At 40.1% G+C, this 143,449-nt stretch overlaps 10 protein-coding genes and 1 pseudogene across 20 annotated transcripts; 5 read left to right on the forward strand and 6 right to left on the reverse strand.

The window, feature by feature from the left end:
* Positions 1-18,338: 18,338 nt before the first annotated feature.
* Positions 18,339-18,749, reverse strand: LOC117540153 (tubulin alpha chain). Its single transcript, XM_034206683.1, has one exon. It carries the CDS (start codon positions 18,747-18,749, stop codon positions 18,339-18,341), a length of 411 nt encoding a protein of 136 aa, XP_034062574.1.
* On the reverse strand, positions 18,586-22,107 carry LOC117540133 (annotated as a pseudogene).
* Positions 22,108-23,409: 1,302 nt separating this feature from the next.
* camlg (calcium modulating ligand) lies at positions 23,410-28,000 on the forward strand. The gene is made up of 4 exons (XM_034206446.1): positions 23,410-23,731; positions 25,160-25,620; positions 26,022-26,087; positions 26,302-28,000. The coding sequence occupies exons 1-4, from the start codon at positions 23,578-23,580 to the stop codon at positions 26,491-26,493; spliced, it is 873 nt and encodes a 290-aa protein (XP_034062337.1). The 5' UTR covers positions 23,410-23,577; the 3' UTR covers positions 26,494-28,000.
* A 1,045-nt stretch (positions 28,001-29,045) lies between these two features.
* ddx46 (DEAD (Asp-Glu-Ala-Asp) box polypeptide 46) lies at positions 29,046-44,355 on the forward strand. Its single transcript, XM_034206713.1, has 23 exons — positions 29,046-29,224; positions 30,374-30,538; positions 31,347-31,463; positions 31,553-31,640; positions 31,730-31,898; positions 32,061-32,308; positions 32,592-32,705; positions 32,994-33,159; positions 33,597-33,717; positions 34,017-34,192; positions 35,967-36,088; positions 37,005-37,083; positions 38,656-38,738; positions 39,488-39,652; positions 39,846-40,008; positions 40,579-40,772; positions 40,883-41,020; positions 41,135-41,284; positions 41,519-41,746; positions 42,396-42,614; positions 43,365-43,509; positions 43,695-43,768; positions 43,902-44,355. Exons 1-23 carry the CDS (start codon positions 29,208-29,210, stop codon positions 43,947-43,949), a joined length of 3,189 nt encoding a protein of 1,062 aa, XP_034062604.1. The 5' UTR covers positions 29,046-29,207; the 3' UTR covers positions 43,950-44,355.
* A 334-nt stretch (positions 44,356-44,689) lies between these two features.
* Positions 44,690-51,271, forward strand: cunh5orf24 (chromosome unknown C5orf24 homolog). Of its 4 annotated transcripts, none has more exons than XM_034206738.1 (2): positions 44,690-44,818; positions 46,728-51,271. In XM_034206738.1, exons 1-2 carry the CDS (start codon positions 44,798-44,800, stop codon positions 47,343-47,345), a joined length of 639 nt encoding a protein of 212 aa, XP_034062629.1. In that variant the 5' UTR covers positions 44,690-44,797; the 3' UTR covers positions 47,346-51,271. The 4 variants fall into 4 exon arrangements, with proteins under 4 accessions (XP_034062629.1, XP_034062631.1, XP_034062632.1 ...); XM_034206740.1 differs by having other exon boundaries at positions 44,696-44,921; XM_034206741.1 differs by having other exon boundaries at positions 44,696-44,921; positions 46,731-51,271.
* A 185-nt stretch (positions 51,272-51,456) lies between these two features.
* On the reverse strand, positions 51,457-53,771 carry LOC117540186 (tripartite motif-containing protein 16-like). Its single transcript, XM_034206737.1, has one exon. It carries the CDS (start codon positions 53,614-53,616, stop codon positions 51,946-51,948), a length of 1,671 nt encoding a protein of 556 aa, XP_034062628.1. The 5' UTR covers positions 53,617-53,771; the 3' UTR covers positions 51,457-51,945.
* A 3,078-nt stretch (positions 53,772-56,849) lies between these two features.
* Positions 56,850-58,799, reverse strand: LOC117540170 (tripartite motif-containing protein 16-like). Its single transcript, XM_034206707.1, has one exon. The coding sequence runs from the start codon at positions 58,797-58,799 to the stop codon at positions 57,129-57,131; it is 1,671 nt and encodes a 556-aa protein (XP_034062598.1). The 3' UTR covers positions 56,850-57,128.
* A 1,307-nt stretch (positions 58,800-60,106) lies between these two features.
* On the reverse strand, positions 60,107-62,633 carry LOC117540227 (tripartite motif-containing protein 16-like). Its single transcript, XM_034206808.1, has one exon. The coding sequence runs from the start codon at positions 62,477-62,479 to the stop codon at positions 60,806-60,808; it is 1,674 nt and encodes a 557-aa protein (XP_034062699.1). The 5' UTR covers positions 62,480-62,633; the 3' UTR covers positions 60,107-60,805.
* A 357-nt stretch (positions 62,634-62,990) lies between these two features.
* Positions 62,991-67,877, forward strand: txndc15 (thioredoxin domain containing 15). The gene is made up of 6 exons (XM_034206478.1): positions 62,991-63,278; positions 64,163-64,485; positions 64,857-65,003; positions 65,720-65,883; positions 66,482-66,612; positions 67,511-67,877. Exons 1-6 carry the CDS (start codon positions 63,011-63,013, stop codon positions 67,705-67,707), a joined length of 1,230 nt encoding a protein of 409 aa, XP_034062369.1. The 5' UTR covers positions 62,991-63,010; the 3' UTR covers positions 67,708-67,877.
* A 7,569-nt stretch (positions 67,878-75,446) lies between these two features.
* On the forward strand, positions 75,447-87,190 carry LOC117540051 (pterin-4-alpha-carbinolamine dehydratase 2-like). 2 transcript variants are annotated; one of them, XM_034206472.1, is made up of 5 exons: positions 75,447-75,633; positions 75,881-75,952; positions 76,695-76,820; positions 85,729-85,809; positions 87,028-87,190. In XM_034206472.1, the coding sequence occupies exons 1-5, from the start codon at positions 75,535-75,537 to the stop codon at positions 87,121-87,123; spliced, it is 474 nt and encodes a 157-aa protein (XP_034062363.1). In that variant the 5' UTR covers positions 75,447-75,534; the 3' UTR covers positions 87,124-87,190. The 2 variants fall into 2 exon arrangements, with proteins under 2 accessions (XP_034062363.1, XP_034062364.1); XM_034206473.1 differs by lacking the exon at positions 75,881-75,952.
* A 22,032-nt stretch (positions 87,191-109,222) lies between these two features.
* pitx1 (paired-like homeodomain 1) lies at positions 109,223-121,404 on the reverse strand. Of its 7 annotated transcripts, none has more exons than XM_034206795.1 (6): positions 121,216-121,403; positions 120,000-120,054; positions 117,522-117,662; positions 115,157-115,306; positions 113,811-114,013; positions 109,223-110,543 (listed from the first exon to the last, which is right to left on the reverse strand). In XM_034206795.1, the coding sequence occupies exons 2-6, from the start codon at positions 120,043-120,045 to the stop codon at positions 109,995-109,997; spliced, it is 1,089 nt and encodes a 362-aa protein (XP_034062686.1). In that variant the 5' UTR covers positions 120,046-120,054; positions 121,216-121,403; the 3' UTR covers positions 109,223-109,994. The 7 variants fall into 7 exon arrangements, with proteins under 7 accessions (XP_034062686.1, XP_034062688.1, XP_034062687.1 ...); XM_034206797.1 differs by having other exon boundaries at positions 117,552-117,662; positions 121,216-121,402; XM_034206796.1 differs by having other exon boundaries at positions 117,543-117,662; positions 121,216-121,402.
* Positions 121,405-143,449: the final 22,045 nt, after the last annotated feature.

Genomic DNA, 143,449 nt, shown 5'->3' on the forward strand with positions numbered 1-143,449 from the left:
ACCACTAGGAGTGCTAATGGTATTGTTATCTTTAAGTTCGCCGTTCTTAGCCTCACTTCCGGTTTAGCGTTAGAGAAACGGCATGACAGAGAGACGACAGACACATGGCAGCAACTTTCCCTCCGCTTCATTCATTTCCCCTGTTCAACAGGTTAGTAGTGTGTACACAGATTATGTCATATTTCGATCTAAGAAGTGTCTTTGAAACTGTTTTATATGTAGTTTAATGTCATTCTGTGAGCTACGCTACTAGCGTGTGGCTAATGGCGTCCGCTAGCTTCTTTAACACAGGCTGTTGCTCCCTGAATAATGTAGTGCTCTACTATGTTACTTTGTGTAATGAGTCCCGTGCACTAGTCTGGCTTACATTTCAAGTTTATTCTGTTTGTATAAATATGTGAAATGCTGGTCTGAGGTCATAATTGTTCATATTATTTAAAAGCTAAAGCGCTAATGCTATGCTAATATTGTGCCTGTACAACAGCCATGTTAAAGTGAGTACAGTCGGGTTGTGTGTGTTATTACATTGCATTTAGCTGACGCTTTTATCCAAAGCGACTTACAATAAGTGCGTTCGACCAACAAAATACAACTTGAAGAAAACAGAATCATATAAGTACATCAGGTTTCATAGAGCAAAAACATTACAAGTGCTACTCAACTGGCTTTAGAAAAGCCAGTCCTTTATTAGTATAAAAGTGCTTCGTTAATAGTTCTATCGCTCGAAGTGGAGTCGAAAGAGATGAGTTTTCAGTTTGCGCCGGAAGATGTGCAAGCTATCTGCCGTCCTGATGTCAATGGGGAGCTCATTCCACCATCCTGGAGCCAGGACAGCAAACCCACGTGTTTTCGCCGTTGGGAACTTGGGTCCCCCTCGCAGCGAGGGCGCAGCGAGTCGTTTGGCTGATGCAGAGCGTAGTGCACGCGCTGGGGTGTACGGTTTTAACCATGTCCTGGATGTACGAAGGGCCAGATCCATTCGCAGCATGGTAAGCAAGTACCAGTGTCTTGAAGTGGATTCTAGCAGTTACCGGAAGCCAGTGAAGGGAGCGGAGGAGCGGAGTGGTGTGGGAACATTTTGGAAGGTTGAAGACCAGACGAGCCGCTGCATTCTGGATGAGCTGCAGAGGTCGGATGGCACATGCAGGTAGACCAGCCAGGAGGGAGTTGCAGTAGTCTAGGCGTGAGATGACGAGAGCCTGGACCAGAACCTGAGTCGCTTTCTGTGTCAGCTGGGGACGTATCTTCCTGATGTTGTAAAGCGTGTATCTGCAGCAACGGGTTGTAGCAGCGATGTTTGCAGTGAAGGACAGGTTGTTATCTAGGGTCACACCCAGATTCCTTGCAGTGTGAGTCGGGGAAACAACTGAGGTGCTGATGTTGATTGTTAGGTCAAGAGTGGGACAATCTTTTCCCGGAAGGAAGAGCAGCTCAGTCTTGTCAAGGTTGAGTTTGAGGTGATAAGCAGACATCCACTGAGAGATGTCAGCTAGACAAGCAGAGATGCGTGCGACGACCTGGGTCTCTGAGCGGGGAAAGGACAGAATTAATTGGGTGTCATCAGCGTAGGGCTGGGCGATTTGGCCTAAAAATAAAATCGCGATTTTTTCTTTCTTCTAACTAATGGACAATTTTCGATTTAAACCTCGATTTTTTTCTGTTTTTTTCTGTTTTTTTCTAAACAAACCAGACCAAGGCAACATTTAAATACATATTTTCTTTATTAACACAATACAAATAAATGAGATTACCAAGTAGTCTAGGCCTATGTGAACAAATCAGTTGTTCAAGAATAAAAATAATAAAATAAAAACAGCACCACGGCACTTGGCTGTCATTAATGTGCAAAGATTTTTTTTAAATCAAACTGAAAAAAAATGTCTTTTAGGCCATCCCTGAAAAAACTTGTAAAATGAAATACAACAAATAATAAATAATGATAATGAAATGAATAATAAAAAAATACCCTCAAACAAAATAACATCCCTTTAACTTTCTAGGAAGTTGTCTACAGGTTTTTCGCGAGGAAGACAAGCCTGTCTCAGTGTTTCCCACAGATATGAAATATACTTGGGCGGGTGGTGGCAAGGAGGGGGGGGGGGGGGGGTTGCGCGAAAAAAAAAAAAAAAGTTTTAACAACATTATTTATTGACTTTTCATTCCGGTATAATCATTTTGCGCAAAGATGGCACTGTTTGTCAGAGCACTTCATCCTTCTGGGATTTCATGAAGAACAGCTCCAACGCCTGTGTGTATGGGAATGCCTCTGGTGCTGGTCCATTAACTGCCAGTGTTTCCCACAGATCTGAAATATACTTTGGGGGGTGGTGGTAGCGGGGGGTTTGAGGTGACGTGCAACAACATTAACCTTTCTGTTGGTCGCTTGTTAGCAGACCCTTCACGCGATGGCAGAGCGAACAGGTACAGGCAGGGCCCATACTGATAGCCCTATAGTTTAAATCTACTACCCACACATGAACATATGGAAATGGGCTACTATTTAAAAAAATAAATGTATTTATTAATGTATTTAGGAACCTATCCATGTGATTTTTAGTGGGGGTCGACCTCAAATCCTCTAGCGGGATCCAGGGGCATGCCCCCCCGGTAAGATTTTATTTTTTATTTTGGAGTTAAATGCATCAATCTGGTGCATTTTGAGGGGAAAATAAAGAGACTAGATATATGGAAACACCTATATTTAACAGAACTGTATACATTTCAATAATCATAAAATCAAGGCCATAACCAATAACATCCCATTTCCAATATGAAAAAAACACTGAAACTTGTTAATTTATTTTTGGTTCATTTATAGTTGTGAGTGTGTCTGTGCTCCTGAATCAGCCTCTCCTGTCTCCCCCCTCTCCATCCTCTCCCCCTGCTCCTCTTTGAGGCAGCAGCAAAGACTAGTTTTCTCTCAACAAGTTTTAAAAGTGTATCTTACCTTTTTTCACCTAGTTAACTTTTTATTTATTTATTCATGCATATTTTACAAATCACATTACATTTCATTTAGCTGACGCTTTTATCCAAAGCGACTTATAATGACCGATTACAGGGACATTCTCCCTGGAGTAACTAAGGGCTAAGTGCCTTACTCAAGGGCACACTAGTGGTGGTGTTCCTGGCGGGATTTAAACTCACAGCCTTCCGATCTTCAGCCCACCTCACTATCCATTCCAGGGGTGCCCAACCAGTCGATCGCGATCGACCGGTCGATCAACAACAGGAGTGATAGTCCGCACACACACAAGACCGCAATTATGGCAGAAGCAAAAAAAAACAAAATATATAATTTTCACTCCGAGTGGGAGGCTGATTATTTCTGTATCTAGTCCAATTCAAAGTCCATTTGTCTCATCTGCAATGCGAGCGTGGCTTTATCGAAGAATGGTAATTTAGGAGCGGCATTTCAAAACAGTGCACAAACGCTACGAGACGGAATTCCCTCCTAATTCTGCCCTACGCTCCCAAAAGGGGAGGGGCCTGAAAGGACAGCTAAATGCACAGCAGGCCCAACAACAAGAGCAAGGCTGCTACCATAGCATCTTATCGTGTCAGTCACGTTCTTGAGAAACACATGAAGTCTTTCAAAGACGGCGAAGTTGTGAAAGAAGCTTTCCTGGAGGCTGCCGACGCGCTTTTTTGGGGACAGTAAAAATAACAGTAGCATTTCAACAGGTTTTTGATATAATAAAATCTCAAGTTAGATACCGTTATTAATCAGCTGTAAGTTTTAGTTTGTTTGAACTTATTCATTATAATTATTGTACAAACTGGTATAATAATGCAAACTTAAATTGATTATAGTCTATTATCAATTCAGGTTAAGAAACTAGTGTTGCTTGCATCCTATTTTAAAGGCATTTCTTTTTATAATCTACTAAAATGCAACAAAAAAAGGGTTTGATTCTATTAATTGTGTCTTTTTTATTGCACTTTGGCAGCAGATTCCTGTGTAGCTTCAGATCTGAGTTTTCTTATTAGTAAGCCTAATTTATACTTTTGTAGCAACACTATTTTTATATAATGGCAAAGAAAGGGTTCAGAGTCTTTTCTTTTTTCCCTGTGTCATATGTGGCAGCACTGTTCAATGTTTCTTGAAAACATTACCCACTGTGTGACGTGTGAATAAACTCCAACTCTGTATCAACAACACTGTTGTGTAACTTCAGTTAAATACTTGTATGTGTGAAGATTAGAAAGAGGTAAGATAAAGGATCTGCAGTATTTTATGAAGTATTCATCGTACAAAGGTCAGTTTTAAACAAGTAGAAGTGTGTATTTACCTGGTAGTAAGCCAGTAAGCCTGTCAGTAATGGCTACGCCTCTCTATTTGGAGTGGTAGATCTCGGCAGACTGGCAACTTTAAAAGTAGCTCTCGGTTCAAAAAAGGTTGGGCACCCCTGCATTAGACCAATCCCTACCCTCTCAAATGGAAATATGTGTTTACATAAATGGTGACCACACCGTTTGAGACCCACTGAGAACTTAGACTAAGTTAACTATCTAAACACTCAGAGAGTCCTTTACCCAGAGGTGTGGACTCGAGTCACATGACTTGGACTCGAGTCACACATTTTATGACTTGAGACTCGACTTGACAACATCACAAAAGACTTGCGACTCGACTTGGACTTGAACACCAATGACTCGGGACTTGACTTGGACTTGAGCCTTCTGACTTGAGGTGACTTGCTACTTTAATTCAGAGGTCTCCAACACGCCGATCGCGAGCTGCCGTTAGAAGAGCAGACTCCCGTCGGGGAAAGCAGAATCTTCAGCAGCTCCTACTCTTGCTGAGAATCCTTGCAGGCAGGGGCGGGTCTTTATTTAGCTGGGCCACCATGCGGCCAATCATATGCGAGGACACACTAGGATCATACCATTATGTGAAAGAAGGGTGGGGGCACAGCCAGGGGCGGACTGGCCATCTGGAGAATCTGGAGAACCACAGAACGGCCGGTCGTCAAGGGCCGTTGACGGCCGGCCGGCCGGCCGGCCGGCCCTTTAATTTTGTTTTGTTTAACGTCATAATTTAAGTTGCGCTTCCGGCCGACAGAGGGCGACAGCGGCCGCTAATGCAGTTCTGTGGTTCTTATCTGTCAAATAATCACACACGAAGAAGAAAAAAGACCGGCCACACGAAGAGAAGGGATTAGACGCCGCGGCAGACAGGGAGAATGAAAAAACATGGATAAAAATCAAAGAAAACAAAAAGAAAAAGGTGGGGCCGAGAAGGCAAGAGAAAAAAAGGTGAAGTCACTCGCAGGTGAAGCATATAAATGTCGCAAATTGACAGACCTTTTTGGCAGCAGCGCTGCTACAAGCACTATCAGCAGCAGCTAGAACAAGTGCAAGATGATGAAGAGAATGATGAGGGCGCGAGTTCAGATATACAGCCAGCCTCCTGCGTTCATGATGAGGGACAGAGTTGAGCTGGTGGAAGAACCAGCTCAATTGGCACATACAAGTGCAGGGCACGAGCAAGAGGTGGGTGAGAATTATCCCTTGAACTCAGTGGCGTTTTCTCCTGGAGGCCAAGGGAAGCCAGGCTTCCCCTGTTTTTTTGGATTGTAGTTATCATTTTAATAAATAAATAAAAACACTTCGTTTAGTTTCGGTAATTATTCTGCCGGCCCATCTCTCCCCCATTCTCATTGAGTATTTTACGAAGAGTGTAACGGCGCCCCTCTAGATGTTATGGTGAAACAGTAGATTGCACCCTCTTGCGAGAGGAGGCTAGCCGAAATTGGCTTCCCTTGGTGAAAAAAAATCAAAGGATTGACCAATCAGATGAGGCTCACGTCATGCCTCACAATCCAATCAAATCACATCAACTTCAGTTCGTACTGTAACTGTCATCACCGCCCTTAAAAAGTAGCAAGCAACTGAAGCAAGTGCAATTATGGAGGGTGGAGATTTGGAGTATTTCATCAAAATAATTTTACTAAACTTCCGCTACAGCAGCAACTAAAAAGGAAATCTGATGACAGGCTAATGCCCAAACTGGAGCTGTGTACAGAGAGGAAAAAAGGAGTGAATCAGACGTAAAACTTTATATAATAAACAGCGGATTTCTAACATTTGACATTTCATGTGGCCGGACTGGGTCAGTTTCCAGGGCTGAATTTTAGTCCCAGTCCGCCCCTGGGCACAGCATGTGCAGAGCGACGGGGAGACGGGGAGCCGGATTTAAATGCAAGCGCGTCGGAAAAAGTCAAGAAATGAGCGAAAACCGAAAAAAGAAGCAGCATCTGGCTGCTTTTCAATTATATTGGAGAAAGCAAAGCTGAGTGCAGGATTTGTAAAATGAAAATAACCTTCAGAGCAGGGTAAACACTCAGGATATATTGTCAGAGGTGGGAGAAGTTCAGACAATTAAAAAAAGTTACAATCAGGGTTCCCGCGGGGTCTTAACAAGTCTTAAAAAGTCTTACATTTGATAATCAGAATTTAAGGCCTTAAAAAGGTCTTAAATATGATTCAGAAGGTCTTAAAAATTATCGGATTTGAAAGGTACTTCTATGTTGCGATAGCATCTAAATGTGTTTTGGGGGAAATGTCCGGGCTGCAAAGTAACCAGTACGGTAATAGCCTTTCAGTTCCCCCCAACAATTTGTATTGAATTAAATCAACATGGAACCAGTAATCACTAACTTTGTTTCCCCCGGCCCCTTATTGGAGAACACCCAGCTAGTAACCTAGCAACCAAGCTTCAGCTCATGTAGCCTATCTTCGAATCTACTTACAAATAAATATGGGGAAGTGTCAGTTCAACCGTATTTGGTTGGAAAACATCTAATTTAGTGCTTGGTTGAAACCAGTGGAGGGAACGTGTTTGAAGCCCGCTGCACCTTTTGCAAAATAAATTAGTGTTTGTTTTGCTAATGTAGCGTTAGCTAGTGCAGCAGCAGCTAATGCAGCGTTAGCTAATGCAGCAGCTCCCGCAACAACACCGGGGGACCTCCGGGCTAAGTTTGGGTCTACGTCAACCCTAAAAGCGGAGGTGCTGTAGACGCTAAATACCGCAGCTAAACACCAATCATACAACAGCAACGATGAAATAGTGTAGCCAAGGCAGCAGAGCTCTGAATATAGCTCTTGTCACTCTCTCTCTCACACACACACACACACACACACACACACACACACACACACACACACACACACACACACACACACACACACACACACACACACACACTAGGGCTGCTCGATTATGGCAATAATCAAGATTATGTTGGTCAATAATTAATATCACGATTATTAAATATGATTATTCATTGACTTTGAAAACATCCATTTATTGAACTTTAAAACAGATAATAATTTGAACAGTATATTTTTAACTGTTGATTACCCTGAACGTATAATTCAACTGAAAAACCAATACAAAAATTAATTAAATAAATGATACATTACTAAAAAATTAATTTGATCAAATATGTTGTAGTGCACTGTCACAACCTAGCAAAGCAAAATAATCGTTTTTTACGATTATGTTGTTTTCGTAATTGTGGCAGGCCAAAATCGTAATTGCGATTAAAATATGATTAATTGCACAGCCCTAACACACACACACACACAAGCACACACATACACACACTTTTTGTCTAACACGCTAACACAGTTCTGTACTGTTATGCTGTTGTGTTCAGTCATTGTTCTTATGTTGAACATGAATACATTTACTTTGTAAGTGATTATGGGACGTATTTCTTCTTTATTTACATTTTCCTTCATACTTTATTGCCGTGAAATAGGTCTTAAATTCTATTCAAAGTGGTCTTAAAAAAGTGTTAAAAAGTCTTAAATTTGAGTTGGCGAAACCTGCAGGAACCCTGTACAATAAAAAGTCCTGCATTCAAAATGTTACAAGTAAAAGTACAAAAGTATTAGCATCAAAATATACTTAAAGTACCACCTGCAGAGGGATCTAGATGCAGGTGTTCTCTTCCCCATAGAGCCCGCCTCGCTGCACATTATCCCTTGCATAAAGATATATTGTGGGTCCCTTATAACATGTTGTACACAGTGATAAACATTCTGGTCACCTCAACATCAGGGATCTTATTCATTAAACTCCTTCTGAATCAAACCGTCACGGTAGCCTTACCTTACTGATCCCTCTTCAATTAGAAAAACCCACGTTACTTTACCAGCAGAGAGAAAATGGATTATTAAATTATTAATGTGACTAATAAAGAGCAGTTTGATTATTAAGTATTATTCTGTTGATCGATGTCATTACATTTGGTGAAAAACACATAATGACTTGTTTATGACTCGTTTTGTCAAAGTTTAGGACTTGACTTGACTTGAACTTGCCCATCCTGACTTGAGACTTGACTTGGACTTGCAAAACAATGACTTGAGACTTGACTCGGACTTGAGCGCAAAGACTTGAGACTTGACTCGGACTTGCAAAACAATGACTTGGTCCCACCTCTGCCTTTACCTCACCTGAGCTGAGGTTATCCCGAGCTTGAATGACACACAGAGACCAATCAAGGGCTTTGATTTATGATCTGTATGACAGTGGCCATGTCGGCAGGCCACATCATGTGGACAGCCAGTCACCCTGTGTGAGGCAGGCCACTTAACAGGCCAGAAGGAGGCGAGATCAGAGCAAGGGAGCGAGGGATCATTGTCTACAAGTTAATCGATCGCAGATGGCGTCGTGGTCACGGACGAATAAAATAAAAAAAACATTAAAAAAAAAACATTAAAAAAAAAAAAAAAAAAACTAAATGGGTCGCGAAATATACTTGGGCGGCCGTTAATATACCTGGGCGGCCCGCCCAGGTATAGTCTATGTGTGGGAAACCCTGCTGTCTACTGCCTCTGGCTTGAGGCATGCTCTTTGGCATGTTACAATGTTACCCCCCGTACTGAAAACCCTCTCCGAAGGGTGGCAGGAATGGAGAGATATTTCTTGGCCAGATTACTCAGTCTTGGGAAGTTAGCTTCATGTAGCTTCCACCACTGCAGTGGGTCTGTATCAGGGTCTGTCTCAGACGACAACAAATAGGATGACAGCTCAGCTTCAATTTTGTCCTGCTCTGACTGGGAGGTAGACGACACTGTCAGTTGTGATGTGTGGGTCGCGAACGAGCCGGCTCCAAGAGCCGGCTCTTTTAAGTGAACGACGGGAGCCGGCTCTCGCCTGCGAACGAGCCGTGTTTTTTTTTGCTTTTTGCGGAGGGATCTAGATCGGCATGAAGGCACATTATGCAATTAAACATGGCCACATTCTCAACAAAGTAACGACATGACTCCTAATATTAATTGAAATGCTTTTATGGATTTAGAAAATGATTTTATTGACTTAAAAAATAGTTTTATGTATTGATTTAAATTGACATGCATCCGCTAAGAAAAGTAGTCCGTTGTTACTGTTTGAACTAACGTAGCAACGGCAGGAACTGCTTCGATAGTGTTTTTGAGGAGCTTTTTTATTACAGATTTGAAAACATCGTTGCTTGCTTTAAAAGTAGCACACTTCATGATGTCAGACCTTGGGAAGTATCTAGATATCCCTGCCCTAATGCCAAAGTAACTGCCAACTGAATATGTGTCGCCGTTTGATGTCTATGTCTGGACCGCTGCGTAAAAAAGAGGGTTTCTGCCCCATTACTTCTCTTCTTACTTCTATAAGAATAAAACACGGAGGACGGAGATCTCTTTTCCTCCCCCTCTACAGACCGCCCAGCAGCTGATCTCAGAGCACGCTCCCCTCTCCTGCAGGGGGGCGTGGTCAGCTGCAGCTCACAGAATCAGCCCCCTGCAAAAACAGCGCTGGAAAAAGCAAATGGAGCGAAATGAGGCATGGCTAAAATGCAAGATATTTTTGGTATTTTGAAGAAAAAAAAAATGTATATACTTTATATAGGTCGATGCAGTAGCCCCTTTTTTAAAAATAGTTTGTATAGGTGTTGCTATCTGTTTTGTGTAGCGTGGTTCTACAAGCAAGTCAATGCATTCATTGGGTGGTATCAGAGATTTACACGGGTCTGTAAATGCAATGAAAACAATTGGCCACAGCAAATCATTTATATTAAACTTTATTTACTTTATTTACTCTTGAATACTTCAGTACAAAGGATGTATTGAATAATTTAAGTGATATATGTGTACACAGAGCTGCAGATCGGGTAGTCACAGGCAATGTGGCTGAGTTTTGTGCGCGTTCTGGAAAGTGAGAGAGTAAGCTACTACGGAGTCCCTTAAAGCAAAACAAATCTGCGGAGTCTAGAAATGTTTTTAAATCGCGATTTTTCGGTTCAGCCATTTCACAAACCGTAGGAAAGTAAAAATGCAAATTAATCGTTAAAACCGAAAAAATCGCCCAGCCCTACATCAGCGTAGCAGTGGTAAGAAAAACCATGCGGGCTAATGACTGATCCGAGCGAGTTTGTGTACAGGGAGAAGAGGAGGGGACCAAGAACAGAGCCCTGAGGGACCCCTGTAGTTAATTGACAAGGGTCGGACTCAGACCCTCTCCAAGTCACCCTGTAGGTACGGTCTTTCAGGTATGAGGTGAGGAGGGAAAGTGCAGAGCCTGAAACTCCAAGTTTTTGGAGAGTGCGAAGGAGGATCTGATGATTCACCGTGTTGAATGCAGCAGACAGGTCCAACAGGATGATGACAGAGGAGAGGGATGCAGTTTTGGCAGTGTGCAGTTCCTCCGTGACAGCAATGAGAGCAGTTTCTGTGGAGTGACCTGCCTTGAAACCAGACTGGTGCGGATCCAGAAGGTTGTTCTGATTGAGATAACAGGAGAGTTGTTTAAAGACAGCGCGTTCAAGTGATTTAGACAGGAACGGGAGGAGAGAGACAGGCCTGTAGTTTATAACATCAGACGGGTTGAGAGTGGGTTTCTTTAGGAGAGGGTTTACTCTTGCCTCCTTGAGACTGTTTGGAAAGTGACCAGAAGTTAGAGAAGTGTTGATGAAATGGGTGAGAAACGGTAGAATATCAGGAGCGATAGTCTGAAGGAGGTTTGAAGGGATAGGGTCCAGAGGACAGGTGATAGGGCGGGCAGAGGTAATGAGGGTAAGAACCTCACTTGGAGAGAGAGGGGAAAAGGAGGTAAGTGTGTTGGTGGAAGGAGGGTCTGGTGACCCAGCGGTGAGTAAAGGTGAGTCAGAAAAAGAAGAGCGAATATCATCAACCTTTTTTTCAAAGTGGGTAACAAAGTCGCTTGACAGAAGTGAGGAGGGGGGAGGAGTTTTTGGAGGGTCCAAGAGGGTGGAGAAGATGGAAAATAGTTTTTTAGGATTGGAATAGGAAGATTGGATCTTATCTTGAAAGAAAGTGCTTTTTGCCTGAGAGATCGAAGCAGAGAAATAGGAGAGGAGAGCTTGATAGGTTAGGAGGTCGTCACGGTGTTTGGATTTCCACCATTTCCGCTCTGCTGCCCTAAGGACGGTTCTATTAGCACGCAGTGCATCATTTAGCCAGGGAGCAGGAGGGGACTGACGAGCCTGCCGAGATGTGAGAGGACAGAGCGAGTCCAGAGTGGATGAGAGAGTAGAGAGGAGAGTTTGGAGGCAGAGTTTGGAGGCAGGAGTTGGAACGAGTCAGAGGAAGGGAGGGCTGAGAGCACCGACGAGGCAAAGGTAGAGGGGGAGAGGGACCGAAGGTTACGGCGGACAAGTGCAGGATGAGAAGAGATTAGTTTGTTATGTTTGGAAAGGGATAGAGAGAATTAAATGAAGAAGTGATCGGATGTGTGGAGCGGGTTTACAGAGAGGTTAGAAGTAGCGCAGTTCCTTGAGAATATGAGATCAAGGACATTGCCAGCTTTATGAGTCGGTGGGGACGGACACAGTGAGAAAGCAAAGGCGGTTAACAGAGATGTTAGTTCGTCTATCTTCCCCGTCTGGAGGTTGAAGTCTCCGAGAAGTACAGCGGGAGGGCCAGTTTCAGGGATGTGTGAGAGGAGATTATCTAATTCCTCCAAGAAGTCCCCCAAGGCGCCTGGTGGACGGTAGAGAACAACAATGGTTAACTGTATAGGATGGGTTACTGTGACGGCATGGAATTCAAAGGTGGAAGGAGTGAAGTTAGGTAGCTTGAAGAGGGAAAAGCTCCATTTGGGAGAGAGCAGGAGACCAGTGCCACCTCCTCTGCCAGTTGGTCTGGGTGTATGGGAGAAGGAATATGCAGTGGAGAGAGCTGCTGGGGTGGATGTGTTGGATGGAGTAATCCACGTCTCAGTGAGAGCAAGGAAATCCAGAGACTGCAGGGAGGCGTAGCCAGAGATGAAGTCGGCCTTAGGAACAGCTGACTGGCAGTTCCACAGGCCACCTGAAACTAGATGTTGGATCTCAGTGGAGCATGTGGCATAGATGAGAGCAGGCCGGTTATATCGATTACGAGATACACGGGGCCAGTGATAATTGCGAGAAGACACATAAACAGGAATGGAGAAAATATACATGATTATAGCATGAGGGGCTAAACAACCAAATAAAATAAAACAAAATAAAAACACCAGCGATACTTAGCTCAATCAAAGTAGGATTTGCCTCCTCTTTGCCTCCCTCGTGACTCCCACAGGACTCTAATGTCTTTGCCAGTCTTACTCCCTCAGGACTCTAATGTCTTTGCCAGTCTTAGCCTGTCTGACGCTGAAGCTGACGCTCCAGGAAAGTGCTATCTAAAATGGACACCTGATTGCTGAGTTCTCACAGCTGTGGGGCAACGTCCTTTTAATTAGTTAATTCTGCAGCTGGTGGCCCTCAAAAGGAAATCTAGACTGGCTTCCTCCTGATGTGTTATTGTCTTTTAAGGCGAGACACGGCAGGCAAAAACATCGTTTTTCAAGTACTGGTCAATTTTGAGATTTTGTGCTATTTTGATTCCATAACATGTTTTCTTTCAGGCTTTTGGAAGGAAAACGTACAAAATAGACATTTAAGTGTTTATTTTACTATAGTTTGTCTATTTGCGTCTGTAGATTTCTCCTAAATTCACCAAAAGTTAGCATTCTAACGTAACATAAAGTACTGCGACCGCTGTGTGCACCATGTCAACAGAGGTATCGCTGGAAAGCTCCGTCTCTCCTGCACAATCTCATCGGATCCAAATATGGTCATTTCCTTTGTATCAGCAACCAATCGTGAAAGCACAAAGGGGTCTTAAACCAAGAAACTAAATCTCATTGGCTGGTGTCAATTTCTGACAACGTGATTCGTTCAGATGCGTCACGTGGTGTGCTAAAACACTTCCTGGTTAGCTTTCAGCTAGAAATTGAAATCTCAAAATGCCAAAAGAACGGCGAAAAAAACGTTCACAGAGAAGACGACAACAATTGTCACTTGCACGAAGCAAGGTTATATAAAAAAAAATGACCCTGAACATGAAATACCTTCACGGAGTGCGTCGATGCGCAAGCTGTCATCCAAAGAACAGGAGGGTTTAGCTAGCGCCTCACTGCAATCTTTAAAGGTCGTTTTCTCAAAATGAGTTTTTTCTCCTACTCTGAGTTCGAAATTTCAACTTCAGTAGCACGTACATACACCAAACCTTCCAGTTATATTCCTATCAATATTATGAAGGCTTTTACAGAAGGGTTTGTTCATATATAATTCATAGCCTGAATTATACAACATTGTATACCTAAAAACATGGCGAAAATGGATATTTTAGGGCTGTTGACAGTATTTTCTGATTTATGGAGTGATAAAAAGAGATATCCAATATCCCTTCTGTAAAAGCCTTAGATACTAATATGACTACAAAATGAAACAAGAATTTTGAATCTGGCTATATCCAAAGTTCAGATTTCGATTCCTGAAATGTGTTAAAATATGTGCATATTTAATGAGATAATGGATAATTTGCATATTTAAACATCCTATTTCAGAAAACTTGTAATACAAAAGACAATTGCCTTATTGTAAGTAATTAACTGGAGAAATTTCTAGCTGATACCTTTAAGTTAAAAAATGTACCCTATTCACCTGGGGTGTCTCGCCTTAAGTCAATTACATTAAACCCTAAGTTATAAAGTTATGAGTTTAACCCTTAATACAGTTACACCTACTCAATAAATTTCTTAGTATTCTACAAATGTTTAAATCAAAGTTAACCCTAGTAGTCAGTTAGTTCACTTTTAAGGTTTCAGTCAAATTACTTTTCCCAAGTTTCTGTCTGACAGATGCTGTAGCGGTTTTGAGTTTTTAAAAACACAATTCCAGTCAGATCAACTACAGAGCATTGATACAGAGTACACACACTGAAACAGAGAAGTCTACAAACACAGTGTTACTCACACAATTCTAGAAGTCTCCAGTAGCTTTCTTGTCAAAAACGAGTTGCACATGTTATCTGTTATCACTGTATTATATACTGTAAATGAAAAAGGCTTTAATCCTTCATGAAAGTCATAATATGGCATCTGTATTTATGTCCATTTTTGATTAGAAAACGAAATATGTCAGACATCCAGTTATTTTGATTGGCTAAATGTATTTTTACATTCTCAGTTAGCTTCAGGCCTCACTGAGGAGAAGTATTGAGGTAGAAAGCTGGTGAAGCCATTTCCTTATATTCTGTTTGCACAGATAATAAAGCTGGTTGGCAAGAAGGAAGTCATATTCATTCGACCACACAACACAATGCAGAGATACATAAATAGAGAAAACGGATATAATTTGTAAGTGAATTTATTAATGTGTTTAATAAATTCTGGCTAGGACAACCACACAAACGGCAGCAACTTTCTCTCTGCTTCATTCTTTTCTCCTGTTCAACAGGCTTATTATCTGATTACCAGCACAGCGGACTTGTAACACTAGCAGTAGTGGAGATGGAGCATCAGAACCTGGAGAATACAGCAGCAACAACAAGGATCCATTTGGAGATAGGTAAATGTAAATATTACAGTAATAGTGTACTTTCATTGTGTGGGTTTAGTTAAATAGGTTGTAAGAGAGAGAGACTCCTGTCCCACCTCCCCATTTTATTTTGAGTTGTGCACTGTTATTTGTGCTTGAGAAACATTCCACTTGAACTTTATATTTTAATGAACTTAGTAGTAAATATTGTCCTATATTTCTTTCCGATTTCACAGCTGCCTGCGCCTAGCAGCAAGAACCTCCATCTGTGCCTGCACCCAGGTCAAGATCTACCATGGCTCAAAAGCCATCACCACCAAGGACCAGAGGACCAGCATCACTACAGCAGCCTCCATCTGTGCCTGTGCCTGCCACAAGATTAAGATACACCTCGGTACAAAGGCCTCCACCACAGCCATCACGATCAACCCAGCCAGCAAAGAAGTCTCGCCTAGCACACCTCCCTCCCTCCGACACAGCCACCAGCAGCCCATGTACCATCACCCCCACCTACACAGCAGCCAGACCCACTGTCTTGGAAGACAGACAAAGACCATGGCACTGCTCCCCCTGTCTTTACATTTATAATGAATAGTTGGTTGAGAAAGTTCTGATATTGTCAGGGTTCGTACAGTCATTAAAAACCTGGAAAAGTCATGGAATGCAATATTTTTCCCAAAGTTTTTGGAAAAGTCATGGAAATATAACTAAAGTCGCATCAAATATAATTTATATGTTATCTAATCACCGAAATAGTAATACTATAATGATAATAAATACTGTATCGTATAATGAAACGTAAAATGGCAACTGTGGCAGTATTTAGCTGGTGAGAGATGTTTACAATCATGCCCTCTAGTCTACAGGAGCTACTATTTGATATAAAGATGCCAGGGAAGTGCAGTTTCAACAATGTATGGCTTCTAAAGGATAAGTACCAATTGTGGTTATCAAAAGACATTGACCCAAGACGTGCTAAATGCAAACTGTGTTGTAACATATTCAATATTTCGAATATGGGCGAGGCAGCGCATGCTAGCCACATGAAAGAGTCATTTAAAATCATTGGTGAAAAAGTGTATGAACCCTGTATTGTAAATATTGAGATTTTACGGTTTCTTCTGTTAACATAAATAGTTGGTTGAAAAAAAAAGTTGTAATGCTCAATTTGTATTTGTACACATCACATGAACCTCAGTATGGAATATGAAGTCATGAATCAGTCCTGATGTAACTTTTCTGTGGTGAAAGTAGAGTGATATAACTATTTTACTCCAAATTCTAATTTACACATTTTCGTTTTAGACATGAACAACACATTTGTATAGGCATATAGTGTAATTCATATATTTCACTACTTTTGTGAGCCAAAAACGTTGGTAAACCAAATCTGAAACACCAAAAAAAATGGATGACATGAGTACATCTGTGTTTTCACAAGAGTTTTTAAGTTTTCCAAAAATCTGATTTCTAAGCTAAGTATCTCATAAGACAGTGCTCTAAGTCTAAGGTGAGTGACATTGCATTTCTAGCAAGACCAGAGACTGAACATTTTTGATATCTTACACCATGCCATGTTATAAGAAGTACATTTAAAATGTGATTTAAGGAGACATAAATACCCTTCACTTCAGTAAGATAAGGTAAGGCGATTTTATTCCAAAAATCTGATTTCTAAGCTAAGTATCTCATAAGACAGTGCTCTAAGGTGAGTGACTGCATTTCTAGCAAGACCAGAGACTGAACATTCTGATATGTTACACCATGCCATGTTATAAGAAGTACATTTAAAAGGTGATTTAAGGAGACATAAATACCCTTCAGTAAGATAAGGTAAGGCGATTTTATTTTAAAAGACAATGAAGGCAGGTTATATTGATTGATATATTTATTATATTGAAAGCCAAATTAATACATAGTCCCCTGAATCTGGAATAATGTACAATTTACAGCCTCACAATGTCAGGAACTTTTCATCTACAGATTGCTTTGGTCTGGTTTTGCTCTTCACTGATTGGTTACTGAGACTTTGAATTTAAACGGACCTCCCCGTTAATCCGCGCGAAACTACGCGCGAATAAACGCGCGAATTGTGGCGCAAAGGGCGTTCCATAGACACATGGCCAAGACGCAGAAGAACACGGCGACGCAACAGCCGGGTTGCGTTCCAATAGTCCATTTAGCTTAGGAACCTTCCTAACCAAGTGAAATGACCCGGAAGTACGTCAGTGGCAGCCATGTTAAGTGCCGTTCCAATTCTCCAAATGAAAGGAAAGGAGGTTTCAAACTTCCTTTATAACCTCCTTTAGCTTAGGAACCACTGGACCTCCCTTGACGAAAGGAGAGGAGAAAATGCTGCCCCACAATGCATTGCACCCGCAGCATTTGCCGTCACTCAACAGTCGGCCGTTCACGGAAACAACCGATTATGACCGATAAATTATATCATGAACGTTACGGTGCTTATTAAGCTTTTTAAAACGTATGTGGTAAGTTGCCAAAGTGCTTTGTTCTGAACGTTCATCAGTATTATAATCAAAAAGAGAAATATGAACGTTAGTTTTTACTGAAATTATCAAATAAAGTCAACATTTCACAGTCTTTACTGAGCTGTGTAGAGTTTGTTCAACTTTTAAAAGATGTTTGAATGGTGATATACACAGTGATAGATGTTAAGGACTAACGTTTATAATAAATACATTTGTATTGATTTTAAGATATTTTCATAGTTCATACAATCATACGTATTGGGATCATTTGTATTAATGGACCGGAGGGAGAGGGTGACGACTGACGAGCATAAGTTTCACTTTCCTTTTTTATTTCAATTCCAACTTTGGTCATGAAGAATATGTTTCTCTGTTGTCCACGTTCATAAAGCAAAACACAACAGCATCAGAGCACGGTGCAGAGTCTCTAGATGAGTTTACAGTAGTCCCTCCTTCTTATTATACATCCATGTTGTAGTCCGCTATAGAAAACTGTAGTTTCCATAGTTTCTCCACAGCAGCAGCAGACGCACATTCATGACGTCCGCTGGTGAAAGTGCATTTGGATTCTCTAAAGTACCGCAGTCTCTTCTCCTAAGTCCTTTTGAATTCTCCTATCCACTATCCCTTAACCCCGTGACGTTTCACTCAGAGGTCAAGGAATAGGAGATAGGGTTAGAATTTAGGAGCTGATTTTTTGGATTATCGGAACGCAACGTCGGCGTCGGCGAGTCCTCTGGTGACTGCTTGGTGTGTCAGGGCCTGGTCAGGGCCTTAAACACCACTGCCTCCAAGTGACTGAATTGAGCAATAGCATCTCTGTGTGAAAACGTTTTTGATTGAACAAGTGAATACATACAATCCATCTAGGCAGATAGGTCATGTTTAATTTATTGACGAGAGGATAGGTTCAGGTTCAGTCAATGAGCAACTTTATTTTCTTGACATTAATAAAAGAGCATGGATCAGAGATCAATAAAGCGGAATGTTTGCCTTTCTAATACTCCTCTCCTTCCTCATCCCCCGGACTATCAGCTCCAACCTCCTCGTAATCTTTCTCCAGAGCGGCCATGTCCTCCCTGGCCTCAGAGAACTCTGCCTCCTCCATACCCTCACCCACATACCAGTGCACAAAGGCACGCTTAGCGTACATCAGATCAAACTTGTGGTCAAGCCGAGCCCAGGCCTCTGCAATAGCAGTGGTGTTGCTCAGCATGCACACAGCCCTCTGGACCTTGGCCAGGTCTCCACCAGGAACTACAGTGGGCGGCTGGTAGTTGATGCCCACCTTGAAACCAGTGGGGCACCAGTCCACAAACTGGATGGAGCGCTTGGTTTTGATGGTGGCAATGGCAGCGTTCACATCTTTTGGAACGACATCACCACGATACAAAAGGCAGCAGGCCATGTATTTACTGTGGCGTGGGTCACATTTCACCAACTGATTGGCTGGCTCGAAACAGGAATTAGTGATTTCTGCCACCGAGAGCTGCTCATGGTAAGCTTTTTCCGTGGAGATGACAGGGGCATAGGTGGCCAGAGGGAAGTGGATACACGGATAGGGCACCAAGTTGGTCTGGAACTCTGTCAGATCAACATTGAGGGCACCATCAAAGCGAAGGGAGGGAGTGATGGAGGACACAATTTGACTCATTAAACTGTTCAGGTTTGTGTAAGAGGGACGCTCGATATCGAGCTTTCTACAGCAGATATCATAAATGGCCTCGTTGTCTACCATGAAGGCACAGGCAGAGTGCTCCAGGGTGGTGTGGGTGGTGTAGGAGCAAACACAATAGTGGTGGCTTAAAGCCCACCTCTGCTCCGCGCCGTCTTTTAGATGAGCCTGGTCAGATTGATAAAAGAGGGAGTTCAACACACCGGCATAAAAGTTATAACAATAATCTGATTTTAATGGTAAAAAACACCAATACAAGTTTACAGAGTACTCCGGACTCCCAGTACTACTGCTGTGCGATACAGGTATCGGGACCAGCCAGTCAGAAACAGGGGGCATTTTGCATGACTACACAACAGTATATATGGATATATTTTGAGGTGGAGAGCCACTTCTTATCTTCCACCGGACCCAACTCCTTTAATTTCCCAGGGAAGGTTTTACACAAACTATTACACAACAGTATATATGGATATATTTTGAGGTGGGCAGCCACTTCTTATCTTCCACCGGACCCAACTCCTTTAATTTCCCAGGGAAGGTTTCACACAAACTATTCTTTTAAAACAATCAAACATTGTACACAGATATATTGGTATTGAACATTGTACACAGATATATTGGTGCTTGGGATTATTCGCCCCAGAAAGAACCTTGGAAAAAGAACATGTGTGTGTGTTAGTGAGGGAAAGTGTATGTGTGTGTGTTGCTGATATCTGGGTTAAGGAGTTTATGTGTGTGTGCTGCATGGAGACAGGAGGTGTATGTGTGTGTGTCAGGGTCTCTGGGTCATGGAGTGTAAGTAAGAAGGTTTATATAGATAGGATTGCTTTAAACAGTCCCAAATAATACATGTTCACTTCAATACAGTTCAAGATAATACCTGTTTACTTTAATACAGTTTAGAACAATATCTGGGTGCTTTAATCCCTCTTTTGATCTATCCTTCAGAGATCAATTTATACACAGCATTTGAAACATAACCTACTGTCATTCTTTTCTACTGTCTGTTCCCCAACATTTATATAAATCCATCAGAAGCTGGGATTTAGAGCACTTTTAAACCTTTAGGAATAGTCCATCATAACAACTTTTTATGACAGTGGAGGGAGACCAAAATATGTTAAAAAAACTCGTCCTTGTCGGCTGAGTCATCGTGCTCTTCCCCCTCCGACGCGTAAGCCAACAAGGGCATTTGGTACGAAGGGGAAGAGGCAGCTTTTCCTTCAATGGTGGAACTGATGAGTCTAACACACAATGAGCGGATGCAAGGCACACAACAACAACCACATGTCACCAAAATGGCAATAAAAGTAGCCACAGACATTAGAAGAGACATTATTAAACTTTTCCATTTACCAAACATGTTTGTCATCCATTCCTCCATAGGATTGTTGATCCCTGATTGTTCATGCATGGTTTTAGATAGGGCGCGTTGACCCTCTAAGGCTTTAGTCACGGAGCCGTCAGGCGCCGTGTTGTTGGGAATAAACGTGCAGCACATATCACCGAACATTGCGCAAACACCCCCTTTCTCCGCCAGAAGCATATCCAACGCCATTCTATTTTGTATAGCCATAAGGGAGGTAGGCTAGGCCTTCTACTGCGTAGGCCGCTTGGAGCCCGTTAGTGGGGTGTCTGAAACAACAGCCGTCTGTGAACAGGTTTTCTGCATGTGGCATAGGCTCGTCTCTGAGATCTATTCTTATCTTCACATCCTGGATGATTCTTTCCTCACACCTATGGGGTTCTCCGCTAACCATGGTGTCTGCGCTGTTAACTCCTTCATGTGTGTAGGTGATGTGTGCTTTTGTCAGAGTTTTCTCTAACCTGGTCTGTCTGGTGGAAGTCATTGTGAATGCACTTGAGTTCACAAAAGAGACAATGCTATGTGTTGTCAGTACTGTCAATGGGTGTCTCATCACAATGTGTGAAATCTTGTTTAAGATACGTTCTGTACCGGCTGCATGTCTCGTGCATGGAGGTTCTCTGTTCTCCACTCTGTCCAGTGTGATACTAATGTACATCAGTATTGACCTACAGTGGTCAGGATGGCGTTGTAGGGCTCCACCACGGCGGTGGAAACGTGGGGAGCTGGGTAGACGGAGAACTCCAGTTTGGACTTCTTGCCGTAGTCGACGGACATGCGCCATCAGCAGAGAGGTGACACCAGAGCCGGTGCCCCCTCCGAAGCTGTGGAAAACCAGGAAACCCTGAAGACCGGTGCACTGGTCGGACTGAAAGAAAAAGAGAAAATAAAATAATAATAATACATTTATATTTATATAATACAAAGACAGCAGTGCCAAGGGTTCACAGCTAATGATAAAAAAGCGTATTAGTGCACAGCATGTAAACATATAGATTAAATGAAAACAGATCAGAGATAAGAGGAGAGGGCTTTGAATGCGATCAGGAGGATCTTAAACTGAATTCTGCAGGGTGGAGGAAGCCGATGCAAGTGGGCCAGAATCGGGGAAATATGCTCACTTTGAAAGAGTGATACGAGATTGTTATGTCTTGTGTTTGTTTAAAACACAGCTCTACATTTTAAAACATATACTTCACATATTTATTATTAGTTATCACACTTGGCTTTTGCAATGCTTATTTTTGCCATTCACCACAAAATGATTGCATACTCCTTGTATGTGAAAACCTACTTAACAATAAACTGATTCATTTCCATTTAATAAAAATGTACTTCTGTTCTAAATGTACTGACCAGCTTTCGGATTCTGTCCATCACTGTGTCATTGAGCTCCTTGCCGATGGTGTAGTGTCCTCGGGCGCAGTTGTTGGCAGCATCCTCCTTGCCAGTGATCAGCTGCTCAGTGTGGAACAGTTGGCGGTAAGTTTCGGTGCACACCTCATCTAAGGGTAATGAGCATCAGATTATTTAAGGTTTTGAATGACAGAGGGGGGAAAAGTCATTTATGATACTTTTATCATTTATAATTAATTAGCATTTACCGATGACAGTGGGCTCCAGGTCAACTAACACTGCTCTGGGGACGTGCTTTCCAGTTCCAGTCTCCATGAAGAAGGTGTTGAAGGAATCGTCCCCTCCTCCTCCTGAGGTGTTCTGGTCACCAGGCTTCCTGCCGTCCGGCTGGATCCCATGTTCCAGGCAGTAAAGCTCCCAGCAGGAATTGCAAATCTGCACACCAGCCTGACCAACGTAGATTGAGAGGCACTCGTGCTGTAAAAGGAAAAAAAGGTTGTTAAGAAACTATCATAAAAAGGAAGCCTAGTTGGCTGATTCTTGTGCAAAAACAGTGTAACATACAAACATTCTAGTGGCATATGTGGGAGGACTGCTCTAGAGAAAAAGGCAATTTTTCTATATATTTCATGATTTAAGTCACCTGACGCACGCATTTGTCATCTGAACAGAAAGACAGTTATAATTAAAAACAAAAAGAGGCTAAATACTGTTAATACGTCTAATACCGACAGCACAATGACGCAGTTGTTGGCAGACAGGTGGCACGATTGGACGTGAATGTGGGCCAGTGTTAAGAGAGGAGACTACGCATTTACATGTTCTGTGTGTCACACGGATTGCGCCACTGCCACACCCCTTTAGGAGACTAGTGGCGTGGCAGGCCAGAATGTAAACACACATAATAATCATCATCTAATTCGACCTAAATAAAGTAAAAATTGGAACCATGTCTCTAATCTGATTGAGTGATTGATCATCTCTCTAATGTGAAGACATTAGAGAATTTTTTCTCTAATGTCTTCACATTAGAGAGATGATCATCATCGGTTTGCTATCCTGGCTCCAAAATGGTGGAATGAGCTCCCCATTGACATCAGGACAGCAGAAAGCCTACACATCTTCCGGCGCAGTCTGAAAACTCATCTCTTTCGACTCCACTTCAAGCAATAAAATGACTAACAACGCACTAATAAAAGGACTGGCTTATCTAAAGCCAGTTGAGTAGCACTTGAAATGTTTTGGCTCTATGCGGGCCCGGCGCCACGATAATTACAGAGCCTGTCCATTTATAAATTGAGGAAATCAATGTTAGTCTGTTAACCAAAATACAGCGATCTAATAATGTACTATCGTTAAAGATCAGAGGAAAGGAACAGAATGAGAGGGGTCAATCCGGAATAAAAATGAAGAAGCAAAGAGATTGTAGAGCAGTGAGAAGGAAAAAAGCTTGGTGTGTCAATTAATTACATTGCTAATATTTTTCGTTGTTGTGAAAAATAATTGCCCCCTCGGATTTTTTAACAGCCCCCTCAGTCATTTCATCCTGGAGCCGGGCCTGCCTACCACCTATGATAAATTCTGCAGTTGCATCCACGTAACCATAAGCCTTGAACGGTTAAGACTCATGTTTCCTGCAAGTCAGCGTTGAGGGCGTTATTATAGCCCTCGAGGTTGACGTCATCATTGTGCGTTGTTTCTCTAGACAACGCTCTGCTGGCTCACTTCATAATGCATACCGTTTAATTCATACATCAGGGACGTGTTGTGTCGCAGTTAAATCGATATTTTTGGTGTAAAGTGAGTACAGTTTGTAGTCGTCCCTTAATTTATGTCATGGAGCCCGGAGAGGCCAGCGAGGCGGAGGCAGCAGGTAGTGTGTCTGCGGCGCAGAGGAGGGCAGAGATCCGGAGGAGAAAACTGCTCATGAATTCAGAGGATAGGATGAACAGAATCACGGGTTTCACTAAAATCGAGCCTGAAATCAAAGGTTGGTTGTTGTAAATGATCCAGTTTACATAACAGTGATGTCAGAAGAGGCTTGACTATCACCTGCTCTATCACACTGCTGTTTAAAGCTACAGTCAGCTCTTTGTCATTATCCACATTTCAGTATATTCAGTATAAACACTGCTAGATACAATAGTTACTTTGTATTGACTTGAGTATTTGCATTTTATGTGGCTTTATCATTCTTCTCAACAACATATCAGATTAAATATTGTCCGTTTTCCCCCTGAAAATATATGAACAATACATTATAGATTGTACACACACGACAATATTCACACTAGGGTACGCAGACAAATACAAATGGTGATAATTTTTCAAATGCACAATTATTTTTTAATTCCAATCTATTCAAAATGCTTTGATCATTTTGCCATATTGATCTAGTTATTGTGAGAAGTGTCTAAAACCTTGAGTCAGTCCACCTCTTCCTATGGTTGTGGAATGTGTCCATTCATAAAATTAACTGTACACGCTTTTCTTTTCTTTTTCTATCACCTTCAAAATATATCAAAATGTCCTTATCTTCAGGTTGTATGGTTTGCCATGTTTCATGTTAAACATCTGACCAAATCATTCTGGTAAACATACATTAAATGTGTCTCAGACCCAGATTTGGCACAAAAAAGGGGGAATACACGTTTCGCAATTATGCCACATCAAGGTGGAACGCTCTTCCCACAACTGTAAAGGAAAGTAAAACTATACTTACCTTCAAAACCTCTCTTAAAGAGCACCTTCGGGGGAGAGCATTGCAAAACTGGCCCCGGTAATGGTACAAATCTCAACCTGTCGTTCAATGGACAGCTTCCCCCCCCCCCCATCTATGTATATACTCGCATTTTAGACTCTGTTACTAACTGTATATCTGTAGACTTGGTATGTCTTAAATGTCCGGTTAGGATGTATTAGAACGAAATCTAAAATGAAAATTGTAAATAAGCAATCTGTATGTAAAAAACCACCTGTATGTAAATTGTAAATAAGCCATCTGTATGTCTTATATGTCTTAAATGACATGATGAATTGGAAATGGGGGACCCTGATGTAAACAAGACGAAAGTCTTTCTCTGGTCTGCATCCCCTTAACAATTGTATGTTTTGAGCTGTACTGTACTGTACCCAATATACAAGCTGTTAATAAACTTTTCAATCAATCAATCAATCAGCCTAAGTAACTTTGCAGATTGCATTTGTTTTTTGTTACCCTTAGTACAGTTAAAACCACATATCTCGATTTGGCAATAAGACAACCAGACTTGGATATTAGAAAAAGAACAATATTTACAATGACATCACACAGAGAAAAAAAGCTGTATATTAAAACCGGATAATGTTTGTCATTCCCCTTGGTAAATAATTTGAACAACTTTTCTGCACTAGTTAAATCTTTGTCTAACATCCTCAGCTGCAGCGCTCCGGCGTCCAACAGAGCCTCGCTTCCACCTGGATCTGGACAGGACAGAGCCCTGGTCATCATCCTCATCTTCCCCAAGACCGTCCCCTTTCCTGTCAGAGGCTTCGGGGCTGGTCAGCCGCTCCCGAGGTGCCACCCCCGAGAGGAGGGGGTCTCCTGTGCCTGACAGTGAGCCACTGGGAGGCTCTCTGGAAGACGACATCGGAGGGATTCGCCCGAAACCCAGAGGGGAGCGGGTATCAGACGACCCCAGTGGCTCCCCACGCAGAGGCCTCCAGAAGTACCTGTCCCGGTTTGACGATGCCATGAAACTGCGGGGTCAGCTGGCCAATGAGAAGCCGGACCAAGATGGAGGGTCTGAACCAGAGGAGTTTGATCCCTTCATAATCTTCCGTCTCACTGGCAGCATCCTCCTCGCGGTTTTTGTCAGGGTTTTTGTCTGCACATTTCTGGTGAGTCTTTTGGCTGTTTTAACTGTGTTAACTATGACAACTGTGAGAGTGACCCATGGGTTATTTGGCATCTTGAAACTGTGGTAGGCAGGATTGTTCTCCCATCATAGGGCACAATTCCATAATAACTTTTTTAGAGAATGTAATGCTCTCTGTCTTAAGTCCCTTGAACCAGATGAGCACAGTTATATTTCTTTATCCCTGAACACCCACACTTTACTTGTACCAAACTGTAAATACTTTTTTCTCAACCCACATTTAATAATAATCAGAATACCTTTATTTGTCCCACTGAGTGGAAATGTACATGTGTTACAGAAAGTAAAGAGCCAACGATAGCTATATTAGGGCACCTGACTACCAGAAACGTAACATCTGTTTTGTGTGTTTTTTCATTCTAGTCAATATTTGCTCCATTTCTGACCCTTGAACTGGCCTACATGGGGTTGTCCAAATACTTTCCAAAGGTGAGTTGGTAAAACATATTTTATAATTCCTTTCCCATTGTTAGAGACTCGAATATAGCATGTATGAAAGGAGTGTTACTTGGATACATATTCTTATATTTTTAGCCATGTTTTTGCAGAAGTTAAACTATAAAAAGTTACTATAAAGGTGTGAAAACATACAGTCCATGCATCATAGGGTAAAGGTATTATTATTATACTCCTGTTCCTCCAGGTAGATAAAAAGCCCCAGACCACCGTGCTGACTGCCGCCCTGCTGCTGTCCGGGATCCCCGCTGAGGTCATCAACCGCTCCATGGACACCTACAGGAGGATGGGGGACGTCTTTGCTGACCTCTGCGCTTACTTCTTTACCTTCATCCTCTCACACGAGATCCTGCTGTTCATTGGTTCAGAGACTCCCTGATGGACCATGGGGAACTTACTAACCCCGCCCCCCTTCTTGTTATCACTTCCCTCTCTCTCCCATAGCAACAGTGCATGGTCGTTTATTTTGGCTGACGTGGCTTTTGTTGTGGACAGTCTGCAAACGAGTCCTTACTGCCTTATGATCAGGGTTGTACATGCGACCAGTCCAGTGTTCGTTTCAGATCGTCAGGTTATATCTGCTCCGGGCTGAACCTGTGAAACAGGAAGACAGCATGTGTTTGCTTTTGAAAAGATGTTCTGTGGCATTTATCGTGCTGAGGAATATCTATTTGTCAGGTCTAGCACAGAAAAAAATCATACTGAAAAGTAGAAACCAGTTCAGCTCATTATCCGTCAGAGTGCATTTAAGTTATTAAAGCGCTGAGCGATAATTCTAAAACTCACAGCATTCAGTAAACATTTCTAGTAATGATGCATATCACAGTATGGAAAGTGTATGCCAAATCACATAAAGTAAGCAAACTGTTTCAATGCAATGACTTATTTTCTAGTACTTTGCATTACATCAGAAAAACCAGAGGAGGATTTAAAAAAAAAAAATGGTTTTGTTCTAAGATATCTCTCTTTATTCTCAAGTTTCTGACTTCAATCTTCACATTTTCTCATACATTCTGGGATTAAAGGTTTCTTTCTACACATAGGGCCCTTTCCCTTGTCAAAATGAATCGGCTATCCAGAAAAGAAGATAAAGAAAATAAATGACAATGAATTTACTAGGGACAAAACTGAATTTCTTCTCTATCCCCTATATATGTTTTGATTTTGAAAGTCCCAAAAGTGGAGTGTCATACTTACGATCCTCCATTTTATAGTTAGTAAGAGATTAAAAAGATGATTTGAACATTTTACAGTAACAAGTTCCCGATGATTTTATTTGGTGAAGAACTTGAACTCTCTTTCAATTACAACTTTTCCTTTCTTTGTCTAAGAGGTACAAGAAGCATTTAGTCCTTGAATGTGGTGTGTATTATTTTGCATGGCCATAGGAGCTTAAAACACTGTAAACTTCATATGATATAATACTAGTAATAGTAAGTGTGGCTGAGGGGAATGTTTTGGGTTATACTGGACAGTACTCCCGCTGGAAATGTTTTAGGGGCAGTTTGTATGCTTATTTGTGTTGAGTAATTCTGGTGATGTGTCCTGCTTTGCTTTGTTTGAGTCTCATGCATACATACTTCATATATACTCTCTACTACTACTTTTGTGCAGTAATGTCTTCTCCATAACTTAATTCATCCAAATTATTTATTAATGTGAATTTATTATTTCATGTAAATGAATTGGACTTTTCTGACCTACTTGATTATTTTTGATAATATTTACAGAATAACTGTTTGTAGTGGCTCTCACAATATGTTACTTCAGTAACAAATTCAGTGTTACAATATAACCTAATGATACGTCTCTAAATAAAGACATACGCAGGAATGACTAACCGGACAATTCAATCTAAATAAATACTACTTGTGTGATATATCGTATTTTGACTCGCATTTTTCTTTTATTTATAAGGTTAAGTTATAGCAATGTATAGGCAAGGATATAGCATTATTGTTGTACATTTCAGAATAAAGGGTCTAAGGACAAAGGGTATCATGATTTCACATGACCTATTTTACACCAGAGTGTAAAGCCCATAAATGCAAATGTGTGACTTGCAATATTTGGTTATGTAAATATTATTGACTTTGAATCCTTGAAATGCAAAAAATAAATGTGATGTTACATTAGGAAGAGACCAAATGATAAAAACTTAAACCCAATCATAAGGTTAGAGTAATTTCCGAGTTAATGTTGAAATGTATAACGTAAAAATGTATTTTTAATGTTCACTTTTTTTCTAGTAAATGTAGCAGAGAAAAAAAGAACTCTTCAATCTGATGTTTCATAAAGATAAAATATAACTGTTAAGAATGATGTATACTTTCAAGTTCTTTGTCGATGCACAAAAATGACATTGTCGTTGACAAAATATGTAACTCAATCAATTCTAAATGTTTATTTTACTTTTTGAAATTAAGTGCATTTTGATGCCAATACTTGTATACCTTTACTCGAATCGACCTTTGAGTAACATTTTCTACATTGTTGTATACCTTTAATTAAATGCAAGAGGTGCCTTTGCCTGTGCTTATGTGCTGCCATTGTGCTCATGTGTTTTTCTGTGCGTATGTGCTCTTGTATGTTTTCTTTTAATGCCATCAACCTGCCAGGGACTGCAGATGAAAACTAGCCTCTATGGCTAAATCTGGCACATTTATATGATGGACGAAAGTGCTCATGTTGATTAATATGCATTGTCCCTTCTTAAATAAATAAATACAAATGATATGTAAACAGTTTGTAAAACACTAGTGATGTAGGCTATAAAATACTTGAATACAACAAATACTTCCAGTATTGCCCTTTTCTAAAAGAGCATATTAAAAGAGGTCTTTGTTTATATGTCTTTTCTAGAAATGTTAGTTAAAAAGAAAATATTTGGGACACTGTTGCTTTGTGGCAGTGTTGTAGTTCTGACCTCCCTCCACGCGGGGGCGCACCACGCGGCTCACAGCAGGAGTTTCTGAAGTTAGCGCTGTCGCAGTTTACTAACGTGGTGCTTCAAAAGACACAAACAACCGTCCACGGCACCAAGTCTGTGGAGTAATTTCACTTTTTTACAAGATATAACCTCTTGAAAGAGCGATGGGACGTGAGTCGAGGTATGTGAGAAATATCAGGTTAATTTGGTGTTAGAATCTCCATGGTGACTAACTCCTGTGGCCGTTAAAAACGTTGTATTGTTGATTAGCATGCTAGCTAAAACACATAATGTGAATTCAGCCCACCCGACAGTTCCTCTCATATACTGGTGGGATATGAATTAATATGTGTTTTCTTAACCCTTCTGTGATGTTCGGGTCAAAGCTGATCGATGTACTACTTTCATCAATGATATATTGTGTTTTACATTGCATTGACTCAAGGCCCTATGATATCCTCCCCAGTAGGCATTTGAACATATAACATTACTGAATTTGAACATATAAAATGACTTTCATTGTATTTTGAGTAGTTTACACAACTTTGTAACACATATGATGTTCCAGGTCAAAAATGACCCCCATAGGAAATGAATGGGTAACCCTAGATTAGGTTTATCAGATAGTACACTCTCAAATCGACATGTTATATTTGGAATACATTGTTTAAGTGTCTATTCTTTATATATTATTCTTTCTTTCAGTATGACTTTTTTAATTTATTTGCATTTTAATACATTATTTTATTACAAGGCATTCGTTGTTAAATAGATACATAAAGTAACCACATAACAATCTACAGATCAGGAAAAGAAAACAAATACACATATTTATAATAACTTGTAAGGCATAGCTTACACATAATGGATGCAACATTAATACTCATACGTACTTGTACTTCTTACCACCTGGTCATTATAAATGTTTTGTGTTCTATAACATTTTTCCCATCTTTCATCAAAGATATTAACTTGGTTTCTAATTCTCATTGTTATTTTTTCCATTCCATACATTTAATTGACTAGATTCTTCCATTGTAAGTTAAGTTGTTCTCTTAACCAATTCCTTGTAATTTGTTTAATATTTGCTATTCTTTTTGTAATAAGTAGGAATTCCTTGTGCATTCATTGCAGTTATTCATGTGAACAATAGTCTGAGACATTGTTTACAGCTTAAAAGGGGGCTCAATAACATTTGGTGATGATTAATGGGTTTTGTGTTAATGTAAAGGCAGTTAAAACAGACGGGTCAAATGTGACACCAAAGTAAAGAGGAGAAACGAACAAGTGGTTGCCAGTTAAAGTGAGTTTATGTTTGTCTGCTCCTCAGACACTACAGGAAGCGCTCTACGTCTCGGGGCCGGTCAGGCAGCCGATCAAAGAGTCGCTCCCCGGACAAACGCTCCAAGAAGGACGACCGGGACCGGAACAGGAGGGAGAGGTCCCGGAGCCGAGACCGCCGGAGGTCCCGGTCCAGAGACAGAAAACGACCCAGGTGTGTGTGTGTGTGTGTGTGTCCTCCGTGTGGGTGTGTGGAAAATGCCAGTGTTGAAAATCAGAATCATATATTGAGTTTATTGCCAGGTACGTGTACACATACGTTAAGGGCTCATTGCATTGTGGGAATATTGTTTCAGAAAACATGAAATGCACGTCTCCTCGAAACCTAATCCATGCTGCAGGGTTTGTGCAGAATTTAAATGCGTTTTTTACACGGTTATATGTAAAAAGGACATCAAGTTGCAACGGACAGCATGATAAGATACGTTTAAAGCAGCAACGGAGTGAGAGTGAGAAACGGGACGGTTCAGAATCACACGAGGATAACACAATAAAAAATGATATACGTAATTGTTCAAATTTAGATATCATAACAAGGTAAACGTTGATCATTTGAATGAACTTATACATATTGGAGATCGGGTTAGTAAATATATTCTAATGTGGTCATTGCAAGCATGGGTCACTATAAATATGACCACTTTATAATGAACAATATTCAACGAGCCCTTCATTACAAGAAGTAATTAGCGTATAGTGGGAGCTTGTCGTACCTCAATGATACCATGGTCTCCATCACAAGGTTTCATTTAAGTTGCTTGGGCTCTATGCAGTTAAAACCATAAAGACCTGTGTTGGGTTACGATCTGTAAATCAGAACCACAATTACAGTTTATGGTCTTATTTGTTTGCATAAGCTCTAAAAGAAATGACATGGTTTCAGTGATTCATTTCAGATAATATGACGGAGCAAGTGAGAACATTGTGTGTTTTTATCTCATATGTTTGTCATTGCTGTGCAGGCGCTCCAGGAGCAGAGAGAGGAGGAGGTCCAGGAGCAGAGACAGGAGGAGGTCGGGCAGCAGGACCCGGGCCCGGAGGTCCCGATCTGGAAGCAAGAGCAGGAGGCCTGATGAAAAGTAAGACTTCCTTTTTATAAAACAAAACATCTCAAGACATAACTGACAGCTCTGGTAACCAAAAGCACGCTGTGATATCTTCCCTACAGGCCAAGGAGCAAGGAGAAAGACAACATTGATCCTTTGTCTGACAAGAAAAAGATAAAAGAGGAGAAAGAGGATGAGAAGATTGAGGATGTAAGTTTCATACATTTCGTTAACATCTTAAAGGTCACTACCTTGTAGATGGGGCAATGTTCCTGAACTTTCTTTGTGTCTCCATGCAGCAAGACTTTGACCAGAACAAGCTTGAGGAGGAGATGAGGAAGAGGAAGGAGCGTGTGGAGAAGTGGAGGGAAGAGCAGAGGAAGAAGGCCATAGAGAACATCGGGGAGATCAAGAAAGAACTGGAGGAGATGAAGCAGGGCAAGAAGTGGAGCTTGGAGGATGACGAAGGTGAGCAAACACCATTAAGAATGACTGCACAAGAGTTATTAAGAAATCAATTGGAATACGTTTACAAAAGGATATATATTTATTTATAATCTTACAGACTTGACCAGTAGCACTTGAGCTTCAGCACTTCATTTCCATTTAGCCATTTCCATTTCATTTCAGATGATGACGAGGATATGTCGGCTCCAATGGAGGGGGACGATGAGGAAGAAGGGGAAGAGAAGGGGGAGGACAAAGAGAAGGAGATGATAAAGGAGGAGAAAAAAGAGGAGGGTGAGGCGGAGCAGGAGACCCCTATGGAGCAGGAGGAGGAGGAGGAGGACGACGTGGACACTCTGGACGCCTACATGGAGGCGGTGAAACAGGAAGTGAAGAAGTTCAACATGGGATCCATGAAAGGAAATGATAAGGTGAGTTTTAAGGGGAAGATATGCATCACTTTAGCCTGGAGACAAGTTTTCCAATGTTTAATGTTGTAGAAAGTATTTTAATGTTAAAGAACAATTTGTAGTTGCAGCTTATCGTGCTTCACATTATGTATTGACTTTGATAAGAGACCTGAAGGACCTGCAGCAAGATGGATGACCACCTCCTGCCCGTTGTCAATCTGTCTACCAGTGTTGGACATCTTTGTTCATTTGCCTTTACTTTGATTTGCCAAATGACCTGCATGTTTCTTTCCTCTGTCAACAGAAAGGAGGAACAATGTCAGTAACCAAAGTGATGACGGTTGTTAAAACCAAGAAGGGACCCAACACTCACAAGAAGAAGGGTGAGCTGATGGAGAACGACCAGGATGCTATGGAAGTAAGTTGTTTTGGTTTATTTTAGTAACACTCGTTCACGATGGTTTGGGAAGCTGGAAACACTTTTAAATGCATTTCTTCAATACTAAGGGCTTTTCCTTTATCAGCTAAAAGAGCTCTTATTTCCCCAAAGCAACACAACTCACTGGGTTCTACATTGCATAAAGACAAAAACATGTTGACAGTTCCTGATTTAGAATCATCAGGTGAAAAGTTTGACAATTCCGTAACGTGTCCTCCGATGGAACACAATGCTAACTTTCCAAAATGTTACCGTTGTGATTGACAGTACTCGTCAGAGGAGGAGGAGGTGGATCTGCAGACGGCGCTGACGGGCTTCCAGACCAAAACGAGGAAGGTTCTAGAGCCTGTCGATCACGGGAAGATTGAGTACGAGCCATACCGCAAAAACTTCTATGTGGAGGTTCCTGAGCTCGCCAGGATGACTCCAGAAGGTTTGTAAACACAAGTTCCTCTTGTTTTTAATTTGGTAAATATCACATAAACACGACCACTGTACCCTCATGATTTAAATGAATAGACTGCACATGTGTTCATCAGATGCAGTTTTTGTAGTCTACACATGATTCTAATGTCACGATTTACAAGAATAGGTCCCCCAGTTTATCATGCAGATTGTAATTGATGATGGGGCTAGGTATGACTCTTCAATGCTTAATCAGACCATCAGGGGATAATAAATAACTATATTCAGATATATTATATTGTAATTCATTCCTCAATATGTCATGGCAACATTTGGTGGCTTTTGAAACCAGTGCCAGCTCCTTTCATTTGAAAAGAATCTGCAACATCACACACGCATGTTGTGCCACCCTTCACTCCCCGTCTAACCTTTCTATTTGGCTGCTTTGTTTTTGAATCAACACAGACGTGCACTTGTACAGGTTGGAACTGGAAGGCATTACTTTTAAAGGGAAGGGCTGTCCCAAACCTATCAAGACCTGGGTGCAGTGTGGAGTGTCAATGAAGATCCTCGGTTCTATGAAGAAGTGAGTCTGACACTGTGGACCTATGGTGTGATGGACTAGGCAACTTTTTCTTTGGCAAAATAAGTAATAAAGAAAATAATCTGTTTCATAAAAATGTAATTAGGCAGTCCGCATGTGTGGAAATGGTCCAAGCTGTGATTTAGGTTTGTGTGCAGAGAGCAGCTCCCATACAAATATAACCTATCCTATTGAATTAAGTCTGTCCAGTTTACAGCTCAGATCAGCCAATCTGACTTTTTTTTTTGCCTGACCAGAAACTCACACTTCATATTCATGCATTTCCTCACAAATGTACACAGACAGGGCTACGATAAGCCCACTCCCATCCAGGCCCAGGCCATCCCTGCCATCATGACGGGCCGCGACCTCATTGGCATCGCTAAGACCGGCAGCGGGAAAACCATCGCCTTCCTGCTGCCCATGTTCCGACACATCATGGACCAGAGGCCCCTGGAGGAGTCTGAGGGACCAATAGGTAAGGACTAGATCGTTGTATACTTGCTTTAGGCATCAACCTAGCATGCCCATTCCTTTTTTATATTTCTTACAAATAAAAATGAGCTCTGATGTCAGACTGTTGCTTTGAATATAGGGCAATGAAGACTAAATGAGGACCCATTTCTAGGGATGGGTACCGAGCCCCGGTATTAAACGGGCCCCGGGGCTGAATTATTAAAGACCGTGGTACCGTTAAGCTCCGACGTTATCGGTCTTTTTATCGGTACTTGAGACATGTAAAAATGTCATGTGTATTATTGCTACACAAACATTATATTGCAGTTTTAGTGTCGCCAACTCTGTTTCTAGACTGCAAAAAGACTGCAAAATGTGTTATTTTTTTGTATTTTCGATCTCTCCAATCCAGACGAGAGATCTCTCTCTCTCCCGCCTGCTTGCGAGGGGGCGGGGCAGTTTACACACATGCAGCAACACATACACACACACACACACACACACACACACACACACACAGGAGATGGCGGAGAGAACTAAGCGCTCCGTGGTGTGGTTAAACTTTACCCGTCTCGCTCGTTGCCTAAAGTGCAATAAGAGTTTAGCATGTAAGGGCGGTAACACGAGCAATTTGTCTAAACATTTAGCAAAAGTGCACCGCATGCAGACGGAGGAATGCACCGGGTTCGACCGTCTTTCTAGTAGCTCTGTAGCCCCATCCACAAATAACGTTTCCACATCAGGTGTTATGTATGCTAGCAGCAACACACGGAGTTAACTCAATTATACAAACATGGGTTAATGATTAGAGGAAACTGAGTTATTTAGTTTGTTAAAGTTTCAGCTATTCTGTTTACAGTCTGTCATCACATTATTTAATACGATTAGTTAAAACGTTGTAGTTTCTTTTGATGTGAAATATTGTTTATTTCATTTAAATAAAAAGCAATGTTAATTTTGTTCACAATTTGTTTATTTTCATTTAATCGTTTATTTGAATAGGGACAATGCACATTAAAGGTGGGGTAGGTAAGTTTGAGAAACCGGCTCGAGATACACTTTTTGTTATATTCCATGGAATGCTCTTAACATCCTGATAGCAATGAATATCTGAAGTGCTTTGACAAAAAATCCATAACAAAATGTCATCTGTGGAAGCCGTAGTACTGTAAAAAGCACGACCAATCATTTTAGCCGGAGTAACTGGATGGCCTACCTGCCTGTCAGCCTCCCATCTGTGCACAAACTTATCTCGTGCCCTCATTGGTCATGTGCACGTTCATGTGTGTTGGAGGAGGGTCTCTGTAAGGAAGTGGCAGATTTGTTCCGGCTGTGTATTTTCAAATTCTAGCGCACTCAAGCTGGTTTCTCCAAAATCACCTCCCCCACCTTTAATGAACATTTTAGACAAATAATGCTTCAAGTGTAAATATGCTGGATTTTAGCTTAGTCCCTGACTTACAACATACAGTTAGTTTACCTCATTTTTTTCTCCAAAGGAACCGATAAGAGTACCGTTAAAAGACCGGACCGATAAGCGGTATCGGTCCGGTACGGTATCGATAAAAGTAGTAGTACCGTTAAAACCTTAACGATACCCATCCCTACCCATTTCCACTTTGGAATAATAAGCAACTGGCCGTTATGCTTTCATAAAGATGGCAACATATAGTATTGCATGCATACATAGTTTCAATGTATTGAGATGTTAACCCTTGTCTCGTGAAGTGTATGGTATTGCCAGGTTATTGCCAAAACATCTTCTTATCCCGTTTGTTTATTTATTTCCCCCTCAGCTGTCATCATGACTCCGACCAGAGAGTTGGCTCTTCAGATCGCCAAGGAGTGCAAGAAGTTCTCCAAACAGCTGGGACTCCGGGTGGTGTGTGTTTATGGAGGCACAGGCATCAGTGAACAGGTAAACACCCACGCTAATGTTTCCTGTTAATGTTACTTCCCCACAGGCTTTAATCAGCTTACAGTAGACTCAAGTCAATCTATCAAAACAGTAAAGTCAAGCTAAATGCTGCACGATCATACACTATGTCATTGTCAGGGTGCAATGCAGATGAAATGAAATGTCTTTATGCATACATTTACAAAACAGTTTTTGGAGCAGGTATGGTGATTGGTCTGCAAGTCCAAATCCTGTATTCTGAAATTTGTTTCGACGGGCAATGATGACCGTAACAACCGAGAGCCAATGAGAGCATAGTATATGGGTTAAAGGAGACTTATTTCTCCATTTCCTTTCAACACTCTGCAGAACAGTTACTCCTTAGCTTCCCCCATATTCCCAAACATGTTCTCCTCCATATTCCTTCTTTCTTTTTATTGCTGCAAATCAGCATTAAAACTATTTTGTTCGCTTCCTTCTACTAGTATCTTTAGATCAGTGTTTCTCAAACTTTTCATACCAAGGACCACTTAACCAATAAAAAAACACTCGCGGACCACCTAATTCCAAAAATATCCAAAAACACATCGTTTTTCTAGAACAGATTAGAAATTGCCTGAAAATGGTACAAACAAGTAGCAACATGTGTGATGAAGGTGTTGCGCTGGGCTATATCATGCAATTGAAAATGAAACTTAAGCTCACTCCATTGTGGAGATATCCCCACGAGAGTGCGGAAAACTTTTATTTATTTCAAATGTGAAATGTTACCAATATACTCACGGACCACCAGTGGTCCGCGGACCACACTTTGAGAAGCACTGCTTTAGATGATCTTAAACGCCAGTGACTGGATAACTTTGTAAGTTAGTTATTAGAGTGTGATTTTGTTATTTTGAACGTTACACTAATACTTTAATTTGTTGTCGGTTTCCAGATTGCTGAGCTGAAGAGAGGAGCGGAGATCATCGTGTGCACACCGGGAAGAATGATTGACATGTTGGGGGCCAACAGCGGTGAGTTCATTCCCCCTCGACCCTCCCTTCTTTATTCTTGTAGGATGTCACTGCAAATAAGCATTTATAAAGCCGTGTGAGCCTTTTGTTAATTACCTTGCATGCAATTAAATGTAACAATTGATAAAGTACATAATTGCCCAAGTCAGTACCACTTACTAAACTGTTGACATTATTTGACCACCCTTGGGATCAGTCATATCTACCAGACAGTGATGTGTTTCCTGAAGATCAGGGCAAGAACAGGTAGGTGGACTTGGCGCTGTCTCCGTGGTTCCTCAACTCCAAACCAGAGACCATCAAAATGTTTGATAAGTGTATTGTACGTTGGTTTATCAGGATGTGTATTTATTAGGGCTGTCAATAGATCCATTTGTGAATCAAATGTATAACTATTAATCGCATAAATCCGTAGTTGCTTGAGGGGAAGACTTTTAGCAGCGGGTAAACTATTGTGTGGCCATAACAGGTTATTTAAAACAATTTGACAGTGCCTACTATTTACGATCCAACATGTTGCGCTGCGTGATTTCAGAGTATTGCATTGGTTAATTCACTATTTTAATTATTATCTTTTGGCCAAAAACCAGAGCCACAAAGACTGCTCCTGCTGAAGGGCAGCGGTTTACAATACCATCCGTATATCAACTTAATTCATAAAAATGTGCATTCATTCGCAATGGTTTTTGATCCAATCATTCCTATTAATTTATCCAAAGAAAGAGCAAAACTGTTAAATTGACAGCCCTAGTACTGGTGTTATATTAGGAGTCGCCTTGATGCTCAAGCAGGGTTCTACAGAGTTGTTCTTTTGGTTCTTATACTGTGAATTAAAAAATGCCTGTCAAAGTAACTACTACTAATAATGGTAATAAACAATATTAATTCCATTTTTAAAGAGTTTTGAGCCACTGCTATTATGATAATGTAAAATAAGTTGAAGGCAAGTACACCATTAGGTTTTTTAATGTTTTTATTTGAGCTCATGGAGCTTATTAGCCAATGAATAACACTGTGGAGCCCTGTGCAGCAGTAGGGCTTTGCATACAAATATAAAGAAATATTGGAAATGTGTTAAGAAAGCAGTTATTGTAAAACTTTAACTTTTTAATCGTGCATTTCTAAATATTTTCTGAGCCTTTTATTATGAAAAGGTTTTTGTTGTTTCCACACATGCGAGGTAATCTGTAATATGTTTCCCTTGTAGGTGAAAAGGCGATTGGTCAGATATTGCTTGGGCCTCCATCTCTTGTTTTGTATCTTGAGGCTGTTTTCTGACTTTTACAGGTCCCTCATGTCCCTGAGATGGTACGCAAGCCCAGAGAAAAACTATAAAAAAACATGTACAAATATAAATCAAATCCAACCCTGGCCATTTTAAACTAGTCCACAGAAGAATACGCTCAAGTTGTTATATCATGTGCCTTGTTTTCTTTGCCAAGTAGTCTTACAACGAAAACGTTTCTCTGTTTTGTAGATATGTTTAATCTGTTTGAAAGCTAGAGTGAGAATGAGGACTGGCTTTTCTTGAAGCTAACTGTTTTCCTTGTGCTCATCTCCTTCGGTGTGTAGGTCGAGTCACCAACCTGCGCAGATCTACATATGTGGTGTTGGATGAAGCAGACAGGATGTTTGACATGGGCTTTGAGCCACAGGTGGGGTCTTTCCAAGATGTATTGTTCGTATATACGGTTTTCTTTCTATGCCCGGTCCACAGCGCCTGAAAGTTAGCACGGACAGGATTTTGTTTCTTGTTAATCATGAATATCATCAAATGTGACTTGAAAAGCTTTTCAGATTACTATAATGCTCGAGAAAATAAAACCCCAGCCTTATTTTAAGATAAAAATAATATAAGGATATAATGTAAGGAAGTACAGTCTTTCATATCTTGGCTATTTTTTTTAAATGTATCTCTTATGATTTATGATTACCTTTTCATTTAGGTTTTTTTTTCTCACTAAAAGGATGTGCATTCAACAAAATAAGTGGCCTATCTTTTACTCAATTAAATAATTGTTCCCTTTGCAAAACTCAAAGTTATTCCAGTATGTTATAATGTAATGCCAGTTTTATGCATATTTTGGATCATTTTCAGGAGCATATTGTGAATCCTTATTTTTGGCCAGAACAATTGTGACATTATATTTTCATATTGTCCCATACCTAGTATCACCTGGATGTATAATTGCCCACATTCTCAAACAAGCACAAATTACAAAGTTAAAGAAGGGAAAAAAGGAGACAAATATTTTGGATGATAAAACTATAACAACATTGACTGTCATTTGTTACTTTGGATGTTGTGCTTCCCAGTAAAGCAGTGAAACATAGAAAACAATGAGCTCAGGAACGAGTAGACGGCTTTCTCTAACCTTCAGGTGTATTCTGGTTCCTCTACCAGGTGATGCGTATTATAGACAACGTGCGTCCAGACCGTCAGACGGTCATGTTCTCCGCCACCTTCCCCAGAGCTATGGAGGCGCTGGCCCGTAGGATCCTGATCAAACCCCTGGAGGTCCAGGTGGGGGGCCGCAGTGTGGTCTGCTCTGATGTGGAACAACACGTGGTAAATCATCTTTCTCTCATTTAAAAAATGATTTATTTAAATGCCAAATGTATTTATTTCTTCAGGTCTTTTAACAAACTTCATGATTTCACATTGGTTTAAGTTAGATTGCCCCTTTGTTTGAGTTCATAGTGGCCACTCAATCCGAATCAGTCCTCATCTTTCTCTCTTTTTTCCTTTTGTGTTTCTGTAGCTGGTGATTGAGGAGGACAAGAAGTTCCTGAAGCTTCTTGAGATTCTGGGTCACTACCAGGAGAAGGGCTCGGTCATCATCTTTGTTGACAAACAGGAGCATGCAGACTCTCTGCTGAAAGACCTGATGAAAGCCTCGTACCCCTGCATGTCACTGCACGGAGGTAAGGGGGCCACTCGTTACAACTTTGTGATATTTGGATGTGTTTACAATTTGGGTGTGTTTGAGTGTTGTCTTTTAGTAGTCCAGAATCCCAGATATGTGTTAACTCTACACAAATGTAAATGTATTTACAACTACAAGAGCACTCAATTAAGTACTCTGTGCTGAAGACTTTTCTTTTTGCTGCTGCTTTTAATTGAACTATTCATATCTTAAACTGCACTGTAACTTTTATTCATGGCTTTTTTCTTTTAATGTTTATTTTATTATCTTTGCTTTTTAATGACTGTTTTTAAATGCCATTTTCTTAATGTCTTTCATCTTTGTAAAGCACTTTGAATTGCCTTGTGTTGGAAGGTGCTATATAAATAAACTTGCCTTGCCTGTGAAAAGTATGTACACTACATACATTATTAAGTATAGTCTGCTGCCAGCTTAATATGGCCACTTTGTTCTTGTATTGAGTCTAAAACCTTCCTACAGCTGCAAAGGGAGTGGTCTGATTCCTGCCTTACCATAACTGAAGTCTAGTTTTTGTCTTTTATTGATGAATTTCCTGCTGTCTTGTTAGGAATTGACCAGTACGACAGAGACAGCGTCATCAGCGACTTTAAGAACGGAGCATGTCGTCTGATGGTGGCCACCTCTGTGGCTGCGCGAGGCCTGGACGTCAAGCAGCTGATCCTGGTGGTCAACTACAACTGTCCCAACCACTACGAGGACTACGTCCACAGGGCCGGACGTACAGGCCGCGCAGGCAACAAGGTCCGTTACTAAGGAATATGTTTGCATGATTTGCAGGTGCATATTTAATAGCTTCAATCCTATGGAAGTTTATATCTTTTCTCGTCTCTAAATCTTGTTCTTTCCTCAAGGGCTTCGCCTACACCTTCATCACAGATGACCAGGTTCGCTATGCGGGGGATATCATCAAAGCCTTGGAGCTGTCCGGCTCTCCTGTCCCGCCTGAACTGGAGCAGCTTTGGTCCTCCTTCAGAGACCAACAGAAAGCGGTAAGATGAGAGAAAGGGGGATCTCAAAGTTTAAGAGTGTGGTGTCTCTATTAGTCTGTCAAAATGAAATCTTCATTATTTCCTTATTCCCCTCTCCCCCCTTCTTCCTTCCAGGAGGGTAAGACCATTAAGAGCAGCAGCGGCTTCTCAGGGAAAGGCTTCAAGTTTGATGAAACAGAACACGCCTTAGCTAATGAGAGAAAGAAGCTTCAGAAAGCTGCTCTCGGACTGCAGGACTCTGATGACGAGGATGGAGCCCTGGATGTGAGTAGTGTTTACATTTCATTGTTAAATACATGACTTTAAATGTTTGTAAAACTGGCAACATGCTCATTGCAAAAAATGCAGCACTAAACTGTTTCTCTGCATCATCTAAAATAACATTTTTGCCATATCAAGCGTGCCACCCAGCAAGTACAAATTACAAAATCCTATGGATTATTAATTGAATCGTTCCAACTATCTCAATGTATCTCCTCTGCTTTTTCCCCTCCTCAGATTGAAGAGCAGATCGAGAGCATGTTCAACTCCAAGAAGCGGGTGAAGGACCTGTCGGCTCCCGGGGCGACCTCCGGCTCTGCAGGATCAACGTCCTCCACATCGTCCGCCTCCGGGGGGCTGCCAGGCCTCGGCCCGACGTCTGCTGGAAACATCCAAAAACTGGAGATGGCCAAGAGGCTGGCGCTGAAGATCAATGCTCAGAAGAACCTGGGCGCCGAGGCTCAGGTACGTCGAATGCCAGAGGAGACATGGAGAGGATTTTCTGTCTCTAAATGTTCTGTCAATCCTCACCTATTATACTTGGTGATTTTAAATGCAGTTGTGTTTCAGTCGCATTGTTGGCCTTTTGTAAGACGGACACCAACATTTCAAATTTTCTGAATAGCAAAAAATGCTCACTGATGGACATGAGCCAAAAATGTGAATCATCAAAGAATTCATATATATATATATATATTGCAGTAAAATGTTAAAGTCGCACAATTTCCAATATAAAAAAACAATTACATTTGAAAAGTCCTGCTGTAATAAGAAGATGTCAACTTTTATTTTTAACATGGAAGTGTGAGATTACAAACACTTGTTTGGCATTATAAATGTGTGTATTACTAAACTACAACTGCACTGTAATTATATTTCTTATCCCCATATATTACAAAGATTATTTGTATACTGTGGTCACTGCTCTCTGGTTGTGGTAGCCATACTCTTAATTGAAAGAGCCCTAAGGTTTATGTCTATTCCTCTTCAACTGAAAACTCTCCATCTAATATTTATGTTTCTTTCTGTATTCTCTGTTCTTTAAGTTTTATATGTTATGCCAATATGAATTATGTACCCTATAAAGCCAAACTGCTTTTCTCTCCTTGTACAGGACGTGATGCAGCAGGCCACCAACGCCATCCTGCGGGGGGGCACCATCATGACGCCCTCGGTGTCGGCAAAGACCATCGCAGAGCAGCTGGCGGAGAAGATCAATGCCAAGCTGAACTACACCCCCGTGGAGAAGCTGGAGGAGGAGCGGCAGGCGGCTGAACAGGCCGAGACCGTCAAGAGATACGAAGAGGAGCTGGAGATCAATGACTTCCCTCAGGTAGGCAGCACAAAACGCATTCAGCAGATGCCTAGCTTATCCTGGATCTTTTTTATTTCTCACATGCCACAGTAGGTTTGAACTGTACTACGGGATGAGGTTCAGGAAGTTTAGATGGCTGTAGTTTCCCTTGGTCACAGTAAACCTCGTCTTGTCGGTGCCTAGAAGCAGCGGATAAGAAAATATAAACTCTGGAAGCAGTTTTCTTTGAAAGTCACATGACTTCATCAAATATGTATCTTTTATTGTCACAGGCATTTTTTTAAACATGTTTCAAATCTTACATTTTTCAGAATGGCATTAAATGTTTACCATTTTTAAATACATGTAAAGGCTTTGGAGAGAGTATTATTTATTTAGGAGTGAAAAAAAATCCTCTGCTTCATTGGGATGTGTGATTCAATCTTCTTTTCCCAGTTTAGCAATGCTCACTTTATACCACAACGTTACCAGTCAAATATGTCCTCTCACTTGAGGACAAATCCAAACTGTGTCAACTTTGTCAGAAAATGTTGTGTTTTGTGATGGACCACATTGCTCAACATAAAAACAGGTGGCCAATTTGTTTTATTTCAGGGCCTTTTTTGATGTTAAGACTTGTTTTGGTAGCAATCATGTCCAAATTCGAAATTGTATTTTTAATTCTGAGAAATGTGTATTCTGTTTTCTACTTTAATGGAAGCTGTTGCAAATAAGGACAGAATCTAGCTAAAAATCTTTTTAAATGTTTCTCGTTCTGATCTACCGCAGACGGCCAGGTGGAAGGTGACGTCTAAGGAAGCTCTGCAGAGGATCGGTGAATACTCGGAGGCCGCCATCACCATCAGAGGAACATATTTCCCTCCAGGCAAAGAGCCCAAGGAGGGAGAACGCAAGATCTACCTGGCTATTGAAAGTATGTGTCAGGGAAATCAGTTTCAAGTGTTCAATGCGTTCTTTAAGAACATTACTTTCATTATGACGTTCCTAATCTTTCTCTAAGCATCCATTGAGCTACGTCTGGGCTCTGTATTCACTCCTGTTTTATTGTGTATAATACATCTTTATTTACTGTTTAATAAAGAAGCGTTTGTTTTATAGGTGCAAATGAAATGGCCGTGCAGAAAGCCAAAACAGAGATCACGCGGTTGATCAAGGAAGAGCTCATCAGATTAGTAAGTATCCTTTTCTTCTTACAGGAATCAATAACATCAGATTTTTGGAGCTTGAAAAATAAAACGGGGCATGTTGTAATTTATTAAATATCTATAAAAGATGTTTGTTTCTTGTTTTTTTTCTTCTTTCCAGCAAAATTCTTACCAGCCGACGAGCAAAGGCCGTTACAAAGTGTTGTAGAGAAGAATCAAAGGCTCATGGAAGGAGTTTCCGTCTCTCAACAATCCCCTGCCATCTCACCGTGTTTGAGTCTATATTTTTAATAATGTTCCCTTGAAATACCTAAGTTTACTGTATGGTTTTGTTTTTATTATGCATAATTATTCCCTCAGTTTCCTCGGTGCTTCACCTGACTTTCCTGTGATTTTATACCTACAGACCAGAAATACCCAAATGTCTGATGCAGTTTTGACCTCCATTGTACCATCACAATCTCCAATATGTCTTTTAAATGGGGGGAGGGGGGTCAGGTGATTCACCCTGATGTATGTACAAGCAACATCGTACCCATAGTCTTTATCAAGGAATAGTCAGATGAAATATGTTTTTACTTTTCTGCACAATAAAACAATGTGTTGCAAATGAATTAAATGTGTCCAGCTGTTTGCATTAACACATCTGCTGTTCTCCTGCCTACTATTTTAATTATTCAGTAGCCTCTCCTTTGTATATTATTCAACAGCAGTGGAGTGCTGTTTGATAAGCAATGGAACTGGATTATGGCTCATTTTAAGGACATTAACATAACATCTGTCTTTATTTTTAATGTGATTTTCAGCTTTATTGGACGCAAATAAACAGTTTGGTGTAATTTAAAGTAAAAACACAGGGTTTGGATGTGAAAGTGGTTCAGCAGGGGAAAGAGACACCCCCCTGTTAGTACTCTGCGCATGCTCAGACTGCGCTCCCGTCTTATTACATTTTAATGGAAAATGGCTGCGTTTCTTATCTAAACCTCTGGAGCTGGGCAATAAAAAAAACGTTTGCAAACTGGCGCATCTCGTTAGGGTTCACAACGAAACAATCCGATGTGGAGATTTTACGCCGAGGTGAGAAGATATTTGGGAAAAATGCATCGACTCACGCTTTGAGGGATGAAAGATCATTTTTGTCCTTAACCCTTTCTGCACCGACATCTGAGAAACAATCGAGGTACTGTTACATTATCGCTAGTGTTGCAGGCAGGATGGTGTGTTTTTCTATTGGTTATTTATCCTAGATGCAAGCTGTCGGATCGCTTATCTGCGCACTTCTCTTTTTTTATGCTAATGTTAAACCCTTTATGAAAACCGAGGTTGAATTAAGCCTTGGTGTTGTAACGTGACATGGAGAAGAGGAGCTTTTGTCGTTAGAGATGCGGAATATGTGCATATTTTTAGCAAATTAATATTACTACTATTACTGATAGTAAATCTCACACCTCCTCGCATCCTGTGTCCTCTGCAGGAATAACATTAGCAGCAGCCTTTACGTATTTATTGCCTCATAGTTAGTTATGGACATGTATTGCTAGCAACAAAAAGGAGTTTGGTCCTACTATCAACTCATTGTAATAACAAGATTATTGTGTGTATGATTTAGAGAAAGTATTCATTTCACTGCCACTCTACAAAGAGGTCAGAGGTCAGCTCCAGCAGGCATTCAGGCAGAGGTGGAAGAAGTACTCAGATCTTAGGCTATACTTACGTAGCAGTGAAGGAATACTCTGTAACAAAGTGAAAGTCCTGCAAAATGTTACTCACGTAATGTCAGCTAAATGTGCCAAAAGTAAAAGTACTCATTCTGCAAATTGACCCATTTCAGAATAATATAGTTTATGTTTTGATAATAATTATTGATGCATTCATGTGGTTATCAAAGCTGGTTAAGGTGTAGTTCATTTTAAATGCTTTGTATTCTTCAGGGTAGCTTGTGGATGCTACTCCAGGTGTAACTAAAGTTTACATTTCACATCATTCAAATAAATTAGAATTTCATAGTAACTAAAGGTAAATAATAGTGCAGTGAAAGTACAAGATTTACCTCTGAATTGTAGTGGGGTAGAAGAACAAAGTAGCAAAACATTTAAATACTCAAAGTACAAGTCACTCAAAATTGTACTTAAGTACAGTACTAGTAGGCCTACTTAGTACATGTACTAAGTTACTTTACACCACTGCATTCAGGAAATAGCTCGAAGGGCACATTAACATAATTTTGATTGGGTTTAAAAACCAACAGGTCGTCCTCTTGTAAGACTGAAAAACAGAGCTTGACAACACTTCAGATAAAGCAGAAATCTCACCGTTGTCTGTTTTGTTCAAGTGTCCTTATAAGTGTGCTCATGGTTGCCCCTATGGATGTTCGCTTTTATGTATTTGCGCACCACAATAAAGTTTATTTTTATTTTGAGTAGGTTAGGTTTAGCCTTAAAACATTCTTTGCGTGCTGCCTTTGGTTTAACTGTATTTAACAGCACTGACTCCACAGAGAGATACTGTATTAGTAGGCCACTTCAGTCTGTGAGCGATAAAAAGTCTGAAAATATATGGTGTTAATCAATCTAAAAATAAGACCTTGTATCTAAAACAATTACAATATATCTTGAAGTCTAAAAAAAAATAGATTAAACAGGGTAATGAAAATGAATAAATAAAGCTTACCAGTAACATATTTAAGTGCGCATTAAAACCAAGGAAAAACAAACACTCATATTTTGAAAGCTGTGTTTCTTTCTAGTGTTCCATGTTTTTCAAGTGGACCAACAAAGTCAAGTTTTACATTACAAACAATATCTGGGCAAAATGAACCAAACTTTAAGTAATTGATACAATTTTTTCTTAAATTGTGGTTATTGTACAGTTTAGATTTATCAAGACTTTCAAATGCATTGCGATTAGAAGTCTTGATAAATCTAACTTTCCTTCAGCTGTAGGAACGCTTATGATAACGCTGTTGCAACTGTTTCTGCCCCCCCAGCAGAAGATGATGCGCCAGGTGACGACCAGTGACTTCTGCATGAGCAGCCGGCCGTCGTGTCTCGCCGATGACGCCCACCACCCCCCCTCCCACTTTGACCTGTGCACCCAGGCCAACAAGTTCTACCCTCCTCCCCCTCCGTCGGCCCTTCAGATGACACTGGCTCCCATGGTCTTACCCACCCAGAGCCACAAGTCCATGGTGTGCCAGAGACAGGAAGTGCTTGGGGACTCGCCTGGGAAAGTATCTGGCATTAAGAGCACTGATCCGGCACCAGATGACGGCAAGAAGAAGAACAAGGCTGCCGGGAAGAGTGGCAGACGTGGGAGGCCTCTGGGAACCACCAAGCTAGCCGGGTACAGAACCAGCACAGGGCGACCCCTCGGCACTACCCGAGCGGCGGGGTTCAAGACCAGCCCGGGACGGCCGCTGGGGACCACCAGAGCGGCGGGGTACAAGGTCAGCCCGGGACGGCCTCCTGGCAGCATCAAGGGCCTCTCTCGCCTCAACAAACTAGCCTACGGTAGCACCTGCAGCGGAGCGGCTTTCCCCTATCCGCTAGCACACAAGGAAATCCTCTGTGAACCTTCCTGCAAAGAGAAGACAGCTAATGAGTAAAGGCTCGATTCCCCTACGTCGGTTGAATAAGAGACGCATGTGAGGTCTTCTTGCCAGATTCTGGGGGAGATTGCAACCTGTCCCAGTCTGCTGAGACGAGTTTTTTGTTATTATTCGTGTTGGTGTCATCTGTGTGCCTGCCACCTGATATAATACTGTTAGATTTTCAGTGCTACTGCTGGAGATCTATAGTGAGAAGGTTTCACTACACCTTGCTGTATCGGTTTTCTTGGGAAAAAAGTAAAACCAGATGTTTATTAAGCAGGGGGAGACTGTAGTAATAGGTTCAATATTTAGCTTGCTTTATGTAGCATTCAAACACCATTGAATAATTCGTATTTTTTATTACTGTAGTCATTTTAAAATCTTTTATTATAAATTAAACAAAGTAGGCCCTCATGAGAGGATTGTGAGCCGCAGGTGTGTGAAACATGTTGGGCCGCTTTAGGGCACAAAACAAGGACACATTTTGCTACTGTATGTTCATCACACCATATTTGATTTCCATTTTAGCGGATTTTGGGAATGAACTCTTGTTCTTAATTTGCAAACACATGCAAAGCAAGAAGTGAGGAGAAAGAGGGACATGTAGCAACATGGAAGGTTTTTCAGAAATGTGGTCTTTAATTTCAAAAGCAAAATGTTATATGTATCACCTGTTATGTGTTACATTTGTAAAAGGAGGAATCTATCATCAAAGTAAGTCGGGGGTCAGGTGCCTTGCTCAGTGGCAAGACAGATGTATCTAAACCTCCACGCTAATTGCTACCAAACATTTAAATCAAATGAATCCAATAGAAAAATCTGTAATTGAATAAAAAAACAGTCTTCTTTGAATTGAAGTAAGGTTTAGTCAAAGGTTAAGTTAACAAATGTATCAACAGGCATTCATTTTGAACTTTTGTTATCTGACATTTCTTCATTTTCGTTTCTACGGACATATTTAGTTTTATTTTCCAAAACAATTCCATTTTGCCACATTGCCTTTATTTCTAATACCTTGATTTTGTGCTTACACATGATCAAATCTCCAAGTTAAAACATTTTTGCAAACTTCTCCAACAGAATGTTGACTATCCATCAAAACCCCCGTTTCCATTATTTAAGGGATACAAACTTAGCTAACACGCACAATTTAAATTTAAAAAAAAATCTATATATATATTAGCTTTAAGGTCCCTTTCATCCCAAGAAAATCTGAGGATTAATATTCAAAATATCTTATCTGTAACATGAATGTGTTGCTGAATGCACTGATTATTACTAATATGGTAGTGACATTGTAGTTATAACATGTATTTACTGAAACTATGCTAAAAAAGAGCATTTATTTGATGTAATACTTGTGTGTTACCAACCCCAACTAAACCCTCAAACATAGTCTTGCTACAGAAAAAATATGAAGATACATTTTGAATTTGCATTTTAATCATGATCATGTATGGCTTTAATGCTAAATCATAAACAAAGGAGAACATCACTGATGGTCCTCTCTTCTGTGCTTTTACACTGTGAGCCGCCAGGTTTTATTTAGTGGAGAATCTGCAGACAGGTGGCGCTGTTATTACAGTTATTACAGAAGCAGAGGTAGGACAAATCACTTCCATTACATTCATCATCATTTCAAGTTTTCATTTTAACAATGAGGAGGTCAAATGGTGTCTTGTTTAATCATGTTGTCTAAGGTACAATATCATACTGTAGATCTTAGACTGTTTGGGAAGCTTGTGTTTTAATGACATGCTAAAATGTTTAATAATTAAGGCTGACGACAGGAATGAAAGATGCAGTCGTTTTATTGATTACATTTTTGTCATTTCACAAGATGCTTAATGCACACTAAATACAGAGTCAGTAATATTCAGAAATGACTGAATATGTGCATCACCGTACACTGTCTTTTATTAGAAATGTAAAGCTTTGCCCTGATTACCACTCAGTTTTTGGTATTGGTAAAAAGGCATTTTAAATCCTGAGAGGTTAGAGACAGTAAAGCTTCACTGAGTTGCTCCCTCATGGTGAAATATAAAATGCTTACATTTGGTGCAATAATCTGTTGTATGTGTGTGTACTGTGGGAACTTTGATACTATCACTTTCTTATTGTCGTTGTATTTTTATACTTGTGTACAAGGCCTTCTCTCACCTGTTTTCTTGATGTGTGTAGTGTTACTTAAATGTCACATACAAACATCCTTTTCACACTCCTTTACCAAAGATGATGACGTTACCTAGTAGACTTTTACTCTATTTGATTTAAAAAATGTTCCGACATCTCACAAAATAACCTTAGCATGTACGTTACTGTGTCAAATGTAAATGAAAAAGCACTTGGAGACCACTATCTCTTTAAAGGGTAGTATGATTGTTTGAATGAGTAAAAATACTTTAAATTGCATTTAAAGGTGTCACAAAGCCAGTTTCTTAAAGGCATTGTAAATTACACATTGATAATATAAACTTAGTTCCTCGCGACTTATCGTATTTATATAATCTATTCAGCTTTGGCAGTAGTTCTCTTTTAATTATAGTTCTTACGGAGAGACGTATTTTTTAATGACGTATTTTTGTGAGGTTTATGTCTGACATGACGCCGGTTTTACATTCTTGAGTTTTAGTTATTTTTAAAGTCTTTGTGTTAGATTGGCTTTTTGATGCATATGATGAGAGGGAGGCTAAAGGGATGCTGGCAGGATGCACTGTTTTCTGAGCAGTCCCTCTTTCACAGAAGACGCCTTGGACTGTCACATAAAATTCACTGTCACCATGTCACTGATTTCTGAGACATTAACTGTAAATGAGCAACACATCATATTTGTTTTCTTTACCAGGTCAAATATCTGCTTTGAAAAAGGACTTTATCTGTCCTGCTCCATGTTTATGGGAGCCTCAGTTCCACGAGCTCCCGCATGTTAATGTTGCTTTTTAAAAGCTGACACGTTATTGACTTTTATATTCATATTTAAGTCTAACTTGGGTATTTGCTTTTACACTTAAAAGCACCAAGTCTTTAAATTAACATAAACAACGTTTATTTTGTGATAATTCAACTGCGTTAGCTCCCAGGAGGTGTTGCTGGTGGAACAGGGGCTAGTTGCTCTACCACTCATTTCTGTAGATCCATACAATCTTTCATCTGCCGATCTTGGTCCTTATTTTAATGTTAATTAATATTCCCAAAAATGTCTTCGGCTTTTGGAGTTTAATCTTATTAAGAAGATTGATGAAAGAAAATGTATTGAGATACAAATGTTAATAGTACAGAGACATTGTTTGACATGGTTAAGATGTGGGTAACAATTAAAGCAGGACTTTAACATCTGCACATCACAACACTTTTGTCCTATTATCGGAGATATTTGTTAAAGAGTGAATACCTTCACATGTTAACAGTGTAATGACTGATTTTGTCAGCATGTAAAGAGTCACCTCAGAGCACCCTGTGTACGTCTGTTTCACTGAGTTTAATTTCTTTGGGAAAAGTTGTAGGAACGTATGTCATGCGAAGTACTTTTTTCTTTTTGACCGACATTTGAACTGACCTGACATTTTGGATATGGACCTCCGAATGAGAACAACACAAAAGGGATAAGGATGTTTATGGAAGTTGGTTTACCTAAAGACTCTAATATGCCTAATTTATAGCAATTCCTGTCATTAAGCTGTAAGTTAAATCAGTGCACAAAAATTCATACTTTGTTTATTTCCTTTTCCTGTGTGATGAACTCTTCCCACCATCTTCAGCAATAAAGCAACACATGGTATGTTGTCTGTAGGTGATAATTTCCCAAACTTTAACTCACCTATCGAGTGTTTTTGAGACAATGTGAAGCCTGTAAAGCTTTCTATAATTCCTATTTTATTCCTGCATGATTGTTGTGGAATGTTCAAAAGTGGTGTAATAAATCAGAAAATGACACTTTGAAATATGGTCTTGAAATGTTTTCCTTTGCAAAAGAACCAGCATTTCACAAATAGGGTTTATCTGACTGATTTATCGACAGGTTTTTTTGTTACTGAAATATCTTAAAAACTGAATGTTTGAAACTCAGTAAAAAAAAACGGACAAAATAAAGTTTTTATTTTTTTTTAAAATAGAAGTTTGCTGACAACTCATTGATTTATTCATTTATTTGTACAGTTTTGAACATATACTTTTATAAATTATTCCTAAAACGTGTTACAATGCAAAGACAGATTCATTTCCCCATACAAAGATTATCAGCAAGCTGTTTTTCACAAGTTACATTTAAATTGTACCCTTACTTTTTTGGTCATGAAGTAGATGGAATTTGTATTATCAAAACTAGAGAAACATTGAATGCAGTACAGACACCATTATGTAGCATACTAAATTATATTTGACATATTAAGTTTACAAATACATTCATGACACTTTTTTTCTTTTACATAATAACTCGTTTACATAAAATCAGTCAAATATTTTTCCAAGCATAGTGTGAATTGAAAATGTTTCGAAAATATAACGTACGAAATACACAGAAAAGAGAGAAAATCACAGTATAATTTGTTTGCTCTCTGGAGTGCAGACACACCTCAACATTAACTGTAGAAAAATAACACACTCTTTAAACTTCGGTCTACTTCAGCTCACACAACTCTGCTGTGTCACCAGGATTGTGTGGAAGCCAAAACCCAGGATAGAGAGGCTGAGTGAAGGTGGTCTGCTCTCTGTGGAGGAGGGTCATGGTGTCAGAGATGCTGTAATAAGAGAGAGAACCTGCTCTGTGATCCAGGTACACTCCTATTCTGGAGGACTGAGGGCCGGAGAAGGGAGTAGAAACACTTCTATGGTAGAATGTATATTTACCACCGATACAATCTAATGCCCAAGATTTGTTATTGAATCCAAATCCACATTGATTAATTGTCCCAGTTATGTTAGTATCCTTGTATGCTAACCCTATCAAAGCTCTCCCGCTCCACTCCACCTCCCAGTAACAACGTCCAGTTAGACCCTCTGTACTCAGGACCTGACAATTTCCAACAAATCTGTCTAGATGAGCAGAATATGACTGATCTACTTTCATTAGTGAAGCTTTCCTGTTCCCGTCACTCAATGACAACCGCCTCTGTGCTGTATTTGGATCCAATGTGATTTGACGAGAATATTTCCTGAATCCAGCTCTGGTTCTGGGCTCTGCTTGGGTCATTAAAACATCCACTCCAGTCACTGCCAGAGAGATGTTTTCCCACTCCTCAGTCACAACACCCTGCAGTTTATCTCTGGTCTTTGACACCGCCGCGGTCACATCCTCAAATAAGCGCAGAGGACAGATATCAATGCTGGGTAAGTGTTCAGACTCACTCAGACGTGACAGTGAGGGGTAGTTGTTTAGGAAATGCAGGTGGTCCTCGGTGTGAGAGAGCTGCAGCAGCTCAGCGTCTTTCCTCCGCAGCTCAGTGACCTCCTGCTGCAGCTTCTCCTCGAGATCTTGAGCTTGACTCACTTGGGCTTTCTGCTGGGATCTGATCTTCTGCTTCACCTCAGAGCTTCTTTTCTCAATGAGATGAATGAACTCAGTGAAGATCTTCTCACTGTCCCTCACTGCTTCATCAGCAGAGCGATTGATAGCCTCCACCCTCTGTTGAAGCGCCTTGACGTCTTTCTCTCTGTCCTGGGCTCTCTGTTGGACTTTTTCCCGGCTCACCCCGAGCTCCTTCTGCCTGTCAGCCCTCTCTGCTGCAGCGGGGACGTTGTCATGGCCTTTGTGGTCATCCATGGAGCAGAGATAACAGATGCACTGCTGATCAGTGCGGCAGAAAATCTTCATCACCTCGTCATGACGAGAGCAGATGTTCTCCTGAAGCTTTGAGGTGGCTGCAACCAACTTGTGTTTCTTTAATGGAGCTACATCAAAGTGAGGTTGGAGGTGTTGCTCACAGAAAGAGGCCATACACACCAGACAGGACTTGAAGGCTTTCAGCTTCACCCCGGAGCATAAATCACAGACCACGTCTCCAGGGTTTGCAATGGAAAGATCAGGTGAAGCATCTTGAAGCCCTACTTTCTTCAGTTCCTCCGCGAACTCTGCAAGCATGGTACTTTTCACCAGGGCAGGCCTCGGTGTGAAGCTCTGCCTGCACTGCGGGAAGCTGCAGGTTTTCTCCTCATTCTCCTCACCCCAGCAGTCTTTAATACAGCTCATGCAATAACTATGTCCACAGGGAATAATTACCGGATCCTTTAGAATATCCAGACAGATCGAACATCTCAGTGTTTCCCGACCCAGACTCACTTGCTGCGCCATTTCTCCGCTAGGACAGTGAATGTCAGTAAGTTTCACTTTCTGTTTCCAGAGAAAAGCGAATTCCCTGATCTTGAATCACTGATCTACAGCGTATGGGATTTCCAGCACTTACATGTCACCAGTGCTTACACCCATCTTTAAACTGTCAAATCTGTGAAAGGGAGGAACAACGTATGAGCTGCGTAACTTTGAGCAGGAGGAGCCTCGCATAGCCAGTAAATAAAGTCTAGTTTGTGTGTGTGTGTGTTTGGGGGGGCGGGGCTGCAGGGGGGGGGGGGGGGGGGGGGGGGGGCAGGGTTATATAACTGGCCTTCATTCCAGCAAAAGGAGTGGTTTAAGAGTTGCAATCCGTCTTTAACCCCTTAGTTAGTCGGCCTGCCAGATAACTAACAACTGTGGATCCTAAAAGGTTAAGCAAGATCCTTACCCATCTTGAAATCATGTCAACCACATTTACAAGGCACATATCAGGACCACATAAATTAACAATATTTTCATGAAACAAACACCAAATATAAATAAAAATAGAGAACACCAAATAAGTCACACATCATTTCTAGCTGAAAATCAGTACAGGTCATGTGACGTTATGGAGTAGTTTTTTCTAACAATATGTCATAAGATAGTTTGAAGTAATAGTTTAGAGACCATGGGTTACAGAGAGTATTTAATTGGTTACTTCTGATTTCTATTCTGCCTCCATCTGGATTAAGACGTTACAATCATATTTGATTTATTTGTTTATCTCCAGTTTAAATATTGGGATACATGCAGCAAATGGCATAGTCATGTATTTCCCATGCTATCTCCCAAACATTTCAGCCCAAATGCACTGGGATGAAGGGGAAAAAGGACCACAGTTTTATATAATACAGGAAAAAGTGGGAGGAATTAAAACAATAGGAAAAGAACGATAGAGCAAACAATAATTTAATGACTGAGATTAGGGCACACAGGGTTAAATAAAACAATGCATTTATTTTTGGAAACATCCATCAGGAGAATGTGGATGTGGGTTAGATGAGGAAACAGTCGAACATGTCATCTGTCATTGCCATCTATACAAGACACACAGAGAAAAACTTAAGAGACAATGTGGGGTGGGTTTGTTAAATCTTAAGAAAGTATTTAATGTTGAGGAGAAACGTTTACATTTACATTTTACAATCCGTTTTTGGTCACATTACCAAAATAGATGGATGTTGTATTATCAGTACGGGAGCAACATTGAATGCAGTATAAACAAACCATTGTGCAGCATATTAAATTATTATGAAAATAATGGTACAACAAAAAAAGTTATATAAGATTGATATGACATAATCACATGCAAATCCATTCATACATTTTTACATACATTACTTTTTTTACTTTTCTTATATTGTTTTATTTACTTTTTACATAATTATACCTGTTTATATAAAATCAGATTAGAAATTTTGCAAATTTACTATTTTTCAAAGCATGGTCTCTAATGAAAATGTTTTGAAAATATAACGTAAAAATCGCATTTCAACAAACAGAGTTTTTTCTAATAAAAAGATAAATACACAGATAAAAGATCTAAAAGACAAAATCACAGTCCTACACGTTACCCTGTTTGCTCTCTGGAGTGCAGACACACCTCAACATTTACAGTAGAGAGATGAGTCACTATTTAAACTTCCACCTACTTCAGCTCACACAACTCAACTGTGTGACCGTCTTTCCTTTATTTGGTTAGCTCCCAGGAGGTGTTGCTGGTGGAACAGGGGCTAGTTTCTCTACCACTCATTTCTGTAGATCCATACAATCTTTCATCTGCAGATCTTGGTCCTTATTTTGATGTTAATTAATATTTCCAAAAATGTATTCGGCTTTTGGGAAAGACAGCTCAAAAGAGAACTAATAAACAACAAAATTACCCAAATTAAAATGATCATTGGTAGCTGGATAATGTGTAAACCAAGTCTTGGGGATCAAGGCTGTGTTGGATTTTTCATCGTTTGTGTTAATGTGATTTTATTTAGAGTTCCTTACCTGTAAAAGTAATTATTCATTTAACTTAGAACATGGAAAGTACCCACAGGAAACATATTAATCTTATTAGGAAGATTGATGAAAGAAAATGTATTGAGATACAAATGTTAATAGTACAGAGACATTGTTTGACATGGTTAAGATGTGGGTAACAAATAAAGCAGGACTTTAACATCTGAACATCACAACACTTTTGTCCTATTATCGGAGATATTAGTTTTTCTGGACTGTTGCCATGACTTGTTTTAAAGAGTGAATACCTTCACATGTTAACAGTGTAATGACTGATTTTGTCAGCATGTATATAAAGAGTCACCTCAGAGCACCCTGTGTACGTCTGTTTCACTGAGTAGCTCTGAGCTCTTATTTCAATTATTTTGGAAAAGTTGTAGGAACGTATGTCATGCAAAGTACTTTTTTCTTTTTGACCGACATTTGAACTGAACTGAACTGCCATTTTGGATATGGACCTCCGAATGAGGACAACACAAAAGGGATAAGGATGTTTATGGAAGTTGGTTTACCTAAAGACTCTAATATGCCTAATTTATAGCAATTCCTGTCATTAAGCTGTAAGTTAAATCAGTGCACAAAAATTCATACTTTGTTTATTTCCTTTTTCCTTTATTATTTTCGAATTTTCTTCCCACCATCTTCAGCAATAAAGCAACAGGTAGTTGTCTGAAGGTGATGATTTCCCAAACTTTAACTCACCTATCGAGTGTTTTTGAGACAATGTGAAGCCTGTAAATGTAAAGCTTTCTATAATTCCTATTTTATTCCTGCATGATTGTTGTGGAATGTTCAAAAGTTGTGTAATAAATCAGAAAATTACCTTTGCAAAAGAAACAGCATTTCACAAATAGCGTTTCTCTGACTGATTTATCTACAGGTTTTTTTGTTACCGAAATATCTTAAAAACTGAATGATTGATACTCAGTAGAAAAAAACTTAACACTTAAAACTAAGTAAGTATTTTTTTTAAATAATAGAAGTTTGCTGACAATTGATCGATTTATTTATTTGTACAGTTTTGAACATACACCTTTTATAAATGATTCCTAAAGCGTGTTGTACATTGTAAAGACAGATACCCTTAAAAAGAAGATTAACAAGCTATTTCAAACATTTAAAATTGTACCCTTACTTTTTTACACACTAACAAAATAGATGGAATTTATATTATCAGAACTAGAGCAACATAGAATGCAGTATAAACACCATTATGTAGCATACTAAATTATATTTTACATACATGACACTTTTTTTCTTCCACATAATAACTCCTGTTTATATCAAATCAGTTTAGACATTTTGCAAATGTAGTATATTTCCAAACATAGTATGAAATGAAAATGTTTCCAAAATACAACGTACGGAATACAGGCAAAAGATCCAAAAGAGAAAATCACGGTATAATATGTTTGCTCTCTGGAGTGCAGACACACCTCAACATTAACTGTAGAGAGATGATACACTCTTTAAACTTCTGTCTAGTTCAGCTCACACAACTCTGCTGTGCCACCAAACATTTCTGGAAGAAAAAACCCAGGATAGAGAGGCTGAGTGAAGGTGGTCTGCTCTCTGTGGAGGAGGGTCATGGTGTCAGAGACGCTGTAGTAAGAGAGAGAACCTGCTCTGTGATCCAGGTACACTCCTATTCTGGAGGACTGAGGGCCTGAGACGGGAGTAGGAATATTGCTAGGGAAGAATGTATATTTACCACCGATACAATCTAATGCCCAAGATTTGTTATTATATCCAAATCCACATTCATTATGTTTCCCAGTTCTGCTAATATCCTTGTATGCCACTGCTATAAAAGCTCTCCCGCTCCACTCCACCTCCCAGTAACAACGTCCAGTTAGACCCTTTGTACTCAGGACCTGAAATCTTTCAACAAATCTGTCTGGATGAGCAGAATATGACTGATCTACTTTCATTAGTGAAGCTTTCCTGTTCCCGTCACTCAATGACAACCGCCTCTGTGCTGTATTTGGATCCAATGTGATTTGACGAGAATATTTCCTGAATCCAGCTCTGGTTCTGGGCTCTGCTTGGGTCATTAAAACATCCACTCCAGTCACTGCCAGAGAGATGTTTTCCCACTCCTCAGTCACAACACCCTGCAGTTTATCTCTGGTCTTTGACACCGCCGCGGTCACATCCTCAAATAAGCGCAGAGGACAGATATCAATGCTGGGTAAGTGTTCAGACTCACTCAGACGTGACAGTGAGGGGTAGTTGTTTAGGAAATGCAGGTGGTCCTCGGTGTGAGAGAGCTGCAGCAGCTCAGCGTCTTTCCTCCACAGCTCAGTGACCTCCTGCTGCAGCTTCTCCTCGAGATCTTGAGCTTGACTCACTTGGGCTTTCTGCTGGGATCTGATCTTCTGCTTCTGCTCAGAGCTTCTTTTCTCAATGAGATGAATGAACTCAGTGAAGATCTTCTCACTGTCCCTCACTGCTTCATCAGCAGAGCGATTGATAGCCTCCACCCTCTGTTGAAGCGCCTTGACGTCTTTCTCTCTGTCCTGGGCTCTCTGTTGGACTTTTTCCCGGCTCACCCCGAGCTCCTTCTGCCTGTCAGCCCTCTCTGCTGCAGCTGAGACGTTGTCATGGCCTTTGTGGTCATCCATGGAGCAGAGATAACAGATGCACTGCTGATCAGTGCGGCAGAAAATCTTCATCACCTCGTCATGACGAGAGCAGATGTTCTCCTGAAGCTTTGAGGTGGCTGCAACCAACTTGTGTTTCTTTAATGGAGCTACATCAAAGTGAGGTTGGAGGTGTTGCTCACAGAAAGAGGCCATACACACCAGACAGGACTTGAAGGCTTTCAGCTTCACCCCGGAGCAGAAGTCACAGACCACATCTCCAGGTTTTGCAATGGAAAGATCAGGTGAAGCATCTTGAAGCCCTACTTTCTTCAGTTCCTCCGCGAACTCTGCAAGTATGGTACTTTTCACCATGGCAGGCCTCGGTGTGAAGCTCTGCCTGCACTGTGGGCAGCTGTAGGTTTTCTCCTCATTCTCCTTACCCCAGCAGTGTTTAATACAGCTCATGCAATAACTATGCCCACAGGGAATAGTTACCGGATCCTTAAGAATATCCAGACAGATCGAACAGCTACATTTTTCCCGACCCAGACTCACGTGCTGCGCCATTTCTCCTCTATGACGGTGAATGTCAGTAAGTTTCTCTTGTCTCTCATTTCAGGCCCTGTTACTTCCTCCCTTTGTGTGTTTTCCCGCCATCGTCAGCGTCTGCCCCGCCCCTGATTGTTTCCACCTGTTCCCACTCACCTCATGTTTAAATAGTCCTGTCTTCCCCTGTCCTGTGTCAGTTCGTGTTTGTTCCCACGTGTGGTCGTGCCAGGCCTCAGCAAAGAGAGGATCGTTCTCAGTCTTGTCAGGTTTTGTTGTTTTGTTAGTTTAAGTTTATCCTAAATTCTCTTTTTGTTATGCTTAGTTTTTTCCTCCTTGTGAGCATTTTTTTTGTTATTCCAGTACTTACTCTGTAGAGGGATTTTCTGTTCAATGACATTAAAAAGAAATTGTTTGTTACATTCAAGACTGTGTCTCTGGGTCGTGCATTTGGGTTCTCCAGTTTGTGTCAAGGTCGTGACTCGTGACACCTTTTCAACTACAGCACGTCTCTAAAATGGCTTGGCAGAAGAAATGGCTTCATATTTTTTGTGTTGATTTGTTATCGCCACTGTTTTAAAAATGCAATCTCCATGTTTTTGGATATTAATATCGATTGTTTTATGGATGAAAATATTTATCATTTAGCACAAGAAAATACATGGTCTTGATACCGTTAAACAATTAAGAATACATTGTTAAAATGTATTGTTTGCCGTCTCCCTGCAGTTATTGGTGAGCTTTAAAATTGTGTCAAGAATTTCTGGTAATCTGTAAATTACAAGCATGACATGAAGTATACTATAATACATTGTTTTACAGTTACAATACTGATACTGTAACTTAAAACGATAGCTTTAAAGTTTCTATTTTACAGTTGAAACACTATTACTGTAAACAAAAATACAGTATTTTTTAAATGGCAGTGTTTTATTTTATAGTTAAAATACTATTACCGTAAACAAAAATACAATGCTTGGAAGTTACTGTGTTTAATTTTACAGCTATAATACTACTACTGTAATACCAAATAAAGTAAATGCTATTTAGTGTGTTTCATTTTACAGTTAAAACACTATTACCGTAAACACAAATACAGTACTTGGAAGTTACTTTGTTGCATTTTACACTGTTACTGTAAATAAAAACGTGTAAATACTGTGATTACTTTTACAGTATTTAACTGGCAACAATTGACAAGTTACTTACTGTAATTCATTTTACAGTAAGTAACTTGTCAATTGCTGCCAGTTAAATACTGTGAATTTCATGGTACGTTTCTTACAGTGCAGGAAAAAGTGGGAGGAATTAAAACAATAGGAAAAGAATGATAGAGCAAACAATAATTTAATGACTGAGATTAGGGCACACGGGGTTAAATAAAACAATGCATTTATTTTGGAAACATCCATCAGGAGCATGTGGATATGGGTTAGATGAGGAAACAGTCGAACATGTCATCTGTCATTGCCATCTATACAAGACACACAGAGAAAAACTTAAGAGACAATGTGGGGTGGGTTTGTTAAATCTTAAGAAAGTATTTAATGTTGAGGAGAAACCTTTACATTTACATTTTACAATCCTTTTTTGGTCACATTACCAAAATAGATGGATGTTGTATTATCAGTACGGGAGCAACATTGAATGCAGTATAAACAAACCATTGTGCAGCATATTCAATTATTATGAAGATAATGGTACAACAAAAAAAGTTAATAAGATTGATATGACATAATCACATGCAAATCCATTCATACATACATTACTTTTTTTACTTTTCTCATATTGTTTTATTTACTTTTTACATAATTATACCTGTTTATATAAAATCAGATTAGACATTTTGCAAATGTACTATTTTTCAAAGCATGGTCTCTAATGAAAATGTTTTGAAAATATAACGTACGGAATACACAGGCAAAAGATCCAAAAGAGAAAATCACAGTATAATTTGTTTGCCCTCTGGATTGCAGACACATCTCAACATTAACTGTAGAGAGATAACACACTCTTTAAACTTCGGTCTACTTCAGCTCACACAACTCAGCTGAGCTTCCAGGATTGTGTGGAAGCCAAAACCCAGGATAGAGAGGCTGAGTGAAGGTGGTCTGCTCTCTGTGGAGGAGGGTCATGGTGTCAGAGATGCTGTAATAAGAGAGAGAACCTGCTCTGTGATCCAGATACACTCCTATTCTGGAGGACTGAGGGCCGGAGAAGGGAGTAGAAACACTGCTATGGTAGAATGTATATTTACCACCGATACAATCTAATGCCCAAGATTTGTTATTGAATCCAAATCGACATTGATTAATTGTCCCAGTTCTGTTAATAATATCCTTGTATACCACTGCTATCAAAGCTCTCCCGCTCCACTCCACCTCCCAGTAACAACGTCCAGTTAGACCCTCTGTACTCAGGACCTGACAATACTCAACAAATCTGTCTGGATGAGCAGAATATGACTGATCTACTTTCATTAGTGAAGCTTTCCTGTTCCCGTCACTCAATGACAACCGCCTCTGTGCTGTATTTGGATCCAATGTGATTTGACGAGAATATTTCCTGAATCCAGCTCTGGTTCTGGGCTCTGCTTGCGTCATTAAAACATCCACTCCAGTCACTGCCAGAGAGATGTTTTCCCACTCCTCAGTCACAACACCCTGCAGTTTATCTCTGGTCTTTGACACCGCCGCGGTCACATCCTCAAATAAGCGCAGAGGACAGATATCAATGCTGGGTAAGTGTTCAGACTCACTCAGACGTGACAGTGAGGGGTAGTTGTTTAGGAAATGCAGGTGGTCCTCGGTGTGAGAGAGCTGCAGCAGCTCAGCGTCTTTCCTCCGCAGCTCAGTGACCTCCTGCTGCAGCTTCTCCTCGAGATCTTGAGCTTGACTCACTTGGGCTTTCTGCTGGGATCTGATCTTCTGCTTCACCTCAGAGCTTCTTTTCTCAATGAGATGAATGAACTCAGTGAAGATCTTCTCACTGTCCCTCACTGCTTCATCAGCAGAGCGATTGATAGCCTCCACCCTCTGTTGAAGCGCCTTGACGTCTTTCTCTCTGTCCTGGGCTCTCTGTTGGACTTTTTCCCAGCTCACCCCGAGCTCCTTCTGCCTGTCAGCCCTCTCTGCTGCAGCGGGGACGTTGTCATGGCCTTTGTGGTCATCCATGGAGCAGAGATAACAGATGCACTGCTGATCAGTGCGGCAGAAAATCTTCATCACCTCGTCATGACGAGAGCAGATGTTCTCCTGAAGCTTTGAGGTGGCTGCAACCAACTTGTGTTTCTTTAATGGAGCTACATCAAAGTGAGGTTGGAGGTGTTGCTCACAGAAAGAGGCCATACACACCAGACAGGACTTGAAGGCTTTCAGCTTCACCCCGGAGCAGAAATCACAGACCACGTCTCCAGGTTTTGCAATGGAAAGATCAGGTGAAGCATCTTGAAGCCCTACTTTCTTCAGTTCCTCCACTAACTCTGCAAACATAGTATTTTTCACCAGGGCAGGCCTCGGTGTGAAGCTCTGCCTGCACTGTGGGCAGCTGTAGGTTTTCTCCTCATTCTCCTCACCCCAGCAGTCTTTAATACAGCTCATGCAATAACTATGTCCACAGGGAATAGTTACCGGATCCTTTAGAATATCCAGACAGATCGAACAGCTCAGTTTTTCCCGACCCAGACTCACTTGCTGTGCCATTTCTCCTCTACGACAGTGAAATTAGTGAATGTCAGTAAGTTTCACTTTCTGTTTCCAGAGAAAAGCTAATTCCCTAGCTTGTTGAATCACTGATCTACAATGTATGGGCTTTTCAGCACTCGTGTCACCACATGGTGCTTACACCCGTCTTTAAACTGTGAGATCTGTGAAAGGGGGGGAACAACGTCTGAGCTGCGTAGACTTTGAGCAGGAGGAGCCTAGCCAGTAAATACAGTTGTGTGTGTTTGTCGGGGGGGGAGAAGTCAGTTCTACCTGAAAATCAATACAAATCACGTGACGTTATGCAGTAACTTCATGTAGCCTAGTAACTTTTCTAACAATATGTAACGAGTATAATGTTACTATTAAGACGTGTTGTATTAAGACGTTACAATATTTTAGTTTTTTTTGGTCCAGTTTTAATACTGAGATACATGCAGCAAATGGTATCTATAAATGTATTTTTCTCATGGATATTTTAAGAGAGGTATTTTACATCCATGGAGTTATTTCCGTTCTTATTATACATCCATGTTATTTCCCCGTAAAAACATTTCTGCCTCCGGAAGCATGGATGTATTCATGTCCGGTTGTGTTACATTTATTTTCTTCCGCCACTCGGAACATTATTTCCTAAGAGCTGAAAAATTGCACCATGTCGTGATAACCGTTCATATTTGCACCAGGCTGAAATCGAAAAATATGACGACTATTTTAAATAAGCTTCACATCTCGTACGTTTTATTATTTGTGTTATGTCTTTCGGACGTTTTAAGGCTTTCGGCTGTGATCGCACAAGGTAAGAGACTGACAGCTACTTGTTAGCTAAACAGTGCTAGCAAAACACTGCGACCTAACAGTGTTATTTAACATGTGACTGGTTATTATACTAAATTGTTAATGTTAAATAACACTCCGAACTCACAGTGTTATATTGATGCATGAAGGTGTTTATCAAAGCTGGTAAAGGTCCAGCTAGTTTGAATGACTTAGTATGCTGCAGGTTAGCATGTAAATGTAACTCCAGGTGTATTTAAGGGTTGATTATGATTCACATTACACAAAATATGCTACATTTAATAAATGTACTGGATTAAAAGTACACTTTTTACCCCTGAATTGTAGTGGAGTAGAAGTACAAAATAGAAACAAATTGAAATACTCAAGTAAAGTAAAAGTACATCAACATTTTACTTTAAAATGACCAGTTACCTGTAAAAGAAAACCTGGGTATCAAAATATAAAAGTAATATAATAACCCAACGTTACTTTTGGATTACCTCAAGATCAAATGCAATGCAAATAAATAAAAGCCAAAATAAAAATCAATAAGATGTTTTTTACTGAGTGTATTATGCAAGACAACAGAGCAATGTGACCTTAGAAAAGAAGAACAATAAAGATATTTAGGATCAAAATGAGTTTATTTATAGGAAAACCTGTCTTTCATTAAGCATATTCAGGCAGTAGCCTATACACCAACAATGAAACACATGAGCACATACTACAGTTTAAAAAAAGCAGAAATAATATCTGAGAAAACAGTATAACTTATTTTTAGTTGTTGTTTACTGACATTGTATTCCTGCTAGTAATCCACACTTTTTAGAAATGTAGCAGTAATCTGATGATGTTTATATCTATCTAATGTACTGATTCTGACCTATATGACTTTTTTTTCAGAAAATCATGAGTCACTGGAGCTCAGTCTGTCAGAAGATGCAGTATCCGACTTGGAGAACAGCCCTAAGTTTGTGGAGTCAGAAGAACCGGACTCTCTGCCAAAGAGGCAGTTCAAGACAGCTGAGATCGCAGATGTATTGATGGGGACCGAGACCCCCATCGATCGATCTGACATCGAGTCTGACATTTTCCCCAAAAATGTGATAGACTTACAGTCAGGCTTCTTCCCGCCTTGTGATGAGGACAGTGCCCAGTGTGGTTCCCTTGAGCTGGCTGCTGCAGGCGAGTCACTGGAGGAGAGGAGCGACGAATCCTCACAGCAGGTAACTGGGAGCACTGTAACTCCAATAGCAGTTGTACATTGCAGTTTGAAGAGTAGGGTGAGCTGAAACAATGGCAACTGTCAATTAATCATGCAAGTATTTTTTTTGTAACACATATACCAATTGTTCTCTGGTTGCAGATTTTCCAATGTGAAGATTTTCTGCATTTCTTTACCTTTTTATAATTTGAATTCTGTTTTTTGGCTGTTTTCTTAAATATTTTCTGCCTAAGATTGGAACTTATATTTGGTGACATTCTGAAGCATGCTTGGATAGACTAGGCTAAGTTCAGTTAAAATGATCAGAGTGAAAAGTGTAGGCATAAGAGCAGTAGTTCAGAAGTTGACTTCTCTTTCAATGTGTACCTCCAGATTACTCTTGACATAGTGCGTGTGGACACAACGCCAACCGAGGAGCAGAACACCACAGAGACCGCTAAGACATACAAGGTGACCTGCGATAAGAGGAACACCACAGGAATGGAGAACTTCAGTGTGCAGGTCCTCAACGCTTCACAGGTATGATGATCAGAATCAGAAACAGCTTTATTACCAGGTAGGTTTACACATACGAGGAATTTGACTTGATGTCATGGTGCATACATAAAAAAATAACATAAAAAAATAAGAAATATAGTAAAATATAGCAGTATTTACATATAAATAAAATACGGCAGTAATAAAAAAGGAAAACAGAAAACATGCCCTGGAGGAGTGCTATGAGAACTATTGAATTCCAAATGCTATTGAGTTTTTCCTTATGTTAAAGACACAGTTATTAAACAAGCCATAATATGCTTAATCATCCATTCATTACAATCAGAAGGCTACTATAATAATACAAAAATCAGTTTTGTATTATTGTCTCAATCCTAGTAGAAGTTGAATAATTTTTTCTTCATTTTTATAGACCTAATACTGTAGGTTTAAAGCTAAATATTCACCATATAATAACATGCTGTTCTTTAAATTGTATTATAATATCAAGTGTTTGATGTGCAGTGCTGATAGTACTAGTAGGTGGAATCAAACAAGGGGTTGGTTTTATCCGTTTATGTTACATTTTTGTGCTTTTCTGCAATATTTTCTTCAAACCTACTGTATGAGGGCAACATTATCTTTGGTCCAGACTTTGTAAAAGATGTGATCAGACTTTGCTGATTTGATGCTTCATATTTAAAGGAGAAGGATGCTTCCCTCCCTCAGTCTTTGTTCTTGTTCCTCTCTTCTCTCAGGACCTGATGGACTTCCTGAATGCTAACGGCACAGAGTGCTCCGTGGTGCTCTTCTTCACCGCCTGGTGCCAGTTCTCTGCCGGGCTGGCACCTCATTTCAACGCCCTGCCCCGGGCTTTTCCCAGCATGCATTTCCTGGCACTGGATGCCTCGCAGCACAGCAGGTGATTATTCTTCTGATATTAATGTGTATCTTCCCATCTCATTGTAAAAGCCCACTTTATAGGGGCATTTGGGATTTCTAATTTCTATGAGTTCTTTATGGTCTTAAGCTTAAGTAAAATGTGCTTATACCTGGCAGAATTACAACTCACAGTTTTATCGCAACTTGTAAACTGTCTAATTAGATCATGGATCCATCGAAAAAGGTTATCCAGTGCTGGTTTTAACAACTTTGCCAAAAATGAAATGTTCCCTTTGTTGGATTGTCTTATTTTTAGAGAAAATAAAAAAAAGATTTCAAGATAAATCTAAATGTTGTAAACCTTGTATATACTGTACAGTTTTGGTACGTTTGTGATACATTGAGAGGTGTGTGCTATTTTCTGTATACCCTCATGTATGTAAATGTCTGAAATTTAGGAACACCGTGGAATATAATGCAGATGAACACATAATCGCCGTCAAACTCTTAACTAACACATAATAATGTTAGGAATAATTTGTTGTTAAGATCAAATATACTGCATACAGACCATATCTAAAACTATAACTTCATTTGTAATTTTTTTGTCTTGTTTGTTCCCATTTTTGGTCCACCAGTCTTTCCACCAGATTTGGGACCGTGGCAGTGCCCAACATCCTGCTGTTCCAGGGGGCCAAACCCATGGCCCGCTTCAACCACACGGACCGAACGCTGGAGACACTCACCTCCTTCATCGCTAACCAGACAGGTACACACTAAATAGAAACGGTCTACAATAATGCGGTTTTAGGTTAGAGACAAGTTTAGTGTTGTTTGAAGATAAGGCTTACTCTTAGCTGGTTTAGTTTCAATTAATCAGTTCCTATTGGTGACCACACTTGATGAAATCATCATTTGAAATGAAGGTTAACACAAAGGTTCTCAGGGACTAAGTAATATTAACTCACATAATACTTCATTTCGTTTTCCAAAATAATCGCCCTCTCATTCTGCGTGCGCTCTTAAAGCAGAGCTATGATGATAAATGTTGAAAGGACTTCGATAATTGCAAAAGCAGATGCCACCGTTATGATTGCATGAAGTAAACTTTTCCTTCATATGAAGGTATGTTATCAATGCTATGCTAGTTTTCCTAACGTTAGATTTAGAAAAGTACAGCAATATATCACCTTGCTTACTATATTGCAAGATATTGCATCATAACCCTTGTATCATGATACATATTGTATTCATAATCCAAAACACAGTCCTAAAATCAGGTTATCAGGTCCTACAACTATGTCCAGGTTAACAGCAGCTACTGGATCTGTACCATCATTGTAAGAAGACTGGAAGTGCATTCAACAAGGTATTTCTCATGTTTGCGAATGTGGACTAAAGTACTAAACTACCTTTTGCTGCTACACCTGAATATCTGACACTTGACTTCTCAGAATCCCCCACAACATTGGACTGGGTCTTTAAGTGTTTGTAAGATAATTTGTGTGGTTTGAGGTAACTGTTTATGGCAAAAAGAAATTGATTCGATATGTACAAAATAAAAAACATGTTTGTTTTTGTGTGGTTTGTTAGTGTTTTTTGTATGGTTTATAATCCCAGTATATCCAGCCTGCTTTATTTTCTGATCATTTGTTTTTGTGCTCAAGGGTTTGAAATCGGCTCTGACAAAAACGTGACGGATACAGACCGCCTCGGCCCACTCCCCAGCGTCCCGGTGAAGAGCATCGACTGGCTGCTGGTCTTCTCTGTCCTCTTCATCACAGGCTTCACTACGTACGCCATCCTGCGGACGGACAGCATCCGCTGGCTCATACCGGGACAGGAGCACGAGCATCAAGACTGAAAACACTGACAGACTTCAAGTCACTCTGTGCAAACAACTTAGTTCTTTTTTTTAAATTAACAGTTGCTAATTTGCTTATGTTTCAAGTGTGTGAGCAATTGTGATTTATAATAAATAATGTATTGATTTGCAGCTGTTAACCATTCATGGCTTTTGGCTATGTTTGAAGACAGGGCTTGTGTTTTTTCTATTCTCTTATTTCTTATTAAATATTGTTTATATCTTGAAGAAAAAAGATGCGATAAGGTATGAGCAGGGTCACATTAAGGAAAAGCTGCAATGGAGTTTAGTTTACTAATTTAATTAAAAAGAAAATAACAAGAATGTATCAGAAGAATCAGAATCAAGTTTATTGCCAAGTTTACACATACAAGGACTTTGCTTTGGTGTATGTGGGTGCAAACTTAAACACAACATAAGGAAATAAGTTGTAAGAGAAGATCAAAAATAGACGGTTATAAAGAGAAAATATTTGTTCAAAGTATTTAACATTAAAAAGAATAAAGACAAGTATTTTCACCAAATATAAATATATAAAAGAAACAAAAAAAATGTTAAACAATGAGTATGTGACTAACTGCATTATATTATATTTTAAGTGGAGGGCTGAGCAGATTTAAGAGAGGTAAGGATATGTAGAAATGTGAACAAAATATTCAGAGATGAACATGGCTCACAGTATAAAAAAATAAGAACAATATGTTTTCCAATGCATACCATTTTGTGCTTACAGAAATTATACACGCTTTTACAAATGATGAAAAAGCATTTTCAAAGGTTATTTCAGTGGGATCATACACTTTAAAATGCTGCTTGAATATAACAGATTTCCCATACATGTTGTCAGTGGTGTTATGTAGCCTACTCAAGTTTTGTATTTACGATTTTGGGGTACTTTTATCATGCTAATGTATACTTCTACTCCAACACATTTTACAAGCCAATATAGTATTTTACTCCACTACATTTATTTGACTAAATTAGTTACTTTACAGATTCAGATAATTAGCTAATGCAAAAATATAGTAAATTGTGATGTACAATTATAGGTTAAGATATCCAGCAGTTGTATTTAAACTAAGTAATTAAAAGTAGCTCCACCTTCAACAGCTGTGATACTAATAGCTGTGATATTAATGCATGACAAATAATATTCCAGTAATTTAATATACATGATACTGAATTGAGCTATAGGTACTTTTACATTTGGTACTTTAAAGTATATTTTGATGCCAATATTATTTTACTTTTACTTAAATAAGATCTTAAAGGTAGGGTAGGTAAGAATGGAGAAACCAGCTCGAGTAAGCTAGAATTTGAAAGTACACTACACAACTGAAAAAAATCTGCCCCTTCCTTCAGACTTCCTTACAGAGCCCGTCCTCCAACACACACGAGCGAATGAGGGCACGAGATGGAAGGCTGACAGGCAGGTAGGCCATCCAATTATCTGCCGCGGGCTGAGGCAGATAATTGAACTTGCTTTTTACAGCGCCACGGCTTCCCACAGATGAAATATTTGTATTAGGGCTGTTGTCAGTCGATTAAAAATATTTAATCGCATGATTGTCCAGTTAATCGCACATTTTTTATCTGTTCTAAATGTACCTTAGAGGAATATTTTTCAAGTTTTTAATACTGTTATCAACATATGAGTGGACAAATATGCTTTATGCTAATGTTTATTATCATTTGAACAATGACAAATATTCTCATGAATATTAAACACAACAACCTCTGAACATTACAAATATTCGCCTCAATTCAACCTGGAACCTCTCTCATACAATAATACAATACAAATGGTGTGTGTGTGTGAGAGAGATGGATCGTTGGAGCTATGTGCAACTCAAGGCATATGCTCGAACGGGAGCTGCCTGGACGCTGCAATCATGTTGCGCACTATCCGTGCCGAGTGTGCTGACTTTTCGTACAATGTCCCACTGTCTGGCTTCCTGCATAAAGTCAAGTGCTCGGCACAGTTGTGGCGAAATGTCGCTCCTCTGTTTTCATTTAAACAGCTCCTTCTATCCATTAGCGCAGCTAGCTAGCTAGCACCAGATGCTAACAACAACAATGCACGTAAGGTCTCTCTCTCGCTCGCTCGTGCCACACATACACACACCATCCCGGTCCTCCCAATAGCCAGTCGGTGCCTGCCGGTGAGCGTGGAAGTATGGTCTGCCACAAGCGGGCGGCAGGAGCGGGGCTGTCAGCATCAGCTTGTAGATGGTATTTTAAACTCGATGCGCTCTGAAACTACGGGGCGGCCGAGGAAAAAAAATACACATGCGTTAATCGCGTTAAAAATAATTAGTGGCGTTAATTATTTTTTTGCGTTAACGCGTTATTAACGCGTTAACTTGACAGCCCTAATTTGTATATATTTATTGTCAAAGCATTTAATTTATTCATTGCTATCGGGATGTTAAGAGCATTCCATGGAATATAACAAAAAGTGTTTCTGAAGTGAATTACCTACCCTACCTTCAGGCCCGGTCCTACGGCGGTGCATAAGGGTGCATTGCACTCTCAGTTGTGTCGTTATGCACCCTCATTTGAAAAACGAAATGTGAAAAAAAAGAAGTGAAAAATATTACATATATCTTTCTTGGGAATTTGGATAAAACAGGTTTTAATTTTGAAAATAAAAAGTTTGTTAAATTACCAAATCTGAAGTTATATCATTATAGACCAAGGTCTTGGCTGTTCAGCAATGTACCGGTGCAACCTCCTCATTTTGTATTTTTTTCATAAAATAGGTTTTTCCAGTCATTACTTTGTTTTTGTAAACACCGTCAGACACAATAAAAAGTGATTTATTTTTTATTTGTATTTAGTCTAATATGTATTTAGAGCTTTTCAATCATTATCTGGCATTCTAAGTACACATATATGCTGTAAAATGTTGAATATTCACTTTTGCTCATTTTTTATACTGTTTCACGTGTGCTCCTTTAAAATATCTTACATCATACAATGTTTACTTTTAGCTTAAACAGACAAAGTAATGTTTTTTTACTTAAAAAACACATTTTTGTATTAAAAGAGACTATTACTTTAATAACTCAACAGCACTGAAGAAACAGATTACAAGCATATTCATTTAAAACAAATAAAACTCCCTCTGACGGTGGTGACTTTGGAACTGACGGTGGTGACACTAATCTGACGGTGGTGACACTGGCCTCATTACAACATACAATTCCAAAATGTATACCACTCAAGTCAATGCCTTGCTTAACAACTTTATTTAACAATTTGGTACAACAAATAACAATTGTGAGAACTGTGATAAACATTTAATTAAGGAACTTAAGGTACAATTAAGCAATATCATTAATAAAAGTACCCCACCCCCATATCATCAAATATCAAATCATCATAGTTAAAAAATAAAGTGATTACCAGTTGCAATAATGTACAATTCATTACTGACACCATCTTAAACTGTCATCTAGTGCCCCCTACTCATAAAATAATACATTATATTGTTCTTTAAACTGTATATTGGACGTGAAGAACAGATAACAAATAACAATTGTGAACACTGTGGCAAACATTCAATAAGAAACATATAGGTTCAATGAAGCAATAAGCTATCATTAATAAAAGTACCCCATCCCCATTAATAATCATCATAGTAAAAGATACCAGTAGCAATAAGATAATAATTCATCACTCACTGTGAACTGAGTGCCCCCCACTCAAAACATAATATACATTATATTCTTCTGTATATTGGACGTGAAGAACAGATAAATGAATAACTACATCTTAAAGTCTCTTTTCCATAAACTGAAATGTTTCTAAATACAGAAAGCATTCTGTGTAAACATCACAAAACACATCTGGCACAAAAATAATAATAATTCATAAGTGAACTCCTGTGAGTATTCCCTGACTGTTTCTACATCACTCCACCACTCATTCAGCTTTATCAGGACGTAGGCCTATATGGTGTATATGTTTCTCCTCTATGATGTCCATGACTGCAGCATAGTATTAATTTCGTCAGCTATTTTTTAATTTTGTTTTAGTCTTAGTCCTCTGTTAAATTTTCTTTTTAGTTTTAGTCATATTTAGTCACCTTCATCCTGTTTTAATTTAGTCAAGCTTTAGTCGACTAAAAGTCTGAGCATTTTAGTCTTATTTTAGTCGACTAAAACAGTAACTATTTTAGTCAAGATTTAGTCGACTAAAAGTCTGAGCATTTTAGTCTTATTTTAGTCAAAGAAAACTAATTATTTTAGTCTACTTTTTGTCAATGAAAACGGTTGAGTCTTTTTTAGTCATCAGAATATATAGAACATTTCAGTCAAACTAGTCTAGCCAAAACCAATAATTTGTCATTTTAGTATATATAAATAAATACGATTATATCTTGTCCTTATTTGATGAAAAACACAGGTTGAAGTGTATCTGGTTTGTGGTGTTTTTACCAGCTGTGTTATGGCCACATTGCTTCCCTTCTGATGAAACAATGCATTCGCTTTTTTTCTCCGACTCATTGTAGCGAAAATGGGCCCAAATATCACATTGTTTCTTTCTCCCAAGCAGTGGTGGCTTTAGACTTGTTCGTTGTCAGTCATTTTGACGGACAGGATCGTAACATTTCCGTCATAATCCATTATTATCCGTTGAGTGCACAATTTATCAATCACTCGCGCTGACGGGGGGGTATTCGGTTAACGCGAGTGCGACCACTGCTCCCAAGCCCTGTTGTTGCCATTTCATTTTCTGTTGAATAACTAAGGTTAGTTAGACCATGAGTTAGACCCGAGTCTTCCTGACAGTTCACAGTGTGCCGCTGCCCGGTGTAATTCAAATCTACCGCCGCGCTCAGCACAGACACACAGCTGCTGCCCAGCCGCAGCACGGACACACAGCTGCTGCCCAGCCGCAGCACCGGAAATGGAACTGCTGGGAGAAAAACTGCCTATCAGAGATGTAACGTTATCTTTGATAATATTTCGTCTCCTCATTTTTCGTCAACGAAAGTAAAGAGAGATTTTGGCATAGTTTTTATTTAGTAAACTACATTTTCGTCTCGTCACTTTTCGTCAACGATATTGCATGATGATTTTGTTGCAGTTATTATTTACTGCCGTCGGTGCCGTCTCGTCATCGTCTCGTTTTCGTCATGGAAAAAAAGGTCGTTGACGAAGATATTTCGTCATAGTTTTAGTCAACAAAATTAACACTACTTCAGCAGACAGGTTGTATATCTCCCTCGTCCTGCTTGCACGACCTGGTGATGACGGTTCCACAAGTTTGACCAGAATATGGTCAAATGGTATGAAGCACATATCCTTTCCACCTTCCACCTCTTTTGGATAGAATCGTGTGTTGGGCCCATGAGAGTGGAAAAACTCCACTTTCACATCTTGATGAGGTGCATCCACAGTGACAGCCTTTGCTAACCACCAGTTCTGGTCATAAATGACCGCCAGCCAATCTCCGCAATGAACTACATCAGCAGATAGATCTGTCATAGTCCCGTCAGGACCACTCCTAGTCATTGGCTGTTGCTCAAATTCAAGTGTGGAAATATATTGTTTTAACATATATTTGGTTAAATGTTGTCATGCCATTTTCATTTGGCTTTAGTCATTGGAGATGCATAGCCTACAAGGGATATTGTAGGTGTACTATGTGCTATGTAGGTAGGTAGTAGGTGCACTATGTGCATCCCCCATGACGTAAGCCAAATGAACATGGCATAATAGTGAATTTAGAAAGAGAGAAGGCACACCTCATCCCCTAGGATTGAGCGATAGGCCGATGGCATATATATATATGGTTCATCAATGGTGGTAGTAGCATGCAGTGTATTGTTATTGTGGTAAATAAATATACTTTAGCCTCCCTTGAGTAACATTTTGAGGTTTTTGTCACCACCGTCAGACAGTATGTCACCACCGTCAGACAGACAATCTGACGGTGGTGATGTCTGACGGTGGTGACAAAAACCTAATCTTTTACATGATATGCATGAGTTGTTCACATTAGCCATCTTGTTTCCCCTCTGTTGCTAGCTACCTCAGACCTCGTCTTAAAAAGTATACATTTATGTCATAATCTAATCTAATATGTTCTATACAAAAGAGACGGTGTTGACATGTTATGGTTGTGACAGAAGCAGTCAGATAAAAAATGTACAAGTTTTAGAGAAAATAGCAAATGTACAGGAGCTTGAGTGATCTTGAAGCATGCAGTAAAGCTGAAGGTTTGAAAAGGGGGTCCTAAGGAATGTAGCTGACCTTGTAGTTGCCTAATTTTATTGCTTTTTATAAATATCTGACGGTGGTGACGAATATGTGGGACGCATTTTGAGCAACCACAAAATAATGGTAAATATTGTTCAAAATTCACTGTTTGTAGTTTTTAATACATATTACAATGTACTCTTTCCTTTGGTAAGAATATTATTCTATTAAATTATTACTTTTTGTTTTTTTAATCAAGTTGAAATGATTATCTCCTATCCGAGGACAACTGATTTTGTAGGCAATGGGCCAGCATATAATCATTAAATTAATAAAAAATAAAACTAAAACTATGAAAGAACCATACATTTGTGCAGAAGACCCTCTGATTATAACCTTGATTCTTTTTATTCATGAAAATGTTATTCATTTCCAACAGAATTAGCACTTTTCTTAGTGGGACATGTTTTTGGCAAAGTTTCAAGAATCAGTGATATAATAACAATAATAATAATTGTAGCAATAATAAGAATATAGTCAATGATGGACATCAGAAAATGGTTAAAACAACCAGCTCTTATCGCCAACAGTAATACTGCATCTACTGCAGGTAATAACAGTACAGATCATGGGGACATTACGTTACCCGCGGCCACTGTCGAGTACCCAACTCACCTGTACAGTGGGGTAATGCGCTCATTTTGCAGCTCATGGTTTAAAAACAGTGATTGGCTGGAATATTCATGTACAAAAGATGCCATCTTCTGCTATGCATGTAGACATTTCGGTTCAAGTACGTCAGATGCCTTCACCACAACTGTACCAGAGTACCAACCGCTGTCTCCTGGTACTCATCTGAGTAACTCACTCACTAAAAATGAAATACTATATGACAGTAAAACAAGAATACAGTTTAAAAGGGGAGTGATTTGTAAAATATCCATAAAGAAAAAGTAAATCTGTTTACAGTTCTGTTTCATATGGGTGTTGAGATGTATCCATAGATCTCTTCACTTTGCTCTCAAAGTGCACCAGATTGATGCTTTTAACTTGAATATTAAAACAAATATTGAAGTTAAAAGGGGGGCATGCCCCCGGACCCCCCTAGAGGTTAGGACCCCCCTAGAGGGTGTTAGGTCCACTCCCCACTTATAAAAATCGCACTTTACCCCTGCACCCTCTCTAATCTCAGATGCACCCTGAGTCATTTTGTTCTGGAACCGGGCCTGCCTACCTTTAAATGCATGACTTTTACCCATAGACTGTATATAGCTTTTACCTAGCTGACCTGAGTATTTTTACACTGTAGTAGTCCTAGTTTTACTCAAGTAAAATATCTGAGTTCTTCTTCCACCACTGCATGTTGTCATTATTAACTCAATTCAAATAGCTTTATTAGCATGACCATAATCACATACAGTATTATTGCCAAAGCTTTGACTAGAATATCTGGTTTGCAAGACCTGTACCTGGAAGCCATACGCAGAATCCTTTAGAACATGTGGGATTTTAATCAGGCAGTTACCCGAACAGCTATGGTAGAGTGTGTGAGTACAGGAGAGGAAACAGGAGAGCAGGTGGTTTTGGAAAGAGGATAACAGCTGACACAGGGCCAGTTATGTCTGTATTAATGTGTGGCCTGAGGCCCTGTAACCGTGTGTTAATACGGAGCAGTCTAATGCTGTCCGGGCTCTGCAAGAACCACTCGTCTAAAGAGGTGAGGGCTGCCTGTAGAGACAGGATGTTAGCATTAGCATCCGACCTGTGTTGACAATGTGAAGCTGCAGTTATGCAGTGTCTAATTTCATGAGAGTTAAGAAATGCACACCTGCATAGGCTCTGAAGTAGGCTAGTAAGTGTCCATAGCTCCTTGCAAGACGCATAGTTATTTATGGAGAAGTAATTATTACGTCAAACTCCATTCAAAACACTCTAAATTGAATGTTTTCATGCATACCTGTAAGATGGCACAGGTTTTTTTGCATCATTTCTGGAATGTTTTCATAGTTTCGGAGCTGTTCTTCAATTCGGCTGTGGTATGTTGATCGATACAAGTTGCATGCAATATTATCATGACATTTTAACTGAGTGAGAATTAATTCGTGCTATATATCCTACTGTTTATTTCATCATTTGGGACTCCTATTATGTGTTCATTTGCGATTATAAACGTGCCGAATTGTATAGTGTTTGCAACAAGTAAGAAAAGCCTATGTTATACAACTTTCATTGTGAATTCTGAAATGATAATGGCGTTCAGTATGCTTTTCTAATGTACAGATGGGATTTCAAACTCATATTGATGATGGTCACGCTCATACAGTTAATTAGTATTTGTTACATACTATTTATTTAACTGTTTAACTTACTTTGTACAATTTCTGTGCACTTCTGTGTAAAAGTACACACTATTGATGCTATACTGCCACCTTGCGGACACAGCACTATTAACACTCAGGTAGGCCTAACAGAATGAAGATGACATTTGAGTATTATGAATCACATCTCAAACTTTAAGTTAATTTTATAACTCAAATATATTTGATAAAAATGACGTTTTGTCAGATAAAAAAAAAAAAGCACCAAGATTATGTAATTTGTCGCTTAAAATATTAGTTTTCGAGATAAGATGTTGTTTGAAACCGATACAAAAACAACATTAAATCATGAGCACACCACAGCATATTGAGAAAAGAGAATTAACACAGAATAAGTTGTTCACAAGGTTTACAAAATTAAGTTGTTAACATTAATACTTTTGTGTATGTTTGTGTCCAGTCTTCCCACTGGCTGTCCCCTGCAGACCGGGATCAGCAGGTGAAGGAGCTCAGGACCGCAGGATGGGTGGAGGTGAAGGGCCGTGATGCCATCTTCAAAGAACTTCACTTCAAAACCTTTAATCAGGTGTGTGTGTGTGTGTGTGTGTGTGTGTATTTATGTTGATGTACCTCTGAAATGTGTGAGTCAATGCAGGTTGACTTTTTTTTGTCACTTCATTTGGTTTATTTTACGATTCAGATTTGGGTTTCAGATTTGGGTTTAAGGTTATCAGAATCCGAATTCCTTTATTTGTCCCACAAATGGGAAATGTACAATATAAATTACTTTTTGCTAATGCTGAAGAACATAGTGTGTAGCAGCAGGTCATCAAGCATTATGTATTCACTTATAATAGTAATAATAATATATGTAATTTATATATCGCTTTACAAACACACAAAGACACTTTACAAAAGTCACTGATATAATCACTTACAAGGTCATGTATCATGATACTTCACAATTGTCACTCGGTGACATTATCTTTTTGCAAGCATCATAGTTTATTATAACTTTTGTTTTTGAAGAATTGTTGTCATATTTTTGTAATGCATTATAATCACTGTCATAATGCATCATAAGGTAATTAGTGTTTGTTGGTTGCTTTAGGTAAATTGAAAAATAATAATAATTGAATCTATGCAAGAACAACACATGGTAAAATAAATCTTTACTTCAAGCCAACAGTGATTACTAAGAGTCACTTATCATAACAGTGAATTTAATGTACTAGAACTATGTTAGTTATACACTATGATGCTTTCACAGACACAAATTTAAATGGGTGAGCAGCAATTTTAAAGGATTTTTCAAAACACTTTAACAAGCAGATAATGACAATTGTTTTTGTTTATTATACAATTTTGGCATTATTGACAAGATTACCAGTCATACATAATCACAGGGATCATAACATAGGACATAATTTGCATCACTGTGCATCTGGTTATAGTGTGTATATGGGATTTAATTAAATTCATAATGACAGAGAAAACACACTGGCAGCTGACATCTGCTTCAGTGTTTTTTCCAGACGGCCGGTAGAGTCTGCTATCAAACTGTCATCTTTTTGGGGGGAAATCAATTGCCCTCTGCGTTCTGCTGCTCTGGTCTTTAGGGGGCTGTTGTAAAGTGGCTCTAAGTTTATTTGATGGGGATCAGAATGCAGACCGCCAGACGCACGACCATCTCGCTAACCATCGGAAACACAAATTCATCTGTGTTTATATGCTGATTGGTTGCAGGTGTAGCGGCAGACAGGTTCCTCTCTGCTTTCGTCGGATTCTTTTGGTTCCAACCTGACATTTAAAAGGTTGTTTATAAGAAAGAAAAGGCCATTCTTTCCTACTCATTAATAATTGGTTGAGCATGGGGTGCTAATTCCGACAGGGCGTGCTGGACGCTTCAGTATTTAAAGTCTTGTAACTTTACGTTGCTATAAGCAAAAAAGTTGTTTGTATTTAAATTGTGCTTATTTATAGTACTTGAAAAACCAAATGGACAGGTTTGGCCCAATCCTGGTCTTTGCTCTCCATTTGAAATGGAATGTACAGTTTTGTTGCAATGCTATACCAATACTGTAAGATATCTATACAGTTAGATATATTACAGTATTGCCATACGGAAATTATACTATGAGTAATATGAGCATATTTTTCTATAATCAATTAATGTTTTTTTTGTGTCAAACCCTCGAAATGGCCCATCCATCATGAGATCACATGACAAAAATACCAAAACTTAATGAAAATTCCTAAAGTTGTGCATTTATGTAGGACATACATTTAAAATGTGTGTGTTTTAGTAGGTTTATTTTTTATGTTGCCCTGATGGGTTGTGAGAAAATAACATTGAAACTTTTGAAAACATTATTTTGAAAACAAACTTGTTGAGAAATTACAGTATTATTTTTAAATAGTAAAAACTCAAGGTTCACATACTTAACTTTTTTTGGGAGATTTCAAAAATATTCCACAGCACTTTTTTTTAACAAATGCTTGCTCTGGTGTTATCGTCACCATAGTACACAGTTGCCTTTGTGAACTTTTCTTGTCCCCAAGTCCATTTTCATAACACTTTTGAACCTTTTCTTTTAATATATACATTTGACAGTACAGTATTGGTAGGCAGCCTACCACTTTCCTCAGTCCTGTATTGGACGACCTAAACTGCAACATCTCAACAAGACCACTTAGCGGACTTCCTCTAATCCTGTCGTTAGTTGTTTTAGCCCCTAACATAGTCTGTTTTTACACTTCCCCGTGTTTGAAGTTTGGGGCCAAGCGCTGACCTCCCCCATCGACTCCTCCTGGCTCTAAAGCCTCTCCTCTTACCCCTACACGTCAGACTGCATTACCCTGAGACACGCCAGGCGTCCAGTTGGCAGCAATTGGGGTTTCGATCAGAATGATTTCTTTCACAAACAATCAAATTGGTTAAAATGTTTCATCTGGTTCACAAACCACTAACAACCCCATCATTCCTTCTGGTCGATGTGCATTTCTGTTTTTTTTTCTTGCTCTTTGCCACACTCCTTTCCCAATCTCTGCTTTTCTCTGTCTCTTATTCCCATTCTGTGCCCCATGTTATTGGGCTCATGTTGTTCCAATTTTACATGTTGGCAACTCTCTCTCCGCCTGTCTCTCTGTTCTTCTTTTTCGCTGTCTTTTATTCTCCCTCCATGTATTTTTACACACTGTAGCTTTGTTTTTTATGGCTGTTCTTAAAGGGCTTTTACCAGGGGAGAATTGAGATGAGGAGCGACATGCTGGCTGATTTCCATTCGCCACTTATCTGCGAGTGATGGGTTTGAAGAAATCAGATCCCGAGAGTTTATAATGAGAATAACAAATCCCCCAGGAAACACTTCCTCTTGTGGTCTTTAGGGGGCGGTAGAGGTGTGTCTATGGCTCTGCAAATCCACAGTGGCACTTTGTTGAAGTGGAGCTAAATAGCCTACATGACACACAGGGACATTCATAGCTGCAAATGAATTCAAAAAGAACATGATAGCTGGATTTCTATGTTTATTTTCCATGATTACAGCAAGTGGAAAGTGTTAGATGCTTTAGCAGCTAATTTATCTGTGGCATGTGGGTAAACTGCGTTGATGGTGGCAGTGGTCTGAAAAGTTGCTGAGTTATTTTCCTCATCAAGTCCGTTGATGTTTAATCAGGTTTGAGAGGTGAAATCCTCTGTCTGGAGTCACTTTGGTCAGTGAAAATCCCTGCAATCATATGTGGAAACATCTGTTTAATACTGTACATTTTCGTTGGATTTGGGCTTGTTTTTAAGTTGCAGTCCCTGATATTGTTTACGTTTTAAGCCTTATGTTATGTATGTTTACTGATGACCATCTGCTTTATGTTTTGGTGGACAATGTGGAAACATTTACGCGACACAAGTGAAATTGGTAGCCGAAAGATGCAGTTTGGATAGGAGAGGTGAGCTGTGCATTCTCAACTGTTGTGTTATGTTAGCTGAAGTTGACACTGATGGCATTTCAACTTTCTCCACAAACGTTCAGTCTTACAGTGATGGGAAAAATGCCTCAAAAGTTGTGACTGGGAATGAAAAACGGCTTGTTATTATCTTGATTATCTCCTACAAAGTGAACAAGACCGACCTTTAAACTAAGAATAGAAATGTTTAACAAGGTAAATATCTGTCAGTGCACAAAACTGTTTATTTATTGGTTAAAGAGGCAGATGAATGAATAGCTTTCCAGTAATTCAGAGTCTAATCATTCTTCAAGAGAACTTGTGTAATGGAACAGCGACTATAGATCCAAAATGGCTACCAAAATGTGATAATTTCACAGTAAAAAAATGTAACTGTTGGCTTTATGACAAACTATTTTCAATATACTCACGTGCATGTCAAAGTCCAAATAGCACTCTGAAAGATATTTAGAGTCAAAAGGATGTAAGGATTCACAACATTATCGTTTAATAGGATGCTTTGCTCTGTTAATCAATATGTTGCATTATATTATCACATTCATAGTGAATATCTGCAGCATTCACTCAATGGTACGTTCTTAATAGGGGCTATTTTGTCGCATTCATGTTTACATACACCTTTCAGTGTCCTTTCTACATGTCTGTGTGAGAGGAAAGAACATTTCTTAAGAAAGCAGTTGGAAAGGATCATCAATCAGTCTTACAGATATCTAAAAGCCAGGATAGTGTGTTCATTCAAAATCATAATGAGCACATAAATGTCCCAGACTGTAGATTTAGCAACTGTTTTAAGGCCATATTAAAAAAGCATTCCTCGTCAAAAGTTTTACTTGAAAGATGCATAAATTACCATTTAAGTATTTTTCTTTGTATAAATAAATGTGTGTGATATAATGCAACAAAATAAAGATGACACAAACTTGAGACAAATGACACGCCAAAGTTGTGGTTGACCACAGACAATAATCGCATTACACCAGAAAAGGCTGCAGCATCCACTGAGGAGAGCGCTGCTGTTGTTCAGACAGCTCCCTCCGCTCTCTGAGGCTGATCCCCCTTTTTATATTCTGTCGGGGGCTTCCTCTCCACCAAAGCTCCTTCAAGCCTCTGCCTCTCGTTACGGGCCTTGCTCTGCTTGTGTTGAATAAGTTGTCCTACAACTAAAACTGAGCCCCTGTGTTAACCAAACTTTCAGAGCCACCCCCCTCGTGCTTTACACACACACACACACACACACACACACACACACACACACACACACACACACACACACACACACACACACACACACACACACACACACACACACACACACACACACACACATCCAGCCTTTAAAACTCCATATCTAAACCCTAGTATTTAAACACACATGTATACATAATCACCTTACACAAGCGCTCACGCCATATCCCTTACTCACAGCGAGAGGCCGGTTAATCAGCTCAGTGGTGTTTAGTTCCCACCTCGGTCTCCAAAATGGAGCGTTCCCTGGGAACTGGAGGCATCACGCATTCATCCCGTCTTGTGAAAATGGCTGCAGGGAAGAAGTGAGGTGTGGCGCCCCAGCGGAGGTGGTTAGATAATCTGGCTATCAGTGCTTGGGTAAGCTAAGATGACCCTGATGTCTGCTGTCTTTTGACGAGCCCAATGTCTTTTAAGCCCTCGCTGGTAACCCTGCAGTTAATGAGGGGCTTGCATAAGTTGGCCTTAACACCATGAGCATTACATGACACTCGTTACATATATAGGCGCTGACTTGCACGGACATTTGTTACATAGGATTTTAGTCACAGCCTCCATCATCTTTGTATCGAATTGAAGCTCTTGTCTGTGTTTCACAACTTTATGAACATAAATGTGTGATATAACATTTAGAACCCAGCAGAGATCTCTCTACTGCGTGGAAGAATTCCAGCGCTTGGCAGCTTTGCTTCATAATGATTCAATAGTTTGCTTTAAGTTACATGTAAATTTAGCAGGCACTGCCAGCTGGAAGCTTGTGAGGAGCTGTTTGGGAAAGGAGAGAAACGAGACATAAGAGGTGTGGTCGTCATCATCATCACCACCACCACCACCACCGTGCAATTCACAGCGTTCTTGCCTTTCACTGCGGAGGAGCGAAGGTTTTCCAGGGTGCTGACGCGGATGATGATGGGGCTCGCAGGGTAATCATTGGGTATTCACGGTGGTGTGTAATGGTGGAGAGCGGCTTGTCTTCATATGTGTGTGTCGACATATCCTTGTGTGTATGCTGAGAAGGTTTGCGTATGTGCATTCGTGCATGCATCAGTGTGCATTTGTGTGTCCATCAGAGGCAAGTAAGAGTAGGCACAATCTGCATGCACTTAGTCCTGGCAAGACAGAGCAGGCGTTTCTAAGCCCCTGGACAGCGCGGCGGTGGAAAACCGATCTGTAAATAACAGACACATGTGTTTGAAACTGAGTCCTGTATTCCAGCCCACGGCCGCAATGAGAGAGAGAACACCACTCTGCTCCGACGTCAAATTGTCTCATCCAGTGTTGTATGACAATCATGCAGTAATAGCACCAAATCGGCTCCTCAAAAGCTGGTACGCAGAGGAAGGGGCAAAGCGGGGGCCTGCCGTCGGGTGTTTCTGATTATTTGAGATGGGGGGGGCCTGCGAAATGTCATGTCAAATTATCTGAGTCTGACAGCTACAGCTTGTTGGGCCAGTTTGGAGAGAGTGGCTGGCTGGCTGAATGAATGGATGGTTGGCCGACTGGCTGGCTGACCTGTTGGCTCTAGAAGTGTGGCCCGGACAATACAAATGGTGTAAACAAAGCACTTTGAGAGGGAGAGTCCTTGACCTCTGTTGACATAAGACCTCAGCTGGGAGTTGAGGGTCGGTTTTATTTCCTTATTTAGCCCAAGTGGAGGGTGTTGAGATGACCTACAGGTGACAGACGTAGCACCGCCACTTCACCAGTATTGTGTCTTGCTGCTACTCTCCTTACTGCCCCCGAGGGACCACCGCCTGTGAGAGAATCCCATTTTTCACCCCTTTTCAGGTTATTTGGACATTCAACTCCAATTCATTTGTATTGGGAGATTACTGCTTTCCTTGCTCTTTTTCTCTCCTCATTTTTTGTCTTCCTGGGACATGAGAGTTCAGGTTGCATACAGGCTAAACTTCTTCAGTTTCACATTCCTCTTCCCATCAAAACGTATTGCGCTCTGTGGGTTGTTTGCACATCAATGAGGTTCAAACGTGGACATGTAATTGTCCATTGTTGAGTGTGACTTTTTTCTTGAAAATAGCAGTGGGTTTTGTGACGAACTTTGAAGTTTGGATAATGAGTGTAAGCTCTGGTCGGGGTTGGTCCACTGTCACTTCAAAATGCAAATACAAAACACACTTCTATCACAGTATTCACTCTTAATCATTGGCAAACTTCATCATGCCATGAGCTGGCTTTGGAAGATAAATATACTTTTGAATAAAAACTGATTGGAAGTTTGCAATTATTTGTCCGGACTAGAATTTCCTTCCCCTGCCAAGTTTGGAAGTCTATGAAATCGTATCATACAGATGTGACTGCACATGTTTGTAGTTGCACACCCGTCATTATTTCAGTGAGTCTGCAACTGTGTTATTGTGATCATGTATCTTTAAAGTGCTGTGACCCAGTTGGCAGACATGTAGTGTTAAAAGGGATCCTCCCTGTATTAAAGAGGGAAGTACACCCATTATTCACACATGCTGATCAAGGTCAGGCGCCTGAATTTAGTAGACTCTTGTAGGTGGCCATGAACAGCATACAGCGGGCCAAAATCCTCAAATTCTGCCAAAAAATGTAAAAGGCATTTCATTTATTTCCTGATAACGGCCAATACCTAAAACTTGTCCTGGACATTTTTGTGTGGCGATTACAAGTATGTAGTCAAAATTGGACAACAATATAGATCTGACTCTAACATTAAAAAATCCACAGTGATATAATTTATTTCCGTCATTCCACATTTGTTAGTTTGTTATTTACACTAACTACACAATGGAGACCGTCAAACTTGCTTTTTGCATCAGAGATAAAACGGTATGGGGAGGTTAATGCAATAATAAAACTGTACTTTGTCAATGTAAACAAGCATCATTTGCATCTGCGACTGAAAGGTCCTGAAGAAGAATGGAAATCATTAATAATGTAAAAAACTGTGTTCGCATATATTCCTAACCCAAGTTTGGCCAATTGTGAGTACTGTATGTTGATATGCCAAGAGGATGAGTTTTTGTTCCCTAACAGAGTCAAATCTGGAAATTGTTTTCTGAAAGAACATGGTGTTTTGAAATGGGACAATGTGCAGGAACCTTTAAGTGTTCACACAGGATCCTTTTACCTGTCACTCAGTGTTCCTCAGCAGCAGATTAGCCTGAGCTCGGCCCTGAGCGAGAGACGGCATGTTTGGACAACACCTGACATGACAGGCTGCTTAGCCATCTCCATTAGAGCCAATGAGAACTGAGAGAAAGCAGACCGCCTCAGTCTCCAAATTGGTGCCAGTGGGGTCAAGTTGCAGGAATATGCCAATTACTTAAATTGATCAGGAGACGGTTTCTTGATAACCAATTTGATCAAGCTGCCGATCGTGTTACACGCGCCGCGCTGCACGGGCACCGAACAGGACGTCTCAGAAATTGGTTACAACGCACTAAAAAGGCTAAACGCAATTTTTGTGAGTGTAATTCTGTTTCGTCATGTCAGGTGGTGGAAGGGGCCGCAGCCATGGTCTGTAAACAATGGCTTTTCAGTTGATTTAATTAGACAGGGAGGAAGTATTTAGGGGCTTAATTGAGATTGCAGTGGGAAATTGCTCTGAAATAGGTCTACCTGATTTGATTTTTTTTCTCCTCTCTTCACAGTGGGCATGACGAGGGATTTCACTCTTCTCTTTGTAGATAATTAGAATAACCATAATCACTCCCTGGATGGCCTGTGATTGGAGAGAGTCACATGCCAAATCTGAAATATGAAGAGTGTGTATGTTTCGAAGTATGTGCATGCTGTGTGTGTGGGGGTGTGGAAGTATGAACATACTTCATTTTTACAGCTGCAGATACAAGTTGATTTATCAATTAGTTATTCAGCGAAAAACACGATCAACTTTTGGGAATATTTTAATAATAATTTTCATCATGTTGAAAATAAGAAATACATTTATTCCAGTTTTGGATCGTTTGTTAGACAAAACGAGACATTTCAAGAGGCCACCTTTGGTTTCTGGGATGTTTTAATGGCCATATTTCACACATTTTGTACACCAAATCCCTAATCCAATCCAATGAATCAAGAAATCATTTAATGTTTATTCTGAAAAAATATATTTTATTAGTAGTAGCCTTACATTGAATGATTACTGAGTCATTGATTCTGGCCTGGTATAGTGGCATTTTTGTGTTGTAGCGTTATCATTCTTTGTCACGTGAGAGATATTTTTTGTGGTCACAGCTATGCAGTTTTAAACGGTAGAAATTCCTGAATATTTTTTGATTGACTGTTTCTTTTAACAGGCATTCGGCTTCATGTCTCGAGTGGCTCTGCAGGCAGAGAAGATGAACCACCACCCAGAATGGTTCAATGTTTATAATAAGGTAATACATTTCTCCACCTTATGTAATTGTGATTGAGGAGTCACTTGCAGTGCTGCATTTGTTTAGTATCCATTACAGAAATCAAGGCTCGGAGAATCAAACAGCGTTCTCGCGGTGATGTGTTTGAGACACTGCCATATTTGCAATGCTACGGTTGGCTTATGACAAATTACAGACACGCCGAGATTAATCGACTGTGGATAAAGTCAGATTTTTGCATGTCAAACAATTCTCACTAGTTCTGGAGAGATCTCCACTCAAAGCCTGAAACGCACTCTGCAAGTCAGGATGAGGGGGGAACGCAGTAGCTTCACACTCTAATCCCATCGCTTTTCTTGTGAAAAGCTCTGCAAATATCTCTACCTCCCGTCCACTACCCCAACACTCACACACACTCTCACTTTCTGTGCCTCAGAAATAAAGTAGCGGTTGATATGACAAACCCAGTCCCTGAAAATCTCTCAGCATTAGGCTGAAGCCACTGAGTTAGTGTGTGGTGGGCCGGGCCGCTCTGACAGGAATGCTGCTCCTAATCCACTCTTTATTAAAGTGGCTGTAGAACGGTGCTACAGGTCTCTGGGCCCCCGCAGCACTTTCCACCAGACACTCTCACATAAATCCAACTTCGACAGATCTTCGACAAAGTAGATGTTGTATACAAAGCTACTGCTAATATTCTTTTAATATTCATTCATGCTCTGTGCTGTTTTATTGGCTCTCAATATTAAGAAGTGAATTTCTTTCTGGGCCGAAGCTTCTCTCCATGGAATAACCTCATTGGTTGAGTCAAACTCAATGGGTGGAGCCAAATGCTGGACATGGAGATAGAAGTACACTGTATTTCTCGCATTTCCTAACAAATAACTCAAGCAATAGTTAGACAATATTTTTGTTCCGAGTACTGAGCTGGAGTCAGGATTTGGCTACCTTAGTATAAACACTGAAAACAATTTCACTGTCATCACAGTTGTGTCACAAAGACCAAACTAAAGCACTTTCAACATAATCCACTTCCCCTGATCACATTCTAAAACCAAATTATAAGTGAGTTCGTTCATATTTATTTTGAAAGATATTCTCCTTTGCCATCTTAATTGGATAATTAGAGATCATGCACTCTGAACATTTTCATTCTAATAAACAAATGTGATTACTGCCCTGTTGTTTATGGCATGTTGTTGCTTTGCGATTGCTAACAATCTGTATGTATCCTCACAGGTCCAGATTACATTGACCACACATGACTGTGGAGGACTGTCAAAACGGGACGTCAAAATGGCAACGTTTATTGACAAAATTGCACCTTCAGATTGAGGTTTTTGTCTTCAATCAGAAAGTTTCTCTGCAAATAATTATTCCTAATAAAAATTATTAAATAATGCATATGTGTCTGGGTTCATCTGGGTGAAAGATATAATATTTACCTTTTTTCAATAAGCTTTCTCTAACAATAAAACTTTGATTTAGTCAAACTGGGTTTTTTCTGTTAGTTACAATAATGTGGTCCTGCACTGATCCTCTTTAATAAGTTGAAAGTTTAGAGAAAAACCCTTCTTCGTGGTCCAGATTTTGTCGCTTACTGATTCTGGAAGCTTTAATTTAGTTGTGTGCGTCAGTGTATGGTTTTCTTGTTCTCAGCAGTGTTTATTTTCACACATGAAGTTAAAATGTAGTGTAATTGCTCTGCAGTAGTTTGTCCGGTACTTGCCAACCATCAGGAGGACACTCTTCCATTTAAATCCTCCACCAAGACCACATGTTCTCCTTTTGGCCATGGAGAGTGGAGCAAAAATGTGGCAGGGGTCAAAGTCAGTAGGAAGGGGATTTATGTGATTTACCGTTTGGTAAGGGATGAGTCACATAGAGCTGCAGTGTTTTACTGACTGGATCGCCATCAGGAGAAGATCACTAAAGTGAGAAGAGTGTAATAACTGCCAAACTAGTAGACCTATGTTGCAAAAAGCCTCTTTGTCTGTCCTTTTCTGTGCATTGTACCTTTAACCTGGTGAGGGTAAGTACATTTATAAGGTATGTAGATACAGTAGTACATTCTGTGTATTTCCTTACCCAACATGTTGTTACTATAATTAGTCACCCTTTACTGATTAGGTCAAGGTGTAAAGTCCCCCAAAATCCACATTCTATCATCAAACTTACCATTTGTTTAGGCTCTTGTGTAATATGTTTTCTTCAGATGACATTTCTGCATCAAAGTTCTGTTCAAACAGAATACAACTTTACAGTATGTAATCTATGCTTGACTGTTGCTGCTTAGGCTACAATTGTTTCTTTCAGGCCTTGACTTACAGGGTAATATGAACCTTATGGGCTATAGACAGACTGCATTTACAATAGATTAAATAATTTGTCAAATTGTCACTGTTTTGCCTTTTTCACAGTGAAGGCTATCCAGGCCCACACACCCATTGGTGAAGTGAAAGCATGTGCTCAAAGTTAGATACATGTATACCACATTGTAAAGATGTTTTCTAAACACTTGCCTATTTTCATTTATCTGTACAGTTGAGTTTTGACCAAAATTAAAGAACAGGTTGCATGTGTTGTGTATTAAATCGGACAACATTGACCCACACAGCCACCGCTCCTAATGTTTCTTGTGTAAGAAGACAACTCCTGCAAGGCTGGAAACAGTCTTTTAAATGTTACTCACGCAAACCACCATGCCTCTGAACTGTACTGTGTATTATTGTCAGGCGGTCACAGCAACATATAACAACACATTCATCTGCAGCAGGCTCCTTCAGTAGTGGTGCAATGTGTGTAAGAACAATGTCAGCAATGGTGGAGGAAGTACTTGGATCTCAACATTTCTAGAAAAGTAATGCATTTACAATTAGTAAAATAAATATGTATAATTAGCAAAGAAACTATTCCTGTTAACACAAACAAAAAGACAAATATTAATGTTTTTGTATGTCTTTATTGAGTCAAAACAATTGAATATCCTGAGTGTAACACTTCATTCTGTGTATACAGTAAACCCTCAGATGTATTATGAACATCTCCTCAAAACAGTTGCAATATATGATGTTGTTTAGGACTCTAGATCAGCCGATTTACACCGCTAACTTTTATTTTTTAGGGTTGCAAGGAACAATTGAATGTATCAATTAGGCTGATCATTTTTTCCCCCGAGTTATGGTTTGGAATGCCCATCCCAATTACAATCCAATCCTCACATCTTCTGGAACCATTGAATGTTTAAGAGTGTTTCTCGACACACAAGTTAAATAGTTTTCAAAATGATCATTACATTATTTATCAACTGTTGGATTCATTGACTGTTATTGTTAGTCCCTACAAGCCCCTCCAACAGATTGGTCACCATTATCTGTCCCCTAAGGGGGAGGAAGAGGGGGTTCCTGTATGCCAGTCCGGGGCAGACCAGGCCAGATGTGGCTCTTTCTGATAATTGGCATCAGCTGATGGCCATGGCAGCAGGCAGCCGAGCCAGTCCTCCCATTAGTGAACTCCCTGGATTTTGGCCCCTTAATCCGTTTTCAGCTTCACCCACTAATTCTGCACCGACAGCAGTCCAGTCTCCACACACAAACCCATGAGAACCAGAGGAAGATAGACAGCCAGGGGAAGAAATGAGGAAGAAAGAAGAGACAGAGAAAATAGGGTAATTGAGGGGGGAGGGGGCAGGGGACAAGCAATTGTGGAGGTGGAAGGGAGCCCTAGACACTGACAGAGAGAAAAGTGCAAAGCAATCGAGTTGAAGATAGATGAGTGGGACAGACCAGGCGTGGGATGACATTTTCCCTTTTTTCTTGTGCAGTCCTTGAGATGGAAAAATAATAATTCTCCCCAGCATAAAGCGACAGAAAAGTAAAGAGAGAGATTGAGTGGGGGTTTCTTCAGCGAGCGAGGGAAGGAACAGCTAGCAGGAGAGAGGCTTTCTGGGCTTTTTCCAAGTAGCTGCTGCGTGATAGAGGCCCATATTTCTCCAGTGTGTGAATCGCTGTTTCACTCGCTGCCATGTGGGGAAGGGTTGATGGTCCCAGTAGTTGCAATCTGACACTGCCAAATAAAGATAACAAGGTCATAGAAAGTCAATCTTGAGTTAAGTCTGCTTTTAAAGTTTCCAGGGGGAGTGTGCAGGCCAGCGTTTAGCATGTGGGCTCCTGTGTTGTGGGATTCGCTGAAGACACACCGCTGATAGTAATCACAGTGTGAGGTTCATGCCAAAAGCAACCAGGAGCTTAACATTTGCAGAGACATTTGTAAGGCATTTGTTATTCGATCAAATGCACCCCCTTTGTACAATTCCCCTGTGGTGTGGCAGTTATTACCGGACGGTCACTGACTGTTCTCATCTGTGTGATCAGAAACATATTGATGTCTGTTTTGCTGATAAATGGCAGTTTCACGCTGTCTTCTTTCATTTAAAAGACAAGTTGTCAGCAGTTCTTCTTTTTGTGAAAAGGAATACTTTTTTTCGGATATGAGGGATCACACTAATGGTTGTCATGCTGCTTCAAGAGTAAAGTGAGGAATCAGCAACAGCTCCCTAATACACCATCATAATTGTCCAGATTTCATGAGCTTAGAAAAGCCCAGTTTCTTACAGCTTTGGGATAAGGTAGTTTTAAGAATAATTGGAACTTTAGATGTTGCAGTATTTTGAGATAAATGCGTAATTTAGAATGCTATCATGCTCAAAATGAAAATGGATAGCATATCTTGTTTACCACATTCACCACATTAGCGTGTTTGCATGCAAACACTTGATAATTAGCACTTAAAACAAGAAAGGGTTCTAAGATAAAGACATGGAAAAAACCCAGACCAGACTGTGGCGAACTGTCAATCAAAGTAACCCCACAGTAAACTATATGCTGCTTTATTGTCTATTTTACTCTAAATCCAACCAGGCTTTACAAAATGATCATCCTGCTTTATTGACGAAGACTTGAAACTAGGGATTGCAATGTTTACCGAGATAATACATATTGAAAATTACATATTTTCTCATAGACTTCTAAATAGTAGTTCTTTTTTGCAATCAGTATCTCTCGCTGCTGGCTACTACAGAGAATTACAAGAAGGCACTCTGCATTGGCTTTAATTTTAAGATGCCACTTGGAAAAGAACTTGACTGGCCTGCACAGACACCTGGCCTTGTTTACATCCATCAACTTGGGGAAGAGCTACGTCTAGTGTACAACATCTTTGGCTGACATCACAATGTTGAAATCCTTTAAGCCATGTTCCAAAATCCCAGTTGAGTAGAGGATGGTATCGCCGTGTTTAACAATGACTTCTGGATGCTATGATCTTATGTCCACACGCTTTTGAACAGGCTCTGTACATCAGTATTTGCTGTATAGTGCATATCATAAAGTTAACCTTTTAATGACATGCCCAGTTAGCAGTGTTGATTTTCTACATCTCCCAGAATTCCCCGCCTCAAGTGGATATTTCGAAGAGATCAACAGTTGAGCTCAGGATTTTAATTATTTTATCCTTGCCCATGAAGGTACAGTGACTTTGCCCACTGTTATAGAAAGCATGTTGAACCAGGTGTGTCATACAGTATAGGCTTCATTCTTCACTCAGCCCCCACAGCTCTCTTTAGCCGTGAAGTCACATGCAGTTCGACTCAGCACACTCACTAATCCCAAAATGACGGTCATGTGTCAGCTTTGTCAGAATTACTGCGGTACTGAGACAGAGTCTTGGCGGTAAGTACATCATTTTCTCACAACACATATAATTATAATAATTCTTGCTGTTGTATTTTTGCCTGCAATGGAGTGCAGTTCAATGCAGTTATTGGCCAAATGCTCTCTTGGCTGTGTGATCCAGTATTTTGTAATAAATCTTCAGCTCAATAAATCATTCATGTTAGCTTGTTATAGCTGTTAATATAGCTTAACACTAATCAGGTCGGCTTCAGGTTGATTAAATGGAAATAAAAGCATAGAGATTACATCTTCCATTTTGGGTACATGCTCGACATGGATATATCAACACATCCTCTCTCCCAGGTCGGCCTATCTTGACGTTATGTCAAGGTCCCCTGTGTCGGCTTTTTCCAACGCAAGAGGGGGGCGGCCGTGTCGACTTTTTCCAACGCAAGAGGGGGGCGGCCGCTTTTTCCAACACAAGGGGGGCGGCCCTTAGCGTATACATTTTCAACTTTCGGGGATGTCCATAGGCTTCTATAGCTCCCTAAACGTATGTTGTAGACGACTTGAGATCGCGAGGGAATGCTACCCGCAGATCCATTCTCACAGCGTTTATCAACCTTTTTCTTACTCAATATCAAGCCACACTTATTGTTTTTACTTCTTTATTTTAATTGAATAATGTAGGACTTTTGTTGCCGTCAGTTATGAGGAGAGTAGGGGCTCAGAATACTGAAATCTGTATTGTTTCATCGTTTTTTCCTTCTAATTTTGTATTATTTTCTAAACCACACAGTGTTATTTACTCAACAATAACACATAATTATCCTTGTGTTTATTTATTTGTTTGATTAATAAACACAAGTTGGAGTCCGTCAGGACCGAGAGTCGGAGCAGCTCATAGTAGTTGCTTTAGAGAATTTTACACCCGAACTGGCCGGAAGTAAGTATTCTCTCCGCTTCGCTTGACAAACCCCGTGATAGTCCTCAAGCTCTGTGATTGGATGTTTGAGTGTGCGCCGAGGGTTACGCCGAGCGTCAAACAGCACTTTGAAATGGGATGGAACCACGGCAGACTGTCCAAGGCTGAAGTCGAAGGGCCCTTCTCACTTCTCTTATTTTTCATTTCCTCTCTCCTCGGTCTTGGTCTCACCGGAAGTTGATTTGTCTGCGCCATCTTGAGTAGCGTCCCAATGGCCTTATTTTTTCCCGAGGACCGAGGAGGGAGGAGCGAGGAGCGATAATGGGGGAGCTATAACCGAGGAACCACCAGACCATCCTTCGATGAAATCCGCAGACACTCACCCCGCCCCCTTACTGTGTATCGCTCACTGATTGGACGAGGCAGTGCATGCACTGATCTGATGCTTCTTGAGAGCAGTTTCCCAGCGGAGTGAAGAAAATACATGAATCTCACGGGAGTCACTCCTCAGTTTATACCGTGTTTTGTTTCAATTCATGTATCATTTAGTTACACATATGTGATATATCTGAACATCGCTTTTTTCGTTTATACATTTTAAGAATGGCGTTTATCTTTTTTGAGAATTAGTTCTTATTTTATATAATGTATTTGGGTCTACAACAGATGATACAAATGTTTGTGTCAGTAAATGTGTACTAACAGAGGCGGGGGTGTGTGTGAAAATAATGGGGACAGAGCTGGCTGCTGTCAGACAATCAGCTGTGCAGCGTCATCACAAACGGACGTCGCTTCACGTGACGCTCCGGAGGAAAGGACGTCCCATTGCTCTTAAAACTAATTTCCCTGCTTCTCGTGGTTTCCTTGCATCTCTCCATGCTTCCCTGGTGGGAGGGACTAGTCGCAGGGAAACAACGCAAGTGAGGGACGCAAGGAATCCATTTAACCGAAGTGAGAAGGGCCCGAATAGTCCATTTAGTTTAGGAACCTTCCTAACGGAGTGAAATGACCCGGAAGTCCCTCAGTGGCAGCCATGATATGTGCCGTTCAAATTCTCTAGAATGATAGGAAAGGAGGTTTCAAACTTCCTTTATAACCTCCTTTAGCTTAGGAACCACTGGACCTCCCTAACCGAAAGGAGAGGAGAAAATGCTGGTGCAGGGGTACAGTGCTATTTTTTACAAGTGGGGGGTGGACCGAACATCCTTTAGGGGGGTCGTCGCCTCCTCTTGGGGGGTCCGGGGGCATGCTCCCCCGGGAAGATTTTTTTTTAAATATTGAAGTTGAAAGCATCAACCTGGTGCACTTTGAGAGCAACATTAACCCTACCTTAATAACACCTTAAAGCGGACAAAAGGCACTGGAGAACACTCATTAACCCCCTTTAATGAAGCAAACTAATGCCTTAACTCACTCAAATAGTCGTTTACTTATTAAGGTGAAACGAATGTGCGTAGAGTTTTAAAGGATGCGGATAGTCTCACCTTGATTCTGGCGCATTGCTTATCGTTTTATAGATCTATTCTCATCCACCATCTTTGTTTGTGACGTAAAGAGTGTAACGGCCCGTCCACACAGCGGCGTGTGCGTTGACGCTTGCCGGCGGGCGTGTCTGACACTCGACCAACAACCAATCACATGAATCTCCCGCCCCTGACACACAAGCAGCGGTTTGATTGGCTAGAGCTTGTACTGGCATATGATTCGATTGGCTGACGCTTCTGCCGAGGCGTCAAAAGTTGAGCATTGCTCAACTTTTGCAGCGAGCCACGCTAGCAACACTCTGCGTCGCTTCCCACAATGCAGTTCGGCTAAAAGTGACGTCACCCCATTCAAAGTGAATGGGCAGAAGCGTTGGAAGCTTCAACGCACGCCGCTGTGTGGACGGGCCGTAAGAGTCACGTTTCTGAATCGAACACTGAGTGGATGCAGTCACAGCCAATCGGAGTCTGATTCAGAGGGTTGCCTGTCAGTTCTGTTGTTATGTGTACTGAAACGAGAGCCGGTATAATTCCACGCGTGAAAACAAAATAAAAATTGGAATATGTTATTTTAGTGTCTTAAAAGTAGACTGAGTTATAAAGGGTTAACGTTACATCTTAGGATACTTTTTAGTCATGTTCTGTATACATACTAACATATTACTAAATTGATGCAGGTCTCCCTTGTAAAAGAGATCCGTGATCTCAAGGGACCTATCTGTCTAAATAAAGGAAATAAAAAAATTAAAAAAATAGTAATAATAAGGGTATACCTAGTGTGGTTACTCCATGTTTACTAGCTATAACATTAACGTTACATCACTCTTTTTCACTTCTTACTGAGTCAGCCAGAGTGCAGATATCACCATTAGATTAACAAACCTGAAACATCATCCATTTCTTGACTGCTGGTGATGACATTGTTGTCAGCTGCTGATACTGCTGCTGCTGCAGCTTGTGGCGCCTGCTTCGATGACAATAACTTTCTAATATCCATAACTGTATAGGCTATTAGCTTAAAACTCGTCAGGCACTAGGAAGGATCACTTCTTCTTCAGGGCAGGCTACGCAGTACGCAGGCTAATGTCCCACAGTGGCTGCCTCTCTGGTGGACTCCGGTACTGCACATTACTCCCGAGACGTTTTTTATTTTTTTATTTTTAAGTGGAACATCCGGGGCTTTTCAGAAAACATCCGGGGCTTGAGCCCAAGTGGCCACCCCCTAGCGCCGCCTCTGTTAAACATCCATGTTGTAGTCCGCTGTATAGAAAACTGTAGTTTCCATAGTTTCCCCACAGCAGCTGATGCACAAAATGTAAATGTAAATGTAAATATAGGCCTACCAATATACCGATTGGATCAAATATAAAAGTCTGCCGAATTAGTATTGATACTGCAAGGAGACTTATATTGTGAAGAGAAATTGCTGATATATTTATGATCCACGTCACATATTCAGTTTCGGCCGCAGTTGTTCCTGTAAGTATTCTCATCAGGGCTCCTACCAATATAGGCCTACCAATTGGATCAAATATAAAAGTCAGCCGAATTAGTATTGATACTGCAAGGAGACTTATATTGTGAAGAGAAATTGAAGATTTTGTTTAATTGCTGATATATTTATGATCCACGTCCAGTGGCGTTTCTAGGTGTACAAAACTGGGGGGGCAGAAAGAGGTCGGGGGAGAGAGAGAGAGAGAGAGGGGGGGGACAGAGAGAGGGAGGAGAGAGAGAGAGGGGGAGTGTCAAATTACATACTGAAGACCACAGGAGCAACACTGTGAGCGCCAGGGGCGTCGCCTGGACCTGGAAACATTCGGGGCTTAGCCCACAGTGGCGGCGCTACAGTCACATTTTCTACTGCAAGACTCCCCACACGCACATACACAATTGCGCCATCTGGTGTCACAAACGTGTGCCTGCATTAGCTTTGTTACGGCAATGGATTGTGGGAGATTCTCATAACACGTTAGGATCTCTTGAGGGTAAGGTGCCTGTATTATCTCGGTGGACAAAATGTATGTTTTTATTTTATAAGGACAATAACGTACTGTTGTGTTTGTTTAGTTTAATGTTAATTGTTTAATGCTCACAGTCACAGCAACATGTTTTTAGTGTGATTGGCTATTTGTTTTATATGATTTATCAACGTGATCATCAATAGCTAATCTGAGCACCAGAACCCAGCTCACGAGTCCTTTTATGCTGTCCATTTAAATGCAGGTATCTGAGTTTTGTACACCAGTTTATTTATGTTTAATGTTTCACATTGCTCCACATGATGCCTTGACTACAAAGTCTTCCATGTTTCTACGCTTCTTCCTCTGTGTCACAGTTTCGGGAATATCAAGATCATTGCACAGGGCCTTGGTCTTGTCATAGACCTCATGTGCTTTCTCGTTACTTTGGTAACTTTTCAGTGTGTTCTCAACTGCTGTTTTGTAATCTACTGCCTGCACCAAGTCAATTGTTTCTTTCTGCAGGTATTCAAGCAGGCCCTGAGTGGTTGAGAGCAGTGTCTGGAACATGACAGCATGTAGATGGTACTGAATTTTCAAAGCTTGCTTTCCAGTCCCTTTACTAGAGGGGCTGAAAGGCTCCCTAAAGTCTTGATCAAAGCAGGGAGGTTTTTGACATGCCCAGCGAACAAGTTGTTTGTCCCCTACCTCTAGCTGTTTCTGAAATGTTTGCAATCTCTGATGGTGGACAAGAGATGTGGAGAAGAAAGAGTAGAGACACTCCAGGAGATCAACGCAGGTATGTGAGTTTTGTACACCAGTTTGTATAAGTTTAATGTTTCACATTGCTTGTGAAAAATATACTACCACTATACGATCACTGATGTTTTGTTGTTGACTGGACACTTATTTTGTAAAAGAGATAGCATGAGAGGATCTCTTAAGCAATGCAGCTCACGTGTCCTTTTTATATGCTGTCCATTGAAATGCAGGAAAGTAATCACCAGCTCTGAGTGATCTGTTGCCGAGGGGACACTACACATAAGCAGAGATAAAGTGCTATTTTGGGGGGAACTCACCTCCTCTGGGGTCCCCCAGGAAGATTTTTTTTTTAAATATTGAAGTTAAAAGCATCAATCTTGTGCACTTTGAGAGCAACATTAAGAGATATGGATACATCTCTCAACACCCATATGTCAAAAAGAAATCAAAGAATCAGAATCAGAAACGGGTTTATTATTTAAAAACACTTCATTTTCCAATTAAATCATAAACTATGTCAAATTATTAGAAGTAGTTAGTAATCAGATTAAACAGAAAAAAGGGATGGAAGGAGGAAATAATAATCCCTCATCACTTGCTGCTTGTGGTTGAAATGATCTCTTTTGCTGGCCAAACATGCTGGATGGAAAGCAGTGATGTCTCACTTGCCTTGGCCCTGTATCTGCAGTCCCTAAATCAGTCATGTTACCCATTGACTCTTGTCTGTTCTGGTGTTCCTGTTCATTGTTGTCTCCATTGTCGTTCTTGTCTGTTGTATCTCCTTCTTGTGTGTCCCTTTCTCCTGTTCTCCTTTCTTCATCCTCTACTCTGTTTGGCTCATCTGTGATGACTGTGTAGGTAAACATAAACAAGTATGTAAGTCAATCAGTTTCCAGCTCTGTCAAATAAATGAATTTCAAGATACACACATTTGTCTTCATTAAAATGAGTGTCACCACACTGTCACAAAATGTAATACTAACCAATTGAAAATAGTTAAATGTACATCTCTTGTAGATATCACTGTTAGAGTAGTTATCTGCCAATAGGACAGAATCATTCCTATACAAATGCAGTTTGAGTAATTCACTTAATATATTCACTTTACACTTTAATAGAGTCATTTTCACTTAATACTCTAATATAGTCGTCTTTCTGCATTCAACACTTAGGAAAGCTGTACAATTTGACATGATAATGAGGAAAAAAGGCCTCCGACAATGCAGATCATTTTTTGATCATATCAATTTTAAGATGGGGGTCACGGCTTAATATTTGGGAGCATATGTCCCTTGCTCCCTTTCAGGAGCCCCACTGGATTAACTTTGATCTGAAATATTTGAATAAAAAGCTTGTTAGCTGGCTGTCCATCTCATATAAATCAGAAGAATTATATTTTCATGCAAAATCTGTCACAAAAAGAGGTTGCACATTTAAATGCAGGTGTTGTTATGGAAACGTCAGTGGCCAGACAGCCACATTTACTGCTGCAAATACGTTCAAACATGCTGTCGACACGTAAAGCAGTGGCAACTATGCCACCATTTCAGCTGACTTTTTCTCAGAAATACTGTCACATAACATCCATATATATTTCAGTGCTAGGTTCATGCTTAGCTAAGCTAACTATGAAACACTTTAACTGACAGGAATCAGGAATCAGGATCAACTGTGTACTACTGTAAGGTAGCTTCTAGCTTCATGTCGAACACAGACAGTAAGTCAACATTTCCCAGAGAGCTTTCTTTGAAATCACCAAGTAACGCTAAAAAACACAACATTTAGATTGTATGACAAAGTGTTTATTTAATATATCTGGCTAGCTATAGCTACTTGCTAACGGTTTAGCTTACCCGCGCGATTCAAAGTAACGTCAACGTAGCTATAATGTATGCTTTGCTTACATGTTCGCATAACTTGTAAGTTTACTGACAGGTACATACCTTGTTCACCTGGCTCAGGTGGTGGCTCTGGGGTTGTTGTGTGAGCCACCACTTGAGAAATGCTGTCTTTTTTATTAAAGAAATGTATAATCTTCAGAATCTCCGCGTCCGGGGCTGACAGTTTAAAGTTTAAACATTATCACAGAGGAGAGGTACGTACCTGTCAGCCAATAAAACACGTTTATTTCCATGCAACTCTCTGATTGGTCTGGTGGCGTCGTCTTGCCTCTGTGTTGCATTCACTGAACATGGGAAATTACAATTCTGCCGTCCGTCCTATAGGTAAAGTAGGTTAATGTATTATATTATTGAGGGAAAATTTGTCCGGGGCTAAAGAAAAAACATCCGGGGCTAAAGCCCCGGATGCCTACCCCAGGCGACGCCCCTGGTGAGCGCATACATTTACGTACACAGCGTGGGGATGTCATAGTAATGCACCTTCATACATGGAGTAAAGGTCACCATCACAAAGTAATTCTTAACAATAACAACAACCGTAATGCTTTAGCATTAAAACACCATAGACTGTAAATATAAGGAAAACACAGACACTCATCATCGAGGTCACAATATCAATCGATCCAGCAGAGGCAAAACACAGAAGATCAACAAAATATATGACATAAATGAACTTACCAAAGCTGAAGGCTCACTTGAAAAGAAAAGCGGCACGGCGGTCCTTCCTCTGACAGAATGTGTCTATCACTTTGGGGATGAAGTCCTGTAGTTGCTGGATCAACTGGCTTTCAATTGAAAGCATGGCCAATGCGTTAAGTCGCGGCTGTCCCATGGTGTTGCGAGTGAAAGTCTTTATCCTTTTGAGGGTGGAAAAGTTCCTCTCTGACTCGAATGTCGTCATCGGAGTTGTCACTATTATTTTGACCAAAATAACAGTCTCAGCAAACGTTTCCTCCAAGTTGTTCTCGTGAATGGATTTCAACAGAGACAGGGCAGTGTTTCCAGTGTGAAGCTCACTGTGGCGGTAGAGCGTGGTCAGCTCAGACTTCAACTTCTCCTTGTTTCCCAACGCAGGCCACAGTTTCACGGCGCAGTCAAGCTCAGGTGTAGGAAATGACAGGACATGCTGTGGGAAGAATGAGCTGTCAACAAGCTTTGCAGCGATCAAATGGTCACTCTGTGAGAACCTCTGTTCCACCTGTGAGATGACTGTGTCACAAGCCTCCTTCATCACCGGCGCTGTGCTGCTGACTCGTCGGCCTGGCTCCTCTGTTCCATCATGAGCAGTGGCGGCCAATGCATCAGTTTTCTGCCTCATTTTCTGAACATTTTCCTTGAAACGGCAGAGCGCGCTGTTGATCCCAGGTGCATCGATGCTTCGTTTTTGCAGAGTGTTGTATAGAACATCCACTTCTGGCATAAGCAACGAAAAAAACTCCAGGAGCTGCATAAATGCTCGGTCCCGCAGTTTCTTTGACAGGCCGTATGCCTCACTTATGGTGACCGCATCCCATCCTGGTTGTGCGCGTATATGCTTCATACACTGAAGTAGTGCATCTCGGGTCTCTCAAACCGCGTTCACAGTTCTGCTTTTAAAGTTCCATCTCACAGCCGGTGGCCGTGGGATGCGTCTCTGTGTTGCCTCTGCAAGAGCTGCAACACGTTTTGGAGCACCGGAGAAAAAAGTGGAAAAAGCAGTTAGATCTGCAAAAAAACACCTTCAGGATGCTCATCCTTGCTGAACACAGTTGCTGCAGGGTCAGGTTCAGTTGGTGGGCGTAGCAGTGAACAAACTGAGCGTTTGGGTACGTCTCCTTCATCACCGTCTGTACCCCGCGCACGTTACCGCTCATGACGGCCGCCCCGTCATAGGTCTGAGCGATTAGCTTTTCTTTCAGCTTCAGGGGTTCCAGAACAGCCTTGATGCTGTTAGAGAGACCTACACCAGTTTTGTCCTTTACTTCCACAAACTCCAAAAAACGCTCTGTAACTGTGAGGTCAGGCATAATGTATCGCAGCACAATCACCATTTGCGATTTACAGGAGACATCGGTTGTCTCGTCGGCCTGAACGGCAACAAATGATGTGTTGTCCACTTGCTTGGCTATTTCCTCCCTGTACACATCATACATGCAGTCCAAGAGTTCATTCTGTATGGTGCTTGATGTCCCTTTGAAAACAAGCTGAGCTTCGTAGTGCCGTTGAAGCCTGGAATCGCCCTCACACATTGTCTCGAAAATTGACCTGAATATCCCTGGATTCAGAGAGTCCGCCGACTCGTTGTGGCCCCGCAGTGCTGTCTCACATTTCCCACACAGTTTAATACAGGTGATGATCCGACCAAGCACGTACCTGTTTTCTTCCACCTTCCTATTATGAGAATCAATGCCGCGTCTGTAGGCGCTGTCAATCTGAGCTGCAACATTCACCCTTCCAAGTAATCCCAATTTTACGGCATTTTACAAATGACTGTTGCTGCTCTCATGCTTCATTGTCCTCTCCGAAAGATGCTTTAAGTCCTTGTAACCTGTCCTCGACCAAGTACCTTGATCTTCACCAAAAAGCAGGCAAGGAAAGCAAAAGAGGGAATTCTTCTGGATGCTCGCCGTTAGCCATTTCTTTTTAGCAAACCACTCAGCGTTAAACCCACGTTTAACTTTGCCCGCAGTCTGGACCATTTGGAAATCCGGTGGATGGTGGGCACCGAGGCGCTTTACCTCCAGTTTCTCTCCGAGACTAAGTGTCTCAAATGTGTGCTCCAGTAAATGGTCAACTTCATTCATTTTCTTTCAGTTTTTTACTTCTTTTAATCGCTGGTGATGTTAGCTATATGCTGCTCTCTCGTCTCCTCTTCAAACTACACGTGACGTTTCGCAGCACTGCACACGTGAGTACTTACAGCCAATCAATTCTGAATTATATGAGATGACGTATGGTGGGGATGGGAGCACTATGCCCCTACGGTCATTATTTTTTTGCCACACACATTAAATAGAAAAATACTCTGAGCATGCGCAGTGTAGTTTTTACAATCACCGTTCACTTAGACTGTGAGAGGGAGGGGCAGGATCGGGTTTTGTCCCACATGGCTCTAAACAGCTCAAAACGGCACTCTAGACACTAATTAGAAGAACACAGACTAAAACAGAAATGTACAGACGAATCAGATTATTAAACATGACCTTAAAATATATTTTATATGTTTTTTTATTTATTTTTTAGTATTTTTTTGTAATCATTATTTGTAATACTTTCTTCTGACACTAGGTGGGGCTGTGCCCCACCTGCCCCTAATGACCCGCCGCCACTGTCCACGTCACATATTCAGTTTCGGCCGCAGTTGTTCCTGTTTGTCTAGAAGTATTATCATCAGGGCTCTATAAATAGAGAACTACGGCAGATATGTAATATTTAATGCAGCCGAACCGTGTATTACAATGCCTTTATGTGATGACTTTCAAAGAGAAAAGCAAGCAAACTCGGAATAAAGTATTATTTTATTTTTTAAAAATGTTTTCGTATTTCACATCAACAGGAAGTCCGGTTAACTAAAATGTCCGTGCGGAACAATACCCCAACTGGCGAAGTCCCTCCCCTTCTGGTGGACCTCCATGGGACCTTATTTCGAAAAAAATATGTATTGAAGTCAATGGAGAGAGAAAGATTATCTTTCGATCCCGTTTGAATTGTGCCACGAATTACACATATGATGTTTGTCAATTTAAAAGATAATTTTGCAAGTCAAAAAAAAAAAAAGTGTCGTAAAACTGTGAAGTAACACATTTGTTTGTGTGAAACGCTCAATGAACTACATCTCTAGTCTCGCAGAACAACAGAACAACACGTCACCAAGATGGCCGCCACTACTGTCTTGTCAACAAAACGATTGACTACCCTCACTATCACCACAATGAAACACGTCCAGAAGAATGTCATGCAAAGCTGCCTGCCTGCCTTCCATTGATTCTCTCTGAACTGCCTGGTCTTTTTAATGTTTAATGTCAACCATTTGTGCAGATAGCATGAAGTAGAAAAGATCGGCGATGCTAGCGTTAGCATTTCTCCCCCGGGCTTAAATTGTGTATTATAGAATGATCACACCGGTGACAGTACTCTTTAAAGGGTTCACGAAATATGACTACTACTCTTACTGTTTAACATTTTGGGTTACTTAATGTTACTTCATATTAAGGCTAATAAAAATGACAAGGCTGTCATGCTAACTAACGTGCTAGCTACTAGCTAGGTAGCTAACTTGATCCAGCCACTCCTGGTCCTTTCATCAGACGGGAAGCGAAAGAACGAGCAAGACCCATTGCTGGTATGATAACAACCTGGTACTAAGCACACAGGCATCTTGTTAAAGTTATCTTATCTTAGCCAGCGCCATATTCTTTCACACACACATACGGGTTTTGGGCAGAGGGCGACACCGTACTTCCAGTATCCGCCATTTCACGCGAGGTGCAACCAGAATATCATAGTCTATTGCCTTAATCAATATAGTCAACTCTAAAATACCACATATATGCATTGGCATGATAATATTATTGTGACAAGTGGGGTATTCACCTGGTGTTTCCAGAAGATAGACGTAGATGCTGCCAAAATCGACCGAAGGCCACTTTCGAGAGTCGTTTTTTCCATACATCTGCAGGCAGTCTGTAAGGGCAATCGGACAACCCACACAGCTCTAGTTTACGCTGGTAACGACCTAGAGCACACCCCTCAAGTCCAGAGATGTAATCCGAAGACATGCAGCGATTTCTTCGGTCGTTAATTCAGGAAAAAAACCTAGTGCGCTCTGCCTGGCTACGTTAGCTAGCTGTTTATATTAGCACCTCCAGGATATTAGCACCTCCAGGAAAATGGCGTATTTATATATATATGGCGCACGTTGCATTGTGGGTAGCTCGTGACGTCACTGTGTGTGAAAGAATAGATCGATTATATCTATATGGCGCTGATCTTAACTATCTCTTAGTGGAGGAAAACAATTGTGACATCACTTACGCGACTCTGGGATTTGTAGTCTTTCTAGTTGCGTATTTTTCAGTCTTATATTTCAACAGTTTTACGACAAACTGTGACTTTTTTGACATGGAAATTATTGTTTAAGATTGACAAACATCATATGTGTAATTCATGGCACAATTCAAACGGGATCGAAAGATACGTTTTCTCTCTCCATTGACTTCAATACATTATTTTTCCGAAATAAGGTCCCATGGACCGGAAGTAGATGGGCGTGACTTCGCCACTCTATAGATCCGTGGGTGAATAATGTCAATCACCACATTACACACATCCCTTCACATTAGATTTTTTATTTACATTAAAGTATTTCGTGAGGCCTTCTAAAATGTTTTTAAATATAATTAGGGTTGTAGATGAAGAGTTTGTAAATTATTGCGTTGCCTGGCACGTCCATTAATACAAATACAGATTTCAGTATTCTGAGCCTCTACTCTCCCCATAACTGACGGCAACAAAAGTCCTGCATTATTCAATTAAAATAAAGAAGTAAAAACAATAAGTGTGGCTTGATATTGAGTAAGAAAAAGGTTGATAAAGAATGGATCTGCGGGTAGCATTCGCTCGCGATCTAAAGTTGTCTACAACATACGTTTAGGGAGCTATATAGAAGCTTATGGACATCTCGGAAAGTGTCTCTTTGAGAAACATTTAGTTGTTGAAAGTCCAGGGGGGCTCTCGGCCTGGGTCTGGTAGGCCCATTCAGTAATCTGTCCATACACACTGTGCATGACATGTAGTTCCAAAAAGTAGAGAAGAACCTCCACTGCCCTTTTTCGGCTATAAAGCAATCATATTCTACAACTTGGAAACATTTGCTTAAATAGTCACTGGTTATCTATTAGTAGACAACAGGCCAATGCTTAAAAAAAGGGCTATGTGGTGTTTTCTTTTGTCAAGGGTGCTATTATATAAAAAATGCTAATATCAGCAAAGTTGATACTGGTGCAATATGTGCTTACTGAGTGATATTAAGTCATGGTGAAGCTGGAATATGAGTAGTATTTGGGAACTATGAAGGTGAGTGTTTTGCCCACACACCTGATTGCTAAGGATATACTCAAGTTGTTTTACTATCACAACATTCATAATGCCAATTAGGTTGTCTTTAACATACGCACATTATACAAAAACACAACTTCATATATTGGCATCTATACTAGAAAAAATGCATCCAGAGTCGTGCTGATTGTAATTCATGGGTTTTAAATTGTTAACATTTATTTCAGGATTGGTCAGTCTTGTTTCGCTCTTCTTTGGCAGTTGCCATACGTTTATTATGAATTACATGTTGGAGGTTTGCTTGTACTGCAATAATATACACCTCACCAAACAGTGACTTAATGGTGTGTCCATTCTGTTCAGTGAAAACTAGAAAGGTTGATAATTTTAACCCAGAGTATGTCTGAAACATATCAAAAACATACAACATCTTGAGTAAGTGTTTGTGAGGTGAGTCCCATGGCGACGTGTATCCAAAAGCAAGCGAAGGTGCAGCAGCAACTCAGGATTTAGCCTGTTGGTTCACTTTCCTGTGAAATAGTTTTCTCTTCTCTGCATGTTCTATATTTGAAATACCTTCACGTTATTTATTTTTCTCTGGAAGTTTTTCCTTGTACGATGTGAGGGTCTAAGGACAGAGGGTGTCGTTTTTCTCATACTGATATTCTGAACAATCTGTGTTGTTGTATTTGCTGTAAAGTGTCTCTACTGTAGGCTAATTTTATTATATGTACAGCACTTTGGCTCGACCAAAAATCGTTTATAAATGTGCTATATAAATAAAACTTGATTTGATTTGATTGTAAAAAAATGGTTTTGCTATTCAGGACTACATTGTGCAGATTTAAAGGACCATATAGGAAGTTCAACAACATATTTCACATCATGTCAGCTTTTTCTTTTTTCACCCCAAGCAGCCATTACTTTTGATTGATTTAAGCTGGTATGAAAATCAACCTGCAGAGACTTGAAGCACACTTAGAATATGGTATATATATTCGTCTATAAATAAGTAATCTATCACAGTAAGTGTATGCTTTTCTCGTTCATTTGAAAGTCTGCACTGTATCTCACACCAGTTCAGGTCCATTGTCATACCAGATGAAATGTCTTTGTTTTTGAGAGATACAAGTCACCCTCATTATAAGAGATAGAGGCCGGTCCTGTCTTAATAGACCCCTGCTGCTGTTGTTTGATTACAGAGACAGTATTGTTAAAATATAAAGACTATAGTGCTTCTGAATAAACTACAGGTTGGGATCTAAACAGGGACCTGGTGTGTTTATGGATGCAGCAGCTGTAGTGCATATTTCAGGATCACATGCTGCTGCAGGGTGCTGGCAGCAGAAAACTTACAGAAGCTGAGCAGCATTGTAGTCAAAGCTCAGGGAAGGCCTTGGTTTAGTGGTGCTTGTTTTGTTGATTAGGGTAGGAACATGGTTGTAGACACTATTCAGATGTCAGCAGCAGAAGTGTAATGGCTTCAAATAAAAGTTTCTGTCATTTTATGTTCGGTGGTGTTTGCAAAATTGGGACTTTGAAGACATTGATGAACTATGTAATGGGGGCTGTCACCCAAATAAAGACATCTTTAATTTTTGAAAAGGAGGTTGGGCCTTATGCAATCAAGATTTCTCTCATGCATACTACAGTGTAAATGCAACCATGGCTGTAATAAGGGCACATGTTTGCTATTGGGCCTCCATTGACTAACACCTAAAATGGAAGCTTCAGATTATGTTACTTTGCTGTAATTTGACTTATTAAAACTACTTTATTAAGGAATGTGCACCACATAAGCCCTATGAAAATCATAATTATAAAAGTTTTGATAAAATGGCACAAGACAAAAGTAAATGCCACAACATAAAGTAATGCAGTTCTGGCCTTGTTGATATAGGCCTATGGTGCTTTTGGGCTAGAATGTGTGGAACTGCAACCAACAATTATTTCCATTGATGATTTATCTGCTGAGTATTTGATTAATTGATTAAGAAACTGAAACCATGAAAAAGGTTCAACTAAAAAGCAGAACATCTTTTCTTTTTACCTTCTTTGTTTATGTATCTAACCTGTTGTAAACTTAAGCTCTGTGAGAAAGAGCTGAACTTCAAAGAAACACACACGTGATAATACCACAAGTTATAATTGTGTGTATAGTGTCATTTTGAGAGAATGAATCCTGAATAAAACACTTCCCAACTCATTACAACATTGTATTGTATTCTATTATTTTCTTTCACAGTCTCTCTAATTCCCAAGAAGTGGGGATTTCCTTACCAGAGAAACCCTAGTTCAAATATTTAACTGCTATAAAACGGCCTATTGAACTTTGCCCTCCAGGTTCAGGCGCGTTCACAGTGGTCTTATTTATAACCGGAAACGAGCATTATTGGTCACCTTTACGACAGTATACGCACTTTGTTTTCGCTACCAATCACTAGCCTCGAGTGTGCTTTGTCCTCTCGTCAAACATTTCGAAATCATAGCGATAGTTGCAATTACAGCCCGTGCGCATGCCCGCTCTGAGTAAACGCGGGCGCGCCCAAAGAAAGAATTTGAGTCCGCGCACGCTGCTGGTATACTGTTGTGACTTGTTATGAACGGTGGTAAAATATTATAGCAATATTAAAAGCCTGAGTTCACACGAAAAGCACCCGAATTACATGAAACACATTTTTTTTTTTTTTACAGGTATAGCCATATTATAGTTTTAAGACATTTATTTTATACAAAAAGTAAGTCATATATTTAATTTGACATTCTGTTCTTATGATATTATATTTACGTGTATATAGACTTCTTGCACTATTTTTTGTTTTTACTTTTGTATTTTATTATAAAACGTTGCAAAAAAACGTTGCATTGTTGGGAGGAGCTCGGGTCATAAGATTTTCATTGCTATTTCTACACTGTGGCTTTTGTGCATGTAACATTAAAACCTTTGAATCTTGAATCTAATATGCATATTATGAACATAAAGCCACTTTTTATATGGACAACAGGACAAAATAATATATTATTAATAATGCAAGGCTAAGACACCATGCAGGTAACATTTTTAGAGCCACTAAATGGGATTACTTTTTCAACCAACTCGCTTTTACGTTTTGAAGACTATCTCTTGTGAAAGCCATATCAATAGGAGATAAAATACTTTCTTTTATGGGGAATTCTTAAATTATAGTCATAGGAGACATTCTCCAACAAGGTGCATATATTCACTATGAGTATTAAACAAAACTTTAAGATTAGGTTACATTTATTTCTGGAGTATTATCGAGGAACAAAAAGCCACCAAAGTCAAGGCACTGTGCTGCAATATTATAGGAATATTATAGTCACTGAAAGAAAGAAATTAGGCATAAACTCAAGATTTCACTGACATGATGCAAGTCGAGATAGAAAATTTAAAATATTGTAAAAATACTTGAGGAAGATTGTCCCCCTCAAGGTAAACACTCACTTGTGTTGCAGTGAAAGGTCATGAGAGGTTATTTACGAAACTGTTGTTCGAGTTTATAGGTATTTTTGTATTGTGTTATGGTAAAGTATAGAGCTAGAACCACTATGTATGATTAATGTTTCCAAAAAAGACACCTTCAAATATTTATTTGTGTAAAAAATGTAAAAGTACATTTGTAGCACTGTCTAAATCAGTATTCTTCAGATGCCAGAAAGACTGTATTATTAGAAGCCTGTCTAACATATGATGGTTTATTCAAGTGTTTCCTATATCCTCTCTTTATAGATCATGAACACTATCAGTTAAAGCACACAATCATTACTGCCATTTGTGCTGTGGGCTAATATCAGTCTGCTGGTAATGCTGAGTAATATAGATATGGGGATTTCTGCAGGTGTCAAAAAACGAGATATGGTATTGATGCAATTCATTTTGTTTGCATTGTAGGCCTACCAACGTGCGCGAGATTGTCACCAAATCGCCCATGCAGATTTCTTCTGTAGGCCTATTTCAAGCATTTTGACAGGGGTTTGTTTCAGAGTTTTGCATTTGTGCAGCTTAAATATAAATGTCTTCAACACACATGTGGCCTAGTTCAACCTCTGATTGGTGTGAAATATGGTTAGAGTTATTATAGTGTGACGAGAGCGTATATAGATCATGCACAAATGTAAAGAAATTGTAAAAAAGTATAATTTTAAAAGAAATCGCCTTCGATTTAAGATTCTTCACCGAGCAATGTGCCTACTGATTTAATACTCACCAAATACCAATATAAAACAATGGCTTAATGGACAAGGATTCCATTTATTCCTTGACGTAGATTGGGGTCTGATAGTCTGCAAGATGTAGTGGAATTATTTCTCTCCACAGAACAAATATAGGCCTAATGAAAAGTGCAAGAAAGTTAAAATTAAACTCAAGCAAAATAAAATATACTAAGTCCTGCTAGTCCCACAAATCCTTTATCTTATAAAATAATGCCTTTAGTGGATACAAAAACGTCTTAATTTCGCTCCTCTTTGAGAAACAACTGGCTCACTGCGATTTTTCTCCCCTGAAACATAGGCTACTTGAAATAAACTTATCTTTTCCTGCTAGTCCCACAAATCCTTTATCTTATAAAATAATGCCTTTAGTGGATAAAAAAACGTCTTAATTTCGCTCCTCTTTGAGAAACAACTGGCTCACTGCGATTTTTCTCCCCTGAAACATAGGCTACTTGAAATAAACTTATCTTTTCCTGGAGTTTATTCAAACAAACATGTTAACATAAACACATGGGGACTTTGAATCACCTTTTGTATACACTTTAGGCTAATGAACTTAGCTATGCAAAGACTTACATTATCGTACAAAATACGTTGCACTCAAGTTTAAACATGCGGGGTTTTCTATTCAACAAACAAAATGTAAAAACATTTCAAAGTAAAATCACTAAACGGGAGGCGTCATGGAGTCAAACGGGCCGGTGGGAGTCTGCAAAGGGTTAATAGAAAGCACACAGAAGCGGTATAATATATGTACAATATAGGCTACCTTTCTCTTATTGAGTCTGGATTCATGATATGCACGAAACTTTATATATCTTTTTCTTGCAAAACCTTATGTAAATCGAGACCCCCCAAACTGTCCTCAAAAGCAAGCAAGCACAATAAAAGAAATACAAAATCCCATCGTCTGTTTTATACGTTAGACCTGTATATATTTACACTTTTTTATATGTACAATGCAGCAATGTAACAAGTCTTCATCATTTTTTAAATCCCCCAAAATGGACCTTTCAATTGCTGTGCAAATCCATCGGTAAACGCATTTAACCCCGCATAATCCTTTTTCTCTCTTTTTTTTTTTTTTAATTTGTCTGCAACTAATCCAGTTTAGTTGTCTTTGATTCCCCCCCTCCCCCCATCCGCAGGTATAGCCTGAAAGCTTTGACACCGTGTCTGTTCAACACATATATATTTATTTATATTTGTCGATAGGATTTAGGCTTGTTTGCCGGTCAGCTGTTGTATTGACAGGCGTTCAGGCTGGATCCGGGACTCTGCAGGCTGCTGTATCCAAAAGTTGGATGCTGTTTGGATTTTAGTCTGAGGGTGGCCAGGCTGGAGTTACAAGTGTCCCGGTAAACGCTGTACGGAGAGCCGGGGGGCCCGTATGGACATGCGGACGACGACATGGCCGAGTTGATCCCGGATGTACCAATCCCGTTCAAGTTGCTGATGTTGTTGAGGCCCGGGGTGGGCATTCCCGTCACGGCGGAGTGACTCATCCCGGACGCCATAGTCATGGAGGAGATGGAGTTAGGAGCGGAGAACATGGACTGCGAGGTGAGGGGGCTCATGGAGTTGAAGAAGGTGAAGTTCTTGGTGGATAAAGGCGCCGGAGTGAGGCCCTTGTTGGTCCAGTTGTTGTAGGTGTAGGCCGGGTACATGTCTTCGTAGGGCTGCATGAGGCCGCTGAACTGCGGCAGATAGCTGTTCTTGCACAGGTCCATCTGCTGGTTGCGCTCCCGCTTCCTCCACTTAGCCCGGCGGTTCTTGAACCACACCTGGAGGAGAGACACAGCGAGAACATTAATAAGCAAAGTAACCTGAGAAGTGGACCCAGAATAGACACATTTGTCTTTAGGTTGCAAGTGTTTATAGGCAAAACAAAACAAGTATTAGCCTATTACAAATGATGTGACATCTTATGCAGTAATTAAATCCAACTTCAAATAATTATATTAATAATGACCCTTCCATCGTTTTCTCTCGAATATATCACGTGTTATTTAAAACAATAAAAACAAAAAATGTATGTAATACATTATTTAAATATTGCTCTAATTAAATAGCACATTGTAACGTAAACGTAAAGGTAACGTAAAGGCACACCACACACATTTCTTTTTTAATTTGAAGCTGCGATCCCACATTAACTATAGGCTACAAGGACATCTGTTTAATGTCTAAAATGTGTTTACAGCAGTGTGTAGTGTTTACAAATCATGGCCCAGATTGTACTTTCAGCTTTGATCATGCAGGGGCTTAATTGCCGAATTTGCAAAGTTACAGTTAGGCTCTATAAAGGCAAAAGTTATTTAAATCAGTGTGTGTCTTTTTTAAATATGGAAAATAACTTGCCCATGTGAAATTAATCCTCAGTTTTTAAAAGCTCAACCCTGAACTTTGTATTAGATGGATTGAGCATTTAAAAACTGGATTTGTACAACAATTAGAATCAGAAACAGGTGTATTGCCAAGTAATACAAACAAGGAATTTGTCTTGGTATTTTCGTTGCATACATAAACATGAAACACTGATTGAAAACAATTTTAATACAACTATAATAACATTCAAATATAGCAATATTTATAATAATAATAATAATAATAATGGATTACATGTTTTAATTAGAGCGCTTTTACAGGTGCTCAAAGCGCTTTACAATTACATATTACACATATTAGACATGTCAATACTGTGGTAGAAATATGGTAGAAATGTATACCCGTAGAAATACAAGAATAAAATATGTGCAGTTACAATGTGACTAAGAGCTATTATTTCCCCCCAGCACACCAAAAATGTACATATTAAAATATGTTTTCTTCAACGCAACCTACATTTAAATTACAAGAGCAGCTGCTGCAGCTCTCGTGTCAATAGGCTACTGCAGGCAGGAGCATCAAATTCATCCAGTAAAATGTTCCTTTAAATTTGCTTAAAAAGGAGTGACTAACGGCAGAGGTGGAAATGCAGCCTAATGGATCAAAACTGTTGTTTTTTGCTTGCATATGTTTAGAATTGTTATTTTCAAAGCCACGTTTATTTTGCTTAAGTTATTTACAAATAGCCGGTTAAAATAGCTTTTATGATTGTAGTACAATCATTGTACAAACGCAAATTACCGGGTTTTTTACCCAATTTCGTATAGAGCATATACACATTTTTCGATTAAATTGAAATCTCTAAATACTGTACTCCAAATCTGTCATGACAGATTTAAGAATTGTTAACAAAATGTTTATTGTTGTTGGTGCCTATTATTAAATATCTAACGATGAAATTAATTACTGTTTTCATGGGTAGAACAAAGGTCTATTTGTGTAGACTACATCAGTATGTGGGGCAGACACTCCAAAAATAAAACCAAGTTTACATCATGAATAAAAAGCGCAGGGGGTGAGTGTGCATGAATCAGAAACGTGCCTCTGGGTATTGTCACGCCTTATCGAAACCTGACAAAGTATCCATAAGTCGGCACTTTGCGAGTCATTATTTTATTCATAATAGAAACAGTTTACAATTGGTATCATCAGACGGGCCTGCACAAGGTATTTATAGTCGAGCAGGGAACAGTGCTGCGGACAAATTGTCCACAAAGACGTGAGCGATGTGACACAGAGCTGCGGAGGAAACACGCAGACTCCACAGCCTGCACCGAGCAAAAAAAACTAAATGTGGGTTTAAATTAGCATGTTAACAAGAAATAAACCCTCATTATGCAAATTCTAAATTGCTGGGCCCACACGTATCAATCAAGCTCAATATATAATCTGTCAAGCTTGATTGAACACTGATGACCTTAAAAGGTCAAGTCCAAACACTTTAAAATGTCAAAACATTTTAATAAATGCTCAGATATGAACCAGACATGTTCAGGCTGCGAGTTGTCACGCCATGCCTCACAATGTTTTCTTTTTATTCAGCCAAAATAAAAGACTGACTGTTTGACATTCGCCTTCTTTGGCTCCAGGAGTGAAAAACCATGCACTCTAAACTTGTTCGGATACTTTTTTTTAAAACTTCCCCCTGCACTTTAAATAGCTGTATGCATTTTTTTAAATGCAATGTGAGACGGAGGGGTTTTGAAGGACAGGCCTTCAGGCGCCAGTTGCTGAAAACCAACTGAATTGTGTTTAACGAACGTTTCTGTTTGAGGAAAGAGCAGCCTGCAGGAATACCCGATCGAGTAAAAAGCATGCTATTTTTGTACTTCTGTATCATAATAAATACATAATTTATGATTAAAGTTGGTTATGATTGCATGTCAAACATTGTCCTTGATTACATATAATCACACGCAGTTTCAATTCATTGCACACAACTCCAGATGTAGCTGTGCACTCCAGTCCACGGGGACATATAAGGGTCCAAACTGTGAAAATCACATCAAAAGACAAATCCTCCATTGGTTCCATTAGCAGCGCGGATACACCCTCAAAAAGAGATGTTAATTCCAACAGATCCCAACAGTTTAAGACGGCTATGGTGCATTTCGCCCCAAAATGTTAGTTTGAACACTAAATATTTGTATGAATGCAGTGCATTAACAGCGTACCTCTGTTATGAAGCCATTATTGGAAGTTGATAGATTTCTAGGTATAGTTTTGTTTATATTATGCTAACATTTCTTTTTGCTTTAATTTTCTTACTTCCGTTATTTCATTAGTTGATATGTGTTCGAGTTATTTCATTTATTTATGTAATTGGTCGAGAATTCTCGAATCATTTTTGTCTCCATTGTAGATCAGCTCTAAAGTATTAGTATTACAGATACAAGATGAAACGTTAGGAAGGAATTGTTTTATCTGTTTTTGGCTTTTACTCATAACTGTAAAAGCTTGGTGGAGGCTGTGGCAGAAACATTCTAAGAAATGTCCAAGAAAAGTGTTTTGCTCCAGATAAAAAACGAGAATCCACATTTAAATTATGGATTAAAGTAAAACATATTGCACAGGAGAGAGCATATTGGGGCAGGGGAGAAGTTGCAATGTATTTCTCAAATCTTCTTTACGCATTACGCGCGGCGGTCGGCCCGGTCTCTTACCCGGACTCTGGCCTCAGTCAGGTTGGTCCAAACAGCGATTTCCTCCCTGGTGCTCATGTCCGGGTAGCGGTTCCTCTGGAAAGTGGCTTCCAGCTCCTGCAGCTGCTGGCTGGTGAAGTGAGTCCGTTGCCGCCGCTGCTTCTTCTTCTTCGGATCATCCGCGTTCCCGTCATCGCTCCTTTGTTCAGCGCTTCTCTCCTTTTCTATAGATCACAAATGGGGAGAGTTAGTGTATGCTGCAGCTATAGAACATTTTGCATTTAGAAACTTGGATTCTTCACGTTTTAAACTAAACATGTCAGACTTTATAGTGCAGCAACGTGCAAAAAACACACAACTTTGTATTATTAATGACAGAAAACGCCTGTCAGCATGAAATAAGCAAAACTAAACCCATAAATCAATTATTTACAAAAGGTTTATAAACAACCATGAGTGACAGATTAAAACCAAATATTTACAAACATGTCTGACAGTTTAGTATCGATTCTTTCAAACACATTTAGGTCTGCCTCGCTTATAGATCAATAGCCTATACTTTCTTTACGACGAGGTCTTATCTCCCGACTGCTATCTTGTATTCGTGTTCTAACAAGATTGCCTCATTAAACTGAAGGGTCAACACGTGCAAAGGTGAATCACAAAATATAGTATTTTGAATTATTGCCCTGAAAAAAATAGCAACTTTAAAACGTAAAGCCATACCATCCTTATCCATGCAAGTCCCATAACTAACAACGAAAGAAAGAAATAATAAATATTCAGCCATTTATGCTATTTTTTTTCAACATGTTAACTGAGACAGAGAAGACAATTTCTTTTTAAAAAGCCGGCCAAGTTGAAGAACAAAAAGCTTCTCTGAGGATTGTTAATACAGACCTTCTGGCTTTCAGTTTAGATTGGTGGACGGGCTCAATATTTATAGTTTGTTGTAATGCATTTACTGACAGCAGGCCAGGCTGTTCTGCACATTTTTGCCTGACAGACCTCGGGATCCTGCCAAGTGTCTGCTTCAGCCAGCGCAATAAACAACAAAAGGGGTGTAACTGCACCAAAACGGGACCATCCAGTTCTGTTATATTTATGTACATTAAACTTCAGAGGATACATAAACAAACCTTTACTTTACTGAACTGTTTAAATGTATTGAACAGTGTGCATGCTGCATCGTAAAACACGGAGATAAATCGTCCCAGCTGTTAGAATAAGCAAACACAAGTGAACTAATATCGTCTCCTTTTTCCGTAACTGCCGAGATGCCTGCCCGAGCTTGTGGAGACGTAAAATAAACTGTTATTGCACTCAGAAGAAGGAAGCGAGTTGCTAAAAGCACTCTGACCGTGTACCTGGCAACTCTGTGTCTGAAGACTCGCTGCTTGAGTTCTCTAAAGTTTCTCGACTGCTGTTGGAAGTTCTCGGTAAATGAAACGCGGGGGCCACGTCGCGGGCCGGCGGGGCTCTCACTGCCTCTGCGATTCTGTCCAAATTCATCCCACCTTGAAGAGAAGGATGCGTACAAAGAGGAAACTGGGTGAATCCTTGGGAGTGCACAACGTTTTTTCCTCAACAGCTTAACAATTCCACCACGACATGAGGGGATGAATCAGACAAGGCGAATCTCCAACGATAGTGTTGTTTTTCCAAGATGAAAAGACTTAGCAATAGAAAATACGAAGCCCCTTGTCCCTCTATAACAGTGAGTGCTCAGTGCAGGGAAAAGCTTCTGCTGCTGTGACCGAGAGCTCGGTCCGGCTCTCCACCCCTCTGCTGGGTTTAACCTCCCCAAAATCAGCGAGTCCCACCCACTGCCCGCTGCAAGAAAACATCCACCCTAATAACTCTGACGTCAACCTATAAAACAAGTGAGAAAAGTGCCATCATTTACTAGACGTTTGGGTTTATCGCATGCAAATATAAACACTGTTTATGTATGTATTAGTGCAGGAACATCGTATTCCATTCTTACAATGGCAATTTCTTTCAGTTTTTCCAATTTTATTACAATTACGGTTCGGTATTAGACTGCAAGGCAGACATTTTTTGCAGCGGTTTTTTTTTTTCAGTTCTCGGGCGCGCGCAATGAAACGCTTTTCTCTTTTGGAGTAAAATAGGCCTTTTATTCGTGCAGGTATGTTTGATTTTGTGCGCTTATACACACACGCACCCACACAATGTATATCTCGGATATGTACTGAGCTGTATAAACATTTGCCATCCAACACGGCCCTGCCCAGTTACTGTTTCCTCAGTATGAAAAGTGCACGGTGATATGAGGATTATTGTGTGAATGAATAATGGCCCTCACTGTAAACTGACCATTGTCGCTCTATCAGCAGATTGTTTCACTTTGACAAATAAACAACCAGGACTATAAAGGCCAGGCAGGTCAGAGCTCTCATGACTTCACATGCTGTGGGACTTTGCTGTTATTTAATTAGCAGGACAAACACCAGGCTGCAATAATCTGTTGATAGCAGCAGATATGTTAGCTCTGCACGTTCCCCTAAACACAAAGATAATCCAACATGAATAAAACATGTTTTTTCTAAACTTCGACACCACGTTTGACAACACTTCTGGATCTCTCAGCACAACATCCTTTTATGATTGATGGTCCTCCATAATATATTCTGATTACAATTAGCCATAATGTGTCTGCTGATTCTGACACATGTGCATATTTTCAGTGTGGTTAGACAAATGGCTGGCCGGACTACTTTTAAAGCACCTTTGGAATACAGACAAAATCACGTGCTGCTACTTTAGCCTTATTTTTGAAGAGGCTAAAAGTAGATCAGAAAGTCAAACATCTGATTTGAATTTCTGATGTCATTTCAAGGTGTTTTCTGTTCTGATCTTTCATCCCTCGCACGCTTGCACAGTGCGCGCATTGACTCGCAGCGCAGTTAAAGTGAACTGTAACGCTCGGAACATTCATGTCTGTGGAGAACTAGCTTCCTCCAGATGTTGACTTGCTATTCTAAGTGTGTGCTGCACTGGAGTGAGACATGCAGTAATACAGCAGCTGCAGTTGAAATGAGACAATTTATTTTTTACAAAATCCTTTCTTTGTTGGAAAACGCAGCACAAAACAAGGAAGGCCAAGCATCCTTATTTCAATTAGTTTGGAGTCAGGGTGGCACCAGATGAGGCAGCATTGTTTGTTTATTGTTTAAGTAGGCCTAAATGTAGTGCATCTTGGGAAGTCAGGGATTGATTTTTTGGTTTTTATTGCAGAATATTATTGATTGTATTGTAGCTGTATTCTGCCTTTGACCCCATCCCTTTTTAGTATCATTGCACATAACCTATACGGACTTACAGCAACGTTGCAGGTTTGAATATCTGTATTAGACCTAAAATCATATTTCTTACAATCAAAATAACGCAACATTTACCAATGAAGTCAGAAACGTGATATGTTTGTCTTCAATTAGGTATGGCTACTTTTTAGCTAAATAATAAACGAGACAAATTATCCAAACAGAGCAGCACAATGTAACTTTTGATGAAAATCACCTCTAAGTGACTAACCATGAAAAGGCAGATGTTGTTGCGCCTCTGCGCAAATACGCCCGCACAGAAAACCTAGTGCAAATCACAACATTACGTATACATTTGCACATTTCTTTTGACTGCACATGCCAAGCTTGCAGTCTTCTGCAATGTGAAAGCGGCTGACCTTCTGACGTGGTTCGGCTTGTAACCTACATGTTTCGGCTAAATGCTCACCGGCCTCACCGTCTGGTGGAGCGACTGTCACCGGCGCCAGTCTTGAGCATTTGGGGGCTTTGCATGACAGTGACTTCTGACATGAGATCCCCGTCCGACCGGAAAACTCCCCCGAAGGCCCTTTTGAAAGACAATTGTGAAAGGGCTCAACATTCACCTTTTCCATCATTTGTTCAGCCTCTCTGCCCAGAGCATGTTGAAAAATGGGGCTCACCTTTTATATTTCTACGCAGACTGCTACATTCATTCATTTTAATTAAGAAATCTGAATATCTTCTATAGCTATCATATAGCCAACCTGTCATTATTTGATTATTCAGCCGGGTGTGTGCTGTTAAAAGTTCGACCCTCACATAGTAAGCTGAAGTGCCCTTGAGCAGAAAACCACTTCCAATAGATGCTTACTCACTTTCTAAGTGCGTAAAAAGGTTACAAAGAGAGCGGAGGTGGAATATGAGTCGTGGTTGAACCGTGCATTTGGTAAAATATGATTATATTGCGTTTATAATCGCCTATTGCTCACTATGATTAGTATGGCAAAAGTGCATCTTAAAGCTAAAGAACTGAAGTCTTTCTACAATAACTTTAGGAAAGAACCGTTGAAAAACTGAACAGTCATGTATGCCTGTTACGGGAACATATCATATATTGTTCATAAAAATCCCCTTTCTAATAGTATATCAATATTGGTGCACTAGTGGAATACAAATCATAATAAACCCACTGACCCTTGAAGTACCCGTAGAAAATTAAAGGATTTACAGCACATGGTATTTTCTAGGAGCTCCTGATTGTACCCTCCCCTGCTGCAGAAGCAGATATTACAGGCTGATAGATGGGAGTAATCTAAATTCCCAGGCTGCATCCCTGCCCACGTCCTGCACTTGCGTGTGATGGATGAGTTAAAAAGCCTTTCCATCCGTCAGGACAGGTTAAAGGGCAGTCGAAATGCAAACACTCATATTTTTCGTCCAATAAGTGAAAATAAACTCGGGGGGCCAACGTTAATTACACATCAAATACAATCAAATACATCGGTATACTACAGTATGTGTGTTTATCTTAAGTGTGAGGCAACCAATATAAGTCCTGTGGGGGTAAAAAAACAAAGCATATAGAAAATTAAAGCTGGCAAGCAGGACAGCAGTGGAGATGTAACTGGACACGGTCTGTAACTGGAGAAGGACAGAGCTGATTATTTCCTTGGTGATGGTTTCCCTGCATGGGCCAAGGCCCGTTTGACCTGAAGCCTGACAACCAAACAACCTGACAAAGGTTATGCAGGTGTAAATAAAACCATAAACTGTAATGGCCATAACCGGGAATAGAACAAAAAGAAAAACCGCTGGGACATCATAAGCAAGTTGAATACATGTAGCCTAATTGTTTATTGGATGTACTCAGTTGATATTGTCTATGCTTTTATAGAAAAATAAAACGGTTGAAATCCATGTGGAATTAGTCCTAAACAACGACAAAGTTGTCCCACACTAAAAGAATATTCTTGATATTAGTTTACCCCCAAAAAAACATAAAACGCACTTGTTTATTAGCTAAATATGTTCCACTGTAACTGAAGTCAATTTAGTCTGAGCAGTAGCAATATAAACATACTCAGCACGCCAAACCTCTTTTAGCCAGTCTTGTCTTTATAATAATTGTTTCCAATATGTGTTGTGCTAGTTAGATGTGACCTTTTAAAGCTGCTGTATTATTAGAAATTAATATTTTCTTAAGGAAATGTAAACATGTAAAACTACTACCGCTTCACGTGCATGTCTGTCATTTAATACCTTTTAAAACCACGGATATTTTCCAAAGTGGTCCAATCTACATTTGGCCAATCTTTTTTTTTTTTGGTATGTGATTAAATCCAGATTTATAAAAACCCTCTTTTTTTATTTAACAAGTTAATTGAAATAATAAAATAACGCCATAGACTTCTAGTCAGAAACCTTTTTTAGGCTCTCTGTTGCTTGCTGTCTATCTGGTTTGTTTTATTGATTTATTTCATTTGGGGGGGTTAAAGGCAAAACGACTCACCAGGAAATGGTTGTCATCCGAAATCAGACAAAAGAAAGTAGCAGATTATATTATAAGAATCCTTAACTTGTGTTATTTTCTTTAAAATGTTGTTTTAAAGTTTGGTTTAGTTGGATTTACGCACGCTTCAATTTGCCTCTCATTATTTGATATGTACTGGTATGGTAATGTCGTAAATACCTTGCGGAAATAATTGACCACATATCAGACAAATTGTATCTAAAAGCAGATGCCTGGGAACACGCACAGCTTGTGTGCAGCGAGATTTTCCAATAACAAGCTCTGACCTTACGCCAACAATCCAAAAGGTACATACTTGGACCACAGCATCATTTTATTTCATAGGATTTCTAGTTGTATGACTCAAATAAGGCAGTATAATCATTAAACAGTTGTGAAGAGAACAAGTCATACCTGCGTCCGCACAAGAAATAACATTTTTCGACTGATTCAGTTCCATTCCAATTTCCTGAAAAACAGAAGAACAAGGAGGCATCAGGAGAACAATTTCCAGAACATAACACTCAAAAATATAAGTCAACTAGATTGATCTTCTTCTTTTTATCCACATAAAATAAGTATTATAAATAAAGTAAAGACAACTTTGCTAACTAACAACCAATAATAACAATATTTACAAAGTAATACAACGTCTCTTAAACCTTCATTGTAATGCCAATTTCTAAAAGTTATACGTTTCATTATTGTATTTGGACTATTCCAAAGTATTGTAAGGCAGCCTTACAATGGAAGAATACATGAAACTCGGCTGAGCATCACCTGCAATGCAAATTCTGATTTAAAATCTCTATTTTGTCGTGTTAAAATAAATTATTTTCACTCAGAACGTCAGGATTGGGGCTCTCTGTAATAACAACCCTAACTCACCATCAGCGTTTACCTTTGACACACACACACACACACACACACACACACACACACACACACACAACACACACACACACACACACACACACACACACACACACACACACACACACACACACACACACACACACACACACACACACACACGCACGCACGCACACACACACACACACACACACACACACACACACACACACACACACACACACACACACACACACACACACACACACACACACACACACACACACACACACACACATTGCTACTCTATGTCCTGAGTAAGTCTTCTCTTGCACTTTATATTCATTTATCTCATTTAAGGCGTCAGCGATGCATGCAGGAGAGCACTGGTGAAAATAACGAAATCTACATGGTATATCGTTCTGGTTTACAACGATGCTAATGCACTCAGATGATTAAAGCTGCTATATTTTAGACGCTGGTGCTGTGTGACTCCATATATCACTGCGTAAAAACGCATCCCCTCTGGCCTCTCTACGGTCACTACCGCCTCTCTGACCCCAACCAACCGACAGTAAGCACTTCTGAATGGAGTCAGCACTTGTCAACATTAAATTGTTCTACATCATACGTAACCTTGACTTGTGTGAGTGACACATTTTTGCAAAATCCGAAGCGTAAAACGACCAAAAGCGAGATGCCAGCCAGCCATCCCTCTGACCGAACACCTGAGCTAAAAATGCAGCGTCCAGACAGACGTTGTGTGTGTTTAACTCACCAGTTGGTCCCCAGCAAAGGCAGACGACAGAAAAAAAGTGAATAAAGCCTCAGAGTTTCTCCATGCAGGTGTTCAGTAAATCCACTTTACGCTTCGGCTGCGGGTAAACGCTGCGTCCGCGATAATCAGCGCTTTGGTTGCTTCTCAGCGGCGCTGCTTTGGTTTTCTTTGCCAGCTCTCTGCAGAACGCCTCAAGCTGACGTCACCTCACGACACTGCAACCGACTACCCCCCCCTTCCCCAACCCAACATCCCTCGACAGCTAGCCCCCACCCCCGTTATCCTTTCTATCCTGCACCTCACCTTCAAGCTGCTTTTTTTTTATCTTCATCATGTTTTTAAGTCTTCATCAAATTCCACAAATGTATAATTTTTACCTGAAGTCACGCTTATCTTTAACCTTGTATTCATCTTTAAAAGTTTTCATTCCCAACACTAAACTCGAATAATATAATATAATGATGCTAATAATAATAATAATAAAAGGTTTTTTGAGCTTTTCATTTATGCGAATTCCTCTTTTTAAAGCAGGGTTTCTGTAATCGCACACTAGGCTATGGACTTTAAAAAATATTGTGATCTTTCTTATGTTCTGTCGTCTCACTCGTTAAGAAGAATGAAAAACACATGGTTTTGATATCTTATCAACTTTTCTAAATGTAAGATATAATTGTTTTACTTTGTCACATGATTAATCACAACATAGGCTATTACTTTCACAGTTGGCGGCTGTTCATTTCTACAAACAGCATAGGCCTACAGCCGGCACGCTTTTAATAAAGTTTGGATCCAGGCACTATTTGTATTTATGGACAATTCATTCGGCCAATAATAATCAGACTGCACAAACGAGCCTGTTTGAACGGGAGATTAGTTCAGCAATTATTTTAATATCCTCATATTTACATGCATTTTGTTTTGCTTTTGTGTATTGACATGAAGCAAATCATTTTAGTGTGGCCGATATTTATTTTCTGGTTGAAATGCTTGGAATATAGATGATATAGCTACATTTTGCATTCATCTAAGAAAAATAATGTTCATTTTTTTTTTATAACAAAAGAAAAGCCCCCGAAACGTTCAGCCCTTTGCGCGTTTAGAGCTGCGGCGGCGGCGAAGATACCCAAAGACAGAAAATAAAAGGAAAACAACGGAGACAAAACTCTTTTATACATCGTTAAGCTAAAGCAAATACACAGGTAATCGAGTCACTTATGAAGCGGTGCGGCGCGTTTGTATTAATAGACACAATTCCTTAATAGACAAATATCATTGTCACAATAGCCCATATTAAAGTAGGCTAGGTTTAGACTCCAAACCATAGGCAGAATGGATCGGAGATGGAACCTTTTTAATAAATAAAGCAATATAATATAATAAATAAAACAAATGTACTGAAAAAACATTATAAGAGGGGTTTGCCCCTATCAACATCTTTAATGTTGAAAATAAACAAAGCCGCTCTCAGGCTGGTTTATAAGGTCCGCAGCCAAGATGTGCAGCCCACGCTCAGCCAGTACTGAACCACCGTCTGTGTGGCAGAGAATATTTCCCTCCACATCGTTGGTTTACAAGCTCCTTCTTTTGGCTTGAGACACGGGAGAAAGTGTGAAATGTGTCCCACACTTTCCTTTTTAACTCGGCCAAGAGCTGCGCACGAAGCAAAGCCCGGCTCTGAGAGAGGGATCCTGGAGGGATTAAAGGGGAGCTGCAGGCCTTCCTCCAGGACACGGACAGGCCTCCTTCCCATGGTGCTCCACGGAGTCATAAAGGATCTTACCTATCCTTACGTCAGCTGTTTTTTCCAGGAACAGACCGGGCTATTCTTACGTTATGTAAAATGGATGTGTCTAAGTATTGGCCATATACAAGAAAGATGCAGTAATGTATTACCCAGGCCCATGATCCGTGCACCACCAGGCGCTTATACTTCCTTTCAGTAGCAACTTTTGCTTGTTTTTTATTTAAAAAAAGTAATAATTAGACATCAATTTGAGCCAAAATAACCGTAGCTCCTAAAAGTTGCGTTAAATTAAGTAATAATCTAGAATAATTGTATTTAAATAAATGGCCGTTAAGTCACGTTTTATCATCACAATAGCCATTGCTTTTGCCTATTATGAACTGGATGCCTGCGGTGACATTCCCGAGAAAAATCACTTAGTCACGCCCCTTTCCCATGGACCACCATGGGACCTGATTAAAAAGAAATAGCAAGGCTAACATCCGGGTTAAAATGTGGCAGTCAATTACACTTTAGATTTGTGATTTTTGTATGTCAACAATGCTGCCATAATGGGAATACTAAACTCCCAAAGGGGTGCACGAAAACACATGTGTGTGTGTGGCGCAGTGGTAGTGCGTTGGTGTTCGGATCAGGGGAGCACATGTTCAAACCACACTGCAGTCAGCATGTCGTTGTGTCCCTGGGCAAGACACTTCTTCGTCTAACATGTAATGTAAGGTTGAATGTAACCATGTTGTTGTTGTCTTATAATATCGGATGGTTTCACCCAAAACTAAAATGGTATTTCAACAAGCTGTTGTACACAATATAGGCTACCTTGCCATCTCTACTGTAGATAGGTTTTCCAAAATCAGATCCCTTTGGGGAAACAGGAATGGGAATGTAGGCCTACTTTGCCTCATCTGAAAAGTAAGATCCAAAAACACACTGCAATTACCGCTTATCGCCAAAGAGAATTAAATAAGGATCTCTGGGTTGTAACTGTAACAGTTAAAATGGACAATTTTTCCAAAGATGAGCCCATCAGTGTAACTCAAAGCCTGCACCTCAAACATGAAGGTCATGGAACCACATAACAAGTGTTTTCTTGTGACTCACAATATATGACACAACACCTGACCCCAGCTTCTTTTCATGCAACTGTATCCAGAAAATAGTTATAATATGCAAAATATGCAAAATCAGCCTGACTACCTGTGAGGCCTGCATTGCTAAATAATGAGTCTCTCACTAACACACTGAGACACACCAACCCAGTCTCATAAAAAAACGTGTAATAACTACGTTGGTCCACAACGTAGGACGTAGTATTTCTACAAAAACGCCTCTGAAATTGTAAAATACCTACGTTTTTTTTCACCATTAATTCCAATGGCTGGCGTCTATGTCACGTGATCTTCAAATTTCTCCCTGCAGAAAAAAAAAACATGGCCGAACTTCGTTTTATTCTCGGTGTAAAATGCCTATTTTAAAGTTAGTTTGGCCATTAAAATGCCTTTTGATGTCATTTGATGCGAGAAATATGAGTTGTTATTTCAGATTATGTGTGCAGTGGATGCACATGATCTTTAGTTTGCTAGTTATTACGAAGATTACTTCAGGAAATTGTGTCTACACAACGTTTTCATTGTCACCAAGGTGGTTGCTAGGGATGCTGCTATCGATATTATTTCTGTTATGTTGTGTAACTGTTTAATGGTGTTATCTTTATTGCTACCCCCTTCCTCGTCAATGTATAGTGTTGGTCCACAGCGCAAACGTATTAGTTTAACAAAATCCGCATCTAAAATTGTGGCATAGATAGCCTACGTTATGTTCCCCTGTGCAATTCTCCATTTACTCAACAACAATAACACATAATTATCCTTGTGTTTATTTATTTGTTTGATTAGCCTAATTAATAAACACAAGTTGGAGTCCGTCAGGACCGAGGGTCAGAGCAGCTCATTTGCTTTACAGAATATTACACCCGGAAGTAAGTATTCTCTCCGCTTCGCTTGACAAACCCAGTGATAGTCCTCAAGCTCTGTGATTGGAGAGTGTGCCGAGCGTCGAACAGCACTTGAAATGAGATGGAACCACGGCAGAATGTCCAAAACTGGATTTGAACGGGTCCACCCCGTCCCCCCCTCCCCCACCCCGTCCCCAGAACTACACATGCTGGCTAACGTGTAGTTATTACACGTTTTTTTACGAGACTGGGTTGGACACACATACACACTATGTCTCTATAATTAGGCAGGCAGGTAGGAGAATGCTGTGATTACTCAACGAGTGACTCGAGGAGTTAAGTAGCATGCCCTGAAGGTGAGGCCACGGCCTCATCTCTCCTGTGTAAATAGGTGAAGGGATTATTTAGCCCTTTTGGAGTGTGTGTGAAGGGGGAGGAGGTGTGTGTCTGTGGCCAGGTCCTGTCTGATGGTTACCCCCACAGCGTAAATAGTTATTCCTAAATAGCAGAAGGGCTGATGCATGGTGGAAAGGTTCATGGGAAAACAAACTCACCCCAACAGGTGAAGAGTTTTCACGAGGTTGTGTTTTTGGGTACATTGGGTACAAAACACCCCTCCAGATTCATGTGTTTTTCTGAATCAAGGTTTTCTGGCAGAATAAGCAGTTTTGTTTCCTTTGTTATCTTCTTCACCACTTCAAACAGTGACCTCTGCAAGCTTCTTTCCTAGGACAGTCATAATAAGTCCAAGCTGGTGGCATTAGGGTTTGTTTCTGCTGAACGAAGAGCAGAAAAGTCCTTTTGAACCGTATGTAGAATCAATCAGGAGGGTTTTGAGAGCTTGACGCTGGGCAGCTCGACAAGATGGAAAGCCTTTTGTAACGTCACAGCCGTTCCTCGAAATCAGAGCAGAGTCATGCATGTCAACAAGCCAAACACTCAACAACCCAACCTGCATCAGCACATGTCTGTTAGACCGACAGCCCTGATATTTAATGCATAATGTTTACACTACTACAGTATGGATATAATATCCACTTAAAAACATGTGAGCGGTCAAGAATTAAGTCACCTTCTCATCACTGGGGCTATTATGAGGAATGGATGCTTCCCAGTTGCCTGTTTTTTTCTTTGAAACAGTCCCCCTTAAAGTGTGTTGAAAACGCAGATGTCACAGTTTCCAATCTGTAGTGAAATTAGTGATGTTTTGATTGCGCAGGCCTCGGAGATTACCAACGTAAACATGACTGGTGCATAGATCATCATTTCAAGAGGAGGCATCATCCTTTTTTTTCTCCACTTTATCCAAATTCGGCAGGCCTCTTTGGTTTAGGCTTAGTACTGATGAGAAGCGGATGTCCTGCTTCCAGTTTTTCATCTGAGGATAAACTTAATGCAGGCTAAAGTCATATTTCCTTTTGGTAGAACATTTAAATAGCCGACCACCAAAACTGCCAGCACCACACATGGACTGAGCTTGTCTAAAATAACGTCTTTCCATCAGTTTAGATTTTTGAGAATAATTTAAATAATTCCTTCAAGACTTTTTTTTTAAATTATGATCAGATTTACATTTATATAATTTTGGGGGGTGGAAAACTTCTGAACTCGGCACAAAATGTGACTGTTTTAAGATCCACGAAAGTAAAGCATCACTACTGCACTCTCCTGCACCTGGGTTAGAGGCGCAAGTTTCGATAATCTGAAGATATTTGATCCTAAAATAAGTAGTTTGGTGAGAGTAACATTATTTCTATATGAGAAAATAAACAATTAGCAGAGAGGCCAAAGATGCATATCAGAATAAATGGCAAATGCATATGGAATGATGCCCAAGACATGTTAGATATCTCCATTATATAAAACAATTTCAGAGAATAAAAATACCAAGTGTACAAGAAACTGATATCATAAAAAAGAGTCATCTATAAAAACAAACCTGCCATTACTACTAAAATTATGTACTGTGATAAAGCATTTCATTAAAGAACACACCAAATACTTTAAAAAGTAATCAGAAAGCTTACAAATAAGACAAAAAGGAGATGACTATCTATTGGACCTGAATACAACTTTATTCTTGAATTGGAAACCAAACTTTGGCAAGCTTTTGTGCACATTGGCGGCTCCAATTGGCAGCAAAAGGTAAATGTTGATGTTGATGAAAACTGTGAGAACCTCAATAAAATAACCAAAATCCTGTTATGTGATGAGCTCTCATAGTCCATCAATCCAGCGAGGCTGATATCAGTTTAGACTAAAGAGCGAAAGATCTAAAATGATTGCGATAAGTACTAAATGTTTTACTTCCTGACTTACCATTTAACTGATAAAACCTGACAACAGGAGATAAAGTTTGACGGATTACTATCTGGTCTTATATTTTAAGTAAAAGACCAAGGCAATATCCTGTTAGGCCCCAAGCATGTTTTTCAGGTGTCAGGGTCGAAAATGACATTTCCAGAACAAATGACCATAACTACACTTCTAAAAGGGGAAAATTAATAACCCTTTTTCTCAAAGTAATGATAAACCTGTGAGTTGGATGTAGAAAAGTCAGAATCAATATATATGTTTTTTATTTTAAAGAAAATTCAGATTGAACATAGTAAAAAACTGTAAATTATAGTGTCCGTCCAAAAAATATTTTGTACTTATAGTGAAAACTACCCTTTGATGATGGGTTAGTACAGTGTTTTTCAAAGTGGGGGCCCTGACCCCCAAGGGGGCCGCCAGGGGGCGCCAGGGGGGTCACGCAAAGTTTGAGGGAAACAGAATTTTTTATTTAAAAAAAAAAAAAATAAGATTTTTCTTTTTTTGTTATTAATAACTGTATATCTATCAATCTATGTGTCCTTTGATGCCAATCTTTTAATATTTTTTGTTTTTGAATCACACGGCCACCCTTCAAGCCAAACAGAATCGAGCTGCCGCTACTGAGAGTGGAAATCTGCTCAGCTTTTGGAGCAAATGAGAGCTAGTGAATATTTCGCTCTGCAGCTGGATGAGTGCACGGATGTAGCAAATGTCGCAGAATTGCTTGCATACATCAGATTTATTTCAGAAGACAACTTTGTTGAGGAAATATTATTTTGCAAAGCACTGGAAGGTAGGACCACATGAAGAGACATTTTCCAAGTTTTAGATGAGTACATCATCTCAAATGGACTTGACTGGTCTCGTTGTGTGGGTGTGTGTTCAGATGGGGCAGTGGGGCTATGACAGGCAAAAAAAGCGGAGTGACAGCTTTGATCAGGCAGAAGGTCCCAAATGTAGTGGCAACACACTGTATGCTCCATCGCGAGGCACTTGTACACATCATTTTTTTAAAACAGGGGGGTCCCCACCAGAGGATAATGCTATATGGGGGTCCTTGGCATGGCAAAGTTTGAGAACCCCTGGGTTAGTAGACTAAAAGCTTTAGGAATCCAAAGTACAACATATAAGTACCCTGTATCAAGATTGATGCACAACAAGTGACATTTTACCTTTTTAGAGAGGTTTAGCAAAAACAACTCCACCTCTGGGGTGATTTGGGTGGAAATGGGCGTTTTTGCCGTTTCTCTGGAACCCATTGGTCGATTTTTATGATTGACATCTTTTTTTAACCGTTAGAGCCAATATAATCGAAGGGGAATTCCCACATACACACCAACGTTACCAAAACAAAGCGGGGCCTCGCGCATGCAGTTTCCCCAAATAAAAACCTGTCTCACCCTCTGAAATCTGAAAACGGAAAAGTAGTTTTATTGCTTATGGATTATCAGAAATCATTTCAAAGTGACACAGACACATTGGTTAACCTTCAGCAGCATTTTTATCATTTTAATGCCATTGAAGACAACTTTTGATCAGACAACAACAGAGGTAAGACATATTCCCGTTTTTTGCTACCTAGCGCCACGTGTTTTGATGTCTGTTTTTGTTAATAAGTTCACGAGTTCTTATCATTGAGTGATGATATATATACCTATCGATTCTGTGTCTTCTCACGATGCTAATCGATGGGTTGGGTGTGCAGTTACGATAAGTAATAAGGGTGTTATACCGTGTTTTTTGTGCAACCGCCGTTAGCATTTTTTTCCGCTCGTGGCTAATTTAGAGGCTCAGCGTTAGCTTTGTGGTTTAAAAAAAAAGAAAGAAAAAAAAGATCAGTTAGCTGAGTTTCTTCCCGTTACATGGTGTGATGCCCCTGTGGGTGCATCAGTAGAGAGGGTGTGGCTGTTCTGTCTGTGCTGCATTGGCTCCAGTGATTACCTTGATTGCAGTGACTGAGGGCACCTGGGTCTGGTGTCCTGCAGCTATTTAGAGCCTCTCTGCTCCTCTCTGTGCTCTCTCTGCTTTTCTCCTGCAGGCACCCGGCTCTGATGAGTATACACAGTATTTAATTTGACTTGTTTGTGCAAATAAACACCTTTTTCTACCCGTTGACATGTTGTGTCTCCTTTTTGTTGTGGCCTTCTGAGCCAGGTCTCAACACATGGATATGAAACGTCATAGTTTATTACATCTTAAGAAGCCCTCAGACACTGTTGCTTGCAGATGTTGTGGTTTTCGGCCCCTTCGGCAGGTCCGTGGGCCTTAAGAGGATATGGGACGAGCAAGTGTATTTTCGTTTATAACAATCCGTGCCACAGGAGCTGTAAATCCCTCAGTACTCTGCTCCCTCTTTGGCACTGCATGGACATTCAAGATCTGAAACATTTAAATGTTTAGTTGGAATCTGAGTATTCTCTTTCCTTTTTTCATGTGTTGTTTAGCATGCCAACTGAAATCTGAGAAAGACAGCAGCAGGGACACAGGATACCAATGGCCTCTCCAGGAATCAGTCCCAAGCCAGCAGGAGTTCATGTCCAGAGGCATAGAGGTCTTAAACAATAAACCATCACAATGCTCAGCACAATAAGATTTTAAGCGGTGGATATTTATTCCACAATGAGGCTTCAATATCAGTTTATCCCTTCAATCCACCTGCATCTATAAATGATAAAAACTAATCCAGAGGAACAGGCCTGTTTATATTCAGAAACACCTTCAGCCACAGAAAGGGCACACTGCTGTAATACGCGTTGTCCAACTGGGATTAAAGTGCTGATTCCACCAGTGAGTTTGTGTTGGACTTGGACACAACCTTATTGATAATGGCATACAACTGATTTTCCAATATTGGTTAAAGAAAATAACCCCCCACCCCCTTTTCCTTTTTTTGGTTCTTCAGTTTTGATAGATTGTTTTATTTACTGTCTCTCTCCAACATCTGGATTCTGGCCTCTGGAGCGGCACACAGCGCTGAACAAGCTTGGCTGTGGCTCGGCGAGCTCGGAGATTTATGGCGGAGGCTTATAGCACTCTGCTGTGTTTGGGATAGCGTTGCCCTGCACTGTCCCACTAAGATCACTATACTCCCCTGATTCCCCGCTTTCAACCCAGCCTCTGGCTCGTCGAGGAAAACTGTCCTCCCCCCCTTCTTTCCCTCTGTCTGCTTCTGTCACCAGCAAAGTACAATAAAAACCACAAGGTCATGTGGCTGCTCTTATTACAAGAGATTGTTTGTAGTAAAGGATACGTGGTTATTCACATTTGGGTGATTTTTAAGAATCCTTAAGCATTACAAACAATAATATACATTGATTTCTTTACCACACAATTCTACATCCAACTTAAATAATTAGAGACCCTAATTTCCAATATCTTTTTGTATGAATGAACTGAACCAATTCCGAGACAGACAGCATTGGTTGCTTGGTCATTGAAACACTTTTATTTATATTTTATTTAATCTTATTATAAGGTTCTACCACTTATTTCTATTCATTTTAAGTCTACAGCCAGCTAGATATTTTATCTAATGGGTAGTTCTTCCTATATTTGGTTTGGTATTTTGGTTATTTAGCCTTCCTCCAAACAAGCTAGTTTAGCATGGTTGATACTTTTGGATGCCTTCGGTTTTTGATATCTGTTGCTGTTGTTCTTGTCTTGCTTTAAACCTGAGATTGCTTCAACCTCCAGAAGACAGTTTGTCCGACGAGCCCAGAGTTAAGCTGTCTGATCGGTATGAGGTTAATCTTTTTCAGTAAAATTGAGTTATGTTTATATTGGTGCTGGAGGTCATAGTGACTTTTGGACTATTGTTGCCAGTAAAGATCTTGTTTGATCTTTGGCTTAAATCTCAGTTTCTCTTGCCTCTATCAATATGCTGCTCCACTTTACAATTTTTTCAAGATAATTGAGTGTGTCCAATTTTCCATCATTACTTCCCCTCCCCTCCTGACTCTTTGTGTCTGCAAAAAATAGTTTGGGTTCCTCTAAGAGATGAGTTTAAATGACATGAAATTGTACTTGAGGAGTGATTTCTGAATAAGTTGTTTCTGGCCAAAAGTACCAAGCGCCTGAAACTCACTTGAAACATAGCTTGATAATTTTTTTTGGCACATGGCTAATACTTTTGCAGGCAATAGATCATGTTAAAAATGTGTATGACAACAACATGTTTATAGCTTACGAATACTCTGTAGCGGGGTTGTATATCTCTGCAGGTTATCAGCACCTTTCCCTAACTGGTCATGTGAAGATAGCAAAACTTAGGGCATGAGAACTGCTAAAGGTTACTCAGAAGAAGGCAGCTCCAGCGCCTGCACCAGGCCTGATACATGTCTACATAAACCTACTGACAGCAGGGAGAGAGAGAGAGAGAGAGAGAGAGAGAGAGAGAGAGAGAGAGACCAATCCCCACCCAGGTTTCGACCTATAGCTCTCTTTGTATTCCTTTGAATAGAAGATTTATTATGCAAACGTTACCGTTCCCAAAAATACATATTGAAACAATTTTTGGACAAACACAAGAGACAAAGTGATCGTCCTGCGCTGTCATGGGAGTTTGGAGCTCAGGGCGAGGCTGCAAGGAGAGCAGCAAGTGCATTAGTAGTCTCGCTTCAGGAGCCCTGAAAAGGTGAGCAGGCCGGGGCGGCGATGTGGGCCGTCACACAAGAGCGAAGGACTGTCAAAAGAGAAACAAAAAGGAGGGAGAAATGATTAAGAAGCTGCCACTGCCTCCCTGCCTGTCAGTGTGTACCTGCCTGCTCAGTGGGACCAGGCCGAGCAAAGGCTTGAACCCAGAGAGTGTAAACAGTTATAAACACACTCCCATGTACATGAGCACACATATACTCACACACTCATACAGCTGTATATCCTCAAAGCACACACACTCACACGCGTATGTATCACCGCAGCTTTGACATCATTCACTGGCTAGGATGGACGCTGACTAAAGGCTTTATTCAGATCTGTACTTCTCAATTGAATTATTGTGGTACCTGTTCTACAGGTGCCTGTGGTGGCTCTGCAGGTACAATGAGTAACTGTGATTCACCTTTTCAGAAAAAGGTTATTCAAGCTATTCAAGCACCAGAAAAAAATTAGTTTGGGCTGCTTCATATTACCACCAACGTCCTCTAATGGTCATGCTGGAAAGTGATTGGAAGATTTGCTCACATGTTACTGCAAAATAGGAAGTACTTCAGGCTTGTTAACTAAATTACCAGCAATTTGACCCTGGTTCTGCTGGTTCTACTTCTCCTTTAATTTCCATCTCATTCCTATCACTGTGGCCTAAAGTGGCTGCATGTAGCCTGTTTAATACTGTATGTATATGTGCTTACAGCCAAGTTATTTTAGTTAGAATTACCAGTGACTTAGATCTTCTAATCTTTCTGTAGGATATTTTACAGCCAAGAGATATGTAGCCTAGTTTAACTAAACTAGACTGGTAGTAGGCTAACAGAATACAACACTATCAAAACCTTGAAAAGTAATAAAATAATAAACATTTCATATTTTGTTTGTTTGATTAGTACAAAACCACATTTGGAAATGCAGAGGGGTCATGTTCTGGACCTTTTTGTTGCCAGGTATAGTGACTTTCTGGAGTCTTGTCATGACTGTAAATTAGCATATTTCCTTAAATGTTAAAATCTTGCTTAGTCTGGGGGCTTTGGGATTTTTGCTTTTTTGATTAATGGACTAAAGGTTTGTACTTAAAAGTCAAATGTGTGTCTCATTATAATTCTGACTTTCTACAGGTTTGCTGCATCAGTACTTGAGTTATTAAGATGGGAAAACCTGACTTTTATGGACTTGCATGTGGGCCTCAGATTTTGACTTACACCTCAGCTTTAAGAAAGCTGACAACGCATCTTGAATTGACCTTCGCATCGCTTTATAAAACCACCTGTGGATTTCATTTCTTTGTTGGAGGTTGATACATCAAAAACAGCATGTTTTTGGCAAGGTTTATTCTTCTCTAGGGCAAGTTAGCGCTGTCTTAGTTATTGATCAAGAGAAACCGCCAAGATTGAATGCGCCTCCTCTACATATTTGCACAGAAACCCTGGCCATATTTGTCCACAAACAAAAGGTCAACCACATATTTTATGTCTAACAAAGCACTGCACTCCCTTTTCACTTGATCTGGGAATTTGTTGGAACAGAGAAAGTCATATAATAAATGCATTCAAACACACATTGACATGCACACACACACACACACACACACACACACACACACACACACACACACACACACACACCACACACACACACACACACACACACACACACACACACACACACACACACACACACACACACACACACACACACACACACACCACACCACCACACACACACACACACACACACACACACACACACACACACACACACACACACGCACACACACACACACACACACACACACATTGCTCCACCTAAGGCTCACATCCTCCCTATTTAAAAAAGTGATGTATGTGTTTTTCAGAAAGGACATAGGTGAAACTCAACATGCCTCCTTTCTTGTCTCCTTTTTTCAGAGTTGAAGGTATTCAGGAGGGAGAGGACAACGTTGCCCCGGACAATTTACTGCCCTTCTCTGGGAATTCCACATGATCCAGGTATGGGAATGCAGAGCAGGAAAAGCTTGAGCAGTGAACTCACCCTGGCAGTTTTATCTTGATTTGTCAGATAAAACAGTATGTGCTCTGAAGCTCTACATGAGAGTCTTTAGCAAGAAGCACTTTAGCTCCTTCTCACGATCTGATTTCTGAAAAAACCCACTGTGTCATCAGCAAAGCCAATAAAAGTGCACAGAGGTCTAGACCTTCTTCTAAAGACATATCTTTAAGGCGGCAATATTCTTGTGTAAAATGAAAACTTTTTTAGGTTTATCAATCAAAAATCTTTAAAACTGAACTTCTGTAAAAGGGAAAGGCTGTTCCCTTTGTAAAGTTTTTTTAATATGAGCACTGCATCCTATAGGGACTAAAAGTAAGAGGATTTAACAGTTCATAAAGATTTAAGATGATCCCGATAACTATGAAATGAAAGATTTGATCTATCGTTGGGTTTCTGCCAGATGCTTTATTTTGTCCAGAGTCGAAGTAATGCATGTCAAAAACAACTTTTTACATATAGATGTTTTTTTCATCCCCTTTCAGTCCCTCAACATAAAAGAAAATGATGGCAATTTTGAGAACAAAATCACATTTTCATCAGCCGTAACTAAGGATTGCTCTTAAGCCTAAATGTTGTTCATGTTTAAGCTTCTATACATTTAGCCCTAGAGGGAGCAACTTGTTTCCTACTTCTCTCTATTTTCTCCTCTTCATTCTTTCCCATGGTGTGTCCTGAGCCAGACATGCAGTCACAGGTAGGGATTAACAGGTATATACACACACACTTACACACACACTAATGAAAACGCATACACACAGTAGCTTGACGGAGCAGGCCAGGTTAAAGAGGAGTTAGGGAGGAGGAGGAGGAGGAGGAGGAGGAGGAACTGCTGGGACTCTGGTTATCCTCAGTCAGGAAAGAGTGTTTTCCCACAGCAGCACACGCAAACAGCTTCACATGTAACAACTCTCATGTTCAGCTCTTCTCTTTACTGCTTCTCCTCTGTCAGTCTTATCTGATCATGTAGTTTTCAATAAAAGAGTGACCTACGACCTCGTGAATCATAAAACACAATCTCTGTCCAAACACTGTATAGTTTAACATCTTTAATGCTTACAGAACAGCATTTATCTATGCTTATTTTACAACCATTTATAATACAAAGTGTTTATTGTCCAATACTGTAGTTTGCTGCAGTACTTGTTGTGACAGTCTGATGATATATGATACAAAAAAGTACAAGTAGAGAAGCTTTCTAAAGTATGCAAATTGTCTCAGTAACATATTATAATTTGTATCTTAAGTTTGCTAATATGAGCTTCCAGCCTTTTCTACCAAGTTAGTTGTTGAATTGAGAAAATCTGCATTTTATTGCTCATTAATTGACCTTAATCTGCAAATGGAAGAATGTATTATTCCTCTTATCAGTCTTTTTAAATGTTTTCTCCTGATTCGTATTGGGTTAGCCTTTCTTTTGGTCGTATCATCCTCCTTGGTTCTCTGTGTTTGTGAGTGTTATTTTCCATCTGTATAGCTGTGTCGAAGAGTGAATAAACTGCTTCCCAATGTTTAGTTGCAGTGGAACACTAGGAATACACTCCAGTGATAAAGCGGGTGTGGGTGGCTTTTATTAGACTCTCTTTACGAGCCTTGATTCCCAAATGTTTTGAAATGTTGAAAAGGTTGGAGTTGGCAGGGACTTGCGGCTTCAGAGTGTGTATTTGTGTGTGTGTGTGTGTGTGTGTGTTCAAGCTTGCACTCAAGATAGCTGCATGTGAGGCAGAATAATACACATATCAAACCTCTGCTATGATGATTTAGGTTTGACAAATATGTGTTGATGCATTTCAGATTTCATGCCAAAACTTACAACATACAGAGATTCCCAAGAATTTTGAAACTCATTGTTGTAAGAATATTAAAGATTGGACCAATACGGACATGAAGTGTTGCTGTTCACGGACTGAAGTTGCTAGGAAAACAATCCAAATCTTAAGCATTACAGTTTAAACTTTGGATTTGGGTAGAAAATCCTCTGAAACGGCATTCAAATACTTTGATCTGTGGTTTGATGCAATATGGTTTAATAGAGCCTTTGATGTAACAACCCTGGTTTTTAAAAGAGCCATTAACTCATCTATGACATTTATTAACCTCTATTAACAACCATGAATAAACGATGACGTGACCATGAAGTCATGCACATACTGGCAGATCATCACACGTTTTTTTTTCTTTCTTCTAAAGTATATCTTTTTTTCCTGTTATATGGCAGCCTGTTATGGGGTGAATTTGTGTACGCTATCGGGGTGTGAAGTGGCACAATGTTCATTGTATAAGAACCATTAGGTCATTGATCTCAGAGGAATCATATTGAGGAGCTAGAATTGAGCCTTGAGTTAAATCATTAAAGTAGAAAGACATAGTTGGCATGGATTCTAATTACATATTTGTATGGACCATATGAGTTTATCAAAAGGCACAGTCAATGCAGATTATTTCATAAAATGTTCAAGTTTTTCTTGAGGCAGCTACATTAGTTAGTACAGTAAATGTACTCCGTTTCTTTCCACGGCTAACACTACAATCGACATTTTTCAGCAAACATGGTAATAAAGGTAGTAGTCTAGTAACCAGAAATGGCACATTATAGTGTCATCTGTGGAATTATGTTATCATGTATGAATGCTCATAAATGCAATCAGTTGTTGCTCTGGTCTATGGAAATCCAATATGGCCGCCACTCGGTGTCTGTCAGGCCTGCTTTCATGAAAGCTCAACGTTTCTGTTCAATTTGACAAAGGAAAGTTAAAAGACAAGGGCAAAAATTATGGGGGAAAAGAGGAAGACTTCACGATGCAGTAAGGAAGGTCTGGAGAGAAAAAGCCGAAGACTGAAGCTGGTGACGGTGGGAGAGAGGTGGGAGGAGGGTGTGTCGGGTGAGGCTGAGAAGGGTGAGAGGCTTTCTCAGGTAGGTCTGCCCAAACACGACGGCTTATTTACCTGTCAGGTTGTTGCTTTTGTCTAGGCCTCCCACGAGAGACAAAGGTGAAGGAGCTTTAGCTCTTCTTCAGGCAGGACCACCAGTGTAGTGTTGTGTGTGTGCGTGTGTGTGTGTGTGTGTGTGTGCGTGTGCGTGTGCGTGCGTTAATGTTGCAGAGGAGTGTGCATGTATTGGCGTGTTTGTCTTCACTTGTGATGATTTAAACATTCTCACATGTTGTGTATAGTTATGCGCGTTACACAAGTGTATTTATGTGTGTGTGTCTGTGTGTGTTGGTGTGTCGGTGTGCACATGCGTGTTTGACCCTGAGCGCCTGTTGTGTTTGTTGCTGGGCGGGTTTGTGTACAAATGCAAACATGTGTGACTAATTCGTTTTCGGGAGCAGCAGACAATGTATGCACTAGACGGCTGTGGAATTGGGTTTAAGTTGAGGGGTGGGTGTGTAAGTGTATAATGGTATGTGTGTGTGTGTGTGTTTCTTTTTGTCTATCTATATATGTTAGGGTATGTGTAATTTGAGCCACTCAAACAAGCACATGTATTATGGAGTCATCCCATTTACTTACTGTAGCTGACTGTATACTTTGTCATTTGATCATAATGAGCATAATAGTCTGAAGGTAAATTCAACCTTGGAAACAGTTTTGACACACAATTGCGAATATTTGCTTTTTTCAAAGTTTTCATGCATGTTTTTTGGTCTTATAATATATAAGGTGCTTCTTCATTGCTGGAAAAAGGACTAAAGAAGCCATTGACATTCAACGCTAAAAACACATTTGAACAGAGACAGGTTACCACCTCCCACCTTAAATATGATCAACTCTTATCGCAAGACCAAATGGGGTTGAAAGCTCTTAATAAAGTTGTTAGCCATAGTGGGGTTTTCTTTTTAGCCAAACTGCATTCTACATGTATGGTCAAGAATGAACTTTGAAGCTACTAGTAAATGGCTTGAAATTAACATTGATGCTAAAAAGAATAAGAAATTAGCAATATATTTGTGACTTTACAACAGATATTTTAATAGAATTTCAAATAAGAAATATATTGCAGCCTAGATATATATCGGAATCATTAGGTATAGTGAATATATAATATAACACACTACAAGAGCAACATAACTTAGAAATGTTCAACTTATTTTATTGTACACTTTAATTATTTTAATCAGGCTGTACAGTCTTGGAATTATAAAGTGTAATGGCAATTATGTTAAATAAAATAAATACATGTAAATCAATATTAATACAAAATAGTGTTATAATAGTAATTAGTATTGCCACTTTTTTAATTAAAGTTTGATTTGAATTGTTTCATAACTGATTTAATGACTTGAACTTCATACCATGTATTACTTTTGTACTAGAAAGTTTAACAACTTATATAATCCAAGCTCCAACATATATCATTATCTTGAAATTGTTATATATTTATTATTTTGTATTACTTTTTTTACCTTTAGTTGACGTATTAAAAGTGTATGTCAGACAGGAAATGGAGAAAGGGAGGAGTAGGACATTTTACAGTTACGTGACAAGCAGGGGCGCCGCCAGGGATTTTGGGCCCCATGAAAATATATCACATTGGGCCCCACCACCAGGCCCAGGCCACGCCAACCAAGCACAATGCTGTAACCACACCTCCAGAACCCAACCGACTCATTTATGCTTTAAATAACTCTACCTGTACAGGCTTGCATCTATCTTGTAGTCCAATACTAACTGCACAATATTTACTGACACTGAGCGGTGAACATATAACACTGTGCAGACGTGCAACATTCTGCTGCAGTAGAATTCACTATTTGATATAACACTAACATTCCTGACAATATACCTCAATAGTCATCTTTTATGGTGGACATGCCTTTTTAATAACATTTTTGAATGGAACATTCAAAAATCAAAATAAATATAACTTAAATATACATGACCTATTAAATAAAAATAAAGTGAACATTAACACCAATATTATAATTTATAAAATGCTATAACAAAAAAAATAACATAAGCAGTAGATTTTTTAATTAAATATACATACCAACTACAAAATAAGCGGGTATTAAAGTGTAAACGGACAACAAAACGATACCATAGCTTGGCCCTTTAACAGTTATTACGAGCTCTGGCTCAGCCCGGCCCATCCACACTACAGCGTCGACAGCGACGACAGCTTCAATCTGCCCATTCACTTTGAATGGGGTGACGTCACGTTGCCGCTTTTTTTCGCCGAACTGAATTGTGGGTAGCATAGCGGTCCGTCTCCGGCGTCAGAAGTTGAACAATGTTCAACTTCTGACGCCGGAGTAACCAGCGCCAGCCAATCAAATCCCGTTTCGGAAAATCTGACAGCTCAAGCCGTAGCCAATCAAACCGCGTCTAAGCTGGGAGAGATATCCCGCCGCTCATTTCTATATTTCAAAAAAAGATGGAGGAGAAACTAATTATCGCCGTAGCAAATCACCCGATTTTGTATGACCAGACCCTCTTCACCTACCCGGATACAAACCGGAGGAACCAGGCATGGAGGGAGGTGGGTGAAACTGGTCGGTTTTCGCCTGTTTGGGGAGTTTATATATATATTGCTCCCATAAAATCCCCGGGGGTTTTGCTTTGTATGTTGGGGGCGGGAGATTCATGTGATTGGTTGTTGGTCGCGTTGCTTGAATAACATCCCCATGCATTCACACCGGACGCGATGCGATGTTTGGGGGCGGCGCGATTACATGTAAAGTCAATGCAGAGACGCGGACAGACGCGAATTCGCTCTGACGGCGAGCATGAAGCGGTGGACGCGGCGCGAATCACGCGATTGAGGCGATTGAACGGTGCTGCGTCAAACGCGAGAGTTCAATTTTTTCAACTCGAGCGTCAAATTCACGTGACGCGTTCTCGCGTTAGCCAATCAGCGGAACAAGCATTTTAAAAGGTTTTTCGCCTGCCGTCTTGTCTGCAGACTTGTCAAGCATTAATTCATGGTTTTTACTAACCGGTATCAGTATGTTGTTAGTTCGGCATCATTTAGAAACGTGTATCACAATTTAATCACGGTAAAATATGTTCATTTTGTTGTAGCTCCCGAGCCAGCGCGTCTTGTTTGAATGATGCAAGTAAACACAGCTGGCAGCCGCGGTGAAACTCAAGCGTTTAGAGCGATACGATCGATGAGAGCGAAGCGAATATTCGCATCGCATCCGGTGTGAACGCAGCATTAAAGCGATGCGATAGGAGCGATTAGAGCGATTAGAGCGAAGCGAATATTCGCATCGCGTCCAGTGTGAACGCACCATTACAGAGCCCCTCCTCCAACACACACGAACGCGCACATGACCAATGAGCGCACGAGATAAGTTTGTGCACAGATGGAAGGCTGACAGGCAGGTAGGCCATCCAGTTATTTTAGCCGGGCCGGCTAAAATGATTGGTCGTGCTTTTTACAGCGCCACGGCTTCCACAGCTGACATTTTTTAATGGATTTTTTGTCAAAGCACTTCAGATATTCATTGCAAAAAGTGTATCTCGAGCCGGTTTCTCAAACTTACCTACCCTCCTTTAATGTCACCAAAACATTACCATTATTATTTACAATGGACTACGCTTAGCTAACAGACTCATTTCCACCACTCATGGACCACACCCACCTTTTCTTTGAAAAACTGGGTGACATACTGTCGCCCTTTAGTCCCTCTCTCTTGTCTTTCTCTCCTTTCTTTTCTTTCTTGAAAGCCTGACTTTGCTAGTCGTTGAGACATCGTACACACGTAAGTACTAGCATCCCTGCCTCACATGCTCTCACTCTCTGCTAGAAATGGCCTGTGCCACACAGCGTTTGGAGGTAGGACCAAACCATTACATGTAAATAGAGGGGGGTGTTCGATGCTTTGGATAATTAACTTTTGGAAGAAAATAAGTTAAATGAATCGTAAGTTTAATTATTGTTAATTATTGATGATTGATGAAAGGTTACTTAAACATTTTTTCTTAATGTTCTAAAGATGTTTGAGCCCCCTGTCAGTCACGGGCCCTTAGAATCGTCCTAACTTTTCACCCCCTTACGGCACCCCTGGTGACAAGTATTTTAACCTTTGGGTTACCAAGGCGCACAGGTCTAGTGTCTTTTATTTTTAGCTGTTTTAATGTTTAATATTCTACAGGGTGCCATTGTTTCCACCAGGTGTTTTTGTAAGTGCAGCAAAGGCTCTGAAACAACCCTGAGATCCAGTGGCGAGCCGTCAGGGCCCTCTAGGCCCTCTGTGAGGGCCTAAGATATTCTAAAAAATAATATTTGAAAACATTAAAAAAAAAAACATTTTTATTTTAAATATTATTTTTTATATTTTTTTGTTGTTACATTTTTCATTAGTTTTACCAAAATAACTGGATTTAATTGTATTTAAAATAATATTTCCAAAGAAATAAATCCTTCGAATCTGCCTGTTCAGTTTCTGTTGGAATGTGAAGGGTTAAATGCCGTCTCTGCGAGTGAGACGGGAGAGCTTGTTGGTCCCTCTCTACATTCACAGAGGGCCCAGCTATAGTAACTCAACGAGAGAGTAATGTCAACTGACAGTACAATTGACCAATCATATCTTCCCTCTAAATGGGCGGGCTTTATTTTCGCGGACTTTATGACAAGTTCCGCCCGCTGTGAGGTCTATGCAAGTGGTGCAGTGACGCGTCCTAAAACCCGGAAGTAAGCTGCGCTCGGATTCCCTCGACAGAAAGCAGTGGGATTTCTCCATAGGATTTTGGAAAATAGCTCGAAATAAGGTCTGTGGAAAACGAACCTGTTAGATAAATGCACGTTGTGTTCAGCCGGATAATATCCACATGTCTATCCTACTTTTATTATTTTTGAAACATAAATCTAATCGATAGATTTATGATCGATATATTTATGATTAGCATAAGTTCGTTCATGATGGCTCACTTCAGTGATAGTGATGACATCGTTGCGAAATTATTATCCGAGTCATTTTCAAGATTGAGTTACAATGATAAACTGGAGTGACAAAGGATCAGCTGAATGACCCGCAAGTGCTTCATCCAAAAGGACAGGAGGATGGACTTTGTGTTTAAGTGATTTGATCATCAAAGGTAGGCCTAAGTCATTTTCAATGTGGGCCGCCGTGCCGACTTAATTCATTTGTAATCGCTACTTGGCTGTGGGTGCCCTGTCATGATAGGTGTTTATATAAATGGTGTTGTTCTGTGTGGTAGAGGGCAGGGGCGGACTGGCCATCTGTAGAATCTGGAGAACCACAGAACGGCCGGTCGTCAAGGGCCGTTGACGGCCGGCCGGCCCTTTTAAAAAAAAAAAGTTTAACGGCATCATTTAAGTTGCGCTGACGGGCGACAGCGGCCGCTAATGCAGTTGTGTGGTTCTTATCTGTCAACAACACACGAAGAAGAAAAAAGACCGGCCACACGAAGAGAAGGGATTAGACGCTGCGGCAGACAGGAAGAATAAAAAAACATGGATACAAATCAAAGAAAACGAAAAGAAAAAGGTGGGGCCGAGAAGGCGAGAACAAAAAGATGAAGTCACTCGCAGGTGAAGCATATACATGTCGCAAATTGACAGACCTTTTTGGCAGCAGCGCTGCTACGAGCACTATCAGCAGCAGCTTAGAACAAGTGCAAGATGATGAAGAGAATGATGTGGGCGTGAGTTCAGATATACAGCCAGCCTCCTGCGTTCATGATGAGGGACAGAGTTGAGCTGCTGGAAGAACCATCTCAACTGGCACACGTGCAGGGCAAGAGCAAGAGGTGGGTGAGAATTATCCCTTGAACTCAGTGGCGTTTTCTCCTGGAGGCCAAGGGAAGCCAGGCTTCCCCTGTTTTTTTGGATTGTAGTTATAATTTTAATAAATACATAAAAACACTTCGTTTAGTTTCGGTAATTATTCCGCCGGCCCATCTCTCCCCCATTCTCATTGAGTATTTTACAAAGAGTGAAACAGCGCCCCTCTAGATGTTATGGTGAAACAGTAGATTGCACTCTCTGTTGCGAGAGGAGGCTAGCCGAAATTGGCTTCCCTTGGTGAAAATAATTGAGGGATTGACCAATCAGATGAGGCTCACGTCATGCCTCACAATCCAATCAAATCGCATCAACTTCAGTTCGTACTGTAACTGTCATCACTGCCCTTAAAAAGTAGCAAGCAACTGAAGCAAGTGCAATTATGGAGGGTGGAGATTTGGAGTATTTCATCAAAAATAATTTTACTAAACTTCCGCTACAGGAAGCAGCTCAAAATGAAATCTGATGACAGGCCAATGCCCAAACTGGAGCTGTGCACAGAGAGGGGAAAAGGAGCGAGTCGGACGTAAAACTTTAAACAATAAACAGCGGATTTCTAACATTTGACATTTCATGTGGCCGGACTGGGTCAGTTTCCAGGGCTGAATTTTAGTCCCAGTCCGCCCCTGGTAGAGGGTCGCTGTCATTGATGCGTTTTGCACCCCGGGCCGCTGTTTTGATATTCCGCTGAAGTCTACGTTGAGACGTAATATCTCTTCTTTTTTTTCGAGGGAATGGGGGGTCAGAGGGCCTAGGTATAAAAGTCACGGCC

This window comes from Gymnodraco acuticeps, unplaced genomic scaffold (genome assembly GCF_902827175.1).
Source record: "Gymnodraco acuticeps unplaced genomic scaffold, fGymAcu1.1, whole genome shotgun sequence".
Classification (NCBI taxonomy): domain Eukaryota; kingdom Metazoa; phylum Chordata; class Actinopteri; order Perciformes; family Bathydraconidae; genus Gymnodraco; species Gymnodraco acuticeps.

Excerpts from the sequence above, each read along its gene's own strand:
- cunh5orf24 (XM_034206738.1), top strand. The coding sequence starts at position 44,798 with ATGTGGAGATTTTACGCCGAG. Across the intron at positions 44,819-46,727 it reads TGTGGAGATTTTACGCCGAG|CAGAAGATGATGCGCCAGGT; the intron begins GTGAGAAGATAT and ends CTGCCCCCCCAG.
- LOC117540186 (XM_034206737.1), bottom strand. The coding sequence starts at position 53,616 with ATGGCGCAGCAAGTGAGTCTGGGTCGGGAAACACTGAGATGTTCGATC.
- pitx1 (XM_034206795.1), bottom strand. The coding sequence starts at position 120,045 with ATGGAACTGAATCAGTCGAAAAATGTTATTTCTTGTGCGGACGCAG. Across the intron at positions 117,663-119,999 it reads TATTTCTTGTGCGGACGCAG|GGCCTTCGGGGGAGTTTTCC; the intron begins GTATGACTTGTT and ends GTCTTTCAAAAG. Across the intron at positions 110,544-113,810 it reads TGACTGAGGCCAGAGTCCGG|GTGTGGTTCAAGAACCGCCG; the intron begins GTAAGAGACCGG and ends TCTCTCCTCCAG.
- LOC117540153 (XM_034206683.1), bottom strand. The coding sequence starts at position 18,749 with ATGGCCTGCTGCCTTTTGTATCGTGGTGATGTCGTTCCAAAAGATGTG.
- LOC117540170 (XM_034206707.1), bottom strand. The coding sequence starts at position 58,799 with ATGGCGCAGCACGTGAGTCTGGGTCGGGAAAAATGTAGCTGTTCGATC.
- LOC117540227 (XM_034206808.1), bottom strand. The coding sequence starts at position 62,479 with ATGGCACAGCAAGTGAGTCTGGGTCGGGAAAAACTGAGCTGTTCGATC.
- LOC117540051 (XM_034206472.1), top strand. The coding sequence starts at position 75,535 with ATGTCTGTATTAATGTGTGGCCTGAGGCCCTGTAACCGTGTGTTAATA. Across the intron at positions 75,634-75,880 it reads AGAACCACTCGTCTAAAGAG|ATGGCACAGGTTTTTTTGCA; the intron begins GTGAGGGCTGCC and ends CATACCTGTAAG. Across the intron at positions 75,953-76,694 it reads TGTTCTTCAATTCGGCTGTG|TCTTCCCACTGGCTGTCCCC; the intron begins GTATGTTGATCG and ends GTTTGTGTCCAG.
- camlg (XM_034206446.1), top strand. The coding sequence starts at position 23,578 with ATGGAGCCCGGAGAGGCCAGCGAGGCGGAGGCAGCAGGTAGTGTGTCT. Across the intron at positions 23,732-25,159 it reads AATCGAGCCTGAAATCAAAG|CTGCAGCGCTCCGGCGTCCA; the intron begins GTTGGTTGTTGT and ends TAACATCCTCAG. Across the intron at positions 26,088-26,301 it reads TGTCCAAATACTTTCCAAAG|GTAGATAAAAAGCCCCAGAC; the intron begins GTGAGTTGGTAA and ends CTGTTCCTCCAG.
- ddx46 (XM_034206713.1), top strand. Across the intron at positions 30,539-31,346 it reads AGAGACAGAAAACGACCCAG|GCGCTCCAGGAGCAGAGAGA; the intron begins GTGTGTGTGTGT and ends ATTGCTGTGCAG. Across the intron at positions 37,084-38,655 it reads CATGTTGGGGGCCAACAGCG|GTCGAGTCACCAACCTGCGC; the intron begins GTGAGTTCATTC and ends TTCGGTGTGTAG.
- txndc15 (XM_034206478.1), top strand. The coding sequence starts at position 63,011 with ATGTTATTTCCCCGTAAAAACATTTCTGCCTCCGGAAGCATGGATGTA. Across the intron at positions 63,279-64,162 it reads TTCGGCTGTGATCGCACAAG|AAAATCATGAGTCACTGGAG; the intron begins GTAAGAGACTGA and ends CTTTTTTTTCAG. Across the intron at positions 65,884-66,481 it reads GATGCCTCGCAGCACAGCAG|TCTTTCCACCAGATTTGGGA; the intron begins GTGATTATTCTT and ends TTGGTCCACCAG.